Genomic DNA, 144,179 nt, shown 5'->3' with positions numbered 1-144,179 from the left:
CTCCCTCCACAAATGAACAGCCAAAGTGCCTCGTATTAGGGTCCTACTTCCTGTGCCACCAAACTGAGTCAGACCCACCCAACAGGGGTTGTCAGACCCCATATTCAGGAACATTCCTACTGGCATTAGGTCAGTGCCCTTTGAGGTCAGAGATCCCAGAGCAATGAGCAGGTACCCATCTTTGCTGTTCTCCAGCCTCCTGGAGTGACATCCTCAGCCACAGGAGTGAGCCAGATAAATAGGGCCTGAAGTGCACCTCCAGCAAACCACAGCAGCCTTACAGAAGAGGGACCTGACTATTGAAAGAAAAACAAAGCAACAACAACAGCATCAGCAACAAAAAGTCCCCCAAAAAACCTTACCTAAGGGTCAGCAGCCTCAAAGACTGAAACTAGACAAACTCATGATGGTGAAAAAGAATCAACAAAAAGAATGCTGAAAACCCAAAATGCTAGAGTGCCTCTTATCCTCCAAATGATTGCAATACTGGAGCATTGCAGTCATTGCTCTCCAGCAAGGGTGCAGAACTGGATGGAGGAGGAGAATGATGAATAGACAGAAGTAGGCTTCAGAAGGTGGGTAATAGCAAACTTTGCTGAGGTAAAGGAGCATGTTCTAACCCAATGCCAATAAGCTAAGAACCTTGATTAAAGGTTAGAGGAACTGCTAACTAGATAAACCAGTTTAGAGAGGAACACAAATGACCTGATGGAGCTGAAAAATGCAACATGAGAACTTTCTGAAGCATTCATAAGTATCAATAACAGAATAAATCAAGTGGAAGGAAGAATATCAGAGATGGAAGATGATCTTGCTGATATAAGGGAGACAGACCAAATTAAAGAAAAAAATAGGAAGAGATACAAACAAAACTAGGTTTCAAGGAAATAAAACACAAATAAATGGAAAAATATTTCCTCCTAATGGATAGAATCAGCATCATGAAAATGGCCATAAAGACCAAAGTAATTTATAAGTTCAGTGCTATTCCCATCAAACTAATTTGTTGGATAAAGACCATAAAGACCATAAATTCAATTCTATTCCCATCAAACTAATTTCTAATTCTACACAGAATTGGAAAAAAAAACTACTTCAAAATTCATATGGAAGCAAAAAAGAGCTCACATAGCCAGGACAATCCTAAGCAAAAGGCATAAAGCTGGAAGCATCATGCTACCTTACTTCAAATTGTACTACAAGTCTACAGTAACCAAAATGGCATGGTACTTGTACCAAAACAGACATATAGACCAATGGAACAGAATACAGACTTCAGAAGTGAGACCACACATCTACAGCTATGTGACATGTGACAAACCTGACAAAAACAAGCAATGGAGAAAGGATTCCCTATTTAATAAATGGTGCTGGGAAAACTGGCTAGTCCTATGCAGAAAACATAAACTAGACTCCTTTCTTACATATTATACAGAAATTAACTGACGATAGATTAAAGACTTAAATGTAAAATACAAAACCGTAGGACCCTAGAAGAAAACCTAGGTAATACCATTCAAGACATAGGCACGGGCAAATATTTTATGAGGAAATTGCCAGAAGCAATTGCAATGAAAGCTAAAATTGACAAATAACATCTAATCAAACTAACGCACTTCTGCACAGCAAAAGTAACCATCATCAGAGCAAACAGACAACTTACAGAATGGAACATTTTTGCAATCTACCCATCTGACAAAGGTTTAATATCCAGAATTTACAAGGAATTTAAACAAATTTACAAGAAGCAAACCCATCAAAAAGTGGGTAAAGGATATGAAAAGATACTTCTCAAAAGAAGACATTTATATGGCCAATAAACATATGAAAAAGTCAACTTCGCTGATCCTTAGAGAAATGAACATCAAAACCACAATGAGATACCACCTCACAAGAGTCAGTATGATGATTGTTAAAAACTCAAAAAACTGCAGATGCTGGCAAGGCTGTGGAGAAATAGGAACACTTTTACATTGTTGGTTGGAATGTACATTAGTTCAACCATTATGGAAGGCAGTGTGGCAATTCAAGGACCAAAAACCAGAAATACCATTTGACCCAGCAATTCCATTACTGAGTACATACCCAGAGTAATATAAATCATTCTATTATAGCAATACATGCACACATATGTTTATTGCAGCATTAGTCACAATAGAAAAGACTTAGAATCAACCCAAATGACCATCAATTATAGACTGGATAAAGAAAATTTGGTAGATCTATATACACCATGGAATACTATGTAGCCACAAAATGAGGAGATCATGTTCTTTGCAGGAACAAAAATGAAGCTGGAAGCCACCATTCTCAGCAAACTGACACCGGGACAGAAAACCAAACACCATGTGTTCTCACTTATTAGTGGAAGTTGAACAATGAGAACACATGGACACAGAGAGGGGAACAACACACTTTGGGGCCTATCAGTGTTGGGTAAGGGGAGGGGAGCATCAGGAAAAATAGCTAATGAATGAGGGACTTAAAACCTATGTGATAGGTTGATAGGTGCAGCAAACCACCTATCAATGTATACCTATGGCACCTATCAACATATACCTATGTGACAAATCCACACATTCTTCACATGTATCCTGGAACTTAAAATATATATAAATGTAAAAGAATAAGTCATTTCTAAATTACTTATAATATCTAATACAATGTAAATATCTGTTATACCTTTTAAAATTTGTATTTTTATTGTTGTATTGCTGTTTTTTTATTTTCTAAATATTTTTGATTCATGGTTGGTTGAATCATGGATGCTAAATCTGTAGATATGAAGGGCCAACTATATTGGGGAAAATTATTTCATGCAATTTATTAAGACATTTTAGCTATTCACTTTTGTGTAAAATTTAGCCATTTTCTATCAAACACTGTGTTAGTGAGGGAATGTGTTCTCTTTCTGGGTCCATGAGGGGGCATAGTTTTAAGGGCAAGAATTTCCCAGCACAATGTTCCCCTCCCATCTCTTTCCATCTGGGAGATTTAATGGTTTATGTTTGAATTTTTGGGGTGCAGGGAGACACTAAAAGTCAATCACTCCAGTGGAAGTTCTAAGGAATTCCCTCCATTGGCCAGGGGCCTTAGAGAAGGTGGGGGTCCTTCCCACATTAAAAGTCCCCTTCTTCCACACCCCTTTGGACTCCATGTTTGGGTCCTCTTCCAGGGACACTCCCTTCATGGAAGCTGTCTTTCTCTCTCTTGGATTTCCCCTCTGGAGTCCCCTTCCACACACTCTCATGGAAGCCTGTCTTCTCGTCCTAAATGCCATCTCTCTCTATTGCCTAACACTCTCATGGAAGCTGCTTTCATCTCCTGGCTTCCATCTTTCTGGATTATCTCACTCAGTGTGAGAGTTGGCTGTTTCTTTCTCTCTTCTTTTCCTTTTTATCTCTCTCTTTAAATAAATCACTTTCTACAAACACTTTTGAGTCCGGCATTTACTGCGCACTGTGCCATGGTCCCCTTTCTCATTCTTGAGAGGGCAGGAGACCAAGAACCTGGAGAAACGTCCTCTCAGGGGAGCTGAGGTCACCCTGAACCCCAATATTACATTAGCATTTGATAGAAATTTTATTAAATTTATAAATCAAACTGAGAAGAATCAATGTTGATATTATGTTGAATCTTCCAAAGCATAATTTTGATATGTCTCCATTTATTTAGAACTTCTTAAATTTTATTAACATCAGCATTATGTCACTCAACATACAGATTTTGGCATGTTATATTAAATTTGTAAGTAAGAATTTCATTTTCTTTGAACTGACTGCAAATGATAATGTTTTTAAATTGATATGTAACTCACGTGAAATTAAATTTAGTCTTTTAAAGTATATAATTCATTTGTTTTTAGTATATTCACAAAGTTGTATAACCATCACTATTTTCTTCTAGAACCTTCTCATTACTCTCAAAATAAACCCCACTTCTATTAGCAGCCACTCTCCATCTCCCCTACCCCTAACCACTTGGCAAACTCTAAGTTACTTTCTCTCTACGAATTTGTCTATTCTAGACATTTCATACAAATGAACTATACTATGTCAACTTATGTTCCTGACTTAGTTAACTTAGCATAATGATTTCTCGGTTTATCCCATTTGTAACATATTAGAAGTTCCAATATTTTTATGACTGAATAAAATTACGCTTCCTGGATATACCACAATTTCTTTATTCATCAGCTTATGGACATTTGAATTGTTTTCAATTGTTGGCCATTTGTTAATAATTCTAACATTTACATATAAATTTTTGTGTTGAAAATATATTTTTAGCTATCAGGTTATATACCTAAGAGTAGAATCACTGCATCATATATTAACTGTATTTAATCACATGAAGAACTTTGAGACTGTTTTCCAAAGTGACTGCACCATTTTACATTCTGTAGAGCCATGTTTCAGGGTACTAATTACTTCCCGTTCTCCCCTACGCTTGTTATTTCTGTATTTTTAAAATTCTAGTCATCCTAGTTAGTGTAAAGCATAATCTCATTGTGGTTTTAATGTTCATCTCTCTGATAACTAATAATGTTGATTTTTTTAATGCCCTTATAAGGCATATCTTCTGTGCAGAATGTCTATTCAAAACCTTGGCCTGCTATATTATGGAATATTTTGTCCTTTTATTGTTGAATTGAATCTTTTTATGTATTCTAGATAAGCTTCCTTAAATATACAATCTGAAAACATTCTTCCATTACGGAGGAAGTCTTTTTAGTTTCTTGGTAGTGAGTGTCCTTTGAAGCAAAAAACAATTAGTTTTGAATAAAGTAAAACTTTATATTCATTTGGTTGCTTGTGACTTAGATGTCATAACCAAGGTACCTTGTCAAATTCAGGGTCAGGAAGATTTACACCCATGATAAGTTTTGATACAATTTGGGTTAAATTTTGTATGAGATGTGAGGTAGTGTTTTTTTTTTTTTAAATATATATTTATATGAGGTAGGGGCCAAAGTATATCCCTCTATACATAGAGATATCTGCAATTTCCCCAACACCATTTGTTGAAAAGACTATTCTTAGTTGAATTGTCTTGACACCATTGTCAAAAGTTAAGATAAATGTATAGTATTATTTTGGTATTAACAATTCTATTCCATTGATCTACATGTCTATCTGTGTACTAGTATCACTGTTTTGAGTTAATTACTGTTGCTTTTCTTATAAATTTTGAAATCAGGAAGTGTGAAATGTCTAAATTCAATTTTTTTCTTTTCAAGAGTGTTTGGCCTGATCTAGGTCCCTTGTCTTTCCATAAGAATATAAAGATCAGCTTGTCAGTTTTGGCCAGAACCCAGCTGAGATATTGATAGGAATTATTTTGAATCTGTGGAACAATTTGGGGAATATTGCCATCTAAACAATATTTGAGTGTTCTAATCAATAAACACAGAAAGAACAGATTTGACTCCCTATGATTTCATCTCTACCCAAATCAATCACAGCAAGCACCTGTTACCTGGCCATCCCCAGTCCCTCCCCCAAACTGCCTTTGAAAACCTCCTAACCTATGAGCTTTGGAGGTGGTGATTTGAGTACAACCATGTGGTGTAGCCAGCCTCCTGTCTATTAAACTCTTTCTTTACAATACTGTGGTCTTTATGCAGTAGAGAGAAAGAACCCCTCAGCTGGTTACAACGTAGATATTTTTCTGGGTAGTGAATTACTCTTCTCACAAAAGTAGCTTAGAGTTCTTTTTTATGCTACTCAACTTTTATTTTACATTCAAGTGGTACATATGCAGATTTGTTCCATGGAGTTATGTTCCTTCAATGCCTAGTTGGTTGAGAGTTTTCATCATGAAGGGATGTTGGACTTTATTGAAGCTTTTTCTTCATCTATTGAGATGATCATAAGGTTTTTGTATTTTATTCTGTTTATGTGATGAATCGCATTTATTAGTTTACAAATGTTAAACAGATCTTACATCCCAGGAATGAAGCCTACTTGATCACAGTGAATTTTAAACTGAATTATGAAAGTAAAGAAACTTATATGGTTTAACAAAAATGTATTTATTAGTTTGCCAAGTAAATAAAATACTATTTTTAGAGATGTCTTAAATAATGGATTATCTTTTCTCCTCATAGAGGTTTTTATAGAGAATATTAGCAGTCAATTAACAATTTGCTTTCCCTGAAATTTTAGTATCAATGGCTTTAGATTAATTGTGCTAATTTAAGTGTTCAAAAAATTATTATACTTATTTAATAGGATACCATTTATCTAATGACAACACTGTCCATTCCAGCCCCACAGTTGTGTTTACAATCTAGATAATCATTGTGGTTTCCTAGGAAGCAGTGTTGTTTTCACAGATAATTTTACTTGTAAGAAAAATATTTTATTTCTCAAACAAGGGCTTCCCTTCCTGGTTAGTGAATTTGGATGCCTTTTAACAGTGATGATAATAACAGAAAAAGGTGATATTAAATAATAATGAGATAAATGGTATGTTTTGTTGTTGATACATGTAAAAACACATTCCCATAATAGTTTTTCAGAGTATTTATAGATTTGGGGATATTATAATGTATACAAATATGATAGAAAAAGAAAAGGGAGAAATGATAAAAAGGGACCAAAAAGAAACCTTAAAATTAAATTTTTAGTTCAAAAAAAAGACAATTTTCTATATTGGCTGTTCTGTCTTTTACAGACAGCTCTTGATTTCAGCAAGCTCAACTGCAAAGTTCAACCTGTCTGCTAATATCTTAACTCTGAGCAGGAAATGATAATTTTGTGATGTTTTCTTTTCTTCTGTAGGACAATGACAATCACTACATTTAATAAAGCCAAATAGACATATTACATATAAATGTTCAAATATTTTGCCAGAGAGTAGAATTGTACATTGAAAAGAACTATTACTCAACAATAAATTTTGGTGACTTAACAGGATTTTAGTTACAAGATAGCATACATAAACTTACATCATAGTTCTCATGCACTTATTTTTCTGGCAACTAAAACATTAAAAGCTGTCTTAAATATTGTCTCCATAAAAAACTCAGAAGATGAGCAGTGAAAAATATGTCAGAACTCCATTTCACCCAGTCACTGTTGTTTCTTGATCTTCTATGTTAGAACAGATTCATTTCTACAGATGCTGATTTTAGAGTTACATCAAATCTACAGAATAACTTCTGCCCATTCTTAAGGTGGCAACTACAGAGACATTGAATTCTGCATATTCTGACTCAGCCCTGCATTATAGTCTAGATGAAAACAAATAATATAAAAACTTTCAGGCAATTTTGTAAGGCAGAATATTATGGATGGCCAAATTTGTAAAAGGCACAGTAGATGAGGAAAGTGAACATCTTGTTTTTAGTCCTGACTCTTCTATTAATTCACTGTAACCATGAGCAAGGTGTTTACCATTTCAACACTTTGTTTTTCTTAAATGAGAGTTGATAAGATAGATTAATATCTAAGTTTCTTACAGATTTTAAAAATTTATTTATTATAATTTCCTTAAATATGCTATTCTTTAAGAGTTTACACAAGTTGGAAAAATATGCCCATGTTCACACTATGTCCAAATTTTTACCTACAAATAACACAGACATCTCTCTATAGTCTTAAGCCCAGAATCTGTGGACATACCTTAATTTTGCATTTGTTTTCAAATAACTCTTCCATAGTTGCTAGGATCCAAATCTGCAGCAGTTTCAAATTAGTTATTTTCCAGATCTTAGATGCAATTAGGGTATCTAAGATTGCTGTGAGAAGTAGTAGGGATCATCTCATATATTCAGATAACACAGGCCAAAGAGTCAAACCATTTTTTTGAGATGTTGCCTTACCTTTGGACTCCCCAAGATTACTTAATTTAAGGTCTCAATTTTATCACTTAGAATATTGGAATAGATATGTAGCTCAATTTGTGACTTAATAACTTAAAGTCTGTATGAACGTCAACATGATAACTTTAAAATCTAAGTTTTCTTATAATACAGGTTGTTTTCAGGAGTAAATGTATAATGCATATGGAAATGGTTTATTAATATAATTTTTAGGTTACAAGAAATAAACTTTTTATTCTTTCCCATTGCCATACTTCTTAAATTGTCTTTATTTTTAATTATTTGTACATAATAGTTGTATATATTTATGGGAAATGTAATGCTTTGATGTAAGTGTACAATGTGTAATAACCAAAACAGGGTAGTTGAGATACCCACCCCATCAAATATTAATCATGTCTTTGTATTAGGAACATTCCAATTCCACTCTTTTGGTTATTTTGAAACATATAATAAATTATTGATATCTATAGTCACCCTGTTGTGATTCCAAATACAAGTCATTATTTATTCTATCTAACTATATTTTTGTACCCATTAACTATCCCACCTTTATCTCTTTTTCTGCACCTCCCTTCTCAGTCTCTGTAACCATCATCCTATGCTCTGTCTCCATGAGTTCAACTTCTTCCATGTATGATATTTGTTTTTCCGTGCCTGGCTTATTTCACTTAACATAACGTCCTCCACTTCCATTTATATTGTTGCAAATCACAAAATTTCCCTCTTTTACAGTTGAACAAGTATGTAGACAGCTCTTGATTTCAGCAGGTTCAAGTTCAAAGTTCCACCTGTTTGTGAATATCTCAACTCTGAGAAGGAAATGATAACTTTATGATGTTTTCTTCTCTTCTGCAGGAAAAGAACAATGACTGCATTAAATTACATTAAATGAAATAGACATACTACATATAAATGTTTAAATATTTTCCATATAGCAGAATTGTATGTTAAGAAGTTACTCAATAAATAAAAACACTCCATTGTATATATGAACCACGTTTTCTTTATCAATTCATTTATTAATGGACATTTACACTGCTTTCACCTCTTGGTTATTTTGAATAGTGCTGCAAAAATATGGGAATGCAGATTTCTTTTTTTGTGGATATAAACCTGGCAGTGAGATTCCTGGATCATATAGTAGTTCTATTTTTAGTTTTTGAGAAACCTTCCTGCTGTTGTCTATAGTGACTGTATTAATACACATTCCCACAAGCAGTGTACATGGGTTTCTCTTTCTCCATATCCTCACCAGCATTCATTATTGCCACCTTTTGGATAAAAGACATTTTAACTAGGTGGAGGTGTTACCTCAGTGTTGTTTTGATTTGCATTATTCTGATTAGTTTTGTTGAACGTATATGCCTGTAACTGTTGTCCATTTGTATGTTTTCTTTTGTAAAATGTCTGTTCATTTCATTTCTTTTGTCCACTTCTAAATCTGGTTATTTGTGAGGCTTTTTTTTTTTTTCTATTTAGTGTTTGAGCTCCTTACATATTCTGGTTATTAATCCTTAGAAGTTTAGTTTGCAAATATTTTCTCCTTTTCTACAGTTGTATCTTCACTTTATTGTTTTCTTTGCTGTGCAGAAGCTTTTTAGCTTGATGTGATTCCATTTGTTCATTTTTGATTTGGCTGCCAATGCTTTTGAGGTCTTACTCAATAAATCTGTGACTAGTAAAATGTCCCAAAGTATTTCCCTAATATTTTGTTCTAATAGTTTCATAGTTTTAGAATGAAGTTTTTAATTCATTTTGATTTGATTTCTCTATATGGCAAGAGATAGAGTCTAGTTTCATATTCCCTTTAGCATTTCTTGTAAAACAACTCTGATGTTGACAAAATCTCTCAGGTTTGTTTATGAATGTCTTTATTTCTTTGTTTAAAGGATAATTTTTAAAAATGTAATATTATAGTTTCAAAATTGGAAGGTTTTAAAAAATTATTTCCTATAGCACTTTGAATATGTCATCCTGCTTTCTCTTGACCTGCAAGGTTTCTGCCGAGAAATCTGCTGCCAAACATATTGGAGCTCCATTATATGTTATTTGCTCCTTTTCTCTTGTTTATTGTAGGATCTTTTGTTTTAAAATCTTTTTTTTTTATTGCATTTTAGGTTTTTGGGTACATGTGAGAACATGCAAGATTGTTGCATAGGTACACATGTGGCAGTGTGTCTTAAAATCTTTTAACTTTGAGAGTTTGATTATTATATGCCTTGGGGTATTCTTATTGGGGTTGTATGTTCTATGACTTTCTTGTATCTGGATACTCATATCTTTCACTAGGTTTGAAAAGTTCCGTTATTTATTTTTGAATACACTTTATACTGTGATTTCTTCACATCCTCTTTAAGGCCAGTAACTCTGAAGTTTGCCATTTTAAGTCTATTTTCTAAATATTGTAGTCATGATTCGTTCTTTTTTATTTTTTCTCCTCTAACAGTGTATGTTCATATCACCTGACTCCATGCTCACTACTTTTGCATGCTTGATGAATTCTGCTATGGAGAGACTCTGATATATTTTTCATTTTGTTAATTGAATTTTTCAGCTCCAGAATTTTTGCTTAATTTTTATTATTTCAATATCTTTGTTAAATTTCTCTGACAGAATTCTTTCTCTGTGTTATCTTAAAGTTTGTTAAACTTCCTCAAGATGTTATTTTGAATAATCTGTCTGAAAGCTTACATATCTATATTCACTGAGACTGATCATTTCTGCCCAATTTAGTTTGTTTTGTGAGGTCATCATGTTTTCTTGAATAACATGTGGACATTCATGAATGTCTGGGCATTGGAGATTTAGGTGTATATACTGATCTTTGCAGTTTAGAATTGTTTGTACTTACTGTTCTTGAGAAGGCTGTCTACATAGTCAAAGAGAATTGGAATTTTTGATCTAAGCATGTGGTCCCTGCAGCTGTATTAAACCTCACTGCACTTTTAAACTCCTCTGAATAATTTTTTATTTCCATCTATGGATAAATTATTGAGCAGAACCTAGAGCTTTTTTTGCAATATTTCAAAATATTAACAAATAATTATATAGTGCTAAATCTTAATTGTCAAATCCATTCTAATATCTGATTTATATTATATGTTGTTTAATCTTTCTCAGTAAAATTTAAGTTTTGTAAATAGGGATTATCATTTATTATAAGTGACAACCTTTAACATTTTTGCAACTTTTGTTACTTCCAGAGGAAAAGAATGTAGTAGAGAAATAAGCACTACAGTGAAGAGGCATGTGACAAAACAGTTGGAATACAGTGCTAAATGCTTGAGGGGATGGATACTCTGTTCTCCATGATTCCTTCTAGTTTTAATGTGTATTAGCTGTGTCAAGATCAACAATAACTTAATGAATCTTTATATTTCACATTTGCATTTTGTAACTATGATAGCATTAGCCTTATACAGTCTTAATTAGAATATAATTATTTTAAGTAAAGCACTGAAAACAACCAATAACACTTAATAAACACTAAATAATTATCATTTTATCATGATTACTAATATTAATTGAGTTTGAGTATGGACTCTGCAGAGCATTTTGTTTTCCTTTTGAAATTTAATTTGCATGAATATATGAGCTACAATGATAATTATACATGTTTTTATAGGAAAACTGAGGAATTGGGTAACATGTACTTTGCAGGCAACCATCAAATTATATGTAAATTATATTTATTTCAATGTAAATCTGCTTTAACTTATGCTATATCTGCTAATTTTCTTATACTATGCACTTGGTATACCTCTAAGAAGTACCACCTTAATAAATAAAAAATGCATGATTAGAATGCTTTATTTTAGTAAATTTACTGGCTGTCAAGGACTTATAAGGCCTGAATTCAGTCATTTGCCTACCAGTTTGTTATATCTCATTGTGTGAACCATGACAGATAAAAGAAGAATAATTTAAGAAAATAGAACCACTGTCTCAAGATACACAGTTTAATTTGTTTTTTTAAGCTTTCAAGCTGATAAAGAAAATAGTTTTTCATCAAGGACAGTAATCCAAGGTGAAGATAGAGAAAGAAAGTTGTTCTAAAAGCACTCTTGTTTAGACTGCAAGGGTAGTATTAAAAGGTTGGTCTCCTCAAAATATTCCCAATTTAAAAAGAGAAATGTGGCTATAGAAGGTTGTTGTGATGATGTTAATATTATTGATTCTCTCTCTGTCTCTTGCTTACACACACACACACACTTTATTTTTTAATACATTTATCCAATTCTTTCTCTTTTACCAATAAGGTTTTTTCAATGGGTTGACAAAATCTGTTCATGTCACTGCTACTATGAAGTCACAAGTGTCAAGTTATTTTGGGTTTTCTGGATAGGCCCAATAGCAGCATTGCTTATGGAACCAAGCTTCTTTCATTAATGTGGCCAGATATTCCCAGGGCACAATCTCTACCATTACTCCCTTTTGCTACAAATTTACAGTTTGTAGAATTTGAGCATCATTAAAGAAAGTACTGGTTATAAAATGTTCCAATTAAACTTGTGAAACTCTTAGATAGATTGCCTATGTCAGACTTACAAGGACAAACAGAAAAGGAATTCTTAAGGAGGCACCCATTCCTGTGTTTTTGGCTGATTATTAAGATACTTCTTGTATTTGCACCTGTACATTTCAAGAAATATTCTTTGCCTTCTTGGGGGACTTATTTCTTAACCAAAGATATATTTAAATTCTATAAAAGTTGTCAAAAAAGATATATCTTTCTTCTGAGCTCATTAGCTCAGATTGGTCACTGTGTCTCAATGGTTAATGACAATGTTGTATAATTTGTGACATCTAGAGTAACATATTCCTTCTCTGATATAAATAAAAAGCTTCTTCTTGTCCTGGTAGTGTCATTTTCTATGAACTATTGCACTGATGTGTTGCTTTGGTATATAAAAATCAGTGCTATGTATCTGATATCACAATACACTATTTTAAAACTAGGTTTCTATTCTTTTTATCTGTATCCCACTCAACATGATGTAATGTTTTGATTTACAGTCAATTTATAAGCATCTAAAATCTGACACTTGAAATGTTCAAAGCAACCACATTAATGGGGATTTTGTATGAACAGAAACACATTAATACAGCAGGGAAGCAGAGTTTGAGCCAGTTTGTTGCACAAAAGACATCATTTCTGTGAAAACAAATGGGGTATTAAGTTCAGCTGCCATCACAGTGACAGTACAAACAACTAAAAGACAGAATTATTGCCAAGAGTTTCCCTTTGCTTGATAATGATTGAAAGAAAATTCACTCTGATATCATGTGGAAATGTAGGTTTTTAGAATTTTAATTTTTCTAAAAGGAACAGCTACATAAAGCAGAGAAGTACACTCATTTCTCAGTTGTATTTATTTTAAAAGGTAGTAAAATAAATTGTAATAATTTTAAATTCATTCTTCATTTTATTCATAAGTCAACTTGGAGAAAATTCTGGAGATGCAAAAGTCAAATATTTGTGTGCTCTTTTTTGCCACACAATAGAAGAAAGGCTTAAAAAAATCACTTTTCTGGCCATATGCTTTTTTGCCCTTTATTCAGCCTCTTGAGAAGAGACGGGATGTCAAAAAATGTACCATGATTAAGCAAAATGCATTATAGTAGTAGTTTGTCCTGGATTTCTTCTGAATATGGTGGTCAACATATAAAAGCCTGTTTATACAACATTATTTTTTTTTTGACCATATGTTTTGAAATCAGTGATTTTCATTTGTTTCTTGCCATTGATATTTTAATGTGGAATATTTCTACATTTCTTCATAGTATTTTGTCTCGGTATTTAATTCTCTTTAATCAAAATTATTGTATCTGGAATACTTAGAAAAACATTACTGTGTACATGCTTATGATAACACATATGTGTGTACCCACCCAGAGTAAGCCAAGTGAATGAAGAATATTGTTCAGAAAGTTAGTCCATCATTTGGAGACTACAGTGTTAGATACTTGCAAAGGTTAAGTTATGCTTCAGGTAATGCAACTTAACTTTATTTAAAATTCAGAAGGTAAAACTGGAATAAATGTCCTTTTCCCTGTATCCAATATAAATATATATGTATATATATATACAAATGAATATAAATATATATGTAGTTACATAGTTATAGATACATTTACAGCAATATGTAATTTGTGTTGTATATATATACAGATAAAATGTTTTGTGTGCGTATGTGTATATATACCCTCACAAAACATTTTTGTACATATCACTTCACCAAGTATAAATTTCCTGTCTTATATAGTTAAGTACATCAGTATTTTTTTTTAGAGAGGCTTGCTAAAGAGTATTTGTAAAACAGTTTCTTTTTTAAAAATTATACTTTAAGTTCTAGGGTACATGTGTAGGACGTCCAGGATTGTTAACATAGATATACACATGCCATGGTGGTTTGCTGCATCCATCCCCCCATCATCTACATTAGGTATTTCTCGTAATGTTATCTCTCCCCAATACCCTCAACCACCTGCTGTCCCTCCTCTAGCTCCCCACCCCCCAGCAGGCCTCAGTGTGTGATGTCCCACACCCTGGGTCCATGTGTTCTCATTGTTCAACACCCACTTATGAGTGAGAACATGTGGTGTTTGGTTTTCTGTTCTTGTGTCAGTTTTCTGAGAATGATGGTTTCCAGATTCATCCATGTCCCTGAAAAGGACATGAACTCATCCCTTTTTATGGCTGCACAGTATTCCATGGTGTGTATGTACCACATTTTCTTTACCCAACCTATCATTGATGGGTATTTGGGTTGGTTCCAGGTCTTTGCTACTGTAAACAGTGCCTCAATGAACATACATGTGGATGTATCTTTATAATAGAACAATTTATAATCCTTTGGGTATATATCCAGTAATGGGATTGCTGGATCAAATGGTATTTCTAGTTCTAGATCCTTGAGGAATTGCCACACTGTCTTCCACAATGGTTGAACTAACTTACAGTCCCACCAACAGTGTAAAAGTGTTCCTATTTCTCCACATTCTCTCCAACATCTGTCTCCAGATTTTTTAACGATCACCATTCTAACTGGCGTGAGATGGTATCTCAATGTGGCATTTCTCTAATGACCAGTGATGATGAGTGTTTTTTTCATATGTTGGCCACACAAAGTCTTCTTTTGGAAAGTGTCTGTTCATATCCTTTGCTCACTTTTTGACGGGGTTGTTTTTATTCTCGTATATTTGTTTAAGTTCTTTGTAGATTCTGGATATTAGCCCTTTGTCAGATGGGTAGCTTGCAAAAACTTTTTCCCATTCCATTGGTTGCTGGTTAACTCTAATGATTGTTTATTTTGCTGTGCAGAAGCTTTCAAGTTTCATTAAGCCCCATTTGTTTATTTTTCCTTTTGTTGCTATTGCTTTTGGTGTTTTAGTCATGAAGTTCTTGTCTATGCCTATGTCCTGAATGGTATTGCCTAGATTTTCTTCTAGGGTTTTTATGGTGTTAGGTCTTTATGTTTAAATCTTTAATCTATCTGGAGGTAATTTTCATGTAAGGTGTAAGTTAGGGCTCCAGTTTCAACTTTCTGCACATGGCTAGCCAGTTTTTCCAACTGTTAAATAGGGGATCCTTTCCCCATTGCTTATTTTTGTCAGATTTGTCAAAGATCGGATGGTGGTTGATGTGTGACATTATTTCTGAGGCCTCTATTCTGTTCCATTGGTCTATATCTCTGTTTGGTACTGCTATCATGCTGCTTTCAGTACTGTAGCCTTGCAGTATAGTTTGCAGTCAGGTAGCATGATGCCTCCAGCTTTGTTCTTTTTGTTTAGAATTGTTTTGGTGATGTGGGCTCTTTTTTGGTTCCTTACGAAGTTCAGGGTGTTTTTTTTCCAGTTCTGTAAAGAAGATCAATGGTAGATTGCCTAATCAATTATGGCAAACAGATGTTACACATGATTCAGAATTTGGAAAACTAATATGCACATGTATCCATTGAAATCAATTTTTACCTAATAAGCACACATGCTCTTCTTAGAGAGTCCGCCCAATCTGTTATTAAACATCTTTAAACTTTTGTGTTTATGGGGCTGCCCACAAAAATTAAAACTGATAATGGTCAAGCTTATGCCAGCTCACAATTTCAACAAGTTTGTCACACATGGAATGTCTGACATTTCAGAGGTATCCGTTAAAGACAGGCCATAGTAGATCATGTCTACTCCAGCCTTAAAAATATGCTCAAAAACCAAAAAAGGGGGAATATGAATAAGGACCCTGCAACACTATTGGCACAAGCCTTATTTATCATTGATTTTTAAAGTGTAGATGATAAATTTAAATCAGCCATAGGAAAGGATTTTGCAAAAGCCGCTTAAAACATAAAACCTGTGATTTTATGGAAAGATGTAAATAGTAATGTATGGTGTGGTCCAAATGATTTGCTAACATGGAGAAGAGGATATGCTTGTGTTCACACCCCCTCAGACCCTCTTTGGATTCCAGTACAACACATCAAACAATACCATGGTGTGGCTAATACCCAACCTAGTATCAGAAATGAAGGAATTGACCTTGCAGGACCCTGCAGCCCCGGATGATGTGGCTTCCTCAGATGACACAAGCCCAGAACATCACTGGGGGATGTTAAAGAAGATAATTCAGGAGGCTGAGCTGAAACCTGCTCTGGACACAGATACCATTCACTCTAGATAATCTGTTCTTTGCTATGCTCTCTGTTGTACATTACAACACTTGTAGGGTATTAACCTTTCTTATTCTGTCACTCTGCCTGCAACCTGCACCCGCTAATCTCTACTGGGCCCATATTCTGGATCCCCCTTTCTTCTGCCCTGTTACTAGGGTAGACACACTCTCCCCAGCCTCTAATGTGACTGCTTGGCTAGGAGGGATTATCTTACCCCAAGAATGAAACCCCATCTCAAAAAAAGAAAAAAAGATGTATTGACTTTATATTAATATTTGAGTATGCTATTTTTAAATCACAGTATTTAAGTTATAGAATATCAGGAGAAGGGTTAACATTATTTCAAGACTTTTGAAGAATAGTTAACATCATTCAAAGATGCCCCTTTTTTGGGAGAGCATTAGTGCATTTTTGATCATATAAAAATTGTATCATGTTAGGTAGAGTTATGAGTTTGTTGTTATTTGGAGGTTAAGTATGGCTTAAGTAGATGTATAAGGGCACCAAGGTAAAAAGGGGTGAGCTTCTGATGATTAGTTTTATGTGTCAGCTTGACTGTGCTAAGGGATGCCCAGATAGCCAGTAAGTTTTAATGTGCCTATGAGGAAATTTCCAAAAGAGATTAGCATTTGAATTGGTAAACTGTGTAAAGAAGGTTACTCTCATCAATGTGAATGGGAATCATCCAATCTGTTGAGGTTCAGCATAGAACAAAATAAAGGAAAGGCAAATTTTCTCTGTTACATCTTCTCCTGCCTTTGGACATTGCCACTCCTGGTTCTCTGAACTTTAAACTCAAACCTGGACCTCCATTATCACACACCTACCCTGAACCCTTGTTCCCAGGCCTTGAGACTCAGATTGAATTATACCATTGGCTTTTGTGGTTCTCCAACTTGCAGACTACAGATGGTGGGATTACTCAGCCTCAAATCAGCCTCCATTATTATGTGACCCACAATTTTTATATACATATATAGCTGAAACATATCTATATATATAGATAGATAGATAAATATATAGCTATATCTATATATATAGATCTATGTATATAGATATATAGAGATTGTTTTGCTATGCATATATATAAATTATATAATTATATATAAAAATATAAATTTTATTTATAAAAATATATAAATATATATATATATATATAGAGAGAGAAAGAGATGGTTCTCTTTCTTCGATGAATCTTGATTAACATAGGCCTACTTGTAGAGTATACCTAGAAGTTCATTCTTTATTCACCAAAATTTAAACTTACATGTGGTGAATTATGCAAAAGTTAATATCAACTATTTCCAGCAATATCTAGCAAAACTATTGGCAATTTATGTATAGTATTTTATTTCTTTATGCTTTCCATGTTTTAAATGCCAATATATTAAAATACTTGACTGTAGATAACAGTAGACAGTTAAGTAAACATTTTCTAAGATTGTTCAATATTTTAACAAAAATCCTAAAGGCTAGAATGTGGTTTTCTAGGAAATACAATTAATAACATGACTATAAAACCCTCCCTTATTTGTAATAAAATGAAATAGTAGAAAATCTATATTTGTCAAGTGGTAATCAAAACCAAAGAACTTAAAAAGAGGATTTATTTTGTAAGGCATTTTTTTCACTCTTGCACAGGTTATGAGTCATATACTGTATTATTTTATTTTAATTTTGAAATAAAACTATTTTAAACAATAAGTAATCCTGTCAGAAGAGTATGTTTACTTACCTATTATTAAATTATAATCTCCTAGATTTTGTGAAAAGCTCTAGATATTTTTTTTCTCTATTGATCTAACTACAAAGCAGAATTATTTCCAAATGACATTGTATTAGTTTTCTAAGGCTATTGCAACAAAGTTCTCCAGACTGGGCGGCTTAAACAACAGAACTCTATTGTCTCAGAGCTTTGGAGGCTAGAAGTCCAATATTAAGAAGTCAGCAGGATTGGTTCCCCACAAAGTTTGTAAGGGGAGAATCTGTTTCAGACCTCTATCCTTGACTTGCAGATCTTGTAGATCACCATCTTGTCCCTATGACCTCAAGGACCTCACTTTAACTGGACTATCTCTGTAAAGATCTTATCTCAAAATAATGCCACATTCTGATATACTTGCAGTTAGGACATTAACACATATATATTTTTGTGGGGGCACAATCCAATGTATAACTCATTGCTCTTACACTATCAAAGCTTTCCCCTAATTCCTAGCTTATTCACACTCACACGCTAAGTAAATATGTATGTATGTTGTGTTTGTATATGTGTGTGCATGTGTATACATACATGTATATATACATATATACACACATATATGTATATATATGTATATAAGTGTGTGTGTATATATATATCTGTGTGTGTGTATATATATGTGCATGTATATATATACATACATATATATGTATATATATGTGTATATATATGTGTGTGTATATATATATACACACACATATATATATATAATGTGTGTATATATATATACACACACACACACACACATATATATACACCTGTATGTGTGTATGCAGAGAGACAGAGACAGAGAAAGAGATTCTTCTCAGGAGAGAAGAGTAAGTGAGATCATACTAGAACAAAAACATTTAAGTGTCTTCCCTCAGGCATTTCCATGCTTAGCAGTTGCTTTTAATAAATCATCAAACTGACAAAGTACTTTTAAAAACTCCAAAAAGTTTCAAAATGCATAAACCTAAAGGCAGCAGAAGTCTGGGATATAGAAGAATCATTCTCTTTGATTACACCATTAGATTTAACCAAAGACAAATTCGGCCTCAAAAATGTCCCACTTTCTATTCTGGCAGTGATTCAGCACATTATCCTACTAATTCCATAGATTGTAACCGTCCCTCCAAATCAAAACCAATGTTTGTCTTCTGATTTTTAATAATAAAAATGCATTTCCATCTGTACAAGCCCCAGCAAGGCAGATATTACACTGTTTTTATGCTGTTATGACAGGCAGTATTGTGCTAGAAATCAATGGATAATACAAGACAAAGTGCCATATGATTAACATATATTTCACAGATTGAAATGTTAATTTCAGGCCAATAGAAAGGAAGAAAACTTGGAAAAAAAATGCAGGAAATGAAACGCGCGTGCACGCGCGTGCACACACACACACACACATTGAATGCTGTTGCTTTTAAAATATTCTGCACATCTGTTATTAATCTTCCTCTACTATGCAAAAAATGGTTATATTAGTACTGAAACATCAGAAAAAAATAGCACCCAAAGAGGATGTTGTAATATTCCATAAATATTCAGCAAACTAGGTCAGTTTCACTCGCTTTGGGAAAGGCAAGTGTAAGTTTGGTGATCTTAGCTTTGTGAGATGACCTGGAAGTGGGGTGAGTTAAAATAAAAAGTGAAAACAGCATGATGTGTAAACCATTTATAATCCTAAATTCCGGGCTACTATATGTTCATGTCCCAGGGAAATTTCCCCAAAATTAATAATATAATTATCCCTCCACCCAAAGTATCTGAGATATTAAAGAGACAAATCTCTGCTTCACGGAAAATGTCTTTAGTGTGGTTGCTATCAGGGATACATGTCTTATATTATAAAAAAATAAGCTATAAGGTAGTGGATAATACAATTCTGATAACAAAACCTAATGCTTGAAAATTATTTTAATTTTGGAGTGCTTGTACTCCAAATAACTTGTAGAAAGTCTATTGATAAATAGATAATATACATACTGTACTTTTTCAGTTCTGAATTCTAAGCAAGATCTTCATCCCTTTTTAGGAACTTCTAATATCAACAATATTATCTTTACACTGTAACATCACTGAAATGTATAACCTGATTCTTTGTGGACACAGAATGACATGCTGAATGAATTTTGCACTATGTGATTTCGCAGGTGCAAATTCATTGAAAATTTTTTGCTTGCAAAAGAAAAATGAGAAAATCATGGAGCTACAAATATCCTCAAATTTAAAGTTGCTTGATTTGGATTTTATTTTTTCTTTAAAGCAGCTTGTTGCTTCTGGGAAGATTATACACTTCATGGATGCCATTTATAAGAAGCCTCCCTTCCCCCCATCCCTCCCTCCCCCCCTTCCTTCCTTCCTTCCTTCCTTTCTTCCTTCCTTTCTTCCTTCCTTCCTTCTTTTCTTCCCTTTTTATTCCTATGTGATACCCTTTTTTGTTTTTGGCCAGGAAGGGGGTGTGAGAGAAGGGAGCAGTTCTAAACTGATGTAGGTGTATCTGATCATGAGACTGCTATTAATAGAGGAAGACATCATCTAAGGGAACTGGATTGTACTAAAATTATGGGGTCAGAATCTGATGAACATAATCTAAAGCATATTACTACAGAGAAAAAGAGCTTCTGTAAATTTTCAGATTGATCTTGAAGTTATTCATCTAATATAAAAAAGTAACAAAAATTAAATTTATAGTTTATTTCTATACAGTTTTGCCAAATTTCAAGGTTAAATGCTTCTCTAGAAAATTAGAATAAAAATTTTAAAACCTACAAATACTATTTGGCAAAGTTATAATATCTTAAACAATTTGGACAGGGAAAAGATTTCAGAAGTCATCTATTAATCCCAAACTCCTGTTGAAACAACAAGGAAAATCAATTATTTTATATGTACATAAAACAATTACTGTTTGCTGTATAAGATATAAAATGTGTATTATAAATATTAAACCATGTGATTACTCATAAGTATTATATATCATAAGCAGAAACAATAAAACACAAACCCAATTAAGGTAATTTTCATCAAGATACAGTGTATGATGGCTATCAAATAATAATCAGGACAGAAAATGCTGAAGAATTCAATGGAAGGAGAAGTGCTTGGGTCAAGCTTGTCAGGGAAGCAGAGGTATAGCTCAAGTTAGAATTTTAAGACTTGTCAAGATTGTTTTGCATAGTAAAATTAAAACGTACTTTAGGCAAATGAAGAGCATTATTACATTCTGCTCCATGCTATAAAATAGCAAACTACATGCTCCCTCATGACCACCATCAGTACCTTTACTTGTGCATCATGGTAGAGAAAGTAGGGATATCTTCACCTATTATTCACACCCTCCTCCCAAAAACAATGATATTTTGACCTTTTATATACATTATCTCTATCATTTCTCTTATCCCAATAAACTGTTTTCTCAAGGCAATCTAGAGTGTTTAGGCTTTGTCATTGTTTCACTGTTTATCTGTGACAGCTGTGTTCTGTGTTTACGTAGACCTTCTTTATCATACTTCCGGCTATTTCAAGTTAGGTTACAAAATAAGAAAATAAATCTTAGGATTATGAAAAATATGCTGAGTTATTTTTATAAAATATAGGTTAATTTTTGTTTCATTAGTTTGGGAGGACTCATCCACCCATGATACTTCCATTTATTTAGATATCCTTAAGTTTGATGTGCTTTTGTTTATAATATTCTTTTTTATGATGCCTTTGAGGATAAGAATATATCACTAGATAAATGTATACTTCTATATAGCAGACCAATATGTTTTTAAATGGGATAGATATTTATAATACCTTCTGTCACTAAAAACAATGTATATTTGATAGGTATTCAGCATTTAATAAATATCTGATGAACAAACCTTTTGAATACCCTCTTCAAAATCATCAAAGAAATGAAAAAAAGCTATTCCTTTCCACTGGTTGCTTAGTTATCTGATGAATATTTCACATGAATCCCCAAATGTTTGGCTACTTGGGTCCTAAACAATGTAGAAGAATTTTATAAAACATATTAAGAAATATATAGTGAAAGTTATATTTTGAAGCTTATATTTGCTAAGCATCACTGTCATAACTGTTTCCACATTTTTATTTCTTTCAGTTTTGTAACTGGAGATCCAAACTTTCATCTCTAATCTCTCAATCACTCTCATTTACTTGAAAAATTCATTGGAAGCTCATCACATTTAATAAAACCAAACTTAATTGAGCTTTCAAACTTGAAAGAAGGGGCAGGCAATATCTTTAATAGCATCAAAAATATCATAATTCAAAAAAGCAAAATGCCTTCAACCAATACAGCAAGATTAAATTGTATATTTACTCTAGGTTCTGGCCATAGAAAAAGTCAATGGGCTGTTTGAAATCATCTTTATTAGCCATATTATAAAGATGCCATCCAGTACCATGTTTTGTTGATGTTTTTATCATTTTCTTTTCATTCTGAGCAATCACAGTAGTATTAAATTTCCTGCCAGTTTCCTGGTGATCTTGAAGTCCTATGGGATGACACAGAAAACTCAGGAAGATTTTTAACTTAAACATTATATACCGGAATGTAACCTTTAGATACTGAGCTAATACAGTTCTCTTGTTGATTTACTGAGAGAAAGCCAGTGGAAGATTAGTAGCGAATAGGTGCACAGAGTGTATTACTTTATATTTCCCATCACTTTATTTTTTCCTCTTCATTTTAATCATAATATTTTTTAGTTTCTGAAATAAGCTTGAAGTTATCTCACTGTTGATCATTCAAAGTAGCTGAATCATCCTGGGAAGAAGTGTCCTAGAATCACGAAGGCCAAATCACAGAGCATACAAAGAAGCAAGAGTTTCCCAGGGCATTCATAATTTATTACTTTGAAAAGTGTCACTTCTTACTTAGACTCTTGTGGCTAAAGATTTGAGAAACATACTACAACTGGTTTAACAAAAAAAGTGGAAAAAGCATTATGTGCTCAGAGAGGTAGCTCCTAGAATATAAGGGCAGAGATGAGCCATCCCTTAAGATACACTGAATCTAACTAGAAATTTATCAGAAATGTTATATATGCTTTATCTCCACTTTCTTGGCTTTTTTCTTTCCAAATACTCTCATTACATACTGCCTTTTTTTCCTGCTTCTTGGAGACCTTAGCAAAACTGCCTCCACACCACTCCTTAGTTACCTTAGTTCCAGACATGCAGGCAGACCAACTGGCTGACTCTGAATCCTCTTTTTAAATCTAGCAATTTAAGAGGCCTCCATTATAACTACATTCACCTTTTCAAAATCATCAGGTTTAACTTATTTTAAGACATATTTTGTGTTTTTGCATTTATGTTCAAGAATTCTATATTTTCTTTTTGTTTTCCTTTCTTTTCATTGTACCTTAGGTTCTGGGGTACATGGGCAAATAGTGCAGGATTGTTGCATAGGTACATACATGGCAAGGTGGTTTGCTGCCTTCATCCCCCCATCTCTATCTGGTATTTCTCCCCTTGTTATCCCTCCCTGCCCTCCCCAATCCCCGCTGTCCCTCCTCTAGCTCTCCACAACTGACTGCAGTGTGTGATGCTCCCCTCCCTGTGTCCACGTTTTCTGATAAATCTGGAAACCATTATTCTCGGCAAACTGACATAAGAACGGAAAACCAAACACCGCATGTTATTACTCATAGGCAGGTGTTGAATTCTATATTTTCATTTATGTAATTTAAAAATAGCGAAACAATGGTAAAGAAAATGTGATGAAAATATTTGAATTGATTCTAGTGGTCAGCAATGTTTTCAAATAATGTGTGTATTTAATACACTGAAGTTTATTTGCATACTAATTCCTATATTTACATATATTTACATGTTTATATGTATAGAAAAGTATATGAATAATATATATTGGCCATATAAATAAATTTCAATCTATGAAAAACTGGATTAAGAAAAAATAAAGGCATGTTGAGTTTGTTTTGTGAGAATGCAAGACCATTAATCTCTTCAGAAACACTGCATTGAAATCACCTTCATTAATAGGACATTTGTTTGTTACATTGACTGCTATGTGCCTCTCATGATATCTATCCTAATACAATTCTATACATTTGAAAAGAGAGAGCCATTCCACCAATGTTAGCACAATTCACATAATTTTCAAATGTTGTGTAATTAATACTTTTACAGTCCCAAGCTTGTACAGGCCTCAAAGCAGAAGCTTAGGTCATTCTTCTCATGGAGTATAGAGTTTACCCTTCATCGACAGGTGTTGGGACTGTGCGTAGCTAGTTTTAATTTTATTTTTTATTATTTTCAGTATCAATATGTGTGTTTTCATTTTCATTTTTGTATATGCTAATGCATATATTTAAATATTACACATTTCTTTGTATATTTGGGAATATACACATCTATGCATGTTTATACACATATACATAAATGTGTATATTCCCAAATATATCTAGATATAACCTGCCAGTCTGGCATTTACTGTATACAGGGAACAAGTAAAAATATATCACAGCACAAAATGGGCACTAGCTTGTTAAATAGCATCATCCACTCACCTGGGCTAGTAGTGTTCAACAGTGTGTCTTGTACCCAGGTTTTCTTTCTTGCCACCTACTTTGGATTTCCGAAGAGTTTATGACACCAGACACATTTTTTCCATGCTCTTCATACTTGTCCAAGAGGCCTCAGGCACCTAGTATACCAGCTGCTTTTAATTCAGGTGTTCTGCCAGCCTGTCTTTAGTTTTGCTAAGTTTAAATGAGAATGGCCAGAACAGGCTAACTGCAGGACTGGGTAACCTTCAGCATCTGATACCACTGTTGTAGCATTCAGAAAGACCCCAGTGATCCTCAGGGCAACCCTGCTATGACCTGCATATTCTACATCCTTTGTACTATATCCCACAAACCAAACTTGTGTCACCCTTAACCTCTCCTGAGGACTCAAACATAGGCTTGCTGCCTCTGATGGAAAGCCTCTTCTCCACCCATTGTGAGTGCACCAATCCTGATTTAAAGATCAATGAAAAGTGTACAGAACTCCCTGTGAGGATGTTAGCACTATTACTGGGTCTGATAAAATTGCTGGCATGTTTTTTGCCACAAGGGTGTGGAACCATGGAAATAGCAAGAAAAACCTATAATGGCCCTTTGGTGTCCCTTTCCTGACAATACGTTGGAAAAGGACCCACTGGCCCCTAGTGTAAATGTAGATATATCTGTATCTGTGACTCTGTTTGGGTACTTCTGTGTATTCTTGTTGGATTATATTTATTTTATACATAAGCATTTATATTTCTATATGATTCTGTATATATTTGTATAAAAACACATGTGATTATATATCATATCTATTTTTGTTTAATTTTATCACTTACCTTTTTTATTTGTACATATATATCACACATCTCTTTGTGGCTATGTAGATAAGATATACATATATATTTTTGTGGCTAAGTAGTATTCACCTCTTCAAAATCATCAGGTTTAACTTATTTTAAGTGTGTGTGTGTGTATATATATATATATATATATATACACATACATACATATGTGTGTATACATATATGTGTATGTATATATTTGCATGTGTGTATGCGTATATATGTATGTGTGTATGTGTGTGTATGTATATATATATATATATATATATACACACATACACACATACATACATATACATACACACACACATACTGGTTATCTAATGGCTATCTACCTAATATGATTTTATTGTGTCCCCACACAAATCTCACCTTGAATTTTAGTTTTCATAATCCCCTTGTATCATGGGAAGGACCTGGTGAGCGGTAATTAAATCATGAGGGTTGCTACCTTCATACTGTTCTCACAACAGTGAGTGTCTGTTCACAAGATCTGATAGTTTTATAAAGGGCAGTTCCCCCCACACACGTTCTTTTACCTGCCACCATGTAAAATGTGCCTTTGCTCCTCCTTCACCTCCCACCATGATTGTGAGGCCTCCCCAGCCATGTGAAACTATGAGCCCATTAACCCTCTTTTTATTTATAAACTACCCAGTCTCAGGTATACCCTTATAGCCATGTGAGAATGACTAATATACTACCCAAAGGAGAAGAAACCATTACATCAAAAATTAATTACAGATAATTGAATAAAGACAATGTGGTATATATACATACAATAATACACTTCTTAGTCACAAAAAGAATAGAATTTTTTATTTTCGCTTAGGATTGCTTTGGTAATTCAAGCTTTTTTATGGAATTCAATGATCTGTAATTGAATAAGAAAATGTGTACACACACACACAAGTTGCTTCCACATTTTCTTTTTGATATAATGATTTTGTTTTTCCTTTGGGTAAATAACCAGTAGCGGGATTGCCAGATTGAATGGCTGTTCTATTTCTAGTTCTTTGAGAAATATCCACACAGTCCTCCATAGTGGCTGTACTGATTTACATTCCCACCAACAGTGTCCTAGCATCTGCTTTCTCCACATCCTCTCCAAAATCAGTTAATTTTTGTCATTTTACTCATAGCCATTCTGAAGGTAAGATAATATCTCAGTGTGGTTTAAATTTACATTTCTCTGGTGATTACTGATGTTGAGAATTTGTCATATGTTTGTTGAATACTTGCATGTCTTCTTTTGAGAAATGTCTATTCACGTCCCTTGCCCACTTGTTAATGGAGTTATTTGTGGATTTTCTTGTTGAGTTGTTTCAATTTCTTATAAATTCCCTATATTAATCCCTTGTCACATGCATAGTGTGCAAATATTTCTTCCCATTCTGTAGGTTGTTTACTCTGTTGATTATTTGTTTTGCTATGTAGAAGCTTTTTAGTTTACCTAAGTACTGTTACTGTTTTTTTTTTTTCTTCCTGCTTTTGTTGCTTGTGCTTTAGGGTCTCAGTCATGGATTCTTTCCATAAACAACTGTCCAGAAGAGGCTTTTCTGGGATTTCTTCTTTTTATAGTTTCAGGTCTTAAATGTATATCTGTAACCTCTTTTGAGTTGATTTTTCTATGTGGTGAGAGATAAGAGTCCAGTTTTATTCTTCTGCATATGGCTATCCAATATTCCCAGCACCATTTACTGAAAAGAGTACACCCAATTGTATCATTTCATTGAATTTGCCAATGATCACTTGGCTCTCAGAATATGGCTGTATTTATTGTTTCTCTATTCTTCTATTAATCGATGTGTCCGTTTTTATAGAAGCAACATGTTGATTTGGTGTTACAGCCTTGTAGTATAATGTGAAGTCGGGTAATGTGATGCATCCAGCTTTGTTCTTTTTGTTCAGGATTGCTTTGGTAATTTGGGCTCTTTTTTTAGTTCCATATGGATTTTAAGATTTTTTTTTTCTAATTCTGTAAAAAATAATGTTACTATTTTTATAGAGATTGCATTGAATCGATGCATTGCTTGGGGCAATGTGGTCATTTTAATGATACTTTTTCAATCCATGAGTGTGGAATGTTTTTTCAATTGTTTGTGTCCTCTTAATTTCTTTCATCACTGTTTGTAGATTTTTTTTTTTTTTGTCATCCTCGTTGTTGTAACATCTTTCAACTTCTTGGTTAAATATATTCCTGGGTACATTTTTTTGAGTGATTATACATGGAATTGCCTTTTTGATTTGGTTCTCTGCTACATCATTCTTGTTGTATTGAAACATTACTTATTTTGTACATTGATTTTATATCTGGAATCTTTACTTAGTTCATTTATCAAATCTAAGAGTTCCTTGGTGGAGTTTTTAAGGTTTTCTAAATATAAGATTATATCATCAGTTAACCAGGGTAATTTAAATTTTTACCTTTTTTTCTTTTTAATTGTACTTTAGGTTCTGGGGTACATGTGAAGGATTGTTGCATAGGTACATACATGGCAATGTGGTTTGCTGCCTCCATCCCCCCGTCACCTACATCTGGCATTTCTCCCCATGATATCCCTCCCTGACCTCCCCCCAACTGTCCCTCCCCCTCAACAGACCCCAGTGTGTGATGCTCTCCTCCCTATGCCCATGTGTTTTCATTGTTCAACACCCACCTATGAGTGAGAACATGTAGTGTTTGATTTTCTGTTCTTGTGTCAGTTTGCTGAAAATGATGGTTTCCTGATTCATCCATGTCCCTACAAAGGACACGAACTCATCATTTTTATGGCTGCATAATATTCCATGGTATATATGTGCCACATTTTCCTTGTCCAGTCTATCATCAATGGGCATTTGGGTTGGTTCCAAATCTTTGCTATTGTAAACAGTGCCGCTATGAATATATGTGTTCATGTGTCTTTATAATAGAATTATTTATAGTCCTTTGGTAAATATCCAGTAATGAGACTGCTGGGTCAAATGGAATTTCTATTTCTAGGTTCTTGAGGAAGGGCCAACACTGTCTTCCACAATGGTTGAACTAGTTTACACACCCACCAATGGCGTAAAAATGTTCCTATTTCTTCACATCCTCTCCAGCGTCTGTTTTCTCCAGATTTTTTAATGATCGCCATACTAACTGATGTGAGATGGTATCTTAATGTTGCTTTGATTTGCATTTCTCTAATAATCAGTGATGAGTATTTTATCATGTTTGTTGGCCTCATGTATGTCTTCTTTTGAAAAGTGTCTGTTCATATCCTTTGCCCACTTTTGGATGGGTTTGCTTGTTTTTTCTTGTAAATCTGTTTTAGTTCTTTGTGGATTCTGGATATTAGCCCTTTGTCAGATGGGTAGATTGCAAAAATTTTTTCCCATTCTGTTGGTTGCCGGTTCACTCTAATGATTGCTTCTTTTGCTGTACAGAAGCTCTGGTGTTTGATTAGGTCCCATTTGTCTATTTTGGCTTTTGTTGCCAGTGCTTTTGGTGTTTTAGTCATGTAGTCCTTGCCTGTGCCTATATCCTGAATGGTTTTGCCTAGATTTTCTTCTAGGGTTTTTATGGTGTTAGGTCTTATGTTTAAGTCTTTAATCCATCTAGAATTAATTTTAGTGTAAGGCATCAGGAAGGGATCCAGTTTCTGCTTTCTGCACACTGTTAGACAGTTTTCCCAACACCATTTATTAAACAGGGAATACTTCCCCATTACTAAGTTTTGTCACATTTGTCAAAGATCAGATGGTTGTAGATGTGTGGCGTTGCCTCTGAGGACTCTGTTCTGTTCCATTGGTCTATATCTCTGTTTTGGTACCAGTACCATGCTGTTTAGATTACTGTAGCTTTGTAGTATAGTTTGAAATCAGATGCCTCCGGCTTTGTTCTTTTTGCTTAGAATTGTCTTGCCTATGTGGGCTCTCTTTTGGTTCCATATGAAGTTTAAAGTGTTTTTTTTCCAGTTCTCTGAAGAAGGTGATTGGTTGCTTGATGGGGATAGCGTTGAATCTATAAATTACTTTGGGCATTATAGCCATTTTCACAATATTGAGTCTTCCTAACCATGACCGTGGAATGTTTCTCCATTTGTTTGTGTCCTCTCTTATTTCCTTGAGCAGTGGTTTGTAGCTCTCCTTGAAGAGGTCTTTTACATCCTTTGTTAGTTGTATTCCTAGGTATTTTATTCTTTTTGTAGCAATTGTGTATGGGAGCTTGCTCATGATATGGCTCTCTGCTAGTCTGTTATCGGTGTATAGAAATGCTTGTGATTTTTGCACATTGATTTTGTACCCTGAGACTGCTGAAGTTGCTTATCAGTTTAAGGAGATTTTGGGCTGAGATGATAGCGTCTTCTAAATATACAATCATGTCATCTGCAAATAGAGACAATTTGACTTCCTCTTTTCATAATTAAATGCCCTTTATTTATTTATTTTTTTCTTGCCTAATTGCTCTGGCTAGAACTCCCAATACTATATTGAATAGGAGTGGTGAAAGAGGGCATCCTTGTCTAGTGCTGGATTTCAAAGGGAATGCTTCCAGTTTTTGCCCATTCAGTATGATACTGGCTGTAGGTTTGTCATAAATAGTTTTTATTATTTTAAGATGTGTTCCTTTGATACTTAGTTTATTGAGAGATTTTAGCATAAAGAGCTGTTGAATTTTGTCATAGGCGTTCTCTGCATCAATTGAGATAATCATGTGGTTTTTGTCTTTGGTTCTGTTTATGTGGTGAACTATGTTTATAGACTTACGTATGTTGAACAAGCCCTGCATCCTTGGAATGAAGCCTACTTGATCGTGATGGATAAGATTTTTGATGTGCTGTTGCAATCAGTTTGCCAGTATTTTTTTGAAGATTTTTGCATTTATGTTCATCATGGATATTGGCCTCAAGTTTTCTTTTTTTTGTTCAATCTCTGCTCGGTTTTGATATCAGGATGATGTTGGTCTCACAAAATGATTTGGAAAGGATTCGCTCTTTTTGGATTGTCTGGAATAGTTTCAGAAGGAATGGTACCAGCTCGTCTTTGTACATTTGGTAGAATTCAGCTGTGAACCCATCCGGACCTGAAATTTTTTTGGTTGGTAAGCTATTAATTGCTGCCTCAACTTCAGCCCTTGTTATTGGTCTGTTCAAGGTTTCAACTTCTTCCTGGTTTTGGATTGGAAGGGTGCAAGTGTCCAAGAATTTATCCATTTCTTCCAGGTTTACTGGTTTATGTGCATAGAAATGTTTGTAGTAATCTCTGATTTTAATTTGTATTTCCGTGGAGTCCGTGGTGATATCCCTTTATTGTTTTTTATTGCATCTATTTGGTTCTTCTCCCCTTTCTTTTTTATTAATCTGGCTAGTGGTCTGTCTATGTTGTTGATCTTTTCAAAAAACGGTTCCTGGATTTATTGATTTTTGAAGGATTTTTTTGTTTCTCTATCTCCTTCAGTTCTGTTCCGATCTTAGTTATTTCTTGTCTTCTGACAGCTTTTGAGTTTTTTTTTATCCTGCTCCTCTAGCTCTTTCAATTTTGATGATAGGGTGTCAATTTTAGATCTCTCCTTGCTTCTCTGGTGGTCATTTACTGCTATAAATTTCCCTTTAGACACTGCTTTAAATGTGTCCCAGAGATTCTGGCACATTGTGTCTATGTCATCATTGGTCTTGAAGAACATCTTTATTTCTGCCTTCATTTCATTGTTTATCCAGTCGACATTCAGGAGCCAGTTGTTCAGCTTCCATGAAGTTGTGCAGTTCTGAGTTAATTTCTGAATTCTGAGTTCTAATTTGACTGCACTGTGGTTTGAGAGACTGTTTGTTATGATTTCTGTTCTTTTGCATTTGCTGAGGAGTGATTTACTTCCAATTATGTGGTCAGTTTTAGAGTAGGTGCCATGTGGTGCTGAGAAGAGTGTATATTTTGTGGATTTGGGGTGGAGATTTCTGTAGATGTCTATTAGGACCACTTGTTCCAGGTCTGAGTTCAAGTCCTGGATACCCTTGTTAATTTTCTGTCTTATTGATCTGTCTAATATTGACAATGGGTTGTTAAAGTCTCCCTCTATTATTGTGTGGGAGTCTAAGTCTCTCTGTAGGTCATTAAGAACTTGCTTTATGTACCTATGTGCTCCTCTATTGGGTGCATATATATTTAGGATCCTCAGCTCTTCTTGATGCATTGATCCTTTTACCATTATGTAATGCCCTTCCTTGTCTCTTTTCATCATTGTTGGTTTAAAGTACATTTTGTCAGAGACTAGGATTGCAACCCTTGATTGCTTTTTTTTTTTTTTTTGCTCTTCATTTGCTTGATAAATCTTCTTCCATCCCTTTATTTTGAGCCTATGTGTATCCTTGCATGTGAGATGGGTTTCCTGGATTTAGCACACCAATGGGTCTTGACTTTTAATCCAGTTTGCCAGTCTGTGTCTTTTGATTGGGGCATTAACCCATTTACATTTAAGGTTAATATTGTTACATGTGAATTTGATCCTGCCACTTTGATGCTAGCTGGATGTTTTGCCCATTAGTTGACACATTCTCTCCATTGTGTCAATGGTCTTTACCATTTGGTACATTTTTGGAGTGGCTGGTACTGGATGTTCCTTTCCTTGTTTAGTGCTTCTTTCAGGAGCTCTTGTAAGGCAGGCCTGGTGGTGATGAAATCTCTCAGCAGTTGCTTGTCCATAAAGGATTTTCTTTCTCCTTTGCTTATGAAGCTTAGTTTGACTGGATATGAAATTCTAGGTTGAAAGTTCTTTTCTTTAAGGATGTTTAACATTGGCCCCCACTCTATTCTGGCTTGTAGGGTTTCTGCTTAGAGATCTGCTGTGAGCCTGATGGGCTTCCCTTTGTGGGTAACCCAACCTTTCTCTCTGGCTGCGCTTAGCATCTTTTCCTCCATTTTAACCCTGGTGAATCTGCCAATTATGTGCCTTGGGGTTACTCTTCTTGAGGCATAACTTTGTGGTGTTCTCTGTATTTCCTGGACTTGAATGTTGGCCTGCCTTGCTAGATTGGGGAAGTTCTCCAGGATAATATCCTGAAGAGTGTTTTCCAGCTTAGATTCATTATATCTGTCACATTTAGGTACATCTATCAAACATAGATTAGATCTTTTCACATAATCCCATATTTCTTGGAGGTTTTGTTAATTTCTTTTCACTCTTTTTTCTCTATTCTTGGCTTCTCATTTTATTTCATTGAGTTGATCTTCAATCTCTGATATCCTTTCTTCTGCTTGGTTGATTTGGCTATTGAAACTTGTGTATACTTCACGAAGTTCTCGTGCTGTGTTTCTCAGCTCCATCAAATCATTTATATTCTTCTCTAAGCTGTTTATTCTAGTTAGCATCTCATCTAACCTTTTTTCTAGGTTCTTAGTTTCTTTCCATTGGGTTAGTACATTAGTACATATTCTTTTAGCTCTGAGAAGTTTGTTATTACCCACCTTCTGAAGCCTGTTTCTGTCAATTCATCAGATTCATTCCCCATCCATCTTTGATCCCTAGCTGGTGAGGAGTTGTGATCCCTTGAAGGAGGAGAGGCATTCTGGTTTTTGGTGTTTTCATCCTTTTTGCACAGGTTTCTTCCCATCTTGGTGGTTTTATTTACCTGTGGTCTTATAGTTGGTGACTTTCAAATGGGGTCTTTGAGTGGATGTCCTTTTTGTTGTTGTTGAAGCTATTTCTTTCTGTTTCTTAGTTTTCCTTTTAACTGTAAGGCCCCTCTGCTGCAGGACCACTGGAGGTCCACTCTAGACCCTGCTCACCTGGGTATCACCCGCAGGGGCTGCAGAATAGCAAGGGTTGTCACCAGTTTCTTCCTCTGCTATCCTCATTCCAGAAGGATACCCACCAGATGTCTACCTGAGCTCTCCTTTATGAGGTGTCTCTTTGGGTATACTGGAATTTGGGAGTTGCTTGAGGAGATAGTCTCTCCCTTACAGGAGCTCAAGTGCTATGCTTAGAGCTCCACTGTTCTGTGCAGAGCTGCTGGGCAGGTACCTTTAAGTCTGATGCCGCTGAACTCATAACCGCCTCTTTTCCCACATGTTCTGTCCTAGGAAGGTCGGCTTTATTTATAAGTTCCTGTCATGCTGCTGCATTTTTTCATAGATGCCCTGCCCTGCACAGAGTAGTCTAGTCGCAGTATGCCAGCAGCAGCATTGCTGAGCTGCTGCAGGCTATGCCCAACTGCTGTGTGAACTGCCTCAGTAGTGGAGGACTGCCTCAGCAGTGGGGGATGCCCTTCCCCCCACCGAGCTTAATGGTCCTGGGTCCAGCCATGCTTGCTATGAAACTCTCAATCTAGAGCGTTTCAGATTGCTTGTTTGTGGGGGTGGTACCCGCCGAGCCAGATTACCTCACTCCCTGTCTCAGCCCCCTTCCTTTCAGTAGAATGGGTGGCTTTGTCTCCCAGGCGTTCCAGTCACCAGTCAAAATGGCTGCCCAGACTTGTGTGAGTTTCTGTGCACCGACACAGCACCTGCTGAAACCGCCACACTGAAAACTCATGGTGTTTTTTGTCCTGGGAATCTCCTCATCTGTGGGCAGTGAAAACTTGTTTGAAAATGTGGTGAGCACACACTATCTGCACTGTTCTCCTTGGGAACTGCACTCCGGAGCTGTTCCTATTCAGTCATCTTGGATCTCCCTCCACCTCTCTCTTTTTCCTAATGCTCTAACTAGGACTCTCAGGAGTGATGAAAGTAGTCATTCTTGTCTTGTTTCATTTTTTAGAGGGAATGTTTTCAGTTTTCCCCCATTCAGTATGATATTTGCTGTGTATGTGTTATTGATGGCCTTCATTATTTTGAAGCATGTTTCTTCTATGCCTATTTTGCTGAGGGTTTTTGTAATGAAGTAATGGTGCATTTCATCAAATTCTTTTGCATCTGTTACAGCAAATGCTGTAGATGCAGCCAAATAGTCATATAGATTCGTTTTTAATTCTGTTTGTGATATATCACATTTATTAATTTGTGAAATGTTAAACTGTCCTTGCATCCCTGTATAAATCTCACTTGATCATGGGGTATCATCTTTTTGATGTGCTGTTGGATTTGGTTTGATAGAATTTTCTTGAGGATTTTTTGCACCTATGTTAACCAGGGAGACATTTACAGAACATTTTCTCTGACAACTTTAGAGTATACATGTCTCATCAGCACATCAAACATTCTCCAAAACAGACAATATGTTAAAACATAAAATAATACCAGTGTATTAAAAAGTTAAAATCATATCAAGTATCCTTGTAGACCACAGGGAAATAATCCAGAAATCAATTGCAAGAGGAACTTTGAAAATTGTCCAGATACATTTAGATTTGACAGCATGTTTCTTACTGATCTTTGGGTCAATAATAAAATTAATAAAATTTAAAAAAAGAAATAAAACAAATGAACATGGAGACAAAATATACCAAAGCCTTTGGGAAACAGCAAAAACAGTGCTATGAAGGAAGTTCATAGCATTAAATGTCTATATTAAAAAAGAAAGATCAAAAATTAACAACCTAATGTCACACCCCAAGGAACTAGAAAAGCAAGAATGAAACAAACCCAAATCTAGCAGAAGAAAATAAATGGCAGAGATCAGAGAAGGACCAAATGAAGTAGATACCAAAAAATGAATACAAAGGATCAATGAAATATGAAGCTGATTTTTCAAAAAGACCAACAAAATTAGTAATCTGCTAGTTAGGCTAACCAAATAAACATCACAAATGTAAAAAGAATACATTATACCTAATTCTACAGAAATACCAAAGATTATCAGTGACTATTAAGAACAACTATATGATCACAAATTAGCAAAGTCAAGCCAATTGATAAATTCTTAGAAACATATAATGTCCTAAAATTGAACCAGGAAGAGATTAAATCCTGAATATATCAATAATGGATAGCAAGATTGAATGAGTAATTAAAAATCTTTCTACAACAAAAACAAAAACCCAAGACTAGATGGATTCATAACCAAATTTTACCAATTGCAAAAAGATCTAACTGGAATCATTCTGAAACTATTCCATAAAAATTCCAGGAGCTGGGAATTCTAACTGACTCCTCCTATGAGGCCTGTATCATTCTGATACCAAAAGCAAAGACAGAAGAGAAAAGAAAGCTATTTATTATTTTAAGTGATCACTATATAAAGTTGGATATCAAAAATTCAACTTTAGATAGAAGGCAGAAAAAAATAAATGTGTGAAGCATAATGGGCCAAGTTTGACACCATAGGGATAGAAACCATAAAATAAATGAACTCCTAGCATTAGGGTCAAAATTGAGAAATGAAGATCAGTCATCCTCTAATACATGACTTGAACATTTTTAATTAACTAGTTTGATAATGTAAAAATAAATTGATAGTATGTACCTTCATTTCTTTTCCAAAATAATACACAATTTTTCTGAAAAAATATTATAGAGATATTACAGAAAAATTATCTATCTATATCTTTGTTAAGTAAAATTTGTATTTACCTTTGTAAAGTAAAATTTGTAAAGTAAATTTGTATTTATTTGTATCATGCGTTGTTCTCTTCAAGGTACATACTCATGAGCTCAAAGCTTTTCTTTTTCTTGGTATGTTTTTAACCATTTTTGAAATTTCAATTGTTTTGATTTCTACCTTGGAAAATTACTTAGTCAGCTCAGATTATGATAACAAAATACTTTTGGTAGAATTTGCTTGAACAATGGAAATTTATTTACTCACAGTTTTGGATATGGGACGCTCCAAGGTCATGGCTCTAAAAGAGTTCATTTTTCTGTTGACTGCCCCCCTCCTGGCTTGGAGATAGTTATCTTCTTGCTGTGTCCTCACATGCTAGAGGATGATATTTGTGTCTTTTCCTCTTTTATAAGAACGCCAGTGGTATCAGATCAAAGCTCTTTTCTTATGACCTATTTTAACCTTGGTCACTTCATTAAAGTCCCTTTCTCCAAAACAATCACGGAGAGGTTTAGGGCTTCAGTATATACTTTTCAGGGTGACAAAATTCTGCCCGTAGCATGCTGCCCTGATTCTCCAATATTCACATCCTTATTGTATGCAAAATAAATTAATTCCATCTTAACAGCTTCAAAAGTCTTCATTCATTCCAGCATCTATTCTAAAGTCTAAAATTTGCAGTCTTACCTAATCACAAATAAATGAGACCTTAGGTATTATTCATCTCAAGGCAAAATTTCTCTCTAGTTGTGAACTTGTGAAACCAAACAAGTTTTTAGTTTCCAAAATATGATGGAGGAAAAGACATAGGCCATTGACATTCCCATTTCAAAATGGTGCTCTGACTGCTGGCTCAGAAATGTCAGGACAGTCCAGACAAGGGATAGTTCTCCCAGTGCAGTGCACCTGCTACACCAAGGGACAGCCAGAGTGCTTTGTTAAGGGGGTTGTCCCTGATTCCGTGTCTCCTCACTGAGACCCCCCAATAGGGGTTGCCAGACACCTTATACAGGAACATTCCTGCTGGCATGAGGTTGGTGTCCCTCCGGATCAGCCATCTTTGCTGTTCTGCAGCCTCCACTGGTGACATCTCCAGGTGAGAGAGGGGCCGAGGTAAACATGGTCTAGAGTGGATCCCCAGAAAACCACAGCAGCCCTAGAAAGAAGCCTTACCATTAAACAAACAAAAAGCACAACAACATGAACCAAAAAGACCACACAAACGCCCCATCAAAGGTTAGCTGCCTTAAAGATCAAAGGTAGATAAGCTAATGAAGATGAGAAAGAATGAACTAAAAAAAACACTGAAAACTCAAAAAGCCCAAGTGCCACTTTTGCAAATAATCACATCTCTACAGCACGGACACAGAACTGGGCTGAGGCTGTAATAAATAATCTGATAGAAGTAGGCTTCAGTAGGTGGGTAATAACAAACATCACTGAGCTTAAGGTATGTGTACTAATCAATGCCAAAAAGCTAAGAACCCTGATAAAACATTACAGAAGCTGTTAGCCAGAATAACCAGTTTAGTGATGAAAATAAATTAACTGATGGAGCCGAAAAACACAACTTGAGAACTTTAAGTGCAACCACAAGTATCAATAGCCACATAGAACAAGTGGAGAAAATAATCTCAGAGCTTGAAGACTATCTTGCTGAAATAAGACAAGCAGATAAGATTAGATAAAAAAGAAGGAAAAGAACAAAGCCTTTGAATATATGGGATTATGTAAAAAAGACTGAACCAATGACTGATTAGGGTACCTGAAAGAGAGAGGGCAAATGAAACCAAGTTGGAAATCATACTTCAGGATATCATCCAGCAGAACTTCCTCAACTTAGCAAGACCTGCTGACATTCAAATTCGGGAAACCCCAAAAGCCTGGTAAGATAGTCCACGAGAAGTTCAACTCCAAGACACAAAATCACCAGGCTCTACAAAGTCAAAATGGAGGAAACCATGTTAAGGCCAGGTCACAAATAAAGTGAAGCCCAACAGATTAACGGTGACCTTCTCAGTGGAAACCTACAAGACAGAAGGGAAAGGGGGCCAATATTTAATAATTTTAAAGAAAATAATTTTCTTGAAGATTTTTGCATCAATGTTCATCAGCCTAAAATTTTCCTTTTTAGTTGTGTCTCTGCCATGTTTTCATATCAGAATGATGTTGGTATCATAAAATGAGTTAGAAAAGATTCCCTCTTTTTATATTGTTTGCAATAGTTTCAGAAGGAATGGTACCAGCTCTTCTTTGTACATCTGGTACAAATTGCCTGTGAACCTGTATAGACCTGGAGTTTTTTGGTTGGTAGGCTGCCACAAATTCAGACCTTGTTAGTGGTCTATTCAGGAATGAAGTAGGCTTCATCCCAGGGATGTGAGGCTGGTTCAACACACTCAAATCTATAAATATAATCCATCACATAAACAGAACAAAAGACAAAAAACCACATGATTATCTCAATAGATATAGAGAAGGCCTTTGACAAAATTCAACAGCCATTTATGCTAAAAACTCTCAGTAAACTAGATATCAATTGAATGTATCTCAAAATAATAAAAGCTATTTATGACAATCCCACAGCCAATATCATACTGAATGGGCAAAAATGGCACTAGACAAAGATGTCCTCATTCACCACTCCTATTCAACATAGAATTAGAAGTTCTAGGCAGAGCAATCAGGCAAGAAAAAAGAAATAAAGGACATTCAATTAGTAAAAGAGGAAGTCAAATTGTCTCTATTTGCAGATGACATGATTGTATATTTAGAAGACCACATCATCTCAGCTCAAAATCTCCTTAATACGATAAGCAACTTCAGCAAAGTCTCAGGATACAAAATCAATGTGCAGAAATCACAAGCATTCCTATACATCAATAAAAGACTAACAGAGAGCCAAATCATGAGCAAACTCCCATTCACAATTGCCACAAAGAGAATAAAATACCTAGGAATACAACTAACAAAGGATGTGAAGGACCTCTTCAAGGAGAACTACAAACCACTGCTCAAGGAACTAAGAAAGGACACTAACAGATGGAAAAATATTCCATGCTCATGTTAGGAAAAAATCAATATCATGAAAATGGTCATACAGCTCAAAGTAATTTATAGATTCAATGCTATCCCCATCAAGCTACCATAGATCTTCTTAACAGAACTGGAAAAAAAAAATACCTAAAACTTCATATGGAACCAAAAAAGAGCCTGCATACCCAAGACAATCCTAAGATAAAAGAACAAAGCTGGAGGCATCACTCTTCCTGACTTCAAACTATACTACAAGCCCACAGTAATCAAAACAGCATGGTACTGGTACCAAAACGGAGATATAGACCAATGGAACAGAACAGAGGCATCAGAGGTAACACCACACAACTGCAACCATCTGATCTTTGACAAACCTGACAAAAAGAATCAATGGGGAAAGGATTCCCTGTTTAATAAATGATGTTAGGAAAACTGGCTATCCATGTGCAGAAAGCTGAAACTGGACCCCTTTCTTACACCTTATACAAAAATTAACTCTAAATGGATTAAAGATTTAAACATAAGGCCTAACACCATAAAAACTCTAGAAGAAAACCTAGACAATACCATTCAGGCCATAGGCATAGGCATAGGCAAGGACTCCGTGACAAAAACACCAAAAGCAATGGCAACAAATGCCAAAATAGACAAACGGGATCTAGTTAAACTTAAGAGCTCTGCACAGCAAAAGGAACAATCAATGGAGTGAACCAGCAATCAACAGAATGGGAAAAAAGTTTTGCAATCTACCCATCTGACAAATGACTAATATCCAGAATCTACAAAGAACTTAACAAATTTACAAGAATAAAACCAAATAACCCTATCAAAAAGTGGGTGAAGGATGTGAACAGGCACTTTTCAAAAGATGACATTTATGAGGCCAAAAAACATGAAAAAATGCACATTATCACTCATTATTAGAGAAATGCAAGTCAAAACCACATTGAGATACCATCTCATGCTGGTTAGAATGGAGATCATTAAAAAGTCTGGAGACAACAGATGCTGAAGAGGATGTGAAGATATAGAAATGCTTTTACACTGTTGGTGGGAGCGTATATTAATTCTGCCATTGTGGAAGATAGTGTGGTGCTTCCTCATGGACCTAGAAATAGAAATTCCTTTTGACCCCGAAATCCTATTACTGGATATATATCCAAAGGTTTATAAATCATCTATTATAAAGACACATGAACACATATGTTCATTGCAGCACTGTTTACAATAGTAAAGACTTGGAACCAACCAAAATGTCCATCAATGATAGACCGGATAAAGAAAATGTGGCACATATATACCATGAAATACTATGTAGCCATAAATAATGATGAGTTCATGTCCTTTGCAGGGACATGCATGAAGCTGGAAGCCATTATTCTCAGCAAACTGATACAAGCACAGAAAACCAAACACCATATGTTCTCACTCATAAGTGGGTGTTGGACAATGAGAACACATGGACACAGGGAGGGGAATATCACACACTTGGGCCATTGTGGGGGTGGGAGGGCTATGGGAGGGTTAGAAGAGGATGGGAAGATTGGGGAGGGATAACATTAGTAGAATTACCTAATGTAGGTGACAGGGGGATGGATGCAGCAAATCACCATTGCCTCTATGTAACAATCCCTCATGATCTATACATGTACCCCAGAACTTAAAGTGTAATTTAAAAAAAAAGAAAAAAATTTTAAACCCAGAATTGTATATCTGGCCAAACTAAGCTTCATAAGTGAGGGAGAAATAAAGTCCTTTTCAGATAAGCAAATACTCAGGTGCCTGCCTTGCAAGAGCACCTGAAGGAAGGACTAAATATGGAATGAAAATAAAAAATTACCAGACACTATAAAAACACACTGAAATACTCAGACCAATGACTCTGTGAAGCAACTACATTAACCAGTCTGCATCGAGCTACAATAATGAGCTAGCATCATGATGACAGGATAAAATTCACACATAAAATTATTTGACTTAAATGTAAATGGGCTAAATGCCACAATTTAAAGACACAAAATGGCAAGTTGGAGAGAGTCAAGATCCATCAGTGTGCTGTATTCAAGAGACCCATCTCATGTGCCAAGACTCTTATAAGTTCAAAATAAAGGAATGGTGGAAAATTTTACCAAGCATATGGAAGGCAGACAAAAGCAGGAGTTGAAACTCTAGTTATAGTAAAATAGACTTTAAATCAGCAAAGATTAAAAAAAGACAAAAAGGGCATTACATCATGGTAAGGGTACAATTTAACAAGATTAGCTAAATGTTGTAAATATATATATGCACCCAATACAGAAGCACCCAGGTTCAGAAAACAAGTTCTTAGAGACAGACTTACAAAGAGATTTAGACTCCCACACAATAAGAGTGAAAGATTTTCACATCCTACTGTCATTAGGCAGATAATAAAATTCACAAGGATGTTCAGGATTTGAACTCAGGTTCAGATCAAGTGGAGCTGAAAGATACCTATAGAACTCTCCAACCAAAGTAACTGAAGATATATTCCTCTCCTCTTCACATGATGCTTACTCTAAGATTGATCACGTAATTGGAGTAAAACTCCTCAGCAAATGCAAAATAACTGAAATCGTAACAATCTTTTAGACCACAGCTCAATGAAATCAGAACTCAATATTAAGAAACGCACTTAAAACCACACAACCACATGGAAATTGAACAACCTGCTACTTTGACTCCTGGGTGAATAATAAAATTAAGATAGATATCAACCAGTTCTTTGAAACTGATGAGAACCAAGACACAATGTACCAGAATCTCTGGGATGCAGCTAAACCAGTCTTAAGAAGGAAATTTATAGCAATAAATGCCCACATCAAAAAACTAGAAACTACTCAAATCAACATCCAAACATCACAACTAAAAAAACCTAGAGAACCAACAAACTCCAAAACTAGCAGAGACAAAAAATAACCAAGATCAGACACCGAAAATTTAAACAACAACAACAACAACAACAACAACAAAACTCTTCAAAAAATTAATGAATCAAGGAGCTGGATTTTGAAAACATTAATAAAAAAGAAAAGATGGAAGACTAGGCTAATGAAGAAAAGACAGAAGAATCAAGTAGAAACAATAAAAATGATAAAGAGCATATCACCACTGACCCACAGGAATACAAACAACCAACAGAAAATACTACAAACACTTCCATACAAATAAACTAGAAAATCTAGAAGAAATGGTTAAATTCCCGGACATACATGCACTCCCAACACTGAACAAGGAAGAAGCTGAATCTCTGAATAAACCAATAATGAGTTCCTAAATAGAGGCAGTAATAAATGGCCTCCAAACCAAAAAAAAAAAAAAAAAAAAAAAAAAAAGCCCAGAACCAGAGAGATTTACAGTGAAATTCTACTTGAGGTACAGAGGAGCTGGTGCCATTTCTTCTGAAATGATTCCAATCAGCTGAAAAGGAAAGACTCCTTGTTAACTTATTTTAAGAGACCAGCACCATCCTGATACAAAAACCTGGTAGAGATACAATGAAAAAAAAAAATTCAGGCCAATATCCCCAATGAATATTGATAGAAAAATCCTCAATAAAATACTGGCAAATCAAATCCAGCAACGCATGATTAAGCTTATCTGCGACAGTCAATCCGACTTCCTCATAGAGATGCCAGCCGGGTTCAACATATGCAAATCAATAAATGTAATTCATCACATAAACAGAACTAAAGACAAAAACTACCTGATCATCTCAATAGACACAGAAAAAAATCTCCAATAAAATTAAACATCTATGTTAAAAACTCTCAATAAACAAGATATTGAAGGAACATACTTCAATTTATGACAAACCCACAGCCAATATAATACTGAATAGGCAAAAGCTTGGAGAATTTCTCTTGAAAACCAGCACAAGACGAGGATACCCTCTCTCACCACTCCTATTCAACATAGTATTGTAAGTCCTGGCCAGGACAATCAGGCAAGAGAAAGAAATAAACAACATTCAAATAGGAAGGGAAAAAGTCAAATTGTCTCTGTTTACATATGACATGATCCTATATCTAGAAAACTCATTGTCTCAGCCTCAAAATTTCATAAGATTATAAGCAACTTTGCAAACTCTCAGAGTACAAAATTAATGTGCAAAAATTACAAGCATTCCTATACACCAACAACAGACAAGCAGAGAGCCAAGTCATGAGTAAACTCCCATTCAAAATTGCTTCACAGAGAATAAAATACTTAAAATACAGCTAAAGAGAGGAGTAAAGAATCTCTTCAAAAAGAAGTGCAATCCACCACTCAAGGAAATCAGAGAGAACACAAACAAATGGAAAAGCATTATATGCTCAGGTATAGAAAGAATCAATATTATAAAAATGGCCATACTGCCACAAGTGATTATAGACTCATTGCTATTCCTATTAAACTACCAGTGACAGTATTCATAGAATTTATATATATATAATTGCACTTTAGGTTCTGGGGTACATGTGCAAAACATGCAAGATTGTTGCATAGGTACGTACATGGCAATGTGGCTTGCTGTTTCCATCCCCCCACCACCTATATCTGGCATTTCTCCCCATGTTATCCCCCCAACCTCCCTACCCCCCACTATCCCTCCCTTATTCCCCCCATCAGACCCCAGTGTGTAATGCTCCCCTGTGTCCATGTGTTCTCATTGCTCAATGCCCACCTATGAGTGAGAACATGCAGTGCTTGACTTTCTGTTCTTATGTCAGTTTGCTGAGAATGATGGTTTCCAGGATCATCCATGTCCCTACAAATGACATATACGGGTCGTTTTTTTTGGCTGCATTTTATTCCATGGTGTATATGTGCCACATTTTCCTAAACTATTTTAAAATTCATCTAAAACCAAAAAATGGCCTGAATAGCCAAGGCAATTCTAATCAAAAAGAACAAAGGTGGAGGCATCATGCTACCTAACTTCAAACGATACTACAAGGCTACAGTAACCAAAACAGTATAGTACTGGTACAAAGACAGACACATAGAACAATGGAACAGAACAGAGAACTCAGAAATAAGACCACACATCTACAGCCATTTGATCTTTGACAAACCTGACCAAAACAAGCAATAGGAAATGGATTCACTATTTAACAAATGGTGGCAGTACAAACATATGCAGAAAATTGAAATGGCACCCTTTCCTAAAATCTTATACAAAAATTAACTTGAGATAGATTAAATACTTAAACGTAAAACCCAAAACTTTAAAAACGATAGAAGAGAATATGGATATGGAAAAACAATTCATGATGAAAATGTCAAAAGTAATGTAACAAAAGCAAAAATTGACAATTGGAAGGCTAAACTAAAGAGCTTCTGTACAGAAAAAGAAACTATCATTAGAGTGACAGACAACCTACACAGAATGGGAAAAATTTTTTGCAATCCATCCATTTAACAAACATCTAATACCCAGAACCGACTAGGAACTTTAAGAAATTTACAAGGAGAAAAACAAACAACCCCATTAAAAAGTGGGCAAAGGACATGAAGGGACACCTTTCAAAAGTAGACATACATGTAGCTAAAATAAGCTCAACATCATTGATTACTAGAGAACTGCAAATCAAAACCAATATGAGATAGTATCTAACACCAGTCAGAATGGCAATTATTAAAGTCAAGAAACAATAGATGCTAGCAAGGCTTTGAAGAAATAGAGACACTTTTACACGTTGGTGGAAATATAAATTAGTTCAACCATTGTGGAAGATAGTGTGGTGATTCCTCAAAGATCTAGAATCAGAAATAACACTTGACACAGCAATCCTATTACTGGTTATATGGTCTGCCTGTGTCCCCACTCAGATCTCATCTTGAACTCCCACATGTAATGAGAGAGGCCCAGTTAGAGGTAATTGAATCATGGTGTAAAATATTTTACATGCTGTTCTCATGAAGGTGAATAAGTCTCACAAGATCTGATGGTTTTAAAAGAGGAGTTTCCTTACACAAGCTCTCCTTTCTTGTCTGCCACCACGTTTTATGTGTGTTTCATCTTCTTCCATGATTGTGAGGCCTTCCCAGCCTCTGAATCACAAAAACATCAGGGATTGACAGTATGGATTTTATTTTTAATGATCCAACTGTATACTATATACAAGAGACTCACTTTAGGTCTAAAGATACTATTTGAAAGTGAAAGTTTAGAAAAATTAATTTCTTTTAAATAGCAAAAGAAAGCTTGGGTGACTACAATAATAACAGACAAAATAAACCTAGAGACAAAAGCAGTTACACAAGACATAGAGGGATATGGCATATTGATAAAAGGGTCAATTTATCAAGAAGATAGAAACATTATAAACATAGACACACCAAACAACAGAACTCCAGAATATATAAAGCAAACATTTACAGAATCAAATGGAGAAATAATTAGTCAGTTAGAACTGAAGACTTCAATATTCCACTTTTAACAATTGATAAAATATTCAGAAAGAAGATCAATAAAGAAAAAGCCACCTAGAAATTGAACCACAAAAATATGGTCAGCTGATCTTTGCTACAGGAGCAAAGGCATTCTGGTCAACAGTGGTGCTGCAACAATTGGACATCCACAGCTACAACAAACAAAAAAACCTATGCTCTTCCAAAAATTAATATGAATCACATACCTAAACATAAAATTTGAAACTATAAAGTCCCAATAACACAGGAGCAATTTAGATGAACTTTGTGTGTAGCAATGACATTTATGAAAAGCATGATCCAGGAAAGAAATAATTAATAAGCAGGATTTCATTAAAATTAAAAACTTACCCTCTTCACATCACAATGTCAAGACAATGAGAAGACAAATGATGAAATTGGAGAATATGTTTGCAAAACATGCATCTGGTAAAAAAAATATACAAAGATATAAATATGTGCAAAGATATTAAGAATATATACAAATAATATATAATTCAACAATAATGAAAGAACTACCAGATTAAAAAATAGGCAAGACTCAAACAGACACACCATCAAAAGAAATATAGTGAGAGGTGAAAAATAGGCATATGAAGATGAAGCTCAACATCATATATCATTAAGGAATTACAAATTTCAAATTAAAATAACAAGTGAAATATTACTATACATCTATTAGAATGGTCAAAATCCAAAGCTCTGGTACCACCAAATGCTGATGAGGATATGGAGCAACAGGAAATCTCTTTGATTGTTGGTGGAGATGAAAAATGGTATTGCTGTTTTGGAAATTAGACAGTTTTTTATAAAACCAAACAAAGTCTTTCCTTATAACCCAGAAATCATTTTCTTTGGTATTTACCCAAATTAGTTAAAAATTTATGACCACTCAAAAACATGCACATGAATATTTAGGGCAACTTTATTCATATTTGCAAAGCAATCAAGATGCCGTTCAGTAGTTGAATGTATAAATAAGCTGTGTTATATCCAGACAATAAAATATTATTTAGAGCCAAAAAGAAATGAGCTATCCAGTAATAAAAGAACATGAAGGAATATTAAATGAGTATTATTTAGTGAATGAAGCCAATTTGAAAAGGTTACACTGTTAAGTACATTAGTATGATTTCAACTGGATGAAATTCTGAAAAAGGAAAAATTATGGAGTCAGTAAAAGAATTAGAGATTGCCAGGGGTTAAGGAGAGGGAGGGAGAAATGGAGAAATAGGTGGAGCAGAAAGAATTTTTAGGGCAATGAAACTATGCTGCATTATATAGTAAAATAGAAAATTGTTATTATACATATGTCCAAACACCAAGAGTTAATCCTAATGTAAACTATGGACTTTGAGTGACTGTGATGTATCAATTTAGTTTTGTTGATTACAAAAACATGTACCACTCTGGTGAGGGATTTTGATTGTGGAGAAGGCTGTACCAGGGAGTATATGGGAACTCTCTGTACTTTCTCCTTAATTGTGCTGTGAACTAAAAACTGTTCTAAAAAAAGAAGTCTATTGAAACTCCTACATCAAGTAAAAACAGGGTTTTATGTTTTTTAAAATTAAGCTTTTTCATATCTTATATACAGTTTCTTTTACTCGTGTGTGTGTGTGCACGCCTGTGTGTAAGAGACTTCATGGTGTTCATGGTGGGTTGAGGGTAGAAGAGTTGGAGAAAACATGCAGAGCAAATGAAGACCTTTCACAGAAAGTAATCATTATTTAAAGTTATTAGGGGAACAGAGCAAAAGGCTTGATAATGCACCTTCCCTGTGTTCAACTCTGAATGCCAAACATAGATATCCTAGTGTGACAGAAATGAAACAATCTTGTCCTTCACTGCTGTGAGCCTTCTTCTGTAAAACCAACATAAAGTTGAAATCAGAAATGTATTAGGTTGAAAGATTTTGAGACCTGGGATCCCTCTTCCATACAACACGAGTACATTGTTTTACATAGTCTACCTTGGGAACTAATATACTTTCAACAAGCACGAAAGCGCATCTTTGTCCTTCTAACTGTCAAAATTATTTATAAGAAGCTAAGAAGAAATTAAATAAACCAGAGATAAATTATTTTGTCAAACCATCTCAGAATGGTATGATTTGAAGATTTAACCTTTGGTAATTTACCAGGTAATTTATTTTCTAGATACAAGTGCCTACTGGGTCCTCATAACAACAGCAAGCTTAAGAAAATGTAGAAATATATAATTAAGGAAAAAGCTGACAGTAATGTTTCTCTTAGATTTATCCAGCTGGTTCTTGGAGCAGCAGTAGACCTCTTACATCAATATGAAGTTGATTTCAATCAACATTGATTGCCCAGTCTGGACCATTAAGTGCATAAGCTGATTTCAGAGAAATGAAATTTGATGGATGTAGAAATCAGTGTAGGAAAGCTAAAGAACAACAGGAAGAAATTTAGGGTCTTGAAGTAAATAAACTCATTCCTCACTCTTTGCTAATTAGTTTTTTTTTTTTTTTTTTTGCTTTTAAGTTTAGCAATTTTGTTGATTGTTCTTTTCTTCTTCAAAGTGTCTGAATCTGGAGTATCTGAAACGGTGAATCCAAAGAACGATAAAATGGTAAATAAATCCATCCTAGTGCCATTTCCCAAATTAATGACAGGTTTACATACACACGGAAGTAGAAAAAGTAAGTACAGGGAAGCTGAAGTTGTTCAAGAACACAGAGGTGAATGTAGAGGTGAAGAAACATTTAGAAATTTGAAGGTAATGAAATTCTGTTCACTTTATCATAATACTTCCATTTTACTTATAGTTTGAAACCTGAATGTCCTTTTCAAAGCAGTAAAGTTTTTTACTCCTGATACAGTTGTTTTATTTAAACAATAAAAGCTCAACTGTTTAGAGAATTCTGAAACTCATCATTCTTTTATTAACAACCAAAAACTGCATATAAATTTTCCAGAAAAGGAAGGCATTAGAAGGTTAGAACTTCGTGAATGTCCTATGAGATTAAATATACACAAGTTATTTTGGTTATATTATATATTTTGTTGTGCTGTTAAATAACCTTAAGACAGTAATAAAACAGAAGAATCAGGGACCATAAACGAGATAAGAGCAAGAGAGGAAGAAACACAGAGATGAAAAAAGGCAGACGTTTTATAAATATATTCATATTTCCTTTGAACTGAAAATTGCATAATGTTTTAATACATACAAAATGTAGATAACTTTATCTTTTGCCACCTTTTTAAAAATTCCATCAAGGAGCTTGCATGCTCTTTACAAGAAGCCCTCTTCAGTATTTTTCTTTCTCTGTGTTACAGAGTCGAACATCCATCTGGATATTTCTCTCAATTAATTCAAAGAGATATATATTTTTTAATTTCCCATGCTAATATGCAGTTCTTAACGTCCTGCTTACACTTTTTAGATTATAAATGTCCTTAGCCTTTGATTCTTTATTTATGTAATATGGAGCATACATATTTAACTGAGGTCATAACTTTAAACTTTAGGGTGCATAATTACAGTTAGATTTTAAGCTATGGTTTAAGGAACCGTAACATCTCAAATAGCATGAGGTATAGGCATATTTTTGAAAAATATATTTGTGAATCTTCATTGAACATTTAAGTATGGGTTCAAAATTTGCTCTGCCATTGCAGCTCTATTAAAATGAACCAGATATATTAAGACATTTTTTTTCTCTCCCAGAGCAAAGCTGATCTCTTTTTAACCATTACAAGAACTCCACTTTAGAAAAAAAAGTCCTTGCCACTTTAAATATTCTTTTAATTCAGATATTACTCTTTCACTATAAATAGTCCATTTTGGTAACTAGGTATGTAGTCCATTTGTCAGAGCTTCACTTCCATTCCTCCAAAATGGCAGCCAGGCATATGAAAGGAATCACAGGACCAGTGATTGATATTGGCTATTGCCTCCGAACTTAAATAAAGGGAATGACAGTCAAAACACCCACATCTGGCCTCCACATTTCCTTATCTTCATTAAAGCATCATGCCTGGGGCTGGGCACTGTGGCTCATGCCTAAAATCACAGCACTTTGTGGGGCCAAGACAGGTGGATCATCTGAGATCAGGAGTTTGAGACCAGCCTGACCAACATAGTGAAACCCCATCTCTACTAAAAACACAAAAACAGTTGGGCGTAGTGATGGGCACCTGTAATCCCAACTACTTGGGAAGTTGAGGCAGGAGAACCACTTGAACCTGGGAGGTGGAGGTTGCAGTGAATTGAAATGGCACCACTGGACTCCAGCCTGGGCAACAGAGCCAGACTCGATCTCAGAAAAAAAACAAACAAACAAAAAAAAAACCCACAAACAACCAAAAAACAACAAAAAAAACCCTTTATATTCTAAAGGAGATAAACCAGAATTCATTATTTGATGGAAAAAGTGTCAAAATATCTTCAGATGTATTTTTAAAACACTATAATCTGCTAAGTTCAACTTAGGTTCAAGTGTTGGTGAATCTTCTCAGACAGAGTTCCTTCCTTGTAGCTCCTTGAGTAAAATTCCTCTGTATCTGAAGACCTATGAACTTCACTGACAAATTATCCACACACACGCATGCACACACACAGACCCATATGCAAATAAACTCCAACTAGGCAACAGTGAGACTGATCCTGGATAACTGCTGTAGACCCACCCACTCAAAAAGAGAAAAATGGTTACAAAAGAATCATATATTTATATCAAATTTGAAATCCAGCCAAGAATATACTGCCAGCTTCTTGGTTAGAGCTTAAGCCTACTACCTAAGGATGATTCTTCATTACCCTTGTGCATTTACCTTCAAGGTTCTTGATTTCACTGAGTTATCATTTATTTTCCATTACAGATGAATAGCATTTACAGTGGATTTTCCTAGCAAGCACCTTGCCTACACTAGTTCAAGGTTTCAATAAACTTTTAATTCTGTTCTGCCTCTGTCCCTCTTAGTCCAATCTCACCAAGTTTCTGCCAATATGTTCTTTTAAAATTTTAACAGAATCTCCATGAGGATTATGTCCACTAGACAAAGGCTCCACTCACAAATCTCATAAAAATAAATCCATCTCCTTGGCTTCCTGTAAAGTTGATGAAGAGAAGGTCCTCAGGCCCTTGAGATGTCTCATTCTTTAATGAAGAAGAGTTATGAGGCATGATATTCTGATGGCTAGAAAAACGGTGTTTGTTTGAAATATAATAAATATTTCTGTGGTCTTAACAGAAAGTTGTATAGACATATCCCTAGTGCCTCTTTTAGACTATATTTTTCTGACAATACCCTAATTTTGATCTCTTCTTAGATAACATTTTTAATTTTTAGAATTACTTTCTTTTTTTTTTTTTCTTTTTTTTTCCCATTTATTTATTTTATTGCATTTTACATTTTGGGGTACATGTGAAGAACATGCAAAATTGTTGCATAGGAACACACGTGGCAGTGTGATTTGCTGCCTTCCTCCCCATCACCTACATCTGGCATTTCTCCCCTTGCTATCTCTCCCCAGTTTCCCACCCCCCACCCTCCCTCCCCTATTTCCCCCCAACTGACCCCAGTGTGTAGTGCTCCCCTCCCTGTGTCCATGTGTTCTCATTGTTCAACACCCGCCTATGAGTGAGAACATGCGGTGTTTGATCTTCTGCTCTTCTGTCAGTTTGCTGAGAATGATGGTTTCCAGGTTCATCCATGTCCCTACAAAGGACCCAAACTCATCGTTTCTGATGGCTGCATAATATTCCATGGTGTATATGTGCCACATTTTCCCTATCCAGTCTATCGTCGATGGGCATTTGGGTTGGTTCCAGGTCTTTGCTATTGTAAACAGTGCTGCAATGAACATTCGTGTACACGTGTCCTTATAGTAGAACGATTTGTAATCCTTTGGATATATACCCAGTAATGGGATTGCTGGGTCAAATGGAATTTCTATTTCTAGGTCCTTGAGGAATCGCCACACTGTCTTCCACAATGGTTGCACTAATTTACACTCCCACCAACAGTGCAAAAGTGTTCCTATTTCTCCACATCCTCTCCAGCATCTGTTGTCTCCAGATTTTTTAATGATCGCCATTCTAACCGGCGTGAGATGGTATCTCAGTGTAGTTTTGATTTGCATTTCTCTGATGACCAGTGATGATGAGCATTTTTTCATATGTTTGTTGGCCTCACGTATGTCTTCTTTTGAGAAGTGTCTGTTCATATCCTTTGCCCACTTTTGAATGGGCTTGTTAGTTTTTTTCTTGTAAATCTGCTTTAGTTCTTTGTAAATTACGGATATCAGCCCTTTGTCAGATGGGTAAACTGCAAAAATTTTTTCCCAATCTGTTGGTTGCCGATTCACTCTAATGATTGTTTCTTTTGCTGTGCAGAAGCTGTGGAGTTTGATTAGGTCCCATTTGTCTATTTTGGCTTTTGTTGTCAATGCGTTTGGCGTTTTGGTCATGAAGTCCTTGCCTACACCTATGTCCTGAATGGTTTTGCCTAGATTTTCTTCTAGGGTTTTTATGGTGTTAGGTCTTATGTTTAAGTCTTTAAACCATCTGGAGTTAATTTTAGTGTAAGGTGTCAGGAAGGGGTCCAGTTTCTGCTTTCTGCACATGGCTAGCCAGCTTTCCCAACACCATTTATTGAACAGGGAATCCTTTCCCCATTGCTTGTTTTTGTCTGGTTTGTCAAAGATCAGATTGTTGTAGATATGTTGTGTTGCATCCGAGACCTCTGTTCTGTTCCATTGGTCTATATCTCTGTTTTGGTACCAGTACCATGCTGTTTTGATTACTGTAGCCTTGTAGTATAGTTTGAAGTCTGGTAGTGTGATGCCCCCCGCTTTGTTCTTTTTGCTTAGAATTGACTTGGCTATGCGGGCTCTCTTTGGGTTCCATATGAAGTTTAAGGTGGTTTTTTCCAGTTCTGCAAAGAAGGTCATTGGTAGCTTGATGGGGATAGCATTGAATCTGTAAATTACTTTCTAACTGAAGAAGATGTTGATGAAAAAATTGGCTTTAATTTGACAAAGTATTTGACAATAAATAAACATATATAACACATACATTTAAAACAATTCTGTTTATATGCTAAATAAGTAAATGTTTTCTTAATCTTATTTCTTTTACGTTCTGACATTAGCCATTAAAGGAAGCCAGGTGGCAATTTTAACACTCTGTCTGGAATATTCTTGAGTAGATCATCAAGTTTCTTTTTCTTTTTTTTTCATGTTAATAAAGGTGACAGTATCACTAAATTTCCACATACCAATAATATTTTTTCTTTCTTTTAACATACCACCAGCATTCCATTGAAGTAGTACTAAGCTACTAACATGATCTGAGGCTTTTTGTTGGGGCTCACTTGGGGTAGCTGGCAAAATATTATGGAAAGTTATAGATTAGTCTCCACCTCAAGTGAACCCCAAAATGTCCCCCTTTTACTGTTAACAAAATTAGATTCTGTTGTCTGCCCACCACTGATGCGTTCAGCCATAGGTCTGTCAGGTGAGGTAGTCCTTGTTTTTATTCCAGCTTTGCATACTAGGATTAACAAATAACATAGGACAATTATGAATACAGTTAGTAACATTCTTTTCCAGTCAAAGAGTGACTCCCAGAAACGGAGGTCTAACCAGATGAGATGATTCTCCACACCTTTCCATATGGCTATTTGTTGGGTGTATAGATCTACAGTGAGAAGGAATTCTAGAATTTTAGTTATAAGTTGCTTTACATATGCTATTAAATTGTCTTGAATATCTATAAGGGCAGCTGTTTGTACTAACTCAGTAATAGATGCCACTGCAATACTGGCATTTGCCAGGATGACTATGGCTAAGACTATAAAAGCTATAAACTTAATTATGAATGTTTTGTGTTGGACCTGGGACAAGGCACATTTTAAAGTGGCAAGGGCAGAGGAAACTTGCCAATCTCATATTAAAATTTCTGGTAGGAATCCTTCAGATTGTCTCCTTAATACCATGACCCTAGTACCTTTAAACACCATTAATGATGTTTACTCTGGGCCCCAGAACCTAAAGCTTTTATCATTGTAAACTCACTCTTTTAACCATGTTAATTATCCACAAACATGTTGACGTAGAGCCTCTGCTATGAAATCTTTACCAAATAAATGTGAGGATATACGGGGGTCTTGGGTGGTTGGTTGCATTTGCCCTCTGAAAGTGGCCGACAACCATCCCAAGCCCACTTGAATCACTGAAATAGTTGTGTGAGTGCATTTATCCATCCGTTATTGAGTCAGGGTCTTCAGGACAGACCTCCACAGGTGGTGTTCGACTACTGAGACCAGATTGGCCATAGAGACCCCAACCCAGGTGGCACTGAAAGCATTAAGCAGCAGACACCCAGATACAACAGCAAAGTGGGACTATCCCGGGGCCAACAACCTTCTGAGCTGAGAGCCTCAGGGGGCTGATAGCATCCTGGGCTGAGAGACTCAAGCAGACTCTGACCCACGTATTTATTCTCTCTGAAGAGGTGATTATGATTAACAAACAGTTGTTTGGTATTCTCACAAGCTTGGGAATATTTCAATGGAAAATTTCAAAACTGAAAAGTAAAGAAAAAATATATTTTATAAAAAAATAGAATACCAAAAGCTGTGGGGAAGCTATTATACAAAAGGTATAATATATACATAAAGAATAGGAAAAGATGTAGAGAAACAGAAAAAAAAAAGATGTATGTATACATACAGAGCTTATTGAATGCATTGATTTCATTATTTTAAAGGATCTGATATCTATTAGATCACTTTTAAGAATAAAATAATTATTTACCTTCACTTTTTATTTCTCTGATGATCTTTCATATATAGACTGAGTTGCTGATTTACAGCATTTTTATTTCTCTGGAGAACTTCTTTAACATTTCTTGCAAGGCAGGTCTATTAGCAAATTCTTTCCATTTCTATTTGGTTCAGAAAATCCTTATTTCTCTTCTGCTTTTGAAAGATAATTATGCAGAGTACATATATCGAGGATGTTAGCTTTTATTTTTTTCTCTTAACACTCTTTCGCTCTACTCTCTTCTTGCCTGAATGGTTTCTGAGGAGGAGATGAGTTTAATTGTTTAATTGTTATGTTTCATCCTCTGTATGTAAGGTACTCCCCCTCAACATCATTTGGTTTCTTTATAATGTTTCTCTTTATGATTTTGTGCAGTTTGATTCTCATATATCTAGTTGTAGTTTTGTGGTTATTTTTGTATTTATCCTGTTTGGTGTTTTCTGAGCTTTCTGAGTTCATAGCTTGTGGTCTGTAATTAATTTGGGGAAGTTCTCATTCATTATTGCTTCAAATATTTCTGTTTTTTTCTTCTTTTCCTTCTCATATTCCACTTTGCATATATTAGGCTCTTCATAATTTTCTCACAGTTCATAGGTATTCCATTCTTTGTTTTATTTTTTTCAGTAATTTTCCTCTAAGTGTTTATTGAGGTATCCTTAAGTTTAGTTATTCTTTTCTCAGCCATATCCAGTATACTAAGGAGTACATCAAAAGCAGTATTCATTTCTGTTGCTGTGTCTTTGATCGATAATATTTTCTTTTGATTTTTTCTATTAGGATTTCCACCCCTCTGCTCACATTTCTCATGTTTTGCATGCTTTCTACCTTATTCTTTAGAATTTGTTACACAGTTTTGAATTTCCTATTTCATAGTTCCAACATACCTGCAATATCTGAGTCTGTTTCTGCTTTCTCTGTCTCTTCAAACTATGTTTCTTGACTGTTAGTATGCCTTGCAATGTTTTTCTTGGTAGCATGACATGATGTTCTGCATAAAGAAGCTGCAGTAAATAGGCCGTTATTAACGTGGTGCTAAGGTATGGCAGTAGGAAGAGTCTCAGTTTTTTAGTGAGCCTATATGTTTAGATTGTGAACTTCACAGCACTTCTCAATTTCCATACCCACCCCCTTTACGTAGAACAGCCTGGCTGGAGTGCACCAGTGTTGGTTATTTTTCTTTCTGCACATGACATGCTAGAGCTAGCTGCAGTAGGATACTTACCTCCTCCCATGTCAGTTGCCCTCTGCAACAATAGCAACTAGTTTTAGCTCTGGTAAAATAATTTTTCTTAGGGGCAGTCCTTTTTAAGAAAAACATAATGCTTAGAATAATAGCCTGTAGCTGCATCCATGTTGTTGCCCCCGAACCTAAAATAAAAATTGAAGAAGAAAGAAGAAGAAAGAAAAAGAAAAAGAAGAAGGAGAAGAGAAGAACGGATGAAGGGAAGAGGGAAGGGGGGAGGGGGGGAGGAGGTGGGGGAGGAGGAGGAGGAAGAACAACAACAACAACAAAATGCTGCAGTATATTAGTTTCAAAATGGTTACTTTCTCCTCTCTCTGCTGGCAGCATGAAGCGGTTTTTCAGATATTTACTGTGAGAACCTGGTCAAGGTCTTGCAGGTTAAACTCAAAAAAGTGTGGGGGTCGGTGCCACATTTGAGAATATTCACAGTGAGCCTCCAGCAATTCAACTCCTGTTTAGGTTTGCCTGTTCCCCAGCACTGGTCCCCACAGAGGTTTCTGCTCCTGGTTTTCTGCTCCAGTAAGTTTTGATTTTCTACTTCTGTCTGTCTCTCTAATATTGAGGGCACCAGTTTATCTGTGACCTCATTTCTCTTACAAATCTATGAAGAGTTATTGACTTAATTTTTTCAGTTTTAAGTTTTTTTTTGTTAGGACAAGTGACAGATTCCTAGCTCCTTGAATTTCAGATCAGAAAGCTTTATTTTTTCTTTGGTAATATTTTTATTGATACCTCTAAATAAATAAATAGCAATATCTTTTTCTTTCTGATCTTCTCACACAGTAAAAAATTGTTACATCATTTGCAAGTGTCCAGTTGAATTTATTTATCTTTTAGTTTTTAAAGATTTGATTATTTCTTCTGGAGAAAACCAACATACTATCTATATCTCACAATAGCCAAACTCTTTGGTTATAACAATTTGAGAAAAGTATTTATCACTAAAAATAATTAATTGTATGATATAAAGCATTACAGTTTAACTTCTATAAAATTATTAATGGTAATCTCAGTTTACATTATGGCAATGGTAATATTCTGGCAATGGTAATTATACTGATCATAAATGCATACAACTCTGTAAAAAGTCTGAGTACTATTTTCCTTTCAAATATTCTTTTGCACAGAGTGTTCAAACTACTCAATCTGGTCTCCAACTGCCTCCGCAGCCTTTGGCATTACCTGCTTGACCCTGCATGCCGTTGCTCCTTAATAGAGGCTGTTTTTTCCCTTCTCCTATGCTCTCATTCTGAGTCATCACTACTCACATAGGCTGTCCTTGGGACAGACTCTGGCAAAACTATATTTCCCTCAATTAGATTAAATCCTACTCATAAGTTAAAGCACTCTTCTTCAAAGAAGACATCTTGAACAAAGAAAAATAAAATAAAATTTCCTTTCTGCCAATGTCTCCTTATATAATGGTCCTAAATGTTTCATGTGTTTGTAATATATCATCAAATACGAAACTGTCTCAATTATATAATACTGTAGATTTCATAGAGCGCTTTCAAAAGTGTTTTTTATGCATTTCTGACAGTAATTCTATAGTTTGTTGAGTTTCTACTCCAATATATGTAGAAACCGAGCATGTGAAATACAGGGTAACCTACTTTGGATTACAGAGCTTTATAAAACTAGCAACTAAATATAGTCCCTATCTTCCAATGATCTGGCCTCTGTAGATAGCTCTTTCTGTCTTCTTCGTGTTATATACATTCGGACCTATTTTTCATTCAACTTGATACATGGATATTTTCATGGAATGTAAGAGGAAATCCTTGGGAAAATTCTGGGACCTTAAATGTATTCTACCACTAATCACTAGAACTCATTCCATCCCTGGGAAATGTACAATTGAATAGATAACTGACTATCTCAGAAATCCCTTGTTCAATCACTTTGCAATGAATTCTCATCAACATAGGTGCTATATTTAGTTGACATTGACTATTTACTAATAAGAGACTGGGTTAGAGGATATGCATGTTATGATAGATGAGAAGAAGGTTAGGTCAGGATTTTGGGATACCACTATCAGTGGCACAGCGAAGTGAAGTTTTGTGCAAATGGCATCTAGAAAATATCAAGTCCTGGTTGTTAGGAGAAATAATAAATCAAAACCATGGGAGAGGATGTCAAGGACAAAATATACAGATGTTAAAATTTTATTAGGATTAGCCTTGGGTTAGCATGCACCCACAAACACACATTATGTAGGCAATATTTACAGGTGATTGATATATTAATATATACTTACTAAATACATTTACATGCAATTATATGTCATACGTTTTACATATTATATAAGAATCAAAGGGACAAGATTTAGTCTGTGGTAGAATTTTAAGCAAATATTTTGAAATAAATAAGAGTAAAAAATGGAGATAGAAGAAATTCTAAAGGGTTTATTTAGTTCTCATTATTTCCCAGAAAAGGGCATGGGTCTGCCAAATTAAGCTAAGTAACTTTTTTTTCAAAGGTCAGAGACAGAATAGGAAGCAAGGGTTATATGATTCCCACTTGTACTGTATATGTTAGCCACATTGAATGACTTGCAGTTCATTATTTGTTTCATGCTTTTCACATTTCTCTGCCTTTGCACTTGCCTCACCCTTAACTAGATAGTGTGCAAGTGGTTCCTATTTATCGTTTATCTGTACTTTCCTATTTGCTTTTCTGTTTTTCTAGCTTAATTGAATTATGTAAGAAATGAAACCGTGTCCCTTTCATTTTCATATCCCTCAGTGGCAATGGATGCTTAATAAATATTTGTTTTAAAAATTGAACAGATATCTACTAGAACTGTCACTTTATACACTGTAGTTTTTCTCCCATTATGTATTTTTAATTGTAAAAATTTCTTTTATATGAATTGTGAAATTTAGATTACATTATTTTGTCTATAAATGCCATATTTTAAATGCCTTAATAGATACCACTATTTCCCATATTGGGCTCAATGACTTTTCTCTTGATCATTTGTTATGAAGTAAATTTCATAACTACATTTTATTATTGTTTCTATTTCACAACTTTTGTAGTACCCTCACTTTCATGCCCAGTAATGTCTCCAAAATGGGGCACATATATTCACAAGGAGGTACTGTTCTTTTCATATGTCATACTGAATTCCTTTATTCCAATAGCTAAATAGTGTCCAACTCTCTATTTTAACAGCTTCAGTTAAACAGAGTATTTCTGGCTTCATCTATTATTCTTTTATGTCTTACAGGTGACTCTGAAAATTAAAAGGACATCAAGAAAATTAGGTGTTCTGTGTTGTTTTAGCTGTTTTTCATCAAATAAAAACGTGGTAATCAAATTTCAACAGACCTTTTTGGAGGTATAATGGAGCAATATTCGACTATGCAGGAAAAAACAAATAACTAAAATTTCATGTGGAAAGGAACATTTTATAAAAGCTGTTCCAAAGAGCATTTACAAAAAAGATATACCAGTGTGTAATGGCATTTTCACTTTCTCTCTTAACTACCTTATACAACTAATTTCATTTGGCTACTCTACTTTTGTTTTCGGTATTTGAATAATGTTCAGTAATTTTATTGGAACATACTAAAAACCTACTTAAATATTGAGAAAAACTTTTTCCACATTCTCATTATAATGCATTCTATCTTATAAGATCATTGTCTATTTCCAATTAAATTTATGTTGTTTCATTTATTCAGAGACACAATTTCAGCTTCTATTCATTTGCATCTCTATCATTTTTAAGAAAATGCTCATAAGTGTCTAGATTTACATATATTTATTTGTATTTAATGATATAATGTATATAAAGTATATAAATCTCTCTTGCCTTTCACATAAGCAAATTTTCTCTTGGGACTAAACAGGGCTATAAGCATTCCTGTTTACTCTTAATTCAAGGGGTCAACTTGAGCTAATTAAATTGAGGGTTGCTAGCCATAAATCAGGACAGACTGAGCATCTGGGAATTAGAGGATCAGAATTTGTAGGCGTGTATCATGGATCAGAATGTTAACAAGTAGCACTGAAAAATTAAAAAATATATATATACATATATATGTGTATATATGTGTGTGTATATATATATATAATTTGAAAGTGTTTCACTAGGGTGAAGTGTAGGTCAAGTAAGCAAGATGACAACAGTAAGAGTCCATAACAAGTACTTAATAAGAAAAAAAATCTCAAAGTAAAGAGGATAGTCAACAGAATTGAATGATAAATTAGAAAATTAGAAAAGGAACTTATTAGGAATGCAAATATTCCCATTTATTCAGTGGCTTTCTAACACTTTCTTCTATGATGCAAACCAACTTGACAGGAAGATAGCTTTAGCTAGTAAGTAGTCTTATTGCAGCACAACATATTTACATAGTTTTCTGCAGAAGTCTGTTTATGACCCTGGATAGAGGACAGAAAGAAGAAGAGACAAATGAAGGACATGCAAAAGTAATAATAAAAACTAAGTAGTAATCTGAGGTGTGCAAGGGAGGAAACCAATAGAAAGAGAAATATTAATATTGCTGACTACATAAACATATAATTATTTCTATTTCTACTTCATCTCTGTCTATATGATTTATAGGACATGGTAGGAAGTAGACACCCTGAGGAGTTAGAGGGGAGTAATGGGGGGGTGATTTAAATCTTTATGTGCTTGATAAAATGTATTATTTGGCCAGTGAAACCCTATAGTTGGGAATAAGAATTTAACCTGTGAAAATTACTTCTAGTATCATGTTACTTATTAAAAACAACAACAGTGTTTACTATATTAATCTCTAGTGCAAAGCCTATTTGGGTTCATCATGTACTTATTAATGTTTTTGTTCGATAACTTCATATTATGGTAATGTCACATTAATAAATTACTTGATGATAGTAAAAATCATTTAATGTGCTTTAAATGAGCATGCTACTATCATAAACTATTTGTGTATAAGCAACTGAACATATTCCTGACTTTTCAGACATTTTTATAAACATCTTATGAAATAAAAAAGCAAGAAAATATTTAATTTCATTGTTTGTTGCTATGTTTTAATGCATAATTTCACCAGTAAATTTCTTTTTCATCTGACTATGCTTAAGAGACTGAGGACTAATGTAAAATAACAAAATTTCTCAGAAATACTAGAATTAATTGGAACTTAAACACTAAACATATTGATCCATTTTATGTTTAGAAAATTATTCAAAAATAAAATCCTATGTAGAGTATCATTTATATTTAGGCTATCTTACTTGAAAGTTGAAACTACAACATATTATATCTGACATTTTCTATGCCGATTTCCTTTTTAAAAATAATCACGCCAGATAGCTGACAAATGTAAGTTTTCAGGTTCAACATTATTATATAAATGAAATGAGAAAACATTAATAATAAGTTAACTTTAATCTTGGGGAAAAAAAGCAACTAGGTGATTATGAACCAACATTCCTCATTGAATTAATGGGTTTACCTAATTCTATGTCTGCTATGTGCAGCTCATTAAGCTTCATGCTCTTTTACATTTATTACAGTAACATCTTGTGAATTTTGTGTTATTTTTCTTTATAATCATCTTATAAATAATGTGATTGTTGAGGAAGCTTAACCTACTTTGCTAAGAATAAAAATATCTTCAAATCACTGGTTCAACAATGTAATCTTAAAAATAGTCTCTGCTAGAGCCTAGATGATTTGCATGTACTTAAGGTAATATATCAGTTAGCCTGGACTACCAGAATAAAACACCATAGACTGGAGCTTAAACAGAGATTTGTTTTTTCACAGTTCTAGAGGCTGGAAGTCCAAGATCAGAGTGCCAACATGGCTGGATTCTAAGGAAGGGTCTCTTGCTGGTTTGCAGATAGCTATCTTCTTGCAATGTACTCACATGATTCTGCCTCAATCTGTGTGCATGGAAAGAGAAAGAGAGCGAGTTGTCTGGTATCCCTTTTTACATGGACCAAAGCTATATCAGATTAGGATGTCATGCTTATGATCTTACTTAAACTTAATCACATACATAAAGACCCCCTGCCCATTACAGTCACATGAAAGGTTAGGGCTTCAATATACGAATTGCGAGGTAAGCAGTTAAATTTGTAGCATTCTGCCCCTGGCTCTCCCAAATCTATGTCCTTATCATGGGCAAAATATATATTTTTTCATCCCAACAATCCCAAAATGTTTTTACTGATTTCATTATAAACGCTAAATTTTAAAGTCCATAGCATCATCTAAATATCATCAAATCAAATAAAGACTCAAATTATGCTTTATTCTGGTGTAAATTTCTTTCTTGTTATAAAACTGTAAAACCAGACAAAGTATGTGTTTCCAAAGTGCAGTGGTGGGGCAGGCATAGGATTGACATTCGTATTCCAAAAGGCAAAAATAAAGATAAAAAAAGTGTGGGTGAAGGGTCTCCAACAACTCAGAAATTTAGCAAGATAAATTTCCATAGATCTTAAGGCTTTAATAATACTCTTTGGTTTAATATTATGCTCCAGGCCTACTGGAGACAGAGTCACCCCCATAGCTGTACAAGGAAGTCTTGTTTCTTCAGTCCTCTGTGAGAAACCTACCCATATGGCTTCCTATGGGGCAGCTCCACTCCTTAAGCCCTGGATGTGGTCCTGGTGTCCTACAGAAACAAGGGAGCCTGATCCTGCCCTTTGAAACAGTGAAGGAAACAGCCTTTCCCTCTAAGCCTGTGGCAGGAGTGATATCACTGGTGATCTCAGAATCACCTTTGGGATTACTTTTCCTTTCTTTGAAGAACAGTCTACGTTTCCAGCCAAATAGCTTTAAGATTTACTGTGGTAGTACCCCAAAAGTCTTGACAGCTTTTCTTTATTCTGTCCCATGTTCTCCATCCCCTTTAGTTCAAACTGACAGCACTTGCTAATGTAATCTCATTTCTATTCCTGGCTTCTGCTGAAATGGTTAACTCCATTAGTTGAACTGTAATGATTGCTCAGCCACACCTTAGCATTGTCTCTTCAAAACAAGATTTCTCATTTTGTGCAATACGGATAGGCTGAAACATTCCCAAATATTTATGTTCTGTTTTTGTTGTTGTTGTTGTCATTGTTAACAATTTTTTCTTTTCATCTCTCTCATTTTGCATTTTACTATTAGTATTCAGAAGGAACCAAGTTACTCCTTCAACACTTTCTTACAAATCTCCATAGCTAACTACCCCACTTCATTGCTTGCTACTTCCACTTACACAGGGGTGGAGGGATTGGGGAGGGATAACTTTAGGAGAAATACCTAATGTAGATGCCGGGGGGATGGATGCAGCAAACCACCATGGCACATGTATACCTATGTAACAATCCTGCACGATCTACACATGTGCCCCAGAGCTTAAAATATAATAAATAATAATAATAAACTAGAACAGTTCAGTCAAGTTCTATGCCACTTTGTAACAAGGATTGCCTTTTCTCTAGTTTCCAATAAACTATTCTTCATTTTCATCTGAGACCTCACCAGAGTCACCATTAACATCCGTATTTCTGGCATATACTTCAAAAACTCTTCTAACCTCTACCCATTAACCAGTTCAAAGACTGCTTTCACAGCAGTAACCCATTTCTCAGTACCAAAACATATCTGGGTTAGTTCAGACTGCTATCATAAAACACCTTAGACTGTGTGTCATAAACAATAGAAATTCATTATCTCACCGTCTGGATATTGGAAATTCCAAGATTGTTGTGCCAACTTGGTCAAGTTCCAGTGAAAGTTTTCATTCTTGCTTACAGATCACAGCTATCTATTGTATACATATTTGTGCATATGAGGAGGGATAGCGGGTTCATCTCTTCTGATAAGGACACTCTTTATATTAGATGAAGTTTCCACCTTTATGATGCTATTTAATGTTAATCACCTTTTTAAAGGCCCTGTCTCTAATGTAGTCACAAGTGTGATATTGAAGCTTCAACATATGAATTTGTCTATTCAGTCTATAGCAGATAGCCATGGGACAATATATCACATAATAACTGAGAAATCATCCTAGATGTCTCTTTCTAGGCTTTCAATAAATAATGACCTCATAATATTGATTAAACAAAGAATTGTTGTTCCAGGTACTGTGTTGGGGCCAGATATAAGTGAACAAATAAGAGTTAAATGTTGCTCACTTATATTTGGTATAATAAATATGAGTAAATGGAAAACTCCCAATGTAAGAAAAAAAATGTGGGATTAGCAAATGGTTCACTGAGAAAATTAAAGGTAAATTAAAATTTAAATGCAGAATTGAACTCTTGGAAGAGTTCCAGGAAAGAACAGCTCTGATAGTAATCAGCATGTGCAAAGGTGACAAAGACTAGAGCATATTAAATGACGTGAAAGAAGACGGAATTAGAAATGACTAATTTGATTTTTAAATTCATGACTTTGGCTTTTCAAGGAAAAATAGTTTGGAATGGGATGGTAAAAGCAAAGAAACAACTTAGGAAACTATCTCCTAGGCCAGGAGAGAAGGCATGGTCACTCAAAATGGGGGAGCAGAAAGATCAAGGATATAATAAGAATGTAGTATAATATTATGTGGTAATAAACTGAATATTTATGGCATAATAGAAGTAATATGATTGGTGACTTCCAGATTTATGGTACTCAAAACATGTGCATGGAGTGGTGATTTACTGTACCTAAGAGGTGCAGATTTGAAAATTTTCAGTTTAATTTTGGATAGCTAAATTTAAATCACACATAAGAATATCCAATAGAGATGGTATATATGCACATACACGTAGAGAGAGAGTCTTGTGTTGCTTAACAATGGGAAGACATTCTGAGAAATGTGTCATTAGGCAATTTCATCATTGTTTAAACATCATAGAGTGTACTTATTCAAACCTAGAGAATACTGCCTACTACACACCTAGGCTAGATGGTATGGTCTATTGCCCCTATGCTACAAGCCTGTACAGTATGTTACTATACTAAATTCTGTAGACAATTGTAATACAATGGTAAGTATTTGTGTATCTAAACAAATCTAAACATATAAAATGTACAATATGATAAAAAGTAACAATATAATATTGTAATCTTATAAGCTCATAAGAGTACCATTGTGTGTGCAGTTCATTGTTGACTGTAATGTCATTATGCAGGGTATCACTACATAAATAAAATAGAACATATAGAAGAGAATTCTATCATTCTATTCCAAATATGCAAATTTGGCATGTTCAGCTTGTGAATAGTATTCTAAGCGATGGGATGGATGAGATTGTGAGGAGCAAGCGGGACATTAGATGAGAAACAGAATAAAGTTTTGAAGAAAAAAAAACCCTCCAACCTGTAGAAATCAACTAGAGGAGAAACAACTGAAAAGTCAAGAGAAGTATGATTTAGATGAAAATGCTACAATTCTGAATTGATGTTTAAAAATATTCATTATATGTTAAGCTCAAAATACAGAGTAAAATGTTGTATCTTTAATAGATTATTATTTTTAAATATATACATGTATTTACATAATAAATTTCAAAAAAAATAGTAACATGGATACATGTAGATGTTGAATTGTGTGACATTTTGTTTGGTTTTTGGGTTTTTTTTGTTTGTTAAGCTTATTATCTTTATGAAAAGAGGAAAGGCAAATATTGTAAGCTACTAAGAAATGTATAATTTAGTAAACTTTAAATAAATTAGGGTCTCTCTGATTAATAAGTTGGTGATATACTCAGTATCTTTCTTTCTTTCTTTTTTTTTTTGAGACGGAGTTTCACTCTTGTTACCCAGGCTGGAGTGCAATGGCGTGATCTCGGCTCACTGCAACCTTCGCCTCCCAGGTTCAGGCAATTCTCCTGCCTCAACCTCCTGAGTAACTGGGATTACAGGCACGCACCACCATGCCCAGCTAATGTTTTGCATTTTTAGTAGAGGCGGGGTTTCACCATGTTGACCAGGATGGTCTCGATCTCTTGACCTCGTGATCCACCCGCCTCAGCCTCCCAAAGTGCTGGGATTACAGGCTTGAGCCACCTTGCCCAGCCTACTCAGTACCTTTCTAGGCTGTAATGTATATTTGAATATTTACTATTGTTTATTTGAAAGGAAATATGTTTGAATTAAAAATAATTGTTTGCTGTCCAGTAGTTTGTTTTTTATCTTCTAGAGCAAGGAATATCAATTTTAAAATGTGTAAGTATAAGTCATTCTTGTGCTTAAGTAAATTTTCATTTAAATGGATCAAAGCTGACAGTAGAGGATCAGAAATTTCAATTCCTAACTGACATAAGTGCAAATGATTCATTGGAATTACAAAGATTAAAATGTATATACTTGTGGACATCTCCTTGATAGACATGACTTAAAAATTATTGCCTATTTTAACAAAAATTTGTGCTGATGTTGCAAATATTTCTACAATTTATAAATGTGATTTTGTTCTATTTCATATTTTGAAAATTAAAGGTGATGGGTAAAAATTTACTTGTGATTGACAGCATAGGGAAAATGGAAGAAAGAAAGGCTAAATGATTCCAAGGTTAAATGGTTAGTGCCAGACCTGAAACTGTATCTATGCTACATTGTCTGTAACTTTCCCTGCATATACATTAAGACTGACAATACTGTCAAACTTATAAATATCATGAGCTTCTGACACAGACTATAAATATCCATAATTTTTACACCCAATTTGCAATTATGTTCTCCCTAAAGTTATATACATACTTTTTGCCTAAATATTTATTTTAAAGTTTTTTTTTCTGAACTTTTCTTCCTGTCATGAATGAATCTTTTTGAGTATTTACCAAGGGAGAATTTAGACTTAAAGTCAATTTTATATCCATCATTAACAAATAAAAAGAACTTTCAAAATTTACTGAAATTCTTCATAACTCATTTTGAAATTAGCTTCTTTTGGATATCTTATATTTCAATATTTATGTTGAATTATAAAACATTTAGTAACTTTGGTCCTTACCTAATCACTGTAACAGATCCTTGGTTTACTTATTGTATATAGTTCAATGTCAGTGTCTCAGCTCTATTAAGTGAAACATGTTTATCATTAATATATTCACTTGTATCAAGTTACTAGAACCTGATTCAAGATAATCTCAAGAATAATAATTTAGTGTAAAAGAAATAATAGAATGCCTATTTTTGCATTTTAGTAAAGACCATCTTTAATATGAGCAATAGACAGGTTATCTTCCCAGTGAGTGATCAAGCCATTCTCTCTGCATAAGACAATCTTTATTTTTAGTTTAATGAATATTTGTTGCTTCATTTTTGTAAACCTTGCACACTTTTTACTTTCCTTAACAGTATTTTGAGTTCTTAAGAACATCCCATCATTTCTTTATCTATTATTGTAAGGGTGCCCAACCCAATTCCCCAGATCCAAGAGTGAATCTTTGACCTAGGCTTGGAGATTAATATTTTAAATTTTACTCCTTACAAAAATATTTATGGAGTGCCTACGATGTGAAAAGCAGTGTTTTAAGATGTTTGAAATACAGTGATTTAAAAAGATGACCACTGATCTCATGAAGATTGTGTTGTATTGTAATAGATGTGCATTACACTCTTTTACCTATTCCCAACCCTAGCTGTAGATTCCAGAACAAGCATGTGATTCAAGCTAGGCAAATGAGATGAAGCCCCGAAATTTCTGTTGGAAACATGGAAAAATGAGATGACCTTGGTCATCTCATTTGTTGTTTACATGACAGAACATAAGCCAGTGTTCTGCCGCATAGTAAGAGGCTGGCTAAATAGAGATGACTAGAGAATAGTCAACTGCATCTAGCTTTTCCTGAATCCCAAAATTCAGTTCTGTTGTCTAAAACATTGTTTATTTCTCCTCCTCCTTTATTCTTTTTAGGCAAAAAACAGTTGAAGTAAACTATTTTTACTTGAAACTGACACATTTTGAGAGGATAGAAGCAGAGCAAAATGATTTAGTGAGATAATTTCAGTGTGGAATGACCCCAAATACAACAACTAAATGCACCCAGTCTTAGAGTCTTGCTTTTTGCAAATGCCCAGTGCACAGACTCTCGTCTGTATAGTACAGGAAGAAAATGCTGTTATTTGTCTCCCCACACCTGCCTTTTCTATGCTTTTTTTCCATGACCAAATCCTTTCAATTCCCAGATAACTTAATCTTTGTTAAGATATATAATTTCATATTAAATTTGAAGTTACTTAAAGTTTTATATTTTTTTGTATTTTATTACACAGATGTATTAGTATTTTAAAGTTTCATATTATAATGTGATTTTGCACTTCATCCTCTGATTTCTATTGTACTTATTTCTTAGTTTAACTCATCAATCACTTATATTTGTTTCCAGTGTTTGTAAGCCTTTCCAAGGGATGACATTTTCTGTAACCCTTATAGCAACATCAATGCTCTTTATTTTCCAGCGTTGCTGAGGTATTATAGACAAATTAAAATCATATGTAAGATTTGCAACATGATGGTTTCATATACATCTATATTGTGAAATGATAACCACAATCACGATAACATAACCAGATTACCTAGTTTTTTACTTGACTCAGAGACTTTGGTTTAAAAGAAATTGATCAGTGATTCTCATGTAGAGATACAAACAAGCATCTAGAGAGTAATATTTAATTAAATTTCTTCATATAAATTCTGAATATTTAGAATAACTAGTAAAAGATAAATCTTAAGAGACATTTGTGAGCAGTTATGGGAGAAAAACAATACCAACTCTTCTCCATCTTGTATAAAGAGATAAAAAAAATATACCAACTCTTCTCCATCTTGTATTTATCTTTAAGAATAGTGTACTACTAAGGATGTCTCTTTTTCTTCTCTTAGTAAAGGAATATATTTCCTCAAATTGGAGATGATGATGTAGATATGACTGAACTCAATTTGATTAGGTAGAGTTTTTAAAGATAATAATACTGAGATTCTAAATAAATAATTCCCCTTTGTTTTTATAAAGTGGCCATTTTCACTAGATTGAGGGAAAAACTATACACAGTGAAGAATAGAAGTAATTTTATTAAACAGAATGCAGAATTTAATTATATTAGAAATAGTAATTTTTATTATTGACTAAAATATGAGCTTAATTATTATTGACTAATTAAAATGTAAAAATTGAAATACATTGTGTATCAGTAGTATATCATTAGTAGAGAAAAATGAACTAAAACTGTTGAAATTCATTTTCCTGAATTAATATATAGGTTTCCCTAAATCAATGAAGAGTAAACTCTGGTTACCTATTTATCTTAGTAGTTTATGGCTGGTAAATATTGGCGTGGACATATTCTTTCTCTTGAATGTACAAAACTTATTATTGGGAGGGCCATATCTAGCTGCTATATACATATAAATTGCAGTGAGCAAATTTCTTTTAAAAATTACAATTTCTGTTTTTAGGTCCTTGAGGAATCATCACACTGTCTTTCATAATGGTTGAAGTAATTTATACTCCCACCAACAGTGTGTTAGGAGTCCCTTTTTCTCCACAACCTCACCAGATTCTGTTATTTTTTGACTTTTTAATAATAGCCATTCTGACTGGGATTAGATCATATCTCATTTTGGTTTTGATTTGCATTTCTCTAATGATCAGTCATGTTGAGCTTTCTTTCATATGATTTTTGGCTGCATGTATGTCTTCTTTTGAGAAGTGACTGTTCATGTTCTTTCCCTTTTTAATGGGGTTGATTTTTTTCTTGTAAATTTGTTTAAATTCCCTTTAGATTATGGATATAAGACCTCTGTCAGATGTTATAGTTATCCTATTACTGGGAAGATACCCAAGAGAATATAAATCATTCTATTATAAAGACACATGCAAACGTATATTAATTGCAGCACTATTAACAATAGCAAAGACACAGAATCTACCGAAATTCAAATCAATGACAGACTCGATAAATAAAACGTGGAACATAGACACCATGGGATACTATGCAATTATAAAACAGAACGCTATCAAGTCCTTTGCAGGGCATGGATGGTACTGAAGGCAATTATTTTTAGCAAATTAACACAGGGACAGTAAACCACATACTGTATGTCCTTACTTACAAATGGGAGATAAATGATGAGAACACATGGACGTATAGAGGGAAACAACACACACTGAGGCCTATCAGAGAGTAGAGGATTGGAGGAGAGAGAGTGTCAGAAAAAAGTAACTAATGGGTACTAGGCTTAATACCTGTGTGATGAAATATTAATCTGTACAACAAACTCCTTTGACACAAATTTACATATGTAACAAACCTGCATATATATCCCTGCACATCAAATAAAAGTAAAAAAAAAAAAAAAGAAGAACTGAAAATTATACTATTTTAAAGGTCTATTGGGTAATTTAAAATTCAGGTGTGTAAAGGCAGATTTTCATTCTGATTGTGTTTTAGAAGTATTCAAAAGCAAGCATGTCAACACTTCAGATTTTTCTAGTGGCTAGGGAATTTATAAACACTTCATTTTGGTATCACTGTTGAGAAAAATAAAAACAAAACCAAAATATTGTTATCACATTTCTAAATAAAGAGAACTATTTTGTCATTTGTTAGGATTTATTTTAACTTGACTAATTTCCTCTTAATTCGATCTAATTCGAATCACTGGGATCTATTCAGCACTTAATGAAGTGTAATAATAAGAGTCTCTGCTTATAAGAATGTTATTTTAGGCTGGAGGCGGTGGCTTACGCCTTTAATCCCAGCACTTTGGGAGGCTGAGGAGAGCAGATCAAAAGGTCAAGAGATAGAGACCATCCTGGCCAACATGGTGAAACCTCGTCTCTACTAAAAAATACAAAAATTAGCTGGGCGTGGTGGTGTGCGCCTGTAGTCCCAGCTACTCCGGAGCTGAAGCAGGAGAATTGCTTGAACCCAGGAGGCGGAGATTGCAGTGAGCCAAGATTGCACCACTGCACTCCAGCCTGGTGCCTGGCCACAGAGCAAGACTCTGTCTCAAAACAAAACAAAACAAAACATTATTTTAGGTTTATAATTTGATTTATAAAATGCATTTATTTTTGCTAAATTTAACTTATCTCTATCTCTTGTTTTAGCAATTTCCACATTTATTCACTCCTGCTGTTTATATTTTTCTTCATAATATTTTATTTGGAAAGTCAACTATCTAATTGAAATTGATCAAATGAATACACATATTTATGCACACTTGCTCCCACCGTCATCTATGTTTTTCCTCAGTACTTTTGTAGGTAAAAAACAGGTTAAGAAAGCTATTCATCTGGAAACATGGGTCATTTCTTTCTGAAAATGAAGGATTACTCAGAGATCAAGCTGGTCATCTTGAAGAACAATTCCCTGGTGATAGAGCTGAGATTGAAAAAATAAAATAAAATAAAACTTATGACTGCTTTTCAGAATCCTTATGAACGTATGGCTACAAGCCCCCGTTGTCTGCAATTTTGAATGGAAATATATATATTTTTGTTCTTGTCACTAACTCAGCATTATATGTTTATTTCTAGAGAGGGAATTAATTTTCTTTTAAGTTCACAGGCCATTAAATTAAAAGAATCTGTGCTTGAGGAACTTTCTTTGATACTTGGACTTGATTTAGTTGATATCACAGGCCTCAAGGTTGAGCTGATGCATAATGAAATGGTACTTTGAGGATATTGGAAAGAAGGCAAGAAAAACATGAATCATTAGGGGTTTTATCTTAGCCTGAAATAAGCTTGTTTTGTTGGCCCCTAAGGAAACATGCTTCCTGGTCTTCACATAATAGCTTAAACCATCACCTGACTATGTGAATTATTTAACCAATAGCAAATAGCACAAACAATATTGTAAAAGTTTCTAAAGTAAGTCTTAAGAAAGACTTACTTAGAATTACTTAGTCCAGCAGGTTGTTTTTGCTTTCTAAGGGCAACCACTTAATAAGTTTAGTTAGCCAAAGACAATTATGCAGCAAGAAGCTTAAATTACCCACATAGTTAAGGCCTTGTGCGAAAGAAGCTCAGAACAAGCCTCAGGTTAGGTCCCATTCATCAGCCAGAACCGACTTGTCAACCATATGAGTGAACTGACTTCAAAAGTGGTTCCTCCAGCTTCAGTTGAGCTATGCCTGTTCAGGCAAAGTGAAGCAGTGGCAATGTAGCTCCATGGAACCCTGACACATTTCTATAAAGAACTAATAAACAAAACGGTTGTTTTAAGCCATTGGGCATTGGGGTGGTTAATTACACAACAAGAGAAAATCAAATCACTATTTTAAATTCTTTTTCCTTATTTATGTCCATTTATCTATTTGGTAGATAATAGAGAATATTGCAGGCAATTGTTTTTCACTAAAACATAAGAAACAATTGGTAGTCTATCCTCTATCACTCATTTATGACTTACAAATTATCTTACTTCTGACATACACAGATGCACACACACTAATGTAGATAATATATGCATATATATTTTTGAAAATATCTGACATTTTAAAAATAAATTTAATTTTTTGTTAATTCAGTGGCAACTATATAGTTACATAGTTAGAATGCTAGGATATTTTCATGAAATAAGAAATGATATTTGGAAGAATATACAAGTGACAAATGTAATCGGTTTTGCTACTTAAGAGTCAATACTTGTATTTATGCAAAGTGGTTTGTTGGGAATAATTTGTCACCAATATTTTCCAAAATAAAGCATCACATTACAGATTCATATAGTTGACAGAGGACTTTGAGAATCCTCATACATATCTGTGCTTTTTTGAAGAACTATATATAACCTCTCCACCTTCTGACAACCCAGGCAATTAAAATCCTTCAATAATGGCATTATATAGAAGCTTACTGAATATTAATTTAAAATGATTGTATTATTAATGGGTATTTGAATATATATTTACCATATGTAAAAATAAAAATGTGAATATTTTATTCACATAATACAGGTGAGTATGGCAATATACTTTTGCAAGGCAAGACAATGAAATAAAGAATTTAATTCTATGTAATCTTATGCCTTATTTGCCCAATTCCTATCTAAATGATGTTTCATTATTAATTATTAGATTGCTTAGGCTTATTAGATTGTGAAATGATAATATCCTCCAACTAAATCAAATATGCATAGTGAATATTCATTGAAAATATCTTTCTACAATAAGATTGAATAAAACTACATATCCAATAAATAAATCCATCATAGGGCAATGTCTCATTTAAACTGCAGCTGTAGGTATCTGAGAAACAAGTATTTTTCAGCAAGTCTTTATATTTGTTTTCAAATGTGCAATTTTGTGTTTTCCTTTTTTATTTTTTAATATATTTTTATTTGTTCATATTTGGGGGGACGTGTGCAGGTTTGTTACATGGATATACTGTGTAGTGATGGGGTTTGGGCTTCTAGTGTACCCATCACCTGAATAGTAAACATTATACCCAACAGGTATTTTTCAACTCTCACGTTTCCAACTCTGTTCTATTTTGAGTCCCCAGTGTCTTTAATTTTCATCTTGATGTCCTGTGTACTCACGGTTTAGCTCTGACTTATAGGTGAGAATATGAGGTATTTGGTTTTCTGCTTCTAAGATTCTAAACGTAAAAATATGATAAGTTTTTATAAACATGTTTTCTGAAATTATTTTGGTGACCAAAAGATTTCCCCCATTTTTAAATTAATTTACAACTTCCGTTCAAGCTTTGAATATTAAATTACCCTTGCAATATTTGAATAAACCCAACTTGACTGATATCTACTGTTCTTTTTTGATATGTCATCAGGTATGATTTGCTATATTTAGTTTGGGAGTTTTTTTTTTTTTTTACTTTTGTTCAATAAAGAGCTCCAGCATGGAAGGTCATAAAAGAAATTGACACTCATTTTTCTTTCTTATAATGTCTTTGTCATAATACATCAAAAGATTAAAATTTCAATAGAGATCAGAAATAAACTTGAGCATATACAGTCAAGTGATTTTTCAACAAGGGCATCAAGAAGACACAATGGAGATAGAATAGTCTTTTCACTTAATTGGGTTGAGAAAAGAATATCCACATACAGAAGAATGAAATTAGACCATCAGACCTCTATATTACATCATACACAAACATCAACTTAAAGTAGACTAAAGATTTAAACCTAAGACCTGAAACCATAAAGCTTTTAAAAGAAAATATAGGGAGAAGCACATTGATACGGGCCTTAGTACTGATCTATTTTTAGATATCATACTAAAATCTTAGGCAAAAATAAACTAGTGGGACTACATCAAACAAAAAAGCTTCTGCACAGCAAAGGAAACAAAAACAAAATTAAAAGGCAGCCCATGGATTCAGAAAAAAATGTTTGTGAACCATATATACAGAGATCAATATCCAAAATATATTAGGAAATCACACAACTCTATTGCAAAAAATAAATAAACTGATTAAAAATTGTCAAAAGACCTAAGTAGACATTTCTCTGATGAAGACACAAAAATGTTCAACTGGTGTATGAAAGGCGGATGTGTCTTCATTGGAGAAATGTCATTATTAATCATAAGAGAAATGTAAATCAAAACCACATTGAGGTATCACCTCACACCTGTTAGGATGACTACTATAAAAATAAGATATAACAAGGTTGGCAAGGATGTGGGGCAAAGGTAATCCTTGTACACTGTTGGTGTGAATATAAACTACTATAGTCATTATGGAAAACAGCATGGAGGTTCCTTAAAAAATCAAAATGAAACTATCCTATGATCCACAATTTCCTCTTCTAAGTTTAAGCAAAGGAAACCAAATCAGCAGCTCATAGAGATTTCTGTACTCCTATGTTCCTGGTAGCATTATTTATAATAGCCAAAGATATAAAATGTGATCTAGCCATTTGCAACAACATGGATGAACCTGGAGTATGCTATGCTTAGTGAAAGAAACCCAGCTAAGAGAGAAAAATACTGCTTAATTTCACATAAATGTGGAATTTAAAAAATTGAACTCAGAGAAGCAGAGAGTAGATGATGATTTCCAGGGCCTGGGGTGAAGAATGGGGGTATTGGGAAGATGTTGGTTTAAAAGTACAGCTTACTCTTTAAGAGTTAGATGGATGAATAAATTCTGGAAGTCTATTATACAGCATGCTGACTATGGTTTAAAAAAAATAATGTGTTGTATATTTGAAAAATGCTAAGAGAAATTTGAAGTGTTCTCTTCACAAAAAGTAATAAGTATGAGAGGTTATGGATATATTAATAAGCCTGGTTTATTTATTGCACACTATATACATAAACAAAATGTCACATTATTAATCATAAATATATACAATTTTTTGTTTGTCATTTAAAATAATATATTTAAATGGTAACTATGTGTGATGATTGATATGTTAATTTACTTGACTGTAGTAGACTTTTTTTTACATACATTAAAACATCATGTTATACACATTATATATATACGATAAAAGAAATTTTCACATCAGTCTATTATTATATTATTTTCTCTTTAGTTATTGAATACTAAACTATTTTTGAATTTATAGAATAAGTACCACATGGTCATGGTATATTCACTTGTTATAACTTGATTAATATATTATCTACTATTGTTACTTTTATCTGCATGAATGCTGTTATTTCCTGATAAAAGTCCTTATTATAATATTTCATAATATAAATTGGGAAGGTTACCTCTTTTGATATTCTCTGAAGGAGTTTATTGAAAATTGGTGGTATTTCTTAAATCTTTTCAATATTGTATACATTTTACAAGAGAGAACATTTTGTCCCAAATACTTTAGATTTTTTTTCAAAATCACAGTCATTGTTTCTATTTTGCTTAACAGACTGTTCAAATTATTCACTTATTTTTTTCAATTTCGATTAATTATGTTTTTCTTAGATCTTGGGATTGCTGCTTTTCTGTGGGAAGCACAATTTCCTATGTAGATTTGCTTTTCCTTTCATTAATTTTGGCAGATTTGTTATATAATTTGTCTAGTTTCTTTGCTTTTTGTTTGCTATTTTTTTCTGAATTTTTGTGTACATACTTTTATGATTCATTTTTAAGTCTTTCTCCTTTTCTAGGATTTGCTTATGATGATATAAATTTCACTGTGAAGATTTAGCCACATTGCACACATTCGATATGCCATTTTTACATTTAGTTGAATTTTTTATTATTATTTTCCATTTATATTTCTTATTTGCCCCGTATATTCATCTGTTTTCACACTCCTATAAAGAACTGCCTGAGACTGGGTAATTTATAAGAGAAAGAGATTTAATTGACTTACACATCAGAATGGCTGGGGAGGCCCCAGGAAACACAATCATGGCAAAAAGTGAAGGGGAAGCAAAGCACCTTCTTCACAAGGCAGCAGGAAGCAGAAGGATGCAGGAGGAACTATCAAACACTTATAAAACCATCAGATCTCATGATAACTCACTCACTATCATAAAAATAGCATGGGGAAAACCACCCCCATAATCCAACTGCCTCCACCTGGTCTTCCCTCACATGAGGGGATTATAGGGATTATAAGGATTATAACTCAAAATGAGGTTTAGGTGGGGACACAAAGCCTAATCACATCACCCTGCCATTCATTTGGAAATGTGTCACTTAATTGCCATGGTCATCATTTGGCTGAGTGATGAGATGTGAGGGTTAAAATAAGGGACACGTGTACCACAGAAAGGGACCAAAAAGAAGGAAGTAATTTCTTTGAGGTTTATCTTGCCAGGGTCCTGGGTTGATTTTGAAGGTTGCTCAAAAAATCATATTAACTGAGGCCTCTGATCAGTTTTGTTTTTTTTTTTTTTTTTTTTTTTGAGACAGAGTTTCACTCTTGTTACCCAGGCTGGAGTGCAATGGCACGATCTCGGCTCACCGCAACCTCCGCCTCCTAGGTTCAGGCAATTCTCCTGCCTCAGCCTCCTGAGTAGCTGGGATTACAGGCACGCGCCACCATGCCCAGCTAATTTTTTGTAGCTTTACTAGAGACGGGGTTTCACCATGTTGACCAGGATGGTCTCGATCTCTTGACCTCGTGATCCACCCGCCTCGGCCTCCCAAAGTGCTGGCATTACAGGCGTGAGCCATGATCAGTTTTAAGTAGCTAATACAACAACATGTTTAGAGTTTTACCCACACTGAAAACGACATACATGTAAAGATTATCACATAATAGTTTGAAGGCACTCCCCTAATACCTTTACAGTTAGCTTAGTTTCAATTTTTGGAAAGCTGTGTAATAAATATTACTGCCAACTTGTTTGTAGATGCTGAATTCACAAGAGCAACAGAAAGCTGTTCCATCATCAAGTTACTGAGTTTGAAATATTTGCTTCTAACACAAGCCTATGTTTAGCATGAATAATCGTTTTCCTATATGATGATTTAAGTAATTTCTAATTTGCTTTGCAATTTACTGGCTCATCCTAATTAAAACTTTCAGCTTTTTTTTTTAAATTTTAGTATGACTTCTTTTTTAAATTAAAGTTTTGCTTTATATATCAGGGGAAATTTCAAGGCCTTTTTATAGTTGCTTATTATTCAAAATTTATTTTATGTTAGAATAATCTAAATAATATATAAACACAGATCCCTTTTTAACATTTTTAAATGATATGAAAATGTCTGTATTTAGGAGATCAAAAACCATAATGAATATTTATCCATTTTCATCATTAGTTTTTAGATACGTCAGAGTATTGAATGGCATGTGAAAAACACTAAGCAGGATTCATCATTATCATCTTTCTATTTTATGAATAACTTAGCAAGAGAATTATTAAAGCTAAGTTTCATGAATTGTTATCAAAGGACTAGTCTGTTGCTAACAATAGGTTAGTTAATTATAGAATAGGATACAAAGGCATTGCTTTTAAATAATTGGTATCATATATGGTATATTTAGAGGCAGGACTTTATTCTGTTAATATATTTCCTTGCAAATTTTCTAAATCAAATGTAAGGATTGTGGTCATATTGCTTTCTGTTGCATTATAAAATTTTTCCATTTAAATAATTTCTAAAACATGCACATATGGTAAACTACTATTAATGAGTCATCAGCAAAATAAAATATATTAAATGTGGTAAAATATGGGTAAAACAGCAAAAGATCTCTGAAAGAAGGACATAAATAACTGTGATTCTAAAAGCTCTACATTATAGGATATTTGAAAAAGCACGTTCTTAATGCAATTGTATTTATCAGTAAATATCATATGCTTTATTTATGATATGTAATGTCCTAAAGTATTTGGACTTTGTTATTGCCCTAAGTGGTTTAATAAATATTCATCTAAAGTGTGTTTATTTGTTAAGCAAATGTTTTAAATACATACAGTAAATCCTGATATCAATCAGCCTTTAAATGTTCTGTGATAGTTTTCTGGAGGCTAAATTGATGCTTCTTTACTATTTGTGCATTGTTTAATTAATCTATAGAACTATATTCTCTTAAAGTTGCTTTGGTTGTCAAATTTATTTCTAAAGAATTATATACCTGCAATTTTGAGCTGTCCAATTTTTCACAGGTACTTATTATTGAAACATAGAACAGATGAATTGGATGATTACTCTGGTAATACAGTGTCCAAGAACCTAAATTGCTTGCTGATATGTAGAAAACAGTGCACTAGAAATATTACACTAGAGGTCTCCCTGGACTTTCATTTCCCTGATAAAAGAGCCTCAGAGAGTTTAGGAAATGTCACTCAAAGGTCAATGTGACCCATCACTATCACTAAAATTAGTTTACTTTTCTTTATATTTAAAAATTTCAACCATGTGTTTAAGCACTGAATTTTTAACATTGTCTTCTAACAGTGGAATTAATGAAATAGGAACAAAGCATTCTCCTGTTTGATTAACGTATTTCAAAAATCTTTCTTCAGCTTAACCAGCCCATAGAACCTTTACTCTATATTTCATTATCTAAATACCATACAAAAACTAATATGCTTCTGAAAGACATGTTTTTCACCCATTTTCATTTTCTTTTTTTAAAAATTGAATAATTCTTTGAATTTTTATATACATTCTGGAAGGATTTACACCATGAATTTTATTGTTGACCCTGATCCATAGCAGCAATTACATTTTTATTTTCTCTGAAGGTAAAAGGGTATATTTATTCAACTAGCAGAAAAAACAAAGTTCAAGTCAGAAGAAAACATTAAAGGTAATTTTAAAAATAGAATAATTTAACAGGTCTAGAATAGAAAGATGTATAATAAAAGTACACTTAGGTATGTGAAAAGATGAATACTTTAAAAAAAATCATGACCATATAGGTTTAAATACAGTATCTTCTTGGCAGAGAGTATGAGTCAGTACTGGACATATTCCTTAGAAAACTAAAAATAGGCTGGTGTTTCTGCTAGTAAAGTCTGAAATAAGCCAAACTTTGCTTTAGCTGTCATGACAATTCTTAGAGTAATGGCCTAGTTTGGAAACCTGCATTTTATATATGTATATATAAAATATATACAAATATATATCATGATAATATGATATGTCATGAATAACTATGTTTTGTAAATTAAAAAAATAAAATTCAATTATGAGGATCAACAAAAAAAGTGCTCATGATTAAAGACTTAAATAATAAAGCCTGTGAGAAAGAAGGAAAGAACAAATTTTGTTAGTCTTGGAGGCAAATAAAGAAAACATATAAATTAACTCAGTGTATAAAATAAATTAAATAATTGTTTCGTGAAAAAGATATGATTTAGTAGAAACAAAGTCAATTAATTATGTATCACTTGTAGAAATTTTTTTATCCCAGGAAAAAAGTATGAGAATAAGTAAAACTAGTTTTTGGTTTTTTTAGTAATTGAACATAATATTTTTAACGCTCTAGTTTATCTTAATTTTATCAATGGAAATAAATCAGTGCATTCTCAGGTTTTATTTTTCCAATAAATTTATGGATTTGCTATTCCTTCTCTTTATATTCTTGTGTTTGAGTTGGAGTTCTGGGTAATTTGGCTATAGAGGGGCAAGTGACAAGTGGTCATCATCTTCTTTCACTGCTCCTTTTGATTGATATTTCTATGTGACAATTGTGTATCCATGCAAGTCACTAGGCCTTATTCTAATCCCAGACATGAGTCCTCCTAGATTCCCTACTACCTTTCAGATATTCCCGTTTGCTTAACAGAAATAGTTACATAATCTCTTATAGCATTCTGTGTCATGAGCAACTTGTGAAGTGTCTCTGCTACTCCTGTTTTCCTGTTGCTGTATAAGAAATTCTGGTAGTCTTCCACATTTTTTGTGAAAGTAGTGGCACATCTGGGTTTTGTGTTGCTGTGTGCAAATAAACTTAACAAAGATTCTCATTGTTTTATAATTCAAGGAGTGAAATAATGAGAAGGAATTGTGGGAATAAAGATGTCTTTCCTCAGGGACAGGCAGCAATATCTTGCTTTAAATCACGTGTTCTACTTTCCTCATCCCATCAGTTTTTCAAATAAAGTATAAATTTTACATTTTTGTTTTACTATTTCTATGTATTTCATAAACTGCATGTTTGGAATCCTGCACTTACTTTTCTTTTTAATAATTGGATGCCAGATCATAGACTCATTTAAAAAAATCAGCAAAAGATTAGTCAATTGAATTAAGTAATATGCCAAAAAGGTACTATATCATGATATATCATGAATAAATATGTTTGGTAAATTTAAAATTTCAATTATCAGATTCACAACAGTAACATAATTAGAGAGAAAAATAAGTGATTAATCTCAGTAGAGGCGGAAAAGGCAATTGAAAATTTAACATCTATTCATTTTTTTTCTGTTTACAAATTGGCAAAGTAGGTGTATTAGTCTATTCTACTGCTGTGAATTACCCAAGACTGGTAATTTACAAAAAAAGAGTTTTAATGGACTAACATTTCCACATGGATGGGGAGACTACACCATCATGGCTGAAGGCATATGAGGAACAAAGTCTCATCTTACATAGTGATACACATGACAGCATGTGCAGGGGTACTCTCTTCATAAAACCATCAGATCTCATGAGATTTATTCACTGTCATGAAAACAACATGGAAAAAACCTGCTCCCGTAATTCAATTACCTCCCACTGGGTCCCTCTCACATCATAAGGGGATTATTAGAATTCAAGGTGAGATACGGGTGGGAACACAGAACCAAACTATATCACCAGGGTTAGAAGGAAATTTCCTCACAATGACAAATTACATTCCAAAGACTATGTAAAAATTATTGGATAATTGTCAATTATTGATCTATTTAAATTCTTTATCCTATGTTAGGAACTAATGAAGGATGTCCACTCTAAGGTTTTCTATCCAACCTTACATTGAGATCCTCTTCAGTGCAGTGAAAAAAAGGAAAAAAATAAATATTAGAAAAGGTGGCATTAATAGACCATAATGGTTCACATAGAACACTTAGAGAATTTGAGGTCAAAATTTGAAATTATTAACATTTCTGTATTTTTGCAGCAAATAATTAGAAAATGCAATTTAAAAATTGTATTTACCTGGGCATCAAAGTCACAAAATATTTAGCCAGCTATGTCAAAGTATATAAAACTTTGTTTAGAGAAACAAGGGACAGAAATAGGTTAATAGTTTGAAAGAATAAAGTATATGTTAATTTCACAAAAATAATGTATAGATTCAATTCAATGCCAGTCAAGACAACAGGCTATTTTTTTAGAAATTGAGAAGTAATACTAAATTTTATGAAAATTCCAAGGATGTATAATAACAAAATATTATGTGGTTATATTATGTAATATGAAAGAACAAATACATCTCACACTATATGATTTCAAGATTTCTATAAAGCTACAATAATGAAAATACTGCAGTATTGACATATGGATAATAAAATAGATCAATAGAATAGAAAAGAGTTTAGAAATAGATCCATTTACATATGCTTCTGCATGATTTATTTAACCAGTATTTCATATATACTTAAATAACTGACTTGCATTTATAGAAGTACATGTCATTTTAACTTCATATACATGAGATAAACAATTCAACTCCATTTAACGTGCATATGGCAGAAATGAAAACACACTTTTTACATAAATCAACTACTTTAAGGTTTTAATTTAAGCAAGTAATATACCTTACTACTCTTTCCAGGCTCATTCTGTTACATATTTGTATATTTACTGTCTCAGAAAATAAAATTCTACTCAACAACAACAAAACACAATGCACCTACAAACAAAAAAGTCAACCTGATTAAGGGTTAGGAAATTTTTTTCCTCATTCTGCCATACACAAAATGACTATCAAATTTTAGTCAATTGAAGATACCACTCTGGATTCAACCATTCTTGTTTTCTTTTCTTTTTTTCTTTTTAAATTGTACTTTAGGTTGTGGGGTACATGTGCAGATCATGCAGGATTGTTGCATAGGTACACACATGACAATGTGGTTTGCTGCTTCCATCCCCCCGTCCCCTACATCTGGCATTTCTCCCCATGTTATCCCTCCCTGGTGTCCCCACGCCCCACAACCAACCCCAGTGTGTGATACTCCCCTCCCTCTGTTCATGTGTACTCATTGTTCAGCACCCGCCTATGAGTGAGAACATGCGGTGTTTGATTTTCTGTTCTTGTGTCAGTTTGCTGAGAATGATTTCCAGATTCATCCATGTCCCTACAAAGGGCACAAACTCATCATTATTTATGGCTGCATAGTATTCCATGATGTATATGTGCCACATTTCCTTGTCCAGTCTATTGTCGATGGGCATTTGGGTTGGTTCCAGGTCTTTGCTATTGTAAACAGTGCTGCTATGAACATAGGTGTGCATGTGTCTTTATAATAGAATGATTTATAATTTTTTGGGTACATACCCAGCAATGAGATTGCTGGGTCAAATGAAATTCTATTACTAGGGCCTTGAGGAAGCGCCACACTGACTTCCACAATTGTTGAACTAGTTTGCACTCCCACAAATGGCGTAAAAATGTTCCTATTTCTCCACATCCTCTGCAGCATATGTTTTATCGAGATTTTTTTAATGATCGCCATTCTAACTGGCGTGAGAAACCATTGTCATTTTCTAGTGAAAAGTTTAGGAAACATAAAATACTTTGGGGCTATTTTCAATTTTTCTTTTTGCATTTGAGCTTCTCCTTGACAATTAATAACAACAATGTTAACAACAAGCACCATGAAATGATTATCCTATTCTTAAATTGATGGTGTACAACATATAAAGTTATTGCAAATGTATAGTCAGTTCTCAAGATAAAGAGAGCAACATAAGTAAGTGGGACCACTGGCCAGGTTATAGAGCAAGCAACTAAGATATGACAATTTTTGGTTACCTACAATATGTATCACATAATAATACTTCCAAGGTCTTTTGTTTAATATTTTCCCATAATATTTTTAATGGTCCACTTGCCAGCCAACATAGTACCTTAAAGTACCTTTAGGAAGTCAGAAACATTGGACAATGTAATAGGATTGTTCCCTGGGTTCCCCCAAATATATATTTTTCCATTTGTTTTTGCAGTTAACTATGCCAAGTGATTTGAAGAAGTAGTGCATGCAGACTAAAACTCTTTAAGACCTTGTAATGCTACCATTTGAAAGCTCTATTTTCTTTTACTTCTAAACTTCAAAACATTTTGAAAGAATTTTCCTATTAGAAAATTAAAATTATTGAGAGTTACAATTTTGTCCCTTATTTCAGAGGATTTTGGTAAAATATTCTACAATAAGTCATAGTTCTATACAAGAGTAATTTGACATATGAATAAAAAAAAAGATAAGGGTTGTTGAGGCCAAATTGTGCTATTCGAATTTGTTGTTAAACATAATTTCAATGCTGATGATTATTTAGAACCACTTAACCTGCTGACTTTGGACAATCTGTTTATGCAGATGTTAAGGCATGGATAGACTCGATGACCATAACAGAACCAATATAATACCAAGAGAAAAATATGAAGGGTGATATGATTGAAAATACTAAGTCTTAGTAAACTTAAAATGATAAAACCAAAATGATGAACTTAACCCTGCTTTAACACTGGTGGAAACTCTAAAGTGATTTTAACAAATCCCTCTTCCAAATGTATTTTTTCTCACTAAGGTTTTATAAACAATGTTATGGCAGTCTATACAGATTGTGGAAAATTAAGAAATTAAATATTTCTCTGATCAGAACACTTTAGGATAAAAAATATTTAGTATATTTTGGAAGTTTATATTTTATTTGAGGCATTATTAATTTTTATTTCTTTTAACTTTTATGTTAAGGGGCATGTGTGCAGGTTGGGGGATTGTTGTATCAATTATTTTGCCACTCAGGTACTAACCATAGTATGCAATATTTTTCTGTTCCTATCTCTCCTCTCAAACTCCGTCCTCAATTAAGCCCTGGTGTCTCAAGTAGGTTGTTCCCCTCCTTGTGTCTCTGTGTTCTCATTGTTTAGCTCCCACTTATAAGTGAGAACTTGTGGTATTTGGCTTTCTGTTTCTGCCTTAGTTTGCTGTGGATGATGGCCTTCAGTTGCATCCATGTTCCTGAAAAAGACATGATCTCATTCCGTTTTATGGATGCATAGTATTCCATAGTGTGTATGTACTACATTGCCTTTATCCAGTCAGCCATTGAAGAGCATTTAGGCAGATTCCATGTCTTTGCTATTGTGAATGGTGCTGCAATGAACATATATTTGCATGCGTTTTTCTAATAGAATATTTTATATTCCTTTGTATATATACCCAGTAATGTGATTGTTGGGTCAAATGGTAGTTGTTTTTAGGTCTTTGAGGAGTTGCCACAGTTATTTCTGCAATAGTTGAACCAATTTATACTTTTACCAAGAGTCTATAAGTGTTCTTTTTTCTCTGCAACCTCACCAGCATCCGTTATTTTTTGACTTTTTAACAATAGCTATTATGACTGGTGTTAGATGGTATCTTATAATTTTGAATTGCATTTTTCTAATTGTCAGGGATATTGAGATTTTTTAACATATAAATACCTGCAGGCTGCATGTATCTTCTTTTAAGTGACTGTTCATGTCATTTTCCCACTTTTTAGTACGGTTGTTTGTTTCTTGTACATTTGTTTAAGTCTTTATAGATACTGGATATAAGACATTTTTCAGAAGTATCATTTGAAAAAGTATTCTTCCATTATGTAGATTTTCTGTTTACTTGGTTGACGGTTTCTTTTGATTTGCAGAAGCTCTTTAGTTTAATTAAATCCCATTTGTTAATTTTTGCTTTTGACATCTTTATCACAAAATTTTTGTCCATTCCTATGTCCAGAATGGTATTGTCTAGCTTGTTTTCCAAGGTTTTTAAAATAGTTTTTTGCTTTACATTTAAGTCTAATCTATCTTGAGTTGATTTTTGTATATAGTGTAATAAAGCGGACCAGTTTCAACATTCTGCTTATGGGTAGCCAGTTATCCCAGCACCGGTTATTGAATAGGGAGTCCTTTCCCCACTGTTTGCTTTTGTTAGCTTTATTGAAAACCAGATAGTTGTAGGTTTGTGGCCTTATTTTTGAGCTCTCTATTCTGTTCCATTGATGTATGTGTCTGTTTTTGTAACAGTACCCTGCTGCTTTGATTACTGTAGTCCTGAAGTATAGTTTGAAGTCAGTTAATTGATGACTGCAGCTTTGTTCTTTTTGCTTGGGATTTCCTTGGCTATTTAGGCTCTTTTTTTTGTGCCATATGAATTTTAAAATAGTTTTTATTTTTTCGAATTCTGTGAAAAATGTCATTGGCATTTTGAGAGGAAAGGCACCAAATCTGTAAATTGCTTTGGTGAGTATGGCCATTTTAATGATACCATTTTTTTCCTATCCATGAGCTTGCAATGATTTTACATTTGTTTGTGTCATCTCCAATTTCTTTGAGCAGTATTTTGTAAATTTCATTGTGGAGATTTTTTACCTTTCTGAATACCTGTATTCCTAGTTATTTTTTTTCTTCTTGTGGCAATTTTAAATGAGATTGCATTCCTAATTTGGCTCTCAGCTTGGCTGCTATTGGTGTATAGGAATGCTTGTGATATTTGTACATTGGTTTTTTATTCTGAAACATTGCTAAAGTTGTTTACCAGCTGAAGAAGCTTTTGAGCTCAAACTATATGGCTTTCTAGTTATAGAATAATGTTATCTGCAAAAAGGGATACTTTGACTTTCTCTTTCTACTTGAATGCACTTTATCTTTTTTATCTTGTCTGATTGCTCTGACAAGGACTTCTAATACTATGTAGATAGGAGTTGGGAGAGAGATGGCATCCTTGTGTTGTGCTGGTCTCAAATGGAAGCTTTCCAGCTTTTGCACATTCAGAGTGAGGTTGGCTATGGGTCTTCAAGAGACCCATTTTATGCTCAATGACAATCATATGTTCAAAATAAAGGGATGTAGGAAACTCTACCAAGCAAAATGAAATCAGAAATTAAAAAGGGGATGCACTCGTAAATTCAGACAAAATAAACTTTAAACAAGCAAAGATTAGAAAGCACAAAGAAGGGCATTACATAATGGAAAAGAGTCTATTCAAAAAGAAAATCTAATAATCTTAAATACATATGCACCCAATAGAGCAGCACACAGATTCATAAAGCAAGATCTTGGAGACCTACAAAGAGATTTCATTTTCTGCACAATAAAGGTGGGAGTCTTTAACACTACACTGACAGTATTAGATAGATAATTGAGGCAGAAAATTAACAAAGATATTTAGAACCTGGACTAACATTAGACCAAGTGTACATAATAGACCTCTACAGAACTCTCCATCCCAAAATAACAGAATATAATTTCTTCTCATCTCCATATGGCACATGTTCTAAACTCAACCACATAATCATATAAAACAAATTGCTAAATAAACCAAAATAATACCAAACATACTCTCAGACCACAGTACAATAAAAAATAGAAATCAAGAATAAAAGTATCACTTAAAATCATGCATTTACAGGGAAATTAAACAACCTGCTGCTGATTGACTTTTAGACAAATAAAAAACTTCAGACATAAATCAAGAAATTCTTTGAAGTTAATGAGAAGAAAAATACAACATACCTGAATCTCTGAGACACAGCAAAGGCAGTGTAAAGAGGGAAATTAATGGCACTAAATATCCACATCAATAAGTTATAAAGATCTCAAATTACAACCTAGCAGCACAACTAAAAGAACCAAAGAAGCAAGAACAAACCAACTAGAAAGCTAGAATAATGCAATAAATAACAAAAATTAGACCCAAACTGAAGGAAATTGAGATGCAAAAATTCATTCCAGAGATCAACAAATCCAGGTGTTGGTTTTTGAAAAAAATAATAACACTACCTAGATTAATATAGAAGAAAAGAGAGAAGATCCAAATAAACACAAGTAGAATTAACAAAGGGGATGTTACCTCTGACCCCACATAAATACAAATGACCATCAATGACTACTGTGAACAACTCTGTGCATACAAACTAAAAAACAAAATAAAACAACAACAACAAAAACTAGAAGAGATGGATAAATTCCTGGACACGTTAACTCTACCAAGATAGAACTCAGGAAGAAACTGATTCCTTAAACAGACTAATAATAATAATCAGCTCCAAAACTGAATCAGTAATAAATAGCCTACCAACCAAAAAAAGCCTAAGACCCAATGGATTCACAAATTCTACCAGATGTGCAAAGAGGAGTTGATGCCATCCATACTTAAAGTTTTCCAAAAAATTGAGGAAAGGGTCTCCTCCCCAACTCATACTATGAGTCCCAAATCATCCTGATACCAAAACCTGAAAAAGATACAAAAAAAAAATGAAAACTTCAGGTCAATATACTTGATCAACATTGATAAAATATTCTCAAGAAAATAGCTGGCAAACCAAATCCAGCAGCACATCAAAAAGCTAATCCACCACAATAAAATAGGCTTTATGCCTTGGATGCAAGGATGGTTCAACATACACATATCAATAAATGTGATTCATCACATGAACATAGTTAGAAGCAAAAATCACCTGACTATCTCAATAGATGCAGAAAAGGATTTTGATAAAATTCAACATCCTTTTATGTAAAAATCTCTCAATAAACTGGGTATTGAAGGAACATGCCTCAAAATAATGACCCATTAATGACAAACTTTTCCTTCTTTAACACATAAAATAAAATTTTCCTTAAAAAACGATGCTCAATATGAGAAGATAATCATATGACATTTTGAAAGACAGGTAAGGAACAACAAATTAATTATCAATATTATCTTAGCACCAATAATGCTCACCTATAGTTTTGATTCTTAGATTTCAGCTAGTAGAGAGCATAGTGTAACACAAACGTGATTAATTTATTAACCAATTTTATTAAACCAGCAGTGTTTTTGTTTTTGTTTTGACATGCCTGGCTTTGTCACCCAGGCTGAGTGCAGAGGTGCAATCTCATCTCACTGCAATCTCTGCCTCCCAAGTCCAAGTGATTCTCCCACCTCATCCTCCCAAGAAGCTGGAACTGAAGGCATGCACCACCATCCCTGTCTACTTTTTGTAATTTTAGTAGAGACAGTGTTTCACCATGTTGGCTAGGTTTGTCTCGAACTCCTGACCTCAGGTTATTTGTCCTCCTCACCATCCCAAATTTCTGGGATTACAGACATGAGCCACTGTGCCTGGCAGTTACTTTTTTCTAGATAAATTATTCAACTATATTTTTGAAGTATATTTAGTCATAAATTAAGTATGAATTGATATGGCATAGAATTCTTACAATTTGAGATATATAAACCCCCCCCCAAATAAAAATTTATCTTGGGACATTTATGCAACTATCTCTCTCTTAAAACACCTAACATTTCTGTATTTTCAACATGGTAGTACTTCAGTACTTAGGTTTAAGGTTTGCATGACGGACTAGATAAACAACTTTAAGAATTCAAATTGTTTTGTTTCAGTCATTAAATATTTTCTAGAAATGAAACAGTGAAAATCTTAAATAGTTGAAAGAGGAAAAGAATTTACTAGTTGAGAAAAAAATGATTTTTCTAATGTCTATGGAGTATACATTTGACTCTCTAGGTTTTATAGCCTCTGTGCAACTGTTTCCTAGGCCAAAAACTTATTCATTTTTCCTGTAGAAATGCTTACTTTATCTTTGTATATATGAACTAGTTAACTGTCACTGAAAGAGTCTATTTAACAAGTCTACATTTTAATACCTCTGTTTAGGGTGTAAAAGATACCTCCTTCTCAAATTCCAAGTGAAAAGAGAGATTGTATCTACTTAGAATTCCTGCCAATTGCACAATATAAAAAGAAAGAAGGCAAGTCACCTCACATATGGGGGGAAGCTAGTTAAGTATATTTTACAATCCTACATTAGCATTATGATTAGAGCATAATAGAAGTTTTAAAAATCACTGCTTAAATTTATTTTTAACTGTTGAAGAAGAGTGACCTGATAACTAAAAAAAAAAATGTGCAGGTTAAATCTGATAGTTATTAAATACATGTTTTACATGGTTTGTTTCTGTGTCTGCACCAAAATCTCATGTTCATTTGTAATCCACAATGGTGGAGATGTTGGATCATGGGGATGAATCCTGTATAAATGATTTAGCACAATCCCTTTGGTGCTGTTTTTGTGAAAGGGTTCTCATTAGGTCTGGTTGCTGAAGTGTGTAGCGCTTCTCTCCAGTTTCCTACTGCTCTGGCCATGTTAGAAGTGCCTGCTTCCCCTCAGAAGCCATCATGATTCCTGTACAACCTGTGAAATTGTGAGACAATTAAACCTCTTTTCTTTATAAATTATCAGAAGTCTCAGACGCTTATTTATAGCAGTGTCAGAAAGGACTAATACAGAAAATTGGTACCAGGGGTGGGTATTACTATAAAGATACCTGAAAATGTGAAAGCATCTTTAGAACTTGGTAATGGGCATAGGTTGGAACAGTTTGGAAGGCTCATAATAAGACAGAAAGATGAGGGAAAGTTTGGAACTTCCTAGAAACTTGTTAAATTATTGTTACCAAAATGGTGATAGTGATATGGACAATGAAGTCCAGACTGAGGAGGTCTTACATGGAAATGAGGAACTTATTGGGAACTGTAGTAAAAGTCAGTGTTGCTATGCTTTAGCAAAGAGACTGGCAGCATTGTGTTCCTGCTCTAGGGGTCTGTAAAACTTTGAACCTGGGTGAGATAATTTAGGGTATCAGGCAGAAGAAATTCCTAAGCAGCAAAGTATTCAATAGGTGACCTGGTTGTTTCTAAAAGCCTTTTATCATATGCATGAGCAAAGAAATGAACTGAAACTGGAACTTATATTTAAATGAGAAGCAGAGCATAAAAGTTTGGAAAATTTGCATCCTGGCCATGCAGTTGAAAATGAAAACTGATTTTCAGGGGAAGAATGTAATCTGGCTGCAGAAATTTGCATAAGTAAAAGGAACACTAATGCTTATAGCCAAGACAATGGAGAAAAAGTCTCCAAGCTATTTCAGAGACCTCCACAGCAGCTCCTCCCATCACAGCCCCAGAGGCCTAGGAGGAAATAATGGTTTTTGAGCCATGACCAATCTTCCACTACTCTGCAGTCAGGACATGGCACCCTGCATCCTGGCCACTCCAATTCCAGCCATGACTAAAAGGGGCACAGTACAGTTCAGGCTACTGCTCCAGAGCATGCAAACCTTAAGCCTTGGCAGCTTCCATGTGGTGCTAAGTCTGTGGGTGTGCAGAACACAAGAGCTGAGGCCTCAGAGCCTCCACCTAGATTTTAGATGTTGTATGGAAAAGCCTGGATGTGTCCAGGCAGAAGTCTGCTGCAGAGATGGAGCCCTCATGGATATCTGTACTAGGGCAGTGTAAAGGTGGCATGTGGGGTTGGAGCACCCACAAAGCACCCTCTAGGAACTTCCTTAGTGGAGCTATGAGAAGAGGGCCAACCATCCTCCAGACCACAGAAGTGTAGACCCATTGACAGCTTGCTCCATGTGCTGGGACAAGCTGCAGGCACTCAACACTACCACATGAAAGCAACTGTAGGGACTATACCCTGCAAAGTCTCAGGGGTGGAGCTTCCCAAGGCTGTAAGAGCCTACCCGTTGCATCACTGTGCCCTGGATGTGGTACATAGAGTCAAAGAAGATTATTTTTGAACTTTAAGATTTAATTGCTGCCTTGGTGGATTTCAGACTGGCATGGGGCCTGAAGTCCCTTTCTTTTTTCCAATTTCTCCTTCTTGGAGTGGGAATATTTGCCCAATGCCAGTACTCCCATTATATCATAGGCAGAAGGGAATAGCCTTGACTTAGAATGGACTTTGAACTCAAGACTTTTCAGTTAATGCTGGAATGAGTTAAGGCTTTGAGAAAGGATGATTATATTTTGCAATATGAAGACATTAGATTTTGGAGGATCAAAGGGTGGAGTGATATAGTTTGAGTCTGTGTCTCCACCCAAATCTCATGTTCAATTGTAATCCTCAATGGTGGAGATGGGGCCTAGTGGGAGATAATTGAATCATAGGGGTGCATCTTTCATGAATGGTTTACCACCATTTCTTTAGTGCTGTTCTCATGATAGAGCCCTCATAAGATCTGGTTGTTCACAAGTCTGTAGCATCTTATCCCACCTGGCTTCCTCCTGTTCTGTCCATGTAAGACATGCCTGCTTCCCCTTTACCTTCTGTCATGATGGAAAGTTTCCTGAGGCCTCCACAGAATCCATCCTGCTTCCTTTACAGCCTGTGAAATTATGAGGCAATTAAACTTTTTTTTCTGTATAAATCACCTAGTCTCAGATACTTCTTTTTAGTAGAGGGAGAGCAGACCAATACAATGTTAAAAAACTAGAAGTTAAATATTCCTATGATCAGAGTACTTTGGAGTAAAAAAAAAAAATCATCAGTTTGAAAGTTTATATTTGATGAACTATTAACTTCATTTTAATTCCTGAAACATTTCAACAGAGAACTTTCTCAGTTAATGGCACTTAATATAAGATAATAAATATAACATTAAAAATATAGCAAATTAAGCAATAATTAATAAATATTAATTTTACTGAATTAGGAGACTTTATTGAATATTTCTTTTCTCTAAAAAATGTGGACATTTTATTAACTGACTTATTAAGCTGACTCTCAACACTGGTAAGAGTAAAATATAATCAAATCTTCCCTAAAAGTCTCAGAGAGAGCAAATTTTATGAAACAATTTGATAGCAATAATTCTCTTTTTGCTGAAAGGAATATAAAGTACTGCAAACAAAATCATGTTTTTAGTCCATTAAAATAAGAACACTTTGGTTCATTGAACATCCTGTATTCAGCAAATTAATTGGGACGAACTGCTTTAGGAAAAAAATAATATTCTGAAAATTATTTTATTTTCTCATAGTTCTGCTTTAATGACTGACTGCTGGCAAAGAAACTGCTTACTCACAAAGCAAGGTGGTTAATTAGTAGGGTTATTTTGCTCTGAAATAACATTTAAAATGCAATTATTCTAAAAGCAAGATGGATAGTTACTTCATTTGCCCAGCTTTAAACCTACATCAACAGTAGTTTTATGAATATTAAGTAGATTGTGACTTCATTGTTTCCTCTAATTATTTTGTTTATTTGAGAAAGAAAAGTAATAGTCATAAAATTGAATGTCTAACATCATGGGCTAACCTGACAGAGTGCTACTAAAATATTTTGTAGACAAAAATAGTTTACAAATGTACTATTGTCCTAAAATAATAATGTGTCTATTGCATCACTCAGAATTCAATGCCATTCAAAAGCAAAAGAAGATTACCTTCCTTAAATAAAAGAAGAAATATGGTTGTAGTTAGTAAATTTTAAAGGTGCTCAGCATACTACATGACAGACTGCACTGTATTCATAAGGTAGTACCTCATAGATGCAAGTGGAAGGATAAAAAGACATTTATTAAAAATTCAGAATTTCTCAATATTTTCTTTATGACATACAGTATGTAAACATAGAAAAAATGTCATATTATGAAAATGTCAATATTCTCCCTCTTTCTTGTTATGGTGTGTACACTTGCCACTTCCACATATTACCACAACTTAAGGTCCCTAATTCAAATTATTTTAATACATTTTAATATAGTTTAATTATAACCATTTGCTTATTTATATTTATTGAATATTTTTCGTGGAAAAATGATGTTAACTAGTTTGCTGCTGCGCTTATCTTTGTAACACCATGGTCAATGACATCATGTCTGCCTTGACATCATCTTGAAATATTCCTTGGTGGGGTAGTTACATCACAAAAATTAGTAAATATGTAAGTCAGGGCTGAATTGATTGTGTTGCTGATTTTTCAGACATTTAAAATTGACGATAGTGCAAATTGAACTTATGTGTGGGAGTGTTTTGAAAAAAAAGTTCTTCCAGTATTGGAAACTATCACTGGATTAAACAAAGAAGATGATCACTACGTTAAAAAATAAGTAAAATTCTGATGTATATCTCTATAGTTTCATTTTTGTCTTTCTCAGAACATAAAAATATGGTAGAACTGTACTCATTTATTTTCAAAATCATAATTTTGTACCTCTATTTGTAAAATTAATCTCTTAAAAGAATATAATAGGCTCTGAATTACTTTTTAAATTAATTCTCATCACCTTTAACTTTTGAGGTGTTTTTTCACATCTTATGTAACTACTAACATAGTTGGGTTTAGTCATCATCGTGCTGGTAAATGTCAAACAACAACCTCCTCAAAAAATTATATGTATATATTCATATGCATATACACACACAAACATATTTGTTATAAACTTTGCTTATAGGCAGAATGTGCAGCATACAATTTAAAAGTAAAGAATTATAATAATAAATGGTACAGTACAATAAATTCCATATAGTCAATTTATTCTTGCTGTATGTCTTCATTAATTTTTGTCAAACTGTTGTTTTCTGTGGTCAAATTATGATAGTATCTAAATATAGAAGTTAATAGAAATAAAACACAGGTCTGTTGAGCTCCATATTTAAAAATATATAAGATTATGTCACAGACTTTCCTAATAGAACAATAAAACATGTCAATTCTGCCAAACCTCTTAGATTTGCTAAAAAAAATTTAATCAAGAGAATTCGTGAATTAAAAATAATTAGAAATCACAAATTAGTACAAAAATTGATATGATAGTAATTGAAATGTAGTTAACAAACCACCATAAAATATAATTTTTACCTAAGAAAAAGCAATTCTAAAATAAATGATAATGGGAGAGTTGTGTGTTCTGTCTTTTTCCTTATGTGAAGAGGAAAAATGGAAATAATAAGTAAATAGCAAATTTATGTATAAATATCAGTGTTAATAACTTAAAATTAACCATTAAAGAATAAAGTTGGAAAGCGATGGTGGCTCAGGCCAGTTGTCCTGGCACTCGAGGAGGTGAGGCTATGCATTTGAGGCCAACCTGGGCAACATAGAAACCTCTCATCCAAAAAAAAAAAAAAAAAAAAAAGAGAGATAAATTTGAATATAAAGTTTCTAAACTATCAGAAATAAAAAATGAATATTTTCAAATTTTGTATTTAGTGAATGAAAGAAAATAATAGAAGAGAAGTAAATAAAATATGCTATTTACATAAAAAGAGCATATGAGTAGAAATAAATTCAAGAAATGTATGCTTATGCAATGGAATACTATATGCCAGTCAATATGAAAAACATGTATAGATACAAATACAGACAAATCTTCAAAATAATATTATAAAAATATTAAAAGTTTGAGAAGTTAGAGAGTATGACAATAACTTTATAAAGATAAAATTTTAAAATAACAAATAGGAACATCAATTTACAAAGTTGTTGAGCTTTAATAATGGGTGATGATTGTTTTAGTGTTAAGCATATTATTTTAGTGTTAAGCATATTATTTTAGTGTTAAGCATATTATTTTAGTGTTAAGTATATTTTAGTGTTAAGCATATTATTTTTATACTAATATTGCTGGTGAACAAATATTAAAAACAATCAGATTTCTCTATTCTAATAAAAGTTAATTCTAGGAAAAATAATTTATTTTAGACATTATGTAAACATTATGACATAGTTATTTAATTTCTGTTGACTGTTATATGAATTAGTCTATACTTCTTTTTCATAGGTGGATATAACTATTAAGAAATTCAGAATAAGCCCCACATGCATTAGGTATTTGTCCTAATGCTCTCCCTCCCCTTACCCCCTGCCCCCCTACAGGCTCTGGTTTGTGATGTTCCTCTCCCTGTGTCCATGTGTTCTCATTATTTAATTACCACTTATGAGTGATAACATGTGGTGTTGGTTTTCTGTTCCTGTGTTAGCTTGCTGAGAATGATGGTTTCCAGCTTAATCCAGTTTCCTGCAAAAGTCATAAACTCATTCTTTTTTATGGCTGCATGGCATTCCATGGTGTATATGTGCCAAATTTTATTTATCCAGTCTATCATTGATGGGCATCTGGGTTGGTTCTAATTCTTTGCTATTGTGAATAGTGCTGCAATAAATGTTCGTGCGCATGTGTCTTTATAGTAGAATGACTTATAATCCTTTTAATACAAAGTTCCAACTTTAGGAAATCTATGCTGTCAAAATAAAGGCAAGAATGCATAAATAATAAAACTAATATGTATATTTTATCAATTTTTTGTCCAAAATGGTGAACAAAAACATCTGAAACAATTCATAAAAATCAGCATAGTGCTTTATGTTACTATGAACATAAAGAAATACATAAATGACAATGTATCAATTTTAAAAAATTAATTACTTATAGTATGTGTGTGATTCTGGAATAAAAGTAAATATTAGAGAAATTGTTAATTCATTCTTCACATATCTGTATTTTTATTTTGGCAACTTTAAATTTAAAATTTTTATAAAAATGAATAAAGTAATTTTAAAAACTTTAAATACATATTAAAATAATAACATTAAATTATGGTGAATATTGATGTTGTTTTATAAATACCAAATCATTGTGGGTAATATAAACAATTCTGATTCATATTTTGTAACTTGTCTGCAACTGGCATGCTTGTGCTAGCATGTGTGTTTGTGATGACTTAATTCTCCCAATGATTTTCTGTATTCTATTATTGATTTACCTTTGATTTCAGCATATAGTGACATCAATATCATTGTATTAGAGGCTGACCTTTCTTTTAAATATTAAACCAATTCTTGTTTTCATTTGCTTGCAGTAACAAGAGAAGTTATACTTGGTACCATTGTAGTTATAGAGCAAAATGAATATACAGGCACTGAAGGTTATGACAAAACCTAGGTATAAGATAGTCTTCTAAAACATTTGTAGAAGTTTGATATTATTATTACATATTTCATTACAGAGTACAAAAAAATTTTTTAAATCTCATACAATGTCTGAGACCACTACAATTCATTCACTTTCTGTGCTGTTTACCGTTTGTGTGAAAAATACATATATATATTTTTTGAGACAGAGTCTCACTCTGTCATCCAGGCTGGAGAGCAGTGGTGCCATCTCCACTCACTGTAACCTCTGCCTCCTAAGTCATCTTTAATATAAAATTATTTATGCAAACCAAGCTTCCTGCTTTGTGTAAACAGGTGCAATTATGCAAAAAAATGTATCTATCTTACTAAGAATTCTCATAAAACTATACATGAATCTTTTCGTTGTGTTGTTTTTAAATTTCCACAAAAGTTAAAGATACTTTTACTTTTTCATCTTGTCCAGACTCTCTTTTTAGCAACTTGAGTAAATAAAATGACCTTAAACAATTTTTTTAGGACTAAATTGTATCTCTTTTCAATGATCTACTCTCAATGATTCTCTCTTCGCCCCTAAGACACTGTTAGAGCTCACCAGATAGCAAGAGAGACATGGTTGTATTTCAAATACATCTAGTCAGCTCTCTTTAATGTGTTAAATCCACCAGTATTGAGGGGCTTAAGAGGGAAAAGGAAAATGATAAAGGCTCATTTACTTGTTTTTCAAGTAGTTAATCCTTTTTAAGGCTGTTGCTGCTTTCTGACAAAGACTGGCTTTCAAAAATCTCTAAGGGCTATATTCTGAATTTCTTTCACTCGCAGATGTATTTGTGAGAACTTTGGAAGGCCCTATGTGGGATTGCACTCTGCACAGTTTTTGATGTAGAAGAACTTGCCTGGACCCACCTTTTCTATGCCTAACACAGTTCTGTAAGATTGAAATTCTTTTTCAAAATATGACTACCTTTCTTCCAGCCAACATTTTTATATATTGAGGAGTGTTTATGATGATGATGGCAAAACTAGTGTGAGCACCTTTCAAAGGGGACCTCTATGAAAGTGGCTGAGTCCATTGGTTAGAGAGTTTCCAAATGTTGATTTTGGCAACTAAGAACTTTTCTCTCAAATTGGGCTTTAGCCACAACTCTGTTATAATTGGAGAAAAAAATTCTGATGAAAAATCAAAATTGGCACTACCACTACCAAACACTACCAAATTCTTCTGACGGTTGATAGTAATTTTTCTCATTTTTACTGGTTTTAAGATGATATATTGTCTAATTTTCTCCTACTGTCCTACTCTCCATGGGGCATAAAGTGCATACAACTAATATTTCTTAGTAAATACACTTCTAATCACATTCCACACTTAGCCATTTGATTTGTGCAATATTAAATGCATTTTAAAATAATAATTTTGCTTAACCTTCTGTGTTTTTGACTGGTATTTATTTCCCCCATCTCTTTTAACATGGAGGTGGCATTTAATTATTAATCAGCATTTATCTGGCTCTTCCACAGTACCATGTACTTGCTTAGGGAATAGAAAATCAACAATGAGCAAAATAGACGCTGTCCCTATCTCATGATATTATTTTTCTACAATTCTAGAGACTATGAAATTAATTTGGCATTAGCATTGTCTCAGAGAGTGCTGCTATCAGATAGCTAAATGAAAATAAAAGATTTTTAGTAGAAGATTAAAATGAGAAGTTTACAGCTAGAGTACTTTTTAATGTTCAAGGATAAATAAAAATATAATTTCATGTATTGTATCTCTTATAGCATTACTATTAAAACGACTTATGCCATTTAAATTTTAGAAAAAAGAAAAGTTTGGATTCTCATTTATAGATAGCATTCTCTATTCTATCATTTATCTGTGCCAGTTCAAACATTTACCTTCCTTGCACTTTGTTAACATATAGTGATGAAGAATACTTCTGATGAACATAGGCTTTCAGAAATGTTAAATCATCGTCATAATGTTATGCTGTAAATATAATTCCAAAACAGGGCAAAATAGAACTGTATTTCACTTTTAATAAATAGGTACATGGTGGCAAGAGCAAGTGCATAAGGCTGGTAATATGAGCAACTGTGGAATGGTAACAAAAAGTTGGTAGTCTGAACACAATGCAATAAAAAATATCTGGAACAGACTCAGATAAATTAAGTTCACTTTTATCCCATGCAGCAGTGTGTACTGCTTCAGATTTTAAAATAATACAAAAATAGGAGCTAATATACGTCACACACTTCAAAGGGATTCTCGGAGACACCAATGCACAAATTTATGTAGAGTCTCATAAATGTATCACATTGTAGAGGGTTATTATCAGTTCCTGTATTTTAATTTTTATTCATTATATGAACAATATGAGTTACATATTTATCTGTTTGAATTATTTAGAATATCAGTTGGATATAGTGATAACAATAATTACTTAATATTAAGCTATAAATTACTTTAAAACTCTTTGAAAAGTATTTTTCAATATGCTTAAAAATGATTTTATAGTTACAGAATAATCATATGAATGTTAGAAACCTTAGCTTCTGGCACATCAGGCAAATTTCCCAAGTTAAAGAGAAATTTTTATGCTAATATTCTTAATAATTGTGTCTAGTTAAACAATATTATATTTATACCCTCACCTGTAGCCCTATTATTATAAAATTATCAAGTCTATGTGATTAATTTTTAATTGTTCTTATAAAAACCTTAATAAATATTGCAAATAATGTAAGCAAATAAAAAATATGCTTTCATAATTAGAATGGAACAAATCTTTATCATTAAGTCATATGAGGTCATATGAGGTATTGAGAAGGGGAAGGCAGCCTGCCACAGTGAATGTAGCAAGATGTATGCAGTACAGTTTTTCTTTGGTTGAAGAGTATGTTACCTTTTAACATTTTTGTTGATTCGTTAATAATGTCAGATTTAAGAGGCCTTTGAAAAGTAATGCATACAGTGTACCATATATCCATACATTTCCATTAAAATTACCATTATTTCTGCTAGAATAAAAATTATTAATGTGTAGAAATAATTTTCAAATCTTTTATCCTCTCTAAGCATTAACATTCCCCCCTAAGACTCCTTCACACATATTTCTATGGCACAGTCATAATGTCTTAAAATAATTTCTTTTTTTTTTTTTTTTTGAGACGGAGTTTCACTCATGTTACCCAGGCTGGAGTGCAATGGCGCGATCTCGGCTCACCGCAACCTCCGCCTCCTGGGTTCAGGCAATTCTCCTGCCTCAGCCTCCTGAGTAGCTGGGATTACAGGCACGCACCACCATGCCCAGCTAATTTTTTGTATTTTTAGTAGAGACGGGGTTTCACCATGTTGACCAGGATGGTCTCGATCTCTTGACCTCGTGATCCACCCGCCTGGGCCTCCCAAAGTGCTGGGATTACAGGCTTGAGCCACCGCGCCCGGCCTTAAAATAATTTCTTTATGAAACAAGTGTGTATATTATATATGTTACTACTCTAGGCAGTGCTAATTTACCAGTGAATACGTAAAGAAAAACTTTTACTCTCATGAAACATGAATTATATTAAATTAGATAGAAAGCTAATATAACACAAAATCAGACAAATATGTAAGTTTTCAAAAGAATAATATATGCAAAGAAACTAAATAATATGGGGAGGGAGAGCAAGAATAATCAAGCAAAGGAGAAAAATAGGATACCTCGAGAAAGATATATTAAAAGGGTGACATTTGAGTGGCAGCATGAAGTAAGTATGTGATCAAGCCATAATAATACAAGGGGAAATAAAATTGTAGTCAAGGAAAACAGCAAGTGTAAAGCTCTGAGGTAGCAGCCTGCCTGGCATGTTTATAAACCAGCATGTAGGCCACTATGGCTTCAACAGGAAAAGTAGAGGTAATAATAGGAGATGAGGCCAAAGAGGTAACAGAAGGTTAGGAATTGTATTTGCTTATAGATCGTTTTTAGGATGCCGGCTTTTGCTCTTAGAGAGATAGAAGCTGCTAGGTTTTGAAACAGGAAGTCTCAGGATTGACATATTTCAGCAGACTGACTTTGGCAGTTGTATTATGAAGATACTAGGGATGGTGAATAAAGGCAGGAGTAGAGGCACTATTTTGAAGTGTATTCGAATAACACAGGAGAAAGATTTTGATAGATTAGACTAGAGTGGTTGCACAGTATTAACCAAGAGAGTTAAAATGTTGAAGTAAAGAAAATACTTTCAGCAACGGTTTTGAGAAGCTGACTCAAATGCTGTTGACAATCATCATTGTCATTTATTTGTCATCATTGTCATCTATTCATCATTTATCACCTTGCCAGAGCAAAAACCAATACAGAGTGAATGTTTCCAGAAACCAAACTAGTAGTTTAAAAATCTTGTGATTAGTCACTGCTATTTTATATGTTGTATTTCATCAAAAATTTTAAGAATTAGGCTTTTCATTAAAATTATCACAAAATAATTTCCCAAACTATAATTTTATAGCTGATTTTATATCACAATAGATCAGAAATGTGATTTGTATCATCTAAATTAGCTCATACAGTTTAGTTTTTTAAAAATAAATTTTCAACTGGATTTTTAATAAAAAATGTTCAGAATCTTAATTTTTTCATTTAAATTATCTCAAATATAGTATTTCTTAAATACCAGATTAATAACAGATTTTTATTCAAGAGTAGCTCAGATACTAACGACTCATGAAAAACTGGGCTGATTCCATCTTTTTGATTTCCACTTTGGTGCTCAGATAGATATGATTTGCATTTTCATGTATTAACATTTATAGAGTCATAAATGTTATGACACAATAGTCATGGATTAACATTTATGGAGTCATTCAAAATATGTATTTGTGGTTTCCCACAGAGATACTTAAGTTCACTGGTATACTATCATAATATATACTCCAGAAGGATGAGATTAATAACAATTTTGGGTAAATTGTACAGTTATTGATGGCATTATGATTTTCTCCTTAAATAAATAAATATGGAGTAAAGAGTATAGTAACCTACATAATGAGGAGATACTGGATAATGAAACCAGGAAGGTCTGGCTCAGTTAAAAATTTTTGAAATTATGTGGATCAGAGAAATGAGAAATACCCTTCAAATCAGAAAAATAAATTATTTTTCATTGATATTTAACTATAAAAGAACCCTAGAAACTTGTGATACTCATTAATTTTGATAAAATCTCATTTTTTCTATGAGCGGCTGCCCCTATTCATCAGTTCACCAGAATTTAAAATTGAAAGATTTGCCTTTGGTGCAAAAATATGCATTAAAGGACTTAAAATGGTTAATGACCTCAGCTACAAACCAGCTCCTCAGATGATTTTACATGGCACATAGAAATAAGTAATTAGCAAAACTAAAATGCCACATGATATGACTGTGTCCCCACCCAAATCTCATCTTAAATTGTACTCTAATAATTCCCATATGTTGTGGGAGGGATTCTGTGGGAGATAATTGAATCAAGGGGAGAGTTATTCCATACTGTTCTCATCATAGTGAATAAGTCCCACAATATCTGATGGTTTTATCAAGGGTTTCTGCTTTTGCATCTTCCTTATTCTCTCTTTGCCTGCTGCTGTTCAACGTAAGATGTGACTTGCTCTTCCTTGCCTTCTACCATGATTATGAGGCCTCCCCAGCCATGTGGAACTATAAATTCAAACCTCTTTCTTTTATAAATTGCCTAGTCTTCGGTATGTCGTTATCTGCAGTGTGAAAACAGACTAATACAGTAAATTGATACCAGGGTAGTGGGGAATTGATGAAAAGATACCTGAAAATGTGAAAACAACTTTGGAACTGGTTAACAGGCAGAGGATGGAACAGTTTGGAGGGCTCCAAAGAAGACAGGAAAATGTGAGATAGTTTGGAACTTCCTAGAGACTTATTCAATGGCTTTGGCCAAAAGTCTGATAGCAATATGGACAATAGAGTCCAGGCTAAGTTGGTCTCAGATGGAGATGAGGAACTTGTTAGGAACCAAAGTGTAGGTGACTCTTGTTATGTTTTAGCAGAGACTGGTGACATTTTGCCCCTGCCCTAGAGATCTGTGGAACTTTGAACTTGTTGGTTTAGGGTATCTGGCAGAAGAAATTTCTTAGCAGCAAAGCATTCACGATGTGACTTGGGTGCTGTTAGAGGCATTCAGTTTTATAAGGGAAGCAGAGCATAAAAGTTTAGAAAACTTGCACCCTCGCAATGCAATAGAAAAGGAAAACCCATTTTCTGAGGAGAAATTCAAGCTGGCTGCAGAAATTTGCATAAGTAGCAACAAACTGAATGTTAATCCCCAAAACAATGGGGAAAGTGTCTCCAGGGCCAGTCAGAGGTCTTCATGGCAGCCCCTTCTATTAAAGGCTAGAAGGCCTAGGAGAAAATGGTTTTTGTGGCCCAGGCCCTGGGTCCCTGTGCTGTGTGCAGTCTAGGGTACATGGTGCCCTGCATCACAGCCACTCCAGCCATGACCAAAAGGGGCCAAGGTACAGCTTGGGCTACTGCTGCAGAGGGTGGAAAGCCCAAGCTTTGGCAGTTTCTGCCAGGTGTTGAGCCTGGGAGTGCACAGAAGTCAAGAATTGAAGTTTGGGAACCTCTGCCTAGATGTATGGAAACACCAGGATGCTCAGGTAAAAGTTTGCTGCATTTTCCTTATAGAGAACCTCTGCTAGGACAGTATGGAAGAAAAATGTGGGCTAGAGCCCCCACACAGAGTACCTACTGGGGCACTACCTATTGAAAACGTGAGAAGAGGGCCACCATTTCCCAAACCCCAGAATTGTAGATCCACCAACAGCTTACACCACGTGCCTGGTAAAGCCACAGACACTTAATGCTAGCCTATGAAAGCAGCCAGGAAGGAGGCTGTACCCTCCAAGGACACAGGGCTGTAGCTGCCCAAAACCATCAGAATCCAGCTCTTGCATCAGCGTGACCTAAATGTGAGACACAGAGTCAATGTACATCATTTTGGAGCTTTAAGATTTGACTACCCTGCTGAATTTTGAATTTGTATGGCCCTGCGGCCTCTTTGTTTTGGCCAATTTCTGCCATTTGGAAGAGTTACATTTATGCAATGGGTGTACTCCCACTGTATTTTTTATTTTTTTGAGAAGGAGTCTCACTCTATCACCCAGCCTGGAGTGCAGTGGTGCAATCTTGGCTCACTGCAACCTCCTCCTCCCTGGTTCAAGCAATTCTCTGCCTCAGCCTTATGAGTAGCTGGGATTACAGGTGCGTGCCACTATGCCCAGCTAATTTATTCTATTTGTAGTAGAGATGGGGTTTCACCACCTTGGCCAGGCTGCTCTTGAAGTCCTGACCTCATGACCAACCCTCTTCAGCCTCCCCAAGCGCTGTGATTACAGGCATGAGCCACTATGCCCAGCCACCTCCACTGTATTTATAAAATAACTAGCTTGCTTTTGATTTTGCAGGCTTATAAGGCGAAGAGACTTGTCTTGTCTCAAATGAGACTTTGGACTGTGGACTTTTGTGTTAATGCTGAAATGATTTAAGATTCTGGGGAATGTTGGGGAGCTATGATTTGTTTTGAAATGTGATAACATGAGACTTGGCAGGGGACAGAGGTGGAATAATATGGTGTGTCTCTGTGTCCCCACTCAAATCATCTTGAATTGTGCTCCCATCATTCCTACCTGTTATGAGAAGTACCTGGTAGGAGACAATTGAATCATGGGGGCTTTTTCCTTCATACTGTTCTTGTGATAGTGAATAAGTCTCAGGAAATCTGATGGTTTTATCAGGTGTTTCCACTTTTGTGTCTTCCTCATTCTCTTTTTGCCTGCTGCCATTCCACATAAGATGTGACTTGTTCCTCCTTGGCTTCTGCCATAATTATGAGGCCTCCCCAGGTATGTGGAACTGTTAGTCCAATTAAACCTCTCTTTTGTAAATTGCCTAGTCTTGGGTATGTCTAATACACCACTACCTGGAAGAGAATTTTGTGGTTTTGTAATTAAATGCTGCCTTGCCGATTACTTAAAATATAATTGCTATTCATCGCTGAATTTTGCTTGAAAGTGTGTCACCATGGAAAGACATCAACTAATCTTGAGACTGAAAATAGCTCTTATATCTTAAGTAACACAGATAAACTTCTGGATAAAAAGAGAAGCTTTAGAGAGGTCACCAAGAAAATGGAAAAGCTGTGTTCTATTGCATGTATTAGATAGAAGCTTAGCGGAAGGTACAGGTAACAGTACATTGCTTGATTCCTCACAGTGTCAACCATGAAGCACTCCAATTCTCCTTTGCTTCCATTCTACACATGCAAGCCCTAGCATTATTTTCCAGCCAAGACAGAAGACACTATTGAATCACAGTTGAGAGTTCTTGAATTGAATGTGATGCTATTTGGAGACAGCCCTCACATGCCCTAATGAAACAAGGCAAAAGAATATCCACACAATGGGCAAAGCTGAGTAATATTTACACAGTGATTTTTAAAAAATGGGCTTAGTGACTCTCCTTCAAGGGTGTTTTTCGATATTTTGTGAGTCTTGAGCCTTTGCCCTGGCCTTGCAGTAGAGTGAGGAAAATGGGCCCAAAGTAATTGGAGAAAATACTCATCTATTCACTATTCTGAAAGTCTCTATGACAATTTAGAGAAATAATTGAAGTAAGTCATACAGAGGCTCACTCAAAGACCCATTGGCTACCTCAAAGAGGATATGAATTATAAAGTACATTCCTTAATCAGGCACCTAGAACTGCCCATATTGATTAATGAAAAAAGGGAATCTGTTGTTTCCTGGTTATGCACAGATGTACTAAATAACAACATACTTCCTTCACATACAATACAACCACAAATGTAGGAATAAAGTGTACCCAGTGGCAACAGAAAAGTTACTACCTGGCTTAACCCAAAACTTCACCCAAAAAATATACACAGATGACAAATAAGCACATTAAGCTATATTAAACACAATAAACCCCTCAAGGAAATGCTGGGAAAAATCAAGGGGAGTGACATGGTTTGGCTGTGTTGTCACCAAAATCTCATCTCAAATTATAATCCCCGTGTGTCCAGGGAGGGACATAGTGAAAGGTGATTGGATCATGTTCGTGGGTCCCCCATGCTGTTTCCATGATAGTGAGGAAGTTCCCAGGAGATCTGATGGTTTAAAAGTGACAGTTTCTCCTGTTTTTTTTTTTTTTCCTCTCTCTCTCCTGTCACTATGTAAGATGTGCCTTTCTTCACTTTCACCTTCTACCATGATTACAGGATTCCTGAGGCCTCTTTAGCAATGCAGTACTGTGAGTCAGTTAAACCTTTTTTATTTATAAATTTCCCAGCCTCAGGTTGTCTTTATATCAGTGTGAAAACAGACTAATACAGATTCTTGTGACCTGGAGTGTGGCACTATTGTAACGATAACCTGGAAATGTGGAAGTAACTTTGGAATTGGGTAACAGGCAGAGGTTGGAACAGTTTGAAGGGCTGAGAAGAAGATAGTGTGATTTGGGAAAGTTGCGATCTTCCTAGAGACTTACTGAATTGTTTTGAGCAAAATGATGATAGTTATACAATGAAGTTCAGGCTGAGTTGATCTCAAATAGAGATGAGAAGTTTAATGGGAACTAGAGAAAAGGTCATTTCTGATACACTTTCGCAAAAAGACTGCTGGCATTTTGCCTCTGAACTAGAGATCTGTGGAACTTTGAACTTGAGAGAGATGGTTTAGGGTATCTGGTGGAAGAAATTTCTAAGCAACAAAGCATTCAAGAGGCAATCTGGCTAATTCTGAAAGCATGTAGTTATATGTGTTCACAAAGAGATTTTTTGAAACTGGGTCTTTTAATTGAAAGGGAAGTAGAGCATAAAAGTTTGAAAAATTTTCAGCCTGACCATTAGATAGAAAAGAAAAACCAATTTTCTGGGGAGAAATTCAAGCCAGCAGCAGAAATTTGCATAAGATGAGGAATGGAATGTTAATAGCCAAGACAATGGGAAAAACGTCTCTGGGTCATGTAAGATCTTTGTGGCAGCCCCCCTCATCACAGGTCTGGAAGTCTAGGAGGGAAAAATGGTTTCATGGTTCACACCCTGGGCCCCCCTACTCTGTGTAGCCTTGGTACGTGGTGCCCTGCTTCCCAGTTGCCCTGGCTCCAGTCATTGCTGAAAGGTGCCAAGGTACAGCTTTGGCCATTGCTTCAGAGGGTGCAAGCCCCAAGCCTTGGTGGTTTCCACCTAGTGTTGGGCTTGTGGATGCACAGCAGTAAAGGGTTGAGCCTTGTCAGCCTCCAACTAGATATCAGAAGATATATGGAAACACATGGATGTCCAGGCAGAAGTCTGCGGCAGGGCACAACCCTCATGGAGAACCTCTGCTAAGGTAGTACGGAAGAGACATGTGGTGTTGGAGAACCCTCACAGAGCACTCACTGGGACACTGTCTAATGGAGCTGTGAGAAGAGGGCCACAATTCTCCAAACCCCAAAGAGGTAGATCCACCAACAGCTTGCACAATGCACCTAGAAAAGTCATAAGCATTCAACACCCATCTGTGAAAATAGCCACAGAGGCTGTAACCAGCAGAGCCACAGGAGTGGAGCTGCCCAAGCTCTTGGGAGCCCAGCCTTTGCACTAGTGTGCCCTGCATGTAAGACATGAGGTCAAATGAGATCTTTTCTGAGAATTAAGATTTATTGACTGCCCCACTGGTTTTTGGACTTGCATGGGGTCTGTGGCCCTTTGTATTGGCTAATTTATCCCATTTGGAATGGGAAAATTTGCCTAAAGTCTGTATCTCTATTGCATCTTGTAACTAACTAACTTGATTTTTTATTTTACAGGCTATTAGGCAGAAGAGACTTGCCTTGTTTCAGATAAGTCTTTGGACTTGAACGTTTGGTTAGTGCTGGGATGAGTTAAGACTGTCCTGGAATGAGTTAAGACTTTGAAGGACTGTTGGCAAGGCATAATTAGTTTAGAAATGTGAAAAGTACATTATAGTTGGGAGAGGCCAGGGGCAGAATGATAAGGTTTGGTTTTGTGTCCCCACCCAAATCTTGTCTCATATTGTAATCCCATGTGTTGAGGCAGGGACCAGGAGGGAGGTGATTGGATTCTAAGGGTGGTTCCCCCATGCTGTTCTTATGATAGTGTGGGAGTTCTCATGGGATTGATGGTTTAAAAATGGTGGTTTCTCCTGTGCTTTCTTTTTTCATCCTGCTGCCATGTAAGATGTACCTTGCTTCCTTTTTGCCTTCTGTCATGATTATAAGTTTCCTGAGGCTTCTCCAGTCATGTGTAACTATGAGTCAATTAAACCCCTTTCATATTTATGAATTACCCATTCTCAGTTAGTATCTTAATAGCAGTGTGTAAATGAACTAATACAGGGAGATATTACTACACAACTATTGGGATAGCTAAAATACACAATTCTAACAATATAAAGTGCTGACAAGGTTATTGAGCAACAGAACTCTCATGCATTGTCAGTGGGACTTAAAAATGGCACAGCCACTTGGGAAACCAGATTGGACCTTTTATGTGAAGACAGGTACAAAATGATCCAGCAACCCAATATCTAACCCTAACCCCAAGATGTAGGGTTGCTGGATTGTATTGTACACATAATGTTAACTTTACACAAAAATGTAAATATTTATCTTATAGAAAGGAAAACATTTGTGTACACAAAAAGCTGTACACAAATGTTTATAGCAGCTTTATTCACAATTACCAAATATTGTAAATGATACAGATGACACTCAAGGGTGAGTGGAGAAACAAACTGCAGAATATCCATACAAGAAATACTAATCAAAACAGAAAGAAATAAACTAAAGCAACAGTTTGGGGCCAGTCTCAAAAGGTTACATACCATATGATTCCATTAACATGGTATACTAGAAAAGACAAATCTATTGTATCAGGTTGCAGGGAATGAACTGAGAGTAAGATATAATTAAAGGGGTAGCACAAGGTAGTTTTTTTGGGGGGTAAGCCAATTGCTCTGTATCATGATGGTGACGGTGTTTATACAAATCTGTACTTGGACCAAAACATACAGATCTATACAACAAAGAGTCAATATTACTTTATATGTTTGCTTTAAAACAATATACTTTCTGTAGTCTTCTGGGCCATTATTATTCTTATTATTTTATATAAAATATTACAGAAAATGTTCTAAACCAAATTATGAAAAAAATCGGGGAAGTGTGTTGCAAGGAGATATTGTCTAAATTCAGAAGGTATACTGATGGTCAGCAAGAAGACAAAATAGAAAGCCTCAGAGCCTCTTCCATTTATGGAGACTCTTAATTACCAACACATGGACCAGTTCACTTTGTGAGAAATCAACAAATTAAGAGGCTTCTCTATCCCAGGTGTGTTTGAAACAAGTCACACTGAAGGTAGTAGGGAAATTCAGGGAATAACTCACCATAGTCCAGCCCCTCTTTCATATCACAGTAAGTGGGGAAAAGAAAAGAAAAAACAACCTTCCTCCCAGCTACACAATTGGGAGAGAAAGAGAAAGCTAGACTATATGTCTAAGACTGTGACTTTTCTAGGATGATACCTGAAAAACTAGCTTCTACCTCGCTTGCATTTCAGCACTGACAGGAAAGGTCATATGTTTAAAGCCTACGAAGAACAAAGGCAGTGAGTTTAGATTAGCATTCACTCATCAGCCATCGTCCCTCCCCCAAGCTCACTGTAGGAACAGGAGAAGAAAACTCCTAACTCCTGTTTTGTTTTTTTCCCCCCGGGAGAGAAAGAGTTGAACAATAATTCTAATATTCTGGCTTTTCAAGAAGGTTGTCAAGGGAAATTTTTCTGTCTCACTTATCTTGGAGCACTGATAAGACCCAGCATACTCTAGATGCCTGAGGATCACTGAAAATAAGAGAGAGGTAAGAAGCTTGCTGCTGTTCTAGATGACCTGTGTTATTAGCAGACAGTGGCTGATATATCTCAGAAGACTCCTCCTTGAAGGAAAGAAGAAAGAGAAGAATAGAGTATGTGTCCAATATTATAATTTGTTAGGGAGCTGCTTTTGTCTTGTCCAACTTAGAATGTTGAAGGGCTCTGGCACACTCCACAAGCCTGGAACATTCTGAGACCAAAGGAGAACTGAGCATCCTCTGGCAGATCCAGAGAATCTGCAGTACTACAGACAGGCACCAGAGAAAGAAAAAAAAAATTAGCTCCTGAAAGAAACTGGCAAAACCTTCTACTTGGAATTTACAATCACAAGTGATAAAATAAATAAATAAATAAATAAATACATTCATAGAAAAGATTTAAGAGGTTCTCAGAATCTTGAACCAGGCTAAATGATGAAGTTATTTATCATTTTGAATTAGTCCGCAGCACAGGAAGAAGTGGTAGTTTTTTTTTGCTTTGTGTTGATTTTTTAATGTGTAGTGCCCAACAGAAAGCATACAAAGAAATAAGGAAAAATGATTCAAATAGAGGAAGAAAATAAACCTCTAGAAATTGAGACTGAAGAAACAAAAAATTCAATATTACCACCAAGAGATGCTCAACCGGTCCAGAAAAACAATACATGAACCAAATTAAAATATCAACAAAGCAAGAAAATATTTTAAAAGCCAAACAATTTTGTAACTGAAAACTTTAGTTATACTGTTATTACGACATTTAAAATTTCACTAGAGGGCCAGGCACAGTGGCTCATGCCTGTAATCCCAGCACTTTGGGAGGCCGAGGCAGGTGGATCACGAGGTCAAGAGATGGAGACCATCCTGGCCAACACGGTGAAACCCCGTCTCCACTAAAAATACAAAAAATTAGCTGAGCATGGTGGCACATGCCTGTAATCCCATCTACTTGGGTGGCTGAGGCAAGAGAATCGCTTTAACCCAGGAGTCAGAGGTTGCAGTGAGCCGAGACTGCGCCATTGCACTCCAGCCTGGGCAACAAGAGCAAAAAAAAAAGTCACTAGAAAAATTTAACAGCACATTTCACAGGCAGAATAAAGAATCACAGATCATTTGAAACTATCTAGTCTAAACAGCCAAAAGAAGAAAGAATGAAAAAGAGTAAAGGAAACCCAAAGGACTTATGGAACACCATAAATCAAAATAATTATACACAGTATGGTAATTCCAGAAGAATTAGAGAGACAAAAAATGAGTGGATAGCCTATCTGAAGTAATAATGGCCAAAAACTTTTCAAATCTGGGTAAGGAAATGGATATCCAGTTTGAACAAGGCTAATGGACAACTAGTAGTATGAACCTAAAGACGTCTACATCAAAACACATAATAAGTAAACTGTCAAAAGTAGAAAGCAGAAAGAAAATTTTGAAAGCAGTAACAGTAACTTTTCATATAAAAGGGAGCCCCCATAATATTATCAGTAGTTTTGTCAGCAGAAGCCTTGAAGCCTAGAAGGGAATGAGTGACACATTCAAAATGGTAGTAGAAAAAAAAATAGCAACCCAAAACTGTCAATTCCAAATTCTTTATCTGGCAAAACTGTCTTTCAAAAATGAAGAAGAAGTACAGCCTTTTCCAGATGAACAAAAGCTGAGAGAATTCATCATCACTTGTTCTGCCTTATAAGAATTGTGAAAGGGAGTCCTTGAAGTTAAAAGTAAAAGATGCACTGGACAGCAAGACAAAATCATACAAAACTAAAGCTTATTGGTGAATATAAATGTATGAGCAAATAATAAATACTGAAATACTGTAACTGGTGCACTGGAAGAAGTGGTGGTTTTTTAATTTTAATTATTTAATTATTAATTACTTTTAATTTTAATATAAAAGTTAAAATATAAAATTATTTAAAATAACCATAGCTATAAAATAGTAACAGATATATTTATTAAAAGATATAACTTACAACATCAAGTGTGTGAGAAAGAGAAGGAAAACACTAGAGTTTTTGAAGGTGTGATGGTTAATATTCAGTGTTAACTTGATTGGACTGAAGGATGCAAAGTATTGTTTCTGGATATGTCTGTGAGGGTATTAGTCTCCTCTGCTAGAGGAGATTAACATTTGAATCAGTGGACTGGGAGAGAAGAACCCACCCTCATTGTGGGAGGGGGACACCATCCAGTCAGCTAACAGCGTGGCTAGAAAAAGCAGGTAGAAGGAGGTGTAATAGGCTGGCTTCTGAGTCTTCTGGCTTTCAACTTTAGCAGTGCTGGATGCTTCCTGCCCTCTAAAATCAGACTCCAGGTTCTTTGGTCTTTGCACTCTGGGACTTACACCAGTGGTTTGCCAGGTGCTGTTGGGCCTTTGGCCACAGACTGAGGGTTGCACTGCAGGGTTCCCTACATTTGAGGCTTTGAGATTTCAGCTGAGCCTCTACTGGCTTCCTTGCTCCTCAGCTTACAGATGGCCTATTGTGGGACTTCACCTTGTGATTGTGTGAGTCAATTCTCCTTAATAAACTCCCATACATATATATTACTACATGTATCTTATTAGTTCTGTTTCTCTGGAGAACTCTGACTAATTGAAGTTCAGTGGTTATCAGCATCAAATAGTTTATTAGGAAAAAGATATTTAATGCAAATGATAATCAAACAGCGCAGGTGAGGCTGCAGTTACATAAGGCAAAGCAGACATTGTCAAAATTGCCATGAGAGACATTGAAAGGATGAAAGGTATTATAGCAAAAGCATCAATTCACAAAAAAGGCATAACAATGATTATGTGTGTGTGTGTGTGTGTGTGTGTGTGTACATACCCAACTTTAATTAGGTTACCTACACACATAAAATATTGAGAGAACTGAGGAGAGAAATTGACAGCAACACAAAAGTAGGAGATTTCAATGCCTTACTTTCAAAAATAGCCATAATATTCAGATAAGTGATTAATAATGTAACAAGTGACTTGAACAACACTGTAGACAAAATGGATCTTAGAGACATATACAGGATATTCTACCAACATTAGCAGACTACACAGTCTTCTCAAACACACATAGAGCTTCTTCTAGGTTATATCACATGTTAGGTCACAAATTAGTCTTATTGAATTTAATAAGACTTATTGAATCCTATTTGGTATGATTTCAATCATACTAATTTTAATTATACCAAATATCCTCTCTATGACTACAATGGAATGAAAGTAGATCAATCAATAACAGAAGAAAAGCAAGAAAATTTGCAAATATGTGAAAATTAAGCAAGACACTCTTAACAATCAGTGACTCAAAGAGTAAACCCATTATTTGAATGTTTTCCTTTTCAGAAAGGAAACTAAAAAAATCTTGAGAAAAATGAAAAGAACACTTAACATACCAAAACATATGGAATACAGCAAAGATGGTATTAAGTGGTAACTTTATTGAAGTAAATGCCTACGTTAAAATAACAGAAACATCTTAAATAAACAATGTAAATTTATAGCTCAACTAGAAAAAGAGAAACGAACTATGCAGAAAAACAGTAGAAAAATCAACTAGAGGTTTCTTTTGCTTTCTAAAGAGTACAAATTTGGCAAACCTTAAGGTAGAAAAGAAAAAAGAGAAGGTTCAAATGCATAAAATCAGAAATCAAAGAGGAGCCATTATAACTGATGCCACAGAATTAGAACTGATGCCACAGAAATATAAAAGATAATAGGAGTTTATCAGGAAGAATTATACACTAACAAGTGTATAATATTCAGTTACTATACTGAGTAACTGAAAAAAATAGATAAATTCTTAGAAACACAACCAAACAAAACTGAATTGTGAAGAAATAGAAAATCAGAACTAACCTATAGCTGTAATGGAAATTGAATCAGAAGCCAAATACCTCTCAGTAAAGAAAAGCTCCAGATAAGATGGCTTCCCTGGAGACTTTTAAAAAACATTCAAAACATAATTAATGGAGCCAACAGTACTCTGATACCTAATCACAACAAAGACACTATGACAAAAGAAATGTACAGGCTGATACCCCTGATAATCATAGTTACAAAAGCTTTCAACAAAATACTAGCAAATTGTATTCAATAGAACATTAAAGGAATCATAGACCATGATCAATTTTAATTAATGACTTAGACACAAAGATGATTCAACATATAAAAATCAATCAAGGTAATAAATGACATTAACAGAACAAAGGATAAAAATCAAGTGATCATCTCAACAGATGCAGAAAAATTGTTTGACAAATTCAACACCCTTTTTGAATTTCAAAACTTAAACTTGGAATAAAAACAAATTTATTTAACATAGTAAAGACCATGTAGGAACTGCCCACACTAATATTACTATCAGTGATGAAAAACTGAATATATTATCCAGCATAAAGATAAAGGTAAGAATACGTCATTCTTTCCAGTCCTGTTCAATATGATACTTGAAATACTTGCTAAAGTAATTATACAATAAAAACTCTAAAGAAGACAAATCAGAAAGGAAGAAGGAAAGGTATCTCTATTTCCAGATGAAAACACTAAAGATTCATATATGGGCACATACATAAACATACTTTCAGAATTAATGAACTCAATAAAATTACAGAAAACAAAACCAACATGAAAAATATTGGTTGTGGGGGGAGGATCCAAGATGGCCATTTAGGAACAGCTCAGGATTGCAGCTCTCAGTGAAAGTACAGAGGGTGAGTGGACGCCACATTTTTATTGCCCACAGACTAGGAAATTCCCGGGCAGAGGAGCTCCACAGGTCACCAGCAGGACTGTTTCTGCCCGGTGCCACTGCTTTGCCCCGCGAGGCTGCTTTGTCAGTGCCACAGATCATCAGTGCCACAGATCAGCAGTTCTCCGTACAAAATACACCAGTCCGGGTGCCCTTTTGGCTGGCGATTGGAGCCACGAGAAGCTGCCCATTCATCTGTTTAAAAAGGGGACTGAGCAGGGAACCAGGACAGTAGATTCCAGGGCGGAAAAAAAAAAAGAAAGCGCCACAAACCTCAGTGCTGCTGTTTAAGCCAGCGCAGTGAGTGGCTGCAAGGGAAAACAAACAGACCCCAGCACCTCTTCAACAGGCGACTGGAACACCAACTTAAAAAAGACTCTGAGGCAGGGAGCAAGGCGATCAGGCTCTGCTGGTCCCACCCCAACAAAAGAACAGCAACCAGAAACTCTGGATTGAGAGTTTCACAGCAAGCGCAACTGAACCCAGGACAGTCCAGCTCTGTGGGGGAGGGGCGTCCACCATTACTGAGTCAGCCCGCCACAACGGAGATAGTCGGCCAATGCTGAGGCAGCCCGCTGTTGCCAAGGCAACCCGCCATTCTGAGGCAGCCCGCCGTTGCCAAAGCAACCCACCACAGCAAAGAGACTCCGCCTTAACAGAGGGCGGCCGCCATAGCCAAAGCAGTTCTAACTATACCCATATAAACAGGACTGCAGGGAAGTTCACTCGGCAGCTGGGCGGAGCCCACAGCAGCTCAGCAAAGCCTCTACAGGCAGACAGTGACTAGGCTGCCTCCTTGCTGGGCAGGGCAAGTCTGAAGGAAAAAAAAAAGAAGGCAGCAGCATAATGGAAACTCATAAATAAAGCCCTAAATCCCTGGGACAGAACACCTGGGAACAAAAAGCAGTTTATGAGTTCTGCTGCAGTAGACCTAAACGTACCTGCCCAGCAGTGCTGAATGAACAACAGAGCTCACAGCTCACCATTTGAGCTCCTATAAAGAAGAGACCGTCTCCTCAAGCAGCTCCCTGACCCCTATATATCCAAAGAGCCACCTCATAAAGGAGAGATCAGATTGACACTAGGCGGGTATCCTTCTGGGACAAAGATAGCAGAAGAAGAAAACTGGTAACAACCCTTACTGTTCAGCAGCTGCTGCAGGCGAACCCCAGGCAAGCAGGGCCTGGAGTGAACCTCAGCAGACCTACAGCAGAGGGGCCAGACTGTCAGAAGGAAAACCAAGAAACAGAAATAACCTCATCATCAACAAACAGAACGTCAATCTGAAAGATTTGAGACCCAATCTGAAAGCCAGCATCTACAAAGTCGACAGGTGGATAAATCCTTAAAGATGGGAAGAAACCAGCACAAAAAGGAAGAAAACACCCGAAACCAGAACACCTCTCCTCCTACAAGGGATCACAACTCCTCACCAGCAAGGGAACAATGTTGGAGGGAGAAACGAATGTGATGAAATGACAGAATCAGACTTCAGAAGGTGGGTAGTAAGAAACTTCTGTGAACTTAAAGAACATGTTCTAACCAAATGCAAAGAAACTAAGAACATTGAAAAAAGATTTGAAGAAATGCTAACGAGAATGGACAAAATAGAAAGGAATATAAGTGAATTGATGGAGCTGAAAAACGCAACACGAGAACTTCGCAAAGCATGCACAAGTATCAACAGCCGAATTGACCAAGCAGACGAAAGGATATCAGAGGTCGAAGATCAACTCAATGAAATAAAACAGGAAGGCAAGACTGGAGAAAAAAAGGGTAAAAAGGAATGAACAAAGTCTCCAAGAAATGTGGGACTATGTGAAAAGACCTAATCTATGTTTGATAGGCATACCTGAATGCGACGAAGAGAATGAATCCAAGCTGGAAAATACTCTTCAGGATATTATCCAGGAAAACTTCCCCAACCTAGCAAGGCAGGCAAACATTCAAGTCCAGGAAATACAGAGAACACCACAAAGATAATCATCAAGAAGAGCAACCCCAAGGGACATAATCGTCAGATTCCCCAGGGTTGAAATGAAGGAGAAAATACGAAGGGCAGCCAGAGAGAAAGGTCGGGTTACCCACAAAGGTTACCCATCAGGCTCACAGCAGATCTCTCAGCAGAAACCCTACAAGCCAGAAGAGAGTGGGGGCCAATATTCAACATCCTTAAAGAAAAGAACTTTCAACCCAGAATCTCCTATCCATCCAAACTAAGCTTCATAAGTGAAGGAAAAATAAAATCCTTTGGGAACAGGCAAGTACTCAGAGATTTCGTCACCACCAGGCCAGCTCTATAAGAGCTCCTGAAAGAGGCTCTACACATATAAAGGAACAACAAGTACCACCAGCTCAACTAAAGGGCAAAACACCCAGCTAGCACCAAAATGGCAGTATCAAATTCACACACAACAATATCAACCCTAAATGTAAATGGACTAAATGCCCCAATCAAAAGACACAGACTGGCAAATTGGATAAAAAGCCAAAACACATCAGTGTGCTGTATCCAGGAAACCCATCTCACATACAAGGATACACAAAGGCTCAAAATAAAGGGAGGGAGGAAGATTTACCAAGCAAATGGAGAGCAAAAAAAAGCAGGAGTTGCAATTCTCATCTCTGATAAATTAGACTTTAAAGCAACAAAGATCATAAGAGACAAAGAGAGACATTACACAATGGTAAAAGGATCAATGCAACAAGAAGAGCTAATGATCCTAAATATATATGCACCCAATACAGGAGCACCCAGATACATAAGGCAAGTTCTTAATGACTTACAAAGAGGCTGAGACTCCCACATAATAACAGTGGGAGACTTTAACACCCCATTGTCAATATTAGACAGATCAACCAGACAGAAAATTAACAAGGATATCCAGGACTTGAACTCAGACCTGGACCAAGCAAACCTAATAGACATTTATAGAACTATCCACCCCAAATCCATAGAATATACATTCTTCTCAGCACCACATCACATCTACTCTAAAATTGACCACATAATTGGGAGTAAATCACTCCTCAGCAAATGCAAAAGAACGGAAATCGTAACAAACAGTCTCTCAGACCACACTGCAATCAAGTTAGAACTCAGAATTCAAAAACCAACCCAGAACCGCACAGCTTCATGGAAACTGAACAACTTGCTCTTGAATGTTGACTGGATAAACAATGAAATGAAGACAGAAATAAAGATGTTCTTCGAAACCAACGAGAATGAAGACACAACATACCAGAATCTCTGGGACACATTTAAAGCAGTCTCTAGAGGAAAACATATAGCAATAAGTGCCCACATGAGAAGCAAGGAGAGATCAAAAATTAACACCCTATCATCAAAACTGAAACAGGTAGAGGAGCAAGATCAAAAAAACTCAAAGTCTAGCAGAAGACAAGAAATAGCTAAGATCAGAGCAGAACTGAAGGAGATAGAGACACAAAAAACCATTCAAAAAATCAATAAATCCAGGAGCTGGTTTTTTGAAAAGATCAACAAAATAGACAGACCACTAGCCAGATTAATAAAAAAGAAAAGAGAGAATAACCAAATTGATGCAATAAAAAACGATAAAGGGGATATCACCACAGATTCCACAGAAATTCAAACCATCATCAGAGATTATTACAAACAACTCTATGCACATAAACTAATAAACCTGGAAGAAATGGATAAATTCCTGGACACTTGCCTCCTCCCAAGCCTAAACGAGGAAGAAGCCAAAATCCTGAACAGACCCACAACAAGGCCTGAAGTTGAGGCAGCAATTAAAGCTTACCACCTAAAAAAAGCCCAGGTCCAGACGGGTTCACAGCCAAATTCTATCAGACATATAAAGAGGAGCTGGTACCATTCCTTCTGAAACTATTCCAAACAATACAAAAAGAGGGAATTCTTCCTAAATCATTTTATGAGACCAACATCACCCTGATTCCAAAACCCGGCAGATACTCAACAAGAAAAGAAAACTTCAGGCCAATATCCATGATGAACATAGATGCAAAAATCTTCAATCAAATACTGACAAACCGATTGCAACAGCACATCAAAAAGCTTATCCACCATGATCAAGTAGCTTCATGCCGGGGATGCAAGGCTGGTTCAACATATGCAAGTCTATAAACGTAATTCACCACATAAACAGAACCAAAGACAAAAAACACATGATTATCTCAATTGATGCAGAGAAGGCCTTTGACAAAATTCAACAGCCCTTTATGCTAAAAACCCTCAATAAGCTAGGTATTGACGGAACGTATCTCAAAATAATAAAAGCTATTTATGACAAACCAACAGCCAATATCATACTGAATGGGCAAAAACTGGAAGCATTCCCCTTGAAATGTGGCAGTAGACAAGGATGCCCTCTCTCACCACTGCTATTTAATATAGTATTAGAAGTTCTAGCCAGAGCAATCAGGCAAGAAAAAGAAATAAAGGGCATTCAAATAGGAAAGGAGGAAGTCAAATTGTCTCTATTTGCAGATGACATGATTGTATATCTAGAAGACCCCATCGTCTCAGCCCCAAATCTCCTGAAGCTGATAAGCAAGTTCAACAAAGTCTCAGGATACAAAATCAATGTGCAAAAATCACATGCATTCCTATACACCAATAGCAGACTTAAAGAGAGCCAAATCAAGAACAAGCTTCCATTCACAATTGCCACAAAGAGAATAAAATACCTAGGAATACAACTAACAAGGAATGTAAAGGACCTCTTCAAGGAGAACTACAAGCCACTGCTCAACAAAATAAGAGAGGACACAAACAGATGGAGAAACATCCCATGTTCATGGTTAGGAAGAATCAATATCGTGAAAATGGCCATACTGCCCAAAGTAATTTACAGATTCAATGCTATCCCCATCAAGCTACCAATAACCTTCTTCACAGAACTGGAAAAAACACCTTAAACTTCATATGGAACCAAAAGAGAGCCCGCATAGGCAAGTCAATTCTAAGCAAAAAGAACAAAGCGGGAGGCATCACACTACCGGACTTCAAATTATACTACAAGGCTACAGTAATCAAAACAGCATGGTACTGGTACCAAAACAGAGATATAGACCAATGGAACAGAACAGAGGTCTCAGAGCCAACACAACATATCTACAACCATCTGATCTTTGACAAACCAGACAAAAACAAGCAATGGGGAAAGGATTCCCTGTTCAATAAATGGTGTTGGGAAACCTGGCTAGCCATGTGCAGAAAGCAGAAACTGGACCCCTTCCTGACACCTTACACTAAAATTAACTCCAGATGGATTAAAGACTTAAACATAAGACCTAACACCATAAACACCCTAGAAGAAAATCTAGGTAAAACCATTCAGGACATAGGCATAGGCAAGGACTTCATGACCAAAACACCAAAAGCATTGACAACAAAAGCCAAAATAGACAAATGGGACCTAATCAAACTCCACAGCTTCTGCACAGCAAAAGAAATAGTCATTAGAGTGAATCGGCAACGAACAGAATGGGAAAAAATTTTTGCAGTTTACCCATCTGACAAAGGGCTGATATCCAGAATTTACAAAGAACTAAAACAGATTTACAAGAAAAAACTAACAAGCCCTTTCAAAAGTGGGCAAAGGATATGAACAGACACTTTACAAAAGAAGACATACATGAGGCCACCAAACATATGAAAAAATACTCATCATCACTGGTCATCAGAGAAATGCAAATCAAAACTACATTGAGATACCATCTCACGCCAGTTAGAATGGTGATTATTAAAAAATCTGGAGACAACAGATGCTGGAGAGGATGTGGAGAAATAGGAACACTTTTGCACTGTTTGTGGGAGTGTAAATTAATTCAACCATTGTGGAAGACAGTGTGGCGATTCCTCAAGGACCTAGAAATAGAAATTCCATTTGACCCAGCAATCCCATTACTGGGTATATATCCAAAGGATTACAAATCATTCTACTATAAGGACACGTGCACCCGAATGTTCACTGCAGCACTGTTTACAATAGCAAAGACCTGGAACCAACCCAAATGCCCATCGATGATAGACTGGACAGGGAAAATGTGGCACATATACACCATGGAATATTAGGCAGCCATCAAAAACGATGAGTTTGGGTCCTTTGTAGGGACATGGATGAACCTGGAAACCATCATTCTCAGCAAACTGACAGAAGAGCAGAAGATCAAACACCGCATGTTCTCACTCATAGGCGGGTGTTGAACAATGAGAACACATGGACACAGGGAGGGGAGCACTACACACTGGGGTCTGTTGGGGGGAAATAGGGGAGGGACGATGGGGGATGGGGAGCTGGGGAGAGATAGCAAGGGGAGAAATGCCAGATGTAGGTGATGGGGAGGAAGGCAGCAAATCACACTGCCACGTGTGTACCTTTGCAACAATTTTGCATGTTCTTCACATGTACCCCAAAACCTAAAATGCAATAAAATAAATAAATGGGGGGAAAAAAAGAAAAATATTGGTTGTATTTCTAGATGCTAACAACATATAATCTGAAAAGAAAATTAAGAAAATAATTAAATTTATGATAGCATCAAATAGATTAAAATCCTTAGGAACAAACTTAACCAAGTGGGCCAAAGACTTTTATATTGAACACCAGTAAACATTGCTGAAATAATTTAAAGACATAAATAAATGTAAAGATATATTGTGCCGATGGATTAAAACACTTAATATTACCAAAATGTTCATATTACCCAAAGCAAACTAGAGATTCATTGTAATCACTATCAAAAATTTAATGGCATTCTTTTTTGGAGAAATAATCCAAAATTCATATGGAATCACAGAAGACCCCGCATAGCCAAAACAATTTGAGAAAGAACAAAACTAAATGGTTCATTCTTTGTGACTTAAAAACATTCTCAGCTCTACTAATCAAAGCAGAATGATACTGGCATAAAGATAGACACATGACCGATACAACAAAGTATAAAGCCCCCAAATTAATCCACACATATCTGTACAAATGACCTTCCACAGGGTGCCAAGATTACAGAATGAGGAAAGGATAGACTTCAAGTACGATGTGGACTAGAAGTGGCATAAGTAGGGCATTCTTTTTATTTTTCTTTTTTTGAGTTGGAGTCTCACTCTGTAGCCAAGGCTGGAGTGCAGTGGCACCATCTCGGCTCACTGCAGCCTCTGCCTCCTGGGTCCCAGTTCAAGCAATTCTCCTACGTCAGCCTCCCAAGTAGCTAGGATTACAAACACAAGCCACCATGGAGTAGGACATTCTTACCTTGTTCTTGATGCCAGAGAAAAATTTTAGCAAGGTACATATGCAAAAAGAATGAAATCAAACCTTTGTATCATCCACAAAAATCAGCTCAAAATGAATTAAAGACTTAACTGTAAGACTAAAATTATAAAACTGGTAGAAAAAAACGTAATATGTTGGTATTAGCATTGATATCTTTATATGACACCAAAAGCACAGGCATAAAAGCAAAAATAGACAAGTGAGACCACAAACTTCGAAGACTCTGTGCAACAAAAAAGACAATCAACAGAGTGAAAAGGCAGGCAATAGGATGGAAGAAATTATTTACGAAGTATTTGATAATGGGAAAATATTCAAAATATGTGACTACTAATTAAGAACAAAAACATTAACATGTGCAAATAACTAGAATTAATATTTCTCCAAAGATGACATTAAAGTGAGCAACATATGTGTGAAAAGATGCTCAAATAACCAATTATCAAGAAAATGCAAATCTAAACCACAATGAGATAGCACCTCACACCTGTTAGAATAGCCATTAAACAACAACAAGCAAATTACAAATGTTTGCAAAGATGTGGAGAAAGTGAAACCTTTGTGCATTATTAGGGGGGAATGTAAAATGGTGCAGCCATTTGGGCATGTTTGGCTAGACCCTTTCATGTAAGTTGTGTATTTAATAGGATAATTATAGGAAGATGTACATCAGTAAAACGTTTCTCTGTATGAAGGTAATTTTCTGCATGAATTGCTTAAATATAGCAAGTCAAATCACATTCAAAATGCATTCTAGTTTAGAACAGAAAAAATCTTTATAACACTTTGTTGACAGTCTTGAACTTCCTCAAGAAAATAATATTTTACAAGCCTCGAATGGCCTGTATACTTTGAAATAAGGGTAAAGTTTGGTACTGGAGAGCATCTATGATTAAATTAATTCTGGTTTGGCAATGAGATACTCTGTGTTTTTTCAAAGTATGAAAAATCCTTCACCAAATGTCTCTATATTTTGCTTTTTTTGATTTTTTAATTAAATTATAAATATTGAAATGTGTAAGTCTTCAGTGAACATTTGAAGATGAATACATCCATGTATGTAACACGTAATTGATAAAACATAATCATCTGTCAATAAAGCTAGCTTCTAACTATATGGTTTTCCTTTTCATTTCTCTAATGATGAGAGTGTTGAGCACTCTGATGTTTGCAGGGCTATTTACAGTTACTTTATTTTCATGATTGATTTATCTCTTTTTCCCTTTTTTCTATTATGTTATTGTTTGTGCATCCCATATTTTAGATATTTATATATTAACGAAACTGGTTCTTTGCTGCATTTTTCCTAGTGTTTTATCCATTGTTTTGCTTACAGTATTTTTTATGCAGTTTTTCTTTCTGTATGTGTGTATTGCATTGGGTTCAATCGTAATAGTAAATAATTTCCCCACTCTTGTTTTACAGTGTTTTCTTTTAGATTTTGCATGATTTCCATTTAAACATTTGATTGATTTTTCTTACAAACATGTTAGCTAATTTGTATACTTAAATTAGGATGTTACCTTGAACATATATCTGTCATGAAAACTATTCTTACCTCTAGAGCTACAAAAGGCTGCTACTATGTCCTTGATTTTTATTGTGTAAATGAGCATACATTGCTACTTACAATTAAAGATGTCTTTAGATCAATATGTGACTCTTAAGAGATTCTATGTAACAAAATTTGTTCAAAATACCCTACTGTTTTAATCTATTCAGGCTTCTATTATAAAATAGAATAAACTAGGTAACTTATAAACGACTTATTTATTTCTCAAAATTCCAAAGTTTGAGAAGTCCAAAATCAACATCCTAACAGATTCAGAATCTTGTAAGGGCCTGCTTCCTGCTTTGTGGATGAAGCCTCCTCACTGTGTTCCCACATAGGGAAAGAAGGGAATAAGCTCCTTGGCCTGTTTTATAAAGCCATTAACTGTATTCATAATAAATCTGCCCTAACCTAATCACCTAACAAAAAGCCTCCTGTCCTAATACCATCACCTAATAGCACCCACCTAGCCCACAACATAAACCTTAACAGGCATTTCTAACAATGTAGAAATACTATTTCAAAAATATTACATTCCATTATTGAAAACATTACAAAATTCTTTCTTTAATGAGACAAACTTTATTTACTCTCAGTTCTCTACTTTCAATCTTCATTTTTATTTTTCTATAAGAGTGCAAGAATAAACCCACCATTTGTTTTAACTAACAAACTAAAAAATATTGCAGTTGGCTGTATATATCTCATAATATTATCTTTTCCAAAGTATAGGCTCTCATTAATATAGTGACTTCTCATATATGATTATTTCCAATCACTCACCATCCCAATTACTCTAACTTTAGATATTCCATTTTACCAATGTGCCATTTATAATAGGTTGCTATATCTTTGCCTAATTCAGTGTAACAATTACTTTTATTAATTAACATTGCCTGAAAGTTTGTCTTTCTCATTCTGTGACATTTTTGTTGTATCTAATTTACTTTGTCTTTTCTTGATGAATTACGGTCTATTCGTGAATTTTACATTTGAGGTTTTTGAAAATAATCATATAGCTGTTAGTTATGTGGCAAACTCATTTTAACAGTTTCTTGGTTTACATATACTAAAATATGATCGCCTATGATCGATGCTTCTATTTCAGGGTTTTAGCTTTATTTTTTTTAAATTGATGATGACTTCAATACATAAATACACTTCTTTCCTTGGATTAGATTCTGATTTTCTTTCAGATGCTTATTTCAATATCTGTCCTTGGAATAATATAGACTAATTCTACTACTTTACCATATTATTATCTTTTAAATATTTGAAACTATCTTTCAGGATAAAATTTGCATATAAAACAAAATTAGATAAAATAGTCTAAAACTAAGATCAGTATCATAGTTTATTTCCCTCAGAAAATCAATGCTTGTGGTGATGTTATATTTGGATGTCATACCATCAAATTTTGTGTTCCAGTGTTTAGATTTATTTATATTTGACCAAATAATTTTAATTGTATTCACAATGACTGATTAGAAGTCACAATACATAATTTTATATTCATGTTTAAGATAAATGGAAATAAAAACACTTTTATTTTCTTCCTATAGTCTTCTAAAACATTAAACTAGTTTGTTAATTATTCTATTTGATTTCTCTGATGAAGGTTCATCCTAACTTTATATATATATATGTATATATGTGATTACTAGGAAAGGAGACATAGCTCTGCTTTCACTTATAGCTATACAGAATATATCTATAAATATTAAATATTAGTGATGCCTCTATAACTGTGGTCTGAAGTGGAATGTGTGTCATCAGAAACTTGTTTTTAAGAAAATAACCATGGATGAGTAACTTTATTTTCACTTGTCAATTTTAATTAAATTGAGCCTCTTATCTAGCCAATTTTTTAACTTGTGTGCTAAGTAAATGGCAGCATATTTAGCTGGGATTTTGATTAGTGTATTAATAAATTGATATTCTCTTCTGTGATTGAACCTTAAATTCTCTAATAACTAGTGCCTAAATGAATAAAGAGTCCTGATAAAGAGATTAGAAAATAAGCAACACTATATTAGTTGGTAAGAAACTTGTTAATTATCATAATTTTATAAAATTGAAAAAATATCAAATTCACCTGTAATTAAGAGGAAAAAACTGAAACAAACAAACAAAAACAACAACACAAATGCATGTGTCTTGTCTACCTTGTAAATGAAACTGTAATGATTGGCAAGTTCCCTTGGGAAAAGTAAATTGACTCTTTCTGCTCTATTCTAAACATTATCAGTTAACTCTAGAAAATCAATTGCTCGATCATTTTAATTACATCATTCACCATTTGTGATTTTTGAAATTAGCATTATTTATGATTCTCTCATAGCAAGAATATATGTGTGTATATATCAAAACAGTCATCATTAATAGTTACAAAAAGTATGTATAAATGTAGAAGTTAAAATAGCCTACTCATTGGAATGAGTAGGCTATTTTGTACTCATTCAGTAGACTATTGATAACATCAAACATGCAAATGGACCTTCTGCAAAACTAGTGATTTTTTTTTTGCTAGCCATACTGAAGAACAAGAAATTAAATTAGAAATCTTGGAGAATCTACATTCATTGGTGATGTAATACTATTTTTTAAATAAATACTTACCTAAGTCTTATTCTGAGCTGCCAAGGATATGCATGTGTGTGTGGGTATGTTTGCATAAGTTACAGTAAATAATTTCCTTAAATCTACACTAAAACTTTGTTGTTAAATTAACTAGGATTTTTTTTTGAAATTCATATGCTAGGTAGACATTGCAGATGAAATATAGAGAATTGTCAAAACCCCAAATTGTTGTATGATCTCTCACCTTTTTGTGTTTAGAAAAGTCACCTTCTATTTTTAATTTTATTAAATAGCATTAGAAACACGAATAAATTATTTCATCTTATTGGGTCTGATTTTTTACTATAAAATTAAGATGTTTCAGTAATTTCTGTAATGTCTTGCAATTCTAGAACTCCACACTTTTATATCACTTGTGTAACTTATTTTAATTCACAGTATGTAATGGAAGTCATTGTTTGTAAACATGCCTATTACTATATTTTCAGATCACAAAGATAAGGACTTTTGAAATTTAACTTAAGTGATTTCTTGATTTATTATGATGAATCGAAGTGCTTATTCACTGGAATAAAGGGAGACACGAAGGTTTTCTCAAACACTTTAGACAGATTAAATATATTAAATTTACATACTTCTTATATTTATAATTTTCTTTTAACCCACTTAATTTTGTGTTTATCTAGAGTCTATTGGGAGTAAAAATAAGAGAAAGTTGTTTGCTAAAATGGAGTCAAGTTAATATGGGGCTGGCTTTTACCTTACTTATATCAGGGTACTGACAGGATGTGGCCTATATTAATCCCCAGGGAGCAACCAAAATCATAGACAGTAGTTTGGGCAAACACAACATTTTAAGAAGTACGTTAAAATCTCTAGCCAGACAGATTGGTGAGATCCATCTCCTACAAGAGGCTAGTCTAACAAGACGGAGAGAGGTAGTGGTCTTATCTGATTCACAGAGACCAAGAAAGTGATGAAAAATGAATATAGAGGAAAATATATTTCAAATAAACTAGCAAGATAGACCTCTAGAAACTTACCCAAGTGAAGTGGAGATATGTTATTTACCTAACAAGAAATTCAAAATTATGGGACTAAAGATGCTCACTGAGGTTAGGAGAACAATGCCTAACTGAAGATTTCAAAAAAGAGATATAAAGCATTAAAAAATACTGAACCAAAATTATAGAACTGAAAATTGCTATAACTCAACTGAAAAATTTAGTAGACGGATTCAACAGCAGACTAGATCAAGCAAAAGAAAGAATCAAGGAACTCAAAGACAGGTCAGCGGAAATCATACAATCTGAAGAGCAACAAAAAAAATAAAATAAAATAAAAAGGAATAAAGATAAATTAAGAAATGTTTCTTAACACAATAAATGCCTTCATTTTTTTTGTCTCACATATCACTTTGTAATGTAAACATTTTTATCTGGCATATAAATTTAACTTATTTTACACTTCTTTTTCTCCTTTCTTAGCTCATGACAATCTCAATGCTAACTTTATATTCAATGATGAAGAATTGAGGGCATATCTTCTAAAATTAAGAACAAGACAAAAATGCCCACTATCATTACCTCTTTTAAAGATAGTATTGTAAGTCCTACTTGGAGTAATTAGGTAAGAAAAGGGAATCTAAATAAATATAAAGAGGTAAAATTTTCTCTGATTTTCACAAATCTTATAACAATCCTATATAGAGAAAATTTCAAAGATTCTACCAAACAACAACAATAACAACAACAACTGTTAGGTCTACTAAAGGATCTCAGTAAAGTAGCAGGCTACAAAATTACTTTAGAAAATTCAGTAGTGTATCTATACACTAAGAAAAAAACCCAAAAAGTTAAATTTCATTCATAATAATAACAAAAAAATTCAGTAGTGTATCTATACACTAAAAAAAACCTAAAAAGTTAGATTTCATTTATAATAATATCAAAAATAAGATATAAGTAAATTAGTGAATATAACTAAGAAGGTGAAAGATCTATATACTGAAACTTATATATTGATCTAAAACACTGAAAATGACATGAATGAATTGAAAGATATCTGGTACTCATGCATTGGAAAGATTAATATTGTTAAAATATCTATTCTACTCAAAGTAATATACTGACTCAATGTAATTCCTATCAAATTCCCAGTATCATTCTTTATAGAAATAGAAAAAAAAAATACGATTTTTGTGGAACCACAAAAGACTCCAAAAAGCCAAAGTTATCTTTGGCAAAAAGTACAAAGTTCAAGGTATCACATTTCTAAATTTCAAAACATGTTATAAAACTGTAGTAATCAAAACAGCCTATGGTCCCAGGTACTTGCGAGGTTGAGATGGGAGGATCACTTGAGCTCAGGAAGTTGAGGCTGTAGTGAGCCGTTATCATACTGACAGGTATGTAAAAAATGTGCAACATTTCTAGTCATCAGAGAAACGCAAGTTAAAATAACAATGAGATACCATCTGCTAGAATGGCTATCATCAAAAAAAAAAAAAAAAAAGAAAGATAACAAGCGTTGGCAAGTATATGAAAGAAAGGAAACCATTGTACATTGTGGCAAGTATTGTAAATTAATGCATCCAAAACACTTTAATTTTCATTGCATGATTATTCATAATGGCTATGATATGGCAATAACTGAAGTGCCCATCAATGAATGAATGGATTTTTAAAAGGTAGTATATATGCACAGTAGAATACTCTTCAGTCTTTAAAAGGCAAGCAATTATGGCATTTGTGACAACATGGGTGAATCTTGAGGACATTGTGATAGGTAAAATGAACCATGCACAGAGAGACAAGTACCATACATTCTCAGTATGTGTAATTTAAAATAGTTGAATTCACCAAAGTAGAAAGTAGAATTGTGGTTACCAGAGGCTAATAAGAAATATTGAATAAAGACAAGGGAGATCTTGTTCAAAGGACACAAAATCTTAGACAGGAGAAATAAATCGTGGGGCTCTTTTACAAAACAAGGTGCCTATAGTTAAAAATGTGTATTTCAAAATAGCTAAAGAACAGATTTCAAATTTCTTATCACAAAAAAGAGAAAAATTTAAAGGGATAGATATATTAATTATCCTGATTTTGTCATTCCAAAATGTATATATTTATCATAATGTCATATTGCATTTCATAAAAATAAACTTATTTTCTGTATATATACATGGAAACTTAGATTCATTAAATCACCTAAATTTCAAAGCCAAAAACTTTGCAGACTTTCGGATTCCATTTGATGTAATTTTACCGTTCAGCTAAGGAGATATAGGTGAAATACAGCAGCTGCAGCTGTGGAAACATTAGGTTTTCAAGGAATGCCAATAAAGCACAGGTTATATGTGCAATAGATTTATTTATTTTATTATCTCCTTCCATAAATAAATCTTCTGATTCAAGGAGACTAGTCAGTTCACAATCTCTGTAGAATAATATGTGCATCACCAATACCACTTTGTCTAAATCAGTGTCTTAACTAAGAATCTACTCCCATACTCTACCAATTGTCTAAATATTGCCCATGCTTTCAGGTTTTGCTAAGGCCTTGTTGCTTTTAGAAGTTATAACAGATTTACAAGAAAAAAACAAGCCCATTCAAAAGTGGGCAAAGGATGTGAACAGATACTTTACAAAAGAAGACATACATGAGGCCAAAAAACATATAAAAAAAATGCTCATCATCACTGGTCATTAGAGAAATGCAAATCAAAACTACATTGAGATACCATCTCACGCCAGTTAGAATGGCAATTTTTAAAAAATCTGGAGACAACAGATGCTGGAGAGGATGTGGAGAAATATGAACACTTTTACACTGTTGGTGAGGATGTAAATTAGTTCAACCACTGTGGAAAACAGTGTGGCGATTCCTCAAGGACCTAGAAGTAGAAATTCCATTTGACCCAGCAATCCCATTACTGGGTATGTATCCAAAGGATTATAAATCGTTCTACTATAAGGACACGTGCACACGAATGTTCACTGCAGCACTGTTTACAATAGCAAAGACCTGGAACCAACCCAAATGCCCATCGATGATAGGCTGGACAGGGAAAATGTGGCACATATACACCATGGAATGTTATGCAGCCATCAAAAACGATAAGTTCGTGTCCTTTGTAGGGACATGGATGAATCTGGAAACCATCATTCTCAGCAAACTGACACAAGAACAGAAAATCAAACACCGCATGTTCTCACTCATAGGCGGGTGTTGAACAATGAGAACACTTGGACACAGGAAGGGGAGCACTACATACTGGGGTCTGTTGGGGGGAAATAGGGGAGGGACGGCGGGGGGTGGGGAGTTGGGGAGAGTTAGCATGGGGAAAAATGCCAGATATACGTGAAGGGGAGGAAGGCAGCAAATCACACTGCCATGTGTATACCTATGCAACAATCTTGCATGTTCTTCACATGTACCCAAATCCTAAAATGCAATTAAAAAAAGAAGTTATCCCAGTTTCCATTGAGATCATGCAGATTTTTCATTCCTCTGATTTCCAAGCCCTCAGGGTGTCTTTATCATAAAGTAATGTGTGTGCTTCATTTGACACTGAAACATCAACCAGTAGATTTTGAGTAGGCATAATATAGAAAAAATTATTTAAAACGATTTATGGTGTCTCGGAGTAACATCAGCAAAATGACAGAGTAAGTAGTGTCAATCTCTCCTTCATCCCCAGACAGAAACAAATATGCATGAATTGTTAGAAACAACTTTAACAAAAATTCTAAAAACGGTCAAATGTTTATGTTAACCAAGTGAACGTTGCATTAAGAAAAAGAAGTTGAAATTGACCCTCAGTGTTTTTACCCGCCTTTATCACACCACCTCCCTGCTACAGTAGCAGTCTTGAAGTGGTAGCAACTTGGTATTCCCAGTGTGGAATCTTGATCTCCAGTTCCTGAAAAAGCAGAGCAGACTTTATATATAAAGCATTCTGTATATCTGATCTGAGCTGTCAAATGGGCTACCTGAAGAACTAACATATGGTATTTGTCTCCGTTTTTCCTAAATCAGACCAAAAAAGTGGCATATAATGCATATATACACATATACATATACATATACATATACATATACATATACATATACATATGAAGAGAGAAAGAGAGAGAGAGAGAAATTTTTGCCCCAGGTACTTGCTGTTTATTAGTTCAGCTTTCAGTTTGTATGTATTTGTATGTATGTTTTAAGTGTATATGTGTATGTATATATATACATACAGACATACTATATATTATTTTTAAAACTGCTTTACTATATTTTGTTGATAAAAATTCAACCTATCTCCTAAGTTTGTTCTTGCTGCAAGAACTTAAGGACATCCTCCTCCTACATTTCAAGACATGAAGGACTCCAGATATTGTGAAGGTTTCCCTTTAAGTTAGGACTGACAGGAATACAGAACAATGCCATATGGACCCCTCTGTGGGTAGGGCAGAAAAGCTGTTCATGTTTATATACCATCTAAAGTTCAAGAAGTAAAGTTTTCACAGATTCTTTGGAAAACTAGGAAAATCTGTGTTTACAAGAGAATTTACAATGGCACATGCATAACCAAAGCAATATATATGCTCAGAGAAAACTGAGAAGGTCTTAATATTTTGCCTTGGGAACTGGTCTAAGCTGTAAACTTGGCAAAGATTTGAAGTACCCTAGCACAGAGGCAATCTTCAAAGATTGATAGAGAAGTTTGTTTTGATTTGCTTTTTTTCTGTTTTATTGTTATTGTTTTGTTTACTTACTTATTTTTAGCTCATGACAATCAAGAAAAACTCATCGAAGTATTAACTAAACACAAGATAAAAGATCAGAGATTTCAGTGACCACATGAAACAAAGAATATTATTTTTACAATAGTCTGAAAAAGTCACTAAACATATGGACTATTAAACCTTCAACAGTAAAAAGCTGCAAATCCTGAGTAAGAGGGAGAATCCGACTTCCAGAGTTGCCACATGAAAGTATTCGAAAGTCTACTTTTTAAAAACAATAACAAAATAATGAGACAAGCAAATAAACAGAAAATAATACCCTGCCCATTGAAAGGGTAATAATTAAATTGACAAAATATGCATTGGCCTAAGTGTTTGTTTCCCCATCAAGTGTATATGTTGAAATTCTAACCCCCAATGTGATGGAGCTGAATGACAGAGTATTTGGAAGCTGATTAAGTCACAAGTGTGGAGTCATTATGATTGAGATTAGAAGTCTTATAAGACGAAACATGAAAGCTTGATCTCTCTTTTTCTTTCTCTCGCTCACTCTCTTTGCTTTCCACAATTTTAGCCCTATAAAAAATGCTAAAAGGACTTCTGTAGGTTAAAACGAAAGGATATAATAGGACTGCCATCTGTAAACCAGGAAATACACCATTACCAGACAATGGATCCACCAGGCCCTTACCCTTAGACTTCCCAGCCTTCAGAACTGTGATAAATACATTTCTGTTGTTTCATATGTCCATTCTATGGCTTTCTCATATAGCATTCAAAACTGACTGAGAAAGCCCAGTCATGAGAATGACTGGATAAATTTTTAAACAATTTATCTAAATATGCTAAATAGCTAAGAGAAGAAACAGAAAGAAAAAAAAAAACTAAAGAAATTAACAATTTCTAAACTAAATGACAATAATATTAAAATGATAACTAACTTCAAAACAAAGAAAAACCTCAAGCTGAAATCAATAACTAAAGTGAATGTTTTGCTATTTGCTCATATAATTACCTTAACTGGTTATATTTACAACTTTTATTGCTACAAATTTTTATATCTTTTATAAATAAAATAATTTATTTTAATAATTTCCACTAGATATTCCTTACAAAAATGCAAAAATGAATTATTAGGTTGAAATGAAGGGAAACTGGATGTAATTCACAGCAATAAAAGATACAAAAATCACCAGTGAAGGTAAATATATGGGCTCAACAGCAGATGTGAGCAGATAGAAGAAAAAATCAGTGAACTTGAAGATAGGACAGTTAAAATTGTCAACAACAGAGCTTAAATGACCTGATGAATACTATAAATTGGAATAACATACAAATTATGGAAATCCCTGAACTAGAAGAAATAGAAAATAGGGGCAGACAGAATATTTAAGGTAATAGCAACAAAAATATTACAATTTTTATCAAGTACATTCATATGCAAACCCAAGAAAATCACCAAAATCCAAGTATAATGAAATTATCTTTACTCATAGTAAGACAGAGTATAATCAAATTGTTAAAAGCCAAAGATAAGATAATCTTGAACGAAGCGAGGAGAAATGACTCATCATCATATAAAAGAATACTTAACAAGATTAAGAGCTGATTTATCAAGTGAACCTTGAAGGCCAAAGGCATGAGTATTATATATTTATAATGCTGAATGAAAAAAAAAAAAAAAAGAATGTGAACCAAGAATTCTATACCTGTCAAAAGTATCCTTGAGAAATATAAATAAAATTAAGACATTTCAGGTAACCAAGTCTGAGAAAGTTAATTACCACTAGACATTCCTTACAAAAAATGCAAAAATGAATTTTTAGGTTGAAATGAAAGAAAACTGGATCTAATTCGCAGCAATAAAAGATATAACTATCACCAGTAAAGGTAAATATATGGGCCAATACAGAAGCTAATATTTTTGTAATTTTGGTTTGTAGCTCTAAATTTGTTTTTGTTTATAAATATTTATCATTGAATAAGTCAATAAAAATGGAAAAAATTAGAAAATCCTTAGATATGAGTTAAAATAAAGCACAACATTTACAACCTTATTAGATGTAACAAAGGCAGTGCTCAGTGGGAAAATAATAGCTGCAAATGCTTGCATTAAAAAGAAAAAGACCTCAAAGTAGCAACCCAAATGTACACCTGGAAGAATTAGGAAAAGGAACTGAAAGAACTAGGGAAAATACAAACTAGAAACTAGTAAAGAAAACTAAACCCGGCGCTTTCAGAAAAAAGACAATGATACAGGTTAAAGTGGAGATATAAAACAGAGAATAGAAAAACAATACAATCAAGGTACTCAAAGGTTGGGTCTTTGAGAAAATCAACCAAGTTGGCAAACTTTTTGCTAGTTTGACCAGAAAAAAAAAAGTAGATGCAAATAATTAAAAACCAAAATAAAACTAGGGACATCCCTAATGGCTTTATAGAAAGAAGAAAGAATATAAAAGAATACTAAGAACAACTGTACAAGCAACAAATAGGTAACCTAGATAAAATTTTAAAAATCCTAAAATTTTACAAAATTTCCAAACTGACTCAAAAGGAAATAAAAAATTTCAATGGTTTGAATATTAAAGATATAACAGATTGAATGTTAAATTTCAACAGATTGAATATTAAATATCCAACAGATTAAATATTAAAGATTTTCAATGAATAAACTAAAATCTCCAAAAAAATAAATGTCCAGGATCAGATGTCTTCAGTAGTTAGATAACAAATATCTGGAAGAGAAAATAAAATTATCAAATTGCTACCAAAAAACTTGACAATAAAGAGCTATTTTTAAATTCACTTTATGATGCTAGTAATGCTAAAATCAGATAAAAGCATCACAATAAAAGAAAAACATGGAACAATATCCCTTATAAATACCTATACAAAAATCCTTAGGAAAACATTAGCAATCCAAATCAAACAACTTATATTAGCTGTACACTATGACCAAGCAGGATTTATCTAAGGAATACAAGTGTGGTTCAACATAGAAAAGTCCATCTATGTAATATCTTACACTAATAGAAAAAAGAAAAAGAAAAGAAATGATCATCTCAGAAAAAAACATATGGCAAAACTCAGCACTCTTTCATGATAAAAGCAGAAAATTAGAAATAGGATCTTCCTAAACAATAACAAAGACATTTATACAATCTCACATTAATAACCGTACATGCAATGGTAAAAGCCTTCCCACTAAGATAAAGAGCAAGACAAAGATGCATTTTTTCATTGCTGTTATTTGATATTTTACTGGAAATTCTAGCCAGAGCTATTAAACAAGCAAAAGTAATAAAATGCATTGAAATTGGAAAGGAAGGAAAATTGTCTGTAGTCCGATAACTTGAGCTTACATAATAAAAAACTGCAGAATCCAAAAGCATTTGAGCTAAAAATAAAAAAATAAAAAATATTATAATACAAAATCAGCACATAAAACCTAGTTGTGGTTCTACAATACAGCAATGAGCAATTCAAACAAAAAATCAAATCAATTTACAGACTCAACACACTAGCAAAATTTCAAAAGCCTTTCTTTGCAGAAATAGGGAAGCTATGTCTCAATTCATATAGAATTGCAAGGGTCCCCTCAGGGCCATGACAATTTTGAAAAACAGAAAAAGTTCAATGACACATACTTGCTATTGTGGAAAGTTACTACAAAGCTGCCATAATCAAAACAGTCCAATACTTGCAGAAGAATAAACATATGGGCCAATGGAGTAGAATTAAGACCTCAGAAACAAACCATGTATTTTTAACCAACTGAATTTTGAGAAGGGTGCCAAGTCCATCAACAGTGAAAAAATAGTGTATCAGAATGGATGACACTGAAACAACTGTAAAATAATACAGTTAGACCACTTAATTAAAAATGTAATTGGCCTAAATATAAGAGCTAAAATTATAAAATCTCTCAAATGGAACATGAATAAACCTTTATATTCATGGTTTTGGCAACAGATTCTCAAATATGACACTAAAAGCAACAAAAAATAAAAACAAAGGAAAAATTAACAAGTTGTATTTTTCCAAAACTAAAACCCTTTTTGCCATAAAGTACATTGTCACAAAAGGAAAAGAAAAAAAAAAAAACTGCAGAATATAAAACGTATTTGTAAATCATATATACAAGAAAGGCTTTTTTCAGAATATATTTTAAAAAAACTCATACTATGTAGCCACAATAAAGGATGAGTTCATGTCTTTTGCAGGGACATGGATGAAACTGGAAACTTTCATTCTCAGCAATCTAACACAAGAGCAGAAAACCAAACACCTCATGTTCTCACTCATAAGTAGTAGTTGAATAATGAGAACACATGGACACAGGAAGGGGACCATCACATACCGGGGCCTATCAGGGGGTGTGGGACTATGGAAGGGAGAGCATTAGGAGAAATACCTAATGTAGATTATGGGTTAATGGGTGCAGCAAACCACCAGGGCACGTGTATCTTCCTGATAACTTGAAATTAATTAAACAAATAATAGCCCTATCATGTTTATGTAACCTTATAACTCATTTGTGCTCTGCCATTTTTCTCTGTTCCTTTTATTTTCACTGTCCTTGTAATGTTAGTCTCTTTGCAATGATTTCTGAAGAGTTCATTCATAATTAAAGATGTTAATATTTTGTCTAAAAATAAAAGAACTACACTCAACAACAAAAATAACAATACAATTTAAAAGTGGGCAAAGTAATTGGATAAAAGCTTCTTCAGTGAAGATATAAATGTGGGGTATACATACATGAAAAGATTTTCAAATATTCACTAATCAAAGGAGAAATGCACATGAACATTACTAATCACTAGGGAAATGCAAATCAAAACCAGGAGATGTCACTTCATGCCCATTATTAAAAAACAAAATTATGTGTTAGTGAAGATGTAGGAAATTGAAATTCTTTCACATTGCTGATAGAAATGTAAAATAAAGCAACCACTGTGGAAAACAGTTTGGCATTCTTTCAAAAATTTCAACATGTAATTACTACATAACCCAGCAATTCCACTTTTAGATCTATACATAAAATAATTGAAAACAGAGATTTAAACAGACATTTCCATGCCAATGTTAATTGCAGCAGTATTAACAGTAACTAAAAGAAACAAACAACTCACTGTCCACTAAAAGATAAATAAACAAATGTGGTATATTCATACAATGGCATATGTATTCAGCCATAACAAAAAAATAAAATTTGTGTACATGCTACAACAATGATCGATCCTTGAAAGTACTGTGGTAAGAGAACACAGACACAAATGAGCAAACATTGTATATTCCAATCTATCTGAAACATTGAAATTAGGTAAATGTATAAAGAAAGAAAGTAATTTAGAGGTTACCAGGAGTTGAGGGGTAGGGAAATTGGAACTATGTGCTTATTCTGTAAAGAGAGTCTGTTTGGAGTGTTAAAAAAAGTTTTGAAAATAGATAATAGCACGGTTGAACAACATTGGAATTACACTGTGAATATAATTAGTGCCACTTAATAATATACTTAAAATAATTAAAATGGCAGAATTTATATGTATTTTACTACAATGAAGAAAGAAAAAGCAGTTTATATTAATTTGATAGAAATCCCTAAAATTCTCCTTAAACATTTTATGAAGCACTATTTTGCCCGATGATGCATCCAGTCAGTATTGCATTGCTGTTGATTTCTTGAGCTATCTGTATCTTCATTTAAATACCCCTCTACTTGAATGTAAGATTGGGATATACAGCCATGTCTCACATTTGCTAGCACATTTCTGAACACATTCAGAAAATAATTTTAAATTTGAGTATTTGCTTAAATCTCAAAATGGAAAAATATGAAGTCATTGTATATAACCAATTACTCATAATCATTCTTTACATAATATAATGTATAAGTATATGTACATTTTATCATAATTATATGCATATGTAATAATTATTAATTTACTTAACACGTGATACTACATTAGTTTATAAAACTGTCTTTGTGACTCCACAATGTATTTTCTAGAAGCTTTTAAAGAATGGGCAAGAAATATCCAGCTCACTATTTTCTTTTGCTGAGTATATTCACATAGCATTAGAAATAAAACATTCAAAAAAAAAATAAACCCCTCATGATTTGTAATACATAGTTTAAAGAAAAATTCTAATAAGAAAAATTAAATGTTTTCATGTTGAAGAACATTGAAATCAAGTATAAATGCTTGCTTCTTTTTGAATACAGAGGGAAAGAGAACAGATAACAATTACTTTTGCTCACCCACATCACTTCACAAAAATGAAACATTTCATCTATCTAATCTCTAGTGCTACTTGAAGGCTCAAGCTCAGTGTTATTTGAGGACAGTTGTGTTACTTCATTCACATTGAATTCACTAATTATTTTCTTAAAGAGTTAGTCATCAACTTGGCAGTTAATTTAAACAACTTTATATATAAACAGTTACAGGTCATCTATTATGCATCATTCTCTGTTTCAAGCGTTTTACATATACAAATTTATGAAATTGCCAAGCAACTTTATAAAATAGGTAAAATCATTAGTTGTATTTTAAAGATAAGGTATTAGTCTTGGAAACATTAAGAATCTTGCTCAAGGTCATATAGCTAAAAAGTGTCAGACTCAGAAAGAATATATATTTTAAACATCTCAATTACTCTAGGTCTTTCAAAACAAATGTACTAGGCTATGTGCTATGCCATGCTATGCCATGCTATGCTCTGCTCTACTTACCCCATTAGTGTCTGTTGTAGGTTGAACTGTGTCCTTCTAGAAGATATGCCGAAGTCCTAACTCCTCATATTTGTAATGTCACTTTATTGAGAAACAAGCTCTTTGTAGATGTAACCAAGCTAAGATAAAGTGATATTAGATTAAGCTGGGTCCTAATCAATAGGACTCATGTCCTTATAAGAAGAGTTCAATATATGCAGGCTCACAGAGGGAAGAATGCGAGTCTGTGAAGATGAAGTCTGAGATTGAATGTAGGAATCTACAAGCCCAGGAATGCTAAGAATTACTGGCAACCAGCAGAGCTAGTAAGTTGTAAGAAACAATTCTTACCTTAGAACATTAGAGGAATCATAGGCCTACAGATACCTTAATTTTATATGTCTGACTTTCAGAACTCTGAGAGAATAAATTTCTATTATGCCATATAGTTTGTGGTAGTACTTGGTTATGGCAGCTCTAGGAAAGTAACAAAGTGTCTCAGAGTGTTTTATCAATTTAGGACTTGAAAATTGCTTTAATTCACACATTTTTAATGTTTAATTTTATACATTAGTAGCATTACTTTAAAATTAACAGGCACCTTAATGTTAAAGCAAACAAACAAACAAGGAGACCATCTTGAGGAGCTTTCTGCTGAGCCTTCTGGTGCCCCCTCTGTGTCTTAGAGTTTTTGGCGCACAGTTGTGAAAAATAACCAATCCAATTTAAAGTTATCATTTAATTGGTGTGAAAATTGAAGCTTAAAGAACTTTATTCTCTAGTATAAAGTCATCCAGGTAGGTGGTGGCAGACCTCTCACTTTGGTAGACATTGCTCTTTTATTGCTTTATTAATTTTCTACACTATGCTAGGTTTCAATTTAAAGACTGACTTTGAAAAATAGCTGTTACTGATTTTCTCATAAAATATTATATTTTGTCTCATAAAAATTTATTACATAAAAACAGTAAAATGAAGAAATGAAAAGCCTAACTAACATTCTATAAAAGAGCTCTAAATATTTGCTAGATTTACCTATAACAACTTGACTCTGAATTTAGAACCTAGAATCTCTATTGCCTAGTCGGAAAGCAATCTTACAGTCAAATCCACCAGCCAAAGATATTTACACAGAAGTAACACTTTATTACTACTTGTAATTCACAACCCTTTGAAAACCCTCTTCCTCTGGTTTTTCTCATTCCACAACTTATTTGACATTCTGTAATCACTGTTTCCAACCTTTACTCTCAAGAATACACACATTTCCTTTCATCAGAAAACTAACCCTTTTTTTTCCAACCTGTCCTTTCATCTCTCTTCCATTCTCCAGATTCTTTTTAAAAAGTCCAAGAAACTTTCTCACAGAAAATCTACATGAAAATGTAGAAATAACCTAGGTAGACATATTTTATCTGTTCCTGTCCTTGGGCACATACACATGAACTAGTTTGCATCATACTTTAGTCAGAAACACTATCATCACTCAGAGTTCTCTTAAAATATTTATTCTATTTATTGTTTTAAACTACTTTTTCATTATAAATCAATAAACATAGATTAATGTACATCAATTTTTACAAAGAATCAAGTGATACATTTATGATAGGTATATATTTTTGAATATAATAGGCTATTTTAATATCATACATACTATTATTGAAATTCTAAACTATGCAAGAGTGAATAAATAAAACTCCTGTCTTCATCTCTAGATGTTGAGAAGTTTAAGATACTTCAATTCTATATTTACCATCAAATAAAATTCAACAAACTCTAACTTCATGACCAGTTTTGAACCTATTATAAAGCTAAGTTGACACAGCAACTGTGATATTGTGAAATACATACATTTGGTCTTCAGTCCCCATTTATTGACATACAACTTGTTAAATACTTCGAATGTTCAATGTTACAAAATTGTGTATGCTAGTGAGTTGACTGATGGCTGACAACTTCAAGGTAGCCACAGGATTAGGCTGGTCACTCAAAAGACCAAGGCAGAATTAGAGGACTGAGACTTTCAGTTTCACTCCTAAACCTCTGGCATGGGAGAGAGGGGCTGAAAGTTCAGTTGACTACCAATGGTGAATGGTTTAATCAATCATGCCTATGCAATAAACCCTCCATAAAACCCCTCAAAAATCATGATTCAGAATGCTTCTGTAATACTGAACATAAGAAGGTTTTTGAAGACTAGCATGCATGAGGAGAGTATGAAGGCTTCATGCCTCCTTGCCCATACATTGCTCTATGCATCTCTTTATTTGTACCCTTTGTATTATTCTTTATAATAAACTGGTAATCTTGAATTACATTTTCCTTGAGTTCTGTGAGCCACTCCAGCAAATGAATTGAACCCAGAGACACGCTGTAAAAATTCCAATTTATAGTGGGTCAATCATAAGCACAGGTAAAAAACGTTGGGCTTATGGTTGACATCAGAAGTGGAGGGCAATTTTGTGGGACTGAGCCCTCAACCTGTGGGATTGGATGCTATCTCCAGGGGGGTAAATATTTGGTTTTCAGTCCCCATTTTTTAACATACAACTCATGAAATCCTTGGAATGTCCAAAGTCATAAAATCGTGCATGCTATAGAGTTGACTGGTGGCAAAGTAGCATACACAAGTATATGTATTTCACAATACAAATATTTATATTTCACAGTTGCAGAACTGATTGCTTTCTTGACATGTGGGGGAAGACATACCTACACATTTAATCACAGAAGTCTTCTGTGTTGATTGTAGAGTGAAAATTTAGGAAAAACAGTTTATATGTTTTTTCACTTAGATCAATCCACTGCTCCAAAATTTCATTAGAGATAGCAAGCTGCAGGGTAAGCAGAGGAACCTGAAGGGAGAGAAAAGAGGTGAGCAGTGGCTTACTTGTTGAAGACATAAATGGATACTTACAACAGGAGCTCGGCATAAATAATGCTCAGCATAAATAACAAATAATTGTTGAAGGCTGCATTTGAGTTTGTGGGACATTGTAATGACCTGGGAGGTCACAGATATTGAGGTATTTTACACTCTGTGGAATGCATTTATCAACAAATCTGAGTATTCCCTAAAACTATCAACATGAGTCCTAAGAAAGTTTCCACTGTAGCTCAAATGTTGAAAACGGCAATGGCAGTTCTAGTAGAGGAGAAAGACTCCCACTTGAGCCCTTCTCTTCTATATGTACTATGCAACAAAAGCCTTAATTTATGCAGAGGTGGACAACATACACCACTACCTTTAGGATGCTGGAGCACATTTTTTGCATCTAGAGTAAAACATGGGAAACATATCTACTCCTGAGCCAGGTGAAGATCTACAAACTGAACTGTGAAATAAGCTAATGGAGGGGGCAGAGAAATAAGTAGGAGCCATTCCACAAACCTAAGATACTGTGACTGCCTAAGACTTAAAAGCTTGATCAAGCCATTTAAGAATGCTTCTCAAGTCCTGGGAGCCAAACTGCCAAACTTTGAATAACAAGTAGCGATTGAGAACTGCAGAGAGAAGGATAAGAAAAAAATAAGAGCATGCAAAAAATAACACTCTCTGAGGCACAATGTAAAAAGGCCAAGACTCAGGGTCAAGTAGACATTGATCTGTTAAACCAATCTATACACTAAACACATGGTACTGCTACAGGAATGTGCATTCTATTGTCCCTTGATAATAACTATAACAACAGTATACTTATTCTCAGAATTAACTAATTAATGCTAATTAATCACCTATATTAATTAATTAATTAATTAGCTTAAACTCCTGCACTGAAGGCATTAAATAGAAAAGGTATAACCATTTTCAACATTAAAAGCCTGTTTATTTCAGTCTGTATCATCCAACAGAGATTGCAGGTGGCTTTCAACAAAAACTATAAGACACACAAAAATATCTGAGATAGCACACATGTAAGAGACCAAGTAATAAACAAAACCATATTTTAAATGACACATATAAGAATTTATGCTAGGGCATTTAAAATAGTTATAATTGATACATTTAAACATCCCATGGAAAAGGTGTAAAATATGCAGGATTATATTGGGAAGTTCAATAGAAAAATTTATACCAATAAAAAAATTAATTATTTAAGGTATACTGGTATAGGGTACAAATCAAACAAAAGAAAAAAATGAAAAAAAAATCTAGAAATTAAAAACATAGTAACTGAGAGATAAAGAATGTCTTTGTAGACTTGGCATACCTGAGGGAACAATCAACTCAAATCAAAAAATCAGACAATAAAAATTACACCAATTGAAAAACATAAAGAAAAATATAAAACACTCAAGAGCTGTTTGGCAATACCATATGGTCTAAATTATGTGTAATTAGAATTATAGAGGGAATAAAAGAGAATAGGGCAGGAAAAACTGTTTTAAAAAGAATGGCTGAGAACTTTTCAGAATTAATGACAACCATCAAACTACAAAAACACAAATCTCAGGAAAAAAACAATTAGTGTCTTTTAAAGAAATGTATGCACATTATGTTCAAACTGGTGAAAACATCAGACAAAGAATAATAAAGCAAACATGGCAAAATGATAGATTCAACACAGATAAACAAATACATAAATTATGGTCTGAAATCATACACACCAGACATAATCAATCTAATAAAATAAGCAAAGAAACTACTTATGGGAGAAACCAAATAAGATGGTTTGGCTCTGTGTCCCCACCCAAATCTCATCTTGAATTGTACTCCCATAATTCCCATGTGTTGTGGAAGGGACACAGTGGGAGACAAATTGAATCATGTGGGCAGATTCTCCCATACTGTTTTCAGGATAGCGAATAACTCTTATGACATCTGATGGTTTTATCAAGGGTTTCCATTTTGCATCTTTCTCATTTTTTCTCTTGTCGCTGCCATGTAAAAACTTCCTTTTGCCTATCATGATGCTGAGGACTCCCCAGACATGTGGAAACGTAAGTACAATTAAACCTCTTTTTCTTCCCCATCTCAGGTATGTCTTCATCAGCAGTGTGAAAACAGACTAATACAGTAAATTGGTACCAGGAATGGGGTGTTACTGAAAAGATACCCAAAAAGGTGGAAGCTACTTTGAAACTGGGTAACAGGCAGAGATAGGAACAGTTTAGTGGGCACAGGAGAAGACAGGATAGGGGAAGGTTTGAAACATCCTAGAGATTTGTTGAATGGCTTAGACAAAAATGCTGATAGTGATATGGACAACAAGGTCCAGGCTGAGATGGTCTCAGATGGAGATGAAGAACTTGTTGGGAACTGGAGCAAAGGTGACACTTATTATGTTTTAGCAAAGAGATTGGTAGCATTTTGTCCTTACCCTAGAGATTTGTGGAACTTTGAACTTGAGAGAGATGATTTAGGGTATCTGGTAGAATAAATTTCTAAGCAATAAAGCATTCCAGAGGTGACTTGGATCATTTTTAAAGCATTCTGTATTAAAAGGAAACCAGAGCATAAAATTTCAGAAAATTTGCAGCCTGATGATGCAGTAGAAAAGAAAACCCGATTTTTTGAGGAGAAATTCAAGCTGGCTGCAGGAATTTCCATAAGTTACAAGAAGCCAAATGTTAAACTTCAAGACAATGGGAAAAATATATCCAGGCATGTAATAGGTCTTTATGGCAGCCCCTCACATCACAGGCCTGGAAGCCTAGGAAAAAAAAGGTCTCATGGACCAGGTCCAGGGTCCTAATGCTGTGTGTAGCCTAGGTCTTTGTGTCCTGCATCCCAGCTGCTGTAGCCATTGCTAAAACTGGCCAAGGTGCAGCTTAGCCAATGGTTTTAGACGATACAAGCTCTAACCTTGGCAGGGTGGGTGTTGAGCCTGCAGGCACACAGAAGTCAAGAGTTAAGGTTTAGGAACCTCCACCTAGATTTCAAAACATGTATGGAAATATCTAGATGCTCAGGCAAAAATGTGCTGTAGAGACAGAGCCCTCAAGGGGAACCTCTGCTAGGGCAGTGTAGAAAAAAAATGTGGGACTGGAGTCCCCAAACAGAATCTCTACTGGGGCTCTGTCTAGTGAAGCTATGAGAAGGACCCCATCTTCCAGATTCCAGAATGTTAGATCCACTGACAGCTTGCACCATGTTGCTGAAAAAGCCACAGACACTCAATGCCAGCCCATAAAAGCAGCCAGGATGGAGACTATACCCTGCAAAGACACAGGGGAGAGCTTCCCAAGACTATGGAAAACTATCTCTTGGATCAGGGTGACCTGGATGTGAGTCATGTAGGCAAAGGAGATTATTTTGAAGCTTTAAAATTTGATTGTCCTGATGAATTTTGGACTAGCATGGGTGCTGTAGCCCCTTTGTTTTGCCTATTTCTCCCACTAAGAACAGCTGTATCTATCCAATACCTGTTCCCTATTGTATCTAGGAAGTAACTAGCTTGTATTTAATTTTACAGACTCATAGGTGGAAGGAAATTGTTTTGTTTAAGATGAGAATTTGGACTGTAAACTTTTGGGTTAATGCTGAAATCGTTAAGACTTTGGGGGACTGTTGGGAAGGTATGAATGGTTTTGAAATATGAGGGCATGAGATTTGGAAAGGCCAGGATCAAATTGATAACGTTTGGCTCTGTGTCCCCAACCAAATTGCATCTTGTATTGTACTCCCGTAATTCCCATGTGTTATGGGAGGGACCAGGTGCGAGATAATTTGAATCATGGGGGTAGTTTTCCCCATACTGTTCTCATGGTAGTGAATAATTCTTATGAGATCTGATGATTTTATCAGGGGTTTCCACTTTTGCACCTTTCTCATTTTTAATTTTGCTTTCATCATGTAAGGAGTGCCTTGTACCTCCCACTATGATTCTGAGGTGTCCCCA

This window comes from Sapajus apella, unplaced genomic scaffold, assembly GCF_009761245.1.
Source record: "Sapajus apella isolate SASKATOON/1434 unplaced genomic scaffold, GSC_monkey_1.0 scaffold1, whole genome shotgun sequence".
Taxonomy (NCBI): domain Eukaryota; kingdom Metazoa; phylum Chordata; class Mammalia; order Primates; family Cebidae; genus Sapajus; species Sapajus apella.
The sequence above is the reverse complement of the archived record's forward strand: the minus strand, read 5'-3'. Positions refer to the sequence as shown.